The sequence below is a fragment of the Pristiophorus japonicus genome, chromosome 5 (genome assembly GCF_044704955.1).
Source record: "Pristiophorus japonicus isolate sPriJap1 chromosome 5, sPriJap1.hap1, whole genome shotgun sequence".
NCBI classification, from domain to species: Eukaryota; Metazoa; Chordata; class Chondrichthyes; family Pristiophoridae; genus Pristiophorus; species Pristiophorus japonicus.
This window is the reverse complement of record NC_091981.1, coordinates 201,265,968-201,410,146: the sequence shown is the minus strand read 5'-3', so window position 1 is coordinate 201,410,146 and position 144,179 is coordinate 201,265,968. Positions and strand designations below refer to the sequence as shown.

General features: G+C 44.5%; 1 protein-coding gene across 2 annotated transcripts; it reads left to right on the top strand.

The window, feature by feature from the left end:
* Positions 1–54,478: 54,478 nt before the first annotated feature.
* On the top strand, positions 54,479–130,609 carry lancl2 (LanC lantibiotic synthetase component C-like 2 (bacterial)). Of its 2 annotated transcripts, XM_070881224.1 has the most exons (9): positions 54,484–54,784; positions 65,922–66,039; positions 91,112–91,319; positions 93,880–94,027; positions 103,647–103,793; positions 106,387–106,569; positions 107,253–107,429; positions 120,508–120,580; positions 127,891–130,609. In XM_070881224.1, exons 1-9 carry the CDS (start codon positions 54,581–54,583, stop codon positions 127,965–127,967), a joined length of 1,335 nt encoding a protein of 444 aa, XP_070737325.1. In that variant the 5' UTR covers positions 54,484–54,580; the 3' UTR covers positions 127,968–130,609. The 2 variants fall into 2 exon arrangements, with proteins under 2 accessions (XP_070737326.1, XP_070737325.1); XM_070881225.1 differs by lacking the exons at positions 103,647–103,793; positions 106,387–106,569; positions 107,253–107,429; positions 120,508–120,580; positions 127,891–130,609 and adding exons at positions 97,160–97,319; positions 97,527–98,277 and having other exon boundaries at positions 54,479–54,784.
* Positions 130,610–144,179: the final 13,570 nt, after the last annotated feature.

The window sequence follows — 144,179 nt, the reverse complement described above, 5'->3', positions numbered from 1 at the left end:
TCATAAGCAGAGAGAAGCAGCACGAGCGTGCATGTGGATTCATTAGAATAACGGGTTTTCCCATGGGGCAGGGCGCCATTGACTGCACCCATGTCGCTTTGAGGGCACCGCATCACAATCCAGAAATCTTCCGTAACCACAAAGGCCACTCACTGAACGTGCAGTTCCGTCAATGCCCACTATCCAGGAAGCATCTCTCTTCCAACCACCACTTTAAGCCCGTGGCTGGCTGCACAGAGACAAAGGCTATCTGCTTTCCACCTGGCTCATGACTCCCCTCCCTAACCCCACTGTTGCTGCCCAGCTCTCATACAATGAGAGGCATGCCGCTACCAGAAACATAATTATGCAGACCATCGGAGTGCTCAAGCAATGGTTCCACTGCCTTGACCGCTCAGGAGGAGTCCTCCAGTACGCTCCAGAGCAGGTGTCCCTATTCATCATTGTCTGCTGCATAACCTGGCCATCATGATGAGACAGCCAATACCACTAGACATAGCTGCACCACCTCAGGAGGAGGAGAAGGGCCAAGAGGAGCAGGAGGTGGAGCAATAGCAGGAGGACCAGGAGAAGCAGGAGCAGCAACACCCATGATGGAGGAGGCAGCGACTCCATCGCGATCCTGCAAGGGAGGTCCGCGAACGTCTCATCAGAGCCCATTTCCACTGATTTTTATCCCACTTCCCGGTTCCTCTGGATGTCCCCATCACCAGATCAATTTTCCCTTCTATGACCCAAAACTGAAATGTGGGACAACAGCAAACATTAAACATTTCAATCAACATTTATAAAACAGCAACAAAATGTATAAATGTGTATGTATTCATCACCCTTATGCATTTCTTTATATCCACTCTTTCGTTGACCAATTCTGCAGTGTGTCCCATGTGGCTGCAGCACAGCTAGTGAAAGGATGTTGTGTGTCAGGGCGAGAGACTACAGACGGCCTTGCAGGATGCCCTTGACCAACTCTGGGCCTGAAGTCTCGGCTGTAGACTGCACCACCTTAAGTTGGGCGGCGGCAGTCTGGGCTGACTGGGTTACAGGTGGAGTGTCAGTGGTGGGATTAGGATTGCTGTCATCCTGAGCAAGGACAACAAGTTCCTCCTGCTCCACTGACCCACTGCCACTCCCTGGGGCAGGACAGATTTCTGGGCTGCTGAGACACCATGAGATCCCCGGTCAACTGTGGTGGATCCAGCGGCTATGGCAGCAGTCAGAGCTTGCGTGGCATGCAGCTCAGACTGCATGAGAGCAGTCTGAGCTTCCGTTGACTCCATTACAGCGCTAAGATGTTGTGTTGCTTCCACATGTGCCGCAATGGAAGCTGCCGCATTGCCCATGACACGCGACATGAGGTCTGGATCCACACGGTCTCTCTGGGAGTCCACCATTGTCTGCACACGGGCAATGATGGGCTCCATGGTGTGCATAGAGCTCTGTGCAATGCAGGAGGCAGACTCCTCCACGCTCCTTACCAATGCTGACAGGCCCTCGGACACCTTTGCCATTGCACCTATCATGTCGGAGTGCATGGCCAGCTTTATGTGAATGCCTCCCCATCAAGGTCCTCATCGGAGTCCTGTGCAGCAGAACTCACATGCAAACTCGCCCTTCGATGGCTCTCGAGATTCCCTTTCCCCTTGACCATGAACAGCCTGCTAGGCCCCGGTGCATCACCCAGTGCAGACCCCTTTACTAACCTAACCTCTCAGGACCACATAGTGTCAGTATCTGAGCTGGTGCCTGTGGGTGAGAGAAGCCATGATGCAGTGCTTAGCTCCCCCTCTTCTTCTCCTTCATGACTCAGTTGGGGGAGGGGGGTCTGGAGCAGGCTGGTCATCTGCTGCATGGTTATCTGAAAGCATAAATGGGACAAGAGTCACATTAAGGTGAGGGCAGGGGGACAGGAATGGAACAAGGAAGGCAGACAGTATGAGGAGCTGGAAAGTGATAAGGCCTTCTGGTTTCACAGGGAAGTGGAATGAGAAGAGAGGATAAAGATATAATTGTTCCCGCCATGGTGCCCACCACCTGCAGGCCAATGTGCCGCAACACTCGCTCCTCCAAGTCAGTCAGCTGGTGCAGTTCAGTTTCCCCCCTCCAGTCCACTGCTGCTCCCTTCTGTTATGTGCCATCTTGGCCTGGAAAAGAAAGGAACCTGTGTGAGTAAGAGTACAGCTATGTATGTGGAAGATATGCCTGCCGTGATTGAATAGCTGTGAATGTAGGCAAGGCTTGAAATGAGGATGTGACATTGAGTAGGTACAGATGTCTGGTAGTTGCCTGTTGGTTAAGTACTGGTTAGTAGAGTATGCACAGACAGAGGTTCAGAGGCTGGTATGTAAGAGTTGTGCAAACATATACTCACCTTGACCTCCCGACTGAGGTCGTTGATTTTCTTCTGGCACTGTGTTGGGCATCTGTCGACCATGGTGCTGGCCGGCAACTCCGCGGCCACCTCAGCCCACATGGCCCTAAAAACCTGCGTTGGTAGCCTTCTCCCAGATGGGGGGAATGGCGCATCCCTCCTTCTCTCCACCACCCCCACCAATGTCTTCAATGCCAGGTCAGTGAACCGAGTGGCCCTTCTAAGAGGATTTGGAGCAGCCATCTCAGAACTTCCTTCCAGCTCTCAGTGAACTCCAGCAATGATGAAAATGACCAGGTGTTGTCTGAAACAACATCCACTTTAAGAACTGGAATGAGCAGGTGGCTGATTATTGCTGAATGAAAGTCACCTGAAATTGGGTGCAGCTCCGGTAATAATGCTGCAGCAGCGCCCCACTGAGACCATAAGCGCCTCAGATACCACCTCCCTTAATTTCTGAGGCGAAAATGCCCAATTTCCCAAAATTTTGCAGCCCATCTTGCCAGGCGCTAACCATTCAAAAAGTTAACCAAAAGGGGCTACCGAATTTCAACACCCTGGACTCCAAAGGTTGAATTACGAGGAGAGATTACACATTTGGGGATGTATTCCCTCGAATTTAGATGGTTAAAGGGTGATCTGATTGAAGTTTTCACGATATTAAGGGGGAACAGATATAGAGAGAAACTATTTCAAATGGTTGATGAGCGTAGGACTAGGGGGCATAGTCTAAAAATTAGAGCCAGACCTTTCAGGAGTGAAATTAGGAAACACATACAATGGGTGGTATAAGTTTGGAACTTTCTTCTGCAAATGGCAATTGATGCTAGATCATTGTTAATTTTAAACCTGAGATTGATAGATTTTTGTGAACCATAGGTAGTAAGGGATATGGGACAAAGGTGGGTATATGGAATTACGTCGCAGATAGGCCATCATCTTATTGAATGCGAAACAGGCTCAAGGGGCTCAATGGCCTACTCCTGTTTCTTATGTTCCTATGCACAGTGATGGATAATAGAACTGGAGACAGTACTAGGCCAGTATAGAAAGAGTTAATCAGGGCAGCAGCAGAAATCCTCCAGCTAACTTAATTGATGAGGAAATCTGTTAGTTTAGCATTGCTATACTTTGTTTTATATTAGTGTAAATTATAGCTTTTATTTGTCAAACAGGATAATACGATCCTTAAGCCACAATGACTTAGAGTAACTAGTAAGTGCCTAATTACTGTTTTGCAGTTGTGCGTAAGGAAATTGTTTAAAGAGGTAGTTTTTGAGTGAGTGAGCAGTAATGCCAACCCCACCATCTCATAAATCATAAAATAAACTCTTAAATATCATGAGATTTGGTAAGAAATCATGAGTTGCTATTTTTTTCAAACATAAATCAATATAGATTGATAGTTTGTTTATAAACCTCATGACTGGCATTAATCTCTATCGGGTCACAGCTATTTACAAAAACTATATTGCTGCATCTGAAAATGCTTTACAAGAAACGTTTTTAAAATCCTACCTGTTACCACCATGTTGCTCTGTTTGCGTACTCCTCTTGAGCTTTGGGCAGGTGATTTTTTAAGTACCGTCCAACACTTTGCTGATGATTGAGTAGACTGATGGGTGGTAATTGGCCGGACTGGATTTGACCTGCTTTTTGTGGACAGGATAATGTTTTCCACATTAGAATTATAGAAATTTACAGCATAGAAGGAGGCCATTTGGCCCATTGTGTCCACGCCGGCCGACAAAGAGCTATCTAGCCTAATCCTACTTTCCAGCTCTTGATCCGTAGCCTTGTAGGTTACGGCAATTCAATTGCACATCCAAGTACTTTTCAAATGTGGTGAAGGTTTGTCCTACCACCCTTTCAGGTAGTGAGTTCGAGACCCCTACCACCCTCTGGGTGAAACAAATTCCACTCAAAACAATCTCTAAACCTCCCACCAATTACTTTAAATCTATACCCCGTGGTTGTTGACCTCTCTGCTAAGGGAAATAGGTCCTTCCTATCCACTATATCTAGACCCCTCATAATTTTATATACCTCAATAAGGTCTCCCCTCAACTTTCACTGTTCCAAAGAAAACAAACCCAACTTATCCAATCTTTCCTCATAGTTAAAATTCTTCAGTCCAGGCAACGTCCTCGTGAATCTCCTCTGTACCCTCTCTAATGTAACCACATCTTTCCTGTAATGTGGTGACCAGAACTGCATGCAGTACTCTAGCTGTGGCCTAACTAGTGTTTAATACAGTTGAAGCATAACCTACCTGTTCTTGTATTCCATGCCTCGGCTAATAAAGACAAGTATTCTATATGCCTTCTTAACCATCTTATCTACCTGGCCTGCGACCTTCAGGAATCTGTGGACATGCACTCCAAGGTCCCTTTGTTCCTCTACACTTCTCAGTGTCCTACCATTTAATGTGTATTCCCTTGCCTTGTTAGTCCTCCCCAAATGCATTACCTCACACTTCTCTGGATTGAATTCCTTTTGTCACTTTTCTGTCCACCTGACCAGTTCTTTTATACATGTGGACTTGTATTTACTCTGTACAGACATCAGAGGGTATCATTCCCTGGAGTCCCAAGAGATTATGGGATCCCTTGGGAGCACAGGTATTTAAGAAGGCTTCACAGGTTGGAGAGGCACTCTGGAGACCTGCAATAAAAGACTACGGTCACACTTAACTTTGAGCTCACAGTGTTCAGTCTGACTCTTTCTCCATACACAACAACTGGCGACGAGATACAGATAGCGAACCCAAAGATGAAGAGAACAGTGGGCAGCCTGGAGAAATTTTCGGAGGGAGATGATTGTGAAACTTTTGTGGAGCGACTTGACCAATACTTCGTGGCCAACGAGCTAGATAGGGAAGAGAGCACTGCCAAACGTAGAGCAATCCTTCTCACCGTCTGTGGGGCACCAACGTATGGCCTCATAAAGAATTTGCTCACACCAGCGAAACCCACGGAGAAATCGTACCACGATTTGTGCACACTGGTCCGAGAGCATTTGAACCCAAAGGAAAGCGTTCTGATAGCGAGGCACCGGTTCTACATCTACAAAAGGTCTGAAGGCCAGGAAGTGGCGAGTTTTGTTGCCGAGCGGAGATGCCTTGCAGGACATTGTGAATTTGAAGGACATTTGGAGCACATGCTCAGAGACTTTTTCGTACTTGGCATTGCCCACGAAACCATACTTCGCAAGCTTTTGACTGTAGAGACCCCAACCTTGAGTAAGGCCATAGCGATAGCCCAGGTGTTCATTGCCACCAGTGACAATATTAAGCAAATCTCTCAGCACACAAGAGCTGCTACAAGTACTGTGAACAAAGTGATGTTGTTTTCGAATCGTAACATACAGGGCAGGTCACACATATCTGCAGCTACACATCCGCAGATGTCTCAGAGTCCACCAACAAGGGTGATGAATGCAAGGTCATCAACAGCTTGTTGGCGCTGCGGGGGTGATCATCGTTTTCCATTCATGCCGATTCAAAGGATAGAAACATAGAAACATAGATATTTGGTGCAGGAGCAGGCCATTCAGCCCTTCTAGCCTGCACCGCCATTCAATGAGTTCATGGCTGAACATGAAACTTCAGTACCCCCTTCCTGCTTTCTCGCCATAACCCTTGATCCCCCGAGTAGTAAGGACTTCATCTAACTCCCTTTTGAATATATTTAGTGAATTGGCCTCAACTACTTTTTGTGGTAGAGAATTCCACAGGTTCACCACTCTCTGGGTGAAGAAGTTTCTCCTCATCTCGGTCCTAAATGGCTTACCCCTTATCCTCAGACTGTGACCCCTGGTTCTGGACTTCCCCAACATTGGGAACATTCTTCCTGCATCTAACCTGTCTAAACCCGTCAGAATTTTAAACGTTTCCATGAGGTCCCCTCTCATTCTTCTGAACTCCAGTGAATACAAGCCCAGTTGATCCAGTCTTTCTTGATAGGTCAGTCCCGCCATCCCGGGAATCAGTCTGGTGAATCTTCGCTGCACTCCCTCAATAGCAAGAATGTCCTTCCTCAAGTTAGGAGACCAAAACTGTACACAATACTCCAGGTGTGGCCTCACCAAGGCCCTGTACAACTGTAGCAACACCTCCCTGCCCCTGTATTCAAATCCCCTCGCTATGAAGGCCAACATGCCATTTGCTTTCTTAACCGCCTGCTGTACCTGCATGCTAACCTTCAATGACTGATGTACCATGACACCCAGGTCTCGTTGCACCTTCCCTTTTCCTAATCTGTCACCATTCAGATAATAGTCTGTCTCTCTGTTTTTACCACCAAAGTGGATAACCTCACATTTATCCACATTATACTTCATCTGCCATGCATTTGCCCACTCACCTAACCTATCCAAGTCACTCTGCAGCCTAATAGCATCCTCCTCGCAGCTCACACTGCCACCCAACTTAGTGTCATCCGCAAATTTGGAGATACTGCATTTAATCCCCTCGTCTAAATCATTAATGTACAATGTAAACAGCTGGGGCCCCAGCACAGAACCTTGCGGCACTCCACTAGTCACTGCCTGCCATTCTGAAAAGTACCCGTTTACTCCTACTCTTTGCTTCCTGTCTGACAACCAGTTCTCAATCCACGTCAGCACACTACCCCCAATCCCATGTGCTTTAACTTTGCACATTAATCTCTTGTGTGGGACCTTGTCGAAAGCCTTCTGAAAGTCCAAATATACCACATCAACTGGTTCTCCTTTGTCCACTTTACTGGAAACATCCTCAAAAAATTCCAGAAGATTTGTCAAGCATGATTTCCCTTTCACAAATCCATGCTGACTTGGACCTATCATGTCACCATTTTCCAGATGCACTGCTATGACATCCTTAATAATTGATTCCATCATTTTACCCACTACTGAGGTCAGGCTGACCGGTCTATAATTCCCTGTTTTCTCTCTCCCTCCTTTTTTAAAAAGTGGGGTTACATTGGCTACCCTCCACTCCATAGGAACTGATCCAGAGTCAATGGAATGTTGGAAAATGACTGTCAATGCATCCGCTATTTCCAAGGCCACCTCCTTAAGTACTCTGGGATGCAGTCCATCAGGCCCTGGGGATTTATCGGCCTTCAATCCCATCAATTTCCCCAACACAATTTCCCGACTAATAAAGATTTCCCTCAGTTCCCCCTCCTTACTAGACACTCTGACCCCTTTTATATCCGGAAGGTTGTTTGTATCCTCCTTAGTGAATACCGAACCAAAGTACTTGTTCAATTGGTCTGCCATTTCTTTGTTCCCCGTTATGACTTCCCCTGATTCTGACTGCAGGGGACCTACGTTTGTCTTTACTAACCTTTTTCTCTTTACATACCTATAGAAACTTTTGCAATCCGCCTTAATGATCCCTGCAAGCTTCTTCTCGTACTCCATTTTCCCTGCCCTAATCAAAACCTTTGTCCTCCTTTGCTGAGTTCTAAATTTCTCCCAGTCCCCAGGTTCGCTGCTATTTCTGGCCAATTTGTATGCCACTTCCTTGGCTTTAATACTATCCCTGATTTCCCTTGATAGCCACGGTTGACCCACCTTCCCTTTTTTATTTTTACGCCAGACAGGAATGTACAATTGTTGTAATTCATCCATGCGGTCTCTAAATGTCTGCCATTGCCCATCCACAGTCAACCCCCTAAGTATCATTCGCCAATCTATCCTAGCCAATTCACGCCTCATACCTTCAAAGTTACTCTTCTTTAAGTTCTGGACCATGGTCTCTGAATTTACTGTTTCATTCTACATCCTAATGCAGAATTCCACCATATTATGGTCACTCTTTCCCAAGGGGCCTCGCACAATGAGATTGCTAATTAATCCTCTCTCATTACACAACACCCAGTCTAAAATGGCCTCCCCCCTAGTTGGTTCCTCAACATATTGGTCTAGAAAACCATCCCTTATGCACTCCAGGAAATCCTCCTCCACCGTATTGCTTCCAGTTTGGCTAGCCCAATCTATGTGCATATTAAAGTCACCCATTATAACTGCTACACCTTTATTGCAAGGGCTGTGGAACACTCCAGCGAGTGTGCAGGCGAGCTGCTAAGCCTGTTAAACCTGCAAACCACCACGTTGCAGAGGAGGACAGATCCACGGAGGATCACTACAAACTAGAGCCTCAGATAGAGGAGGCAGAGGTACATGGGGTGCACAACTTCACCACGAATTGTCCCCCAATAATGCTAAATGTTGAACTAAATTGACTCCCGGTGTCAATGGAGCTGGACGCGGGCGCGAGCCAGTCCATCATGGGCAGAAAGACTTTCGAAAGGTTGTGGTGCAACAAGGCCTCAAGGCCAGTCTTAACTCCAGTTCACACGAGACTAAGAGCTTACACGAAAGAACTGATTCCTGTAATCGGCAGTGCTACCGTAAAGATCTCCTACGATGGAGCGGTGCACAAGCTACCACTCTGGATGGTACCAGGCGATGGTCCCACGGTGCTCTGCAGGAGCTGGCTGGGAAAGATACGCTGGAACTGGGACGACATCCGAGCACTATCGCCCGTTGACCGTGTGCCCAGGTCTTAAACAAATTTCCTTCGCTGTTCGATCCAGGCATCGGGAAATTCCAAGGAGCAAAAGTGCAGATCTACCTAATTCCGGGGGCACGACCCATCCATCACAAGGCGAGAGCAATACCGTACATGATGAGAGATAGGGTAGAGATCGAGCTAGATCGGCTGCAACAAGAGGGCATCATTTCACCGATCGAGTTCAGTGAGTGGGCCAGTCCTATTGTCCCAGTCCTCAAGGGAGATGGCACTGTCAGAATCTGTGGTAATTACAAAGTAACTATCAATCGTTTCTCCCTGCAGGACCAATACCCACTACCAAAGGCCGACGACCTCTTTGCAACGCTGGTGGGAGGAAAGACGTTCACAAAGCTCGATCTGACTTCAGCCTACATGACAGAGGAATTGGTGGAATCTGTAGTGTCCTTACACCTTACTATAGAATCACACGAGGCATGTACTGCAGACAAGGTCATTACGTGACCTGAACCTTTATTTCCAGGACCAAGAAGTGCCGACCCTGCATGGGACCTCCCTTTATATACCTGGATGACCAGGTGAGGAGTGTCTTCCACAAGTTCACCCCCTGTGGTCAAGGTGTGCATTTCTCAGGCGTATACAGTGTACAGTGTTGTTACATAAAGGTTACAGTTATGTGAAGGTTACAAACATGACATCACCTCCCCCCAACGTCTTTGGGTCAAAGATTGAGTCTTTCAGGCAGTCGACGCTCTCTCTTGGAGCGCCGCAGTTGGGGCTCTGGTGGTTGAGCCTTGGCATGCATCTCTGTTGCCTGAGGTGATTCCGGCCTGTCCGGGCTTGCCACAGGTTCCTTAGTGTCCATGCTGAATCTTTTCTTTACTTGGTCCAGATGTTTGCGGCATATCTGCCCATTGTTAATTCTGACCACTATGATCCTATTCTCCTCTTTGCCAATTACAGTACCCTCAAGCCACTTGGGTCCCAAAGCATGATTGAGAACGAATACAGGGTCATCGATTTCTATGCATCTCCCCACTGAGTTGCGATCATGGCACTCAATTTGGGACTGGCGCTTGCCCTCAATAATGTCTGACAGGGCTGGATGAATGAGGGACAGCCGCGTTTTAAGCATGCATTTCATGAGCAGTTCCGCGGGCGGGACTCCGTGAGCGAATGCGGGCGAGACCTATAGGCCAGCAGGAGGCGCGATAGGCGGTACTGAAGGGGGGTCCTTGAATCCGGAGCATGCCCTGTTTTATGATTTGAACTGCACGTTCCGCCTGGCCATTGGAAGCCGGCTTGAACGGTGCTGTCCTGCCGTGTTTGATACCATTACCCGACATAAACTCCTGGAATTCATAGCTAGTGAAACACGGACCGTTGTCGCTAACCAGGATGTCCAGCAAGCTGTGGGTCGCAAAGACCGTATGCAGACTTTCCACGGTGGTGGATGTCGTGCACGAGTTCAATATGATACACTCGATCCATTTCGTGTATGCATCGACAAAAATCAGGAACATTTTTCCCATGAACAGGCCCGCATAGTCTATGTGAATACGTGACCATGGCCTGGTGGGCCAGGGGCACGGGCTGAGTGGGGCCTCCCTAAGGGCATTTCCCAGCTAAGCACACGTTGTGCACCTGCGAACCCAGTGTTCCAGGTCTGAGTCAATTCCCAGCCACCATACATGTGACCGGGCAATGGCCTTCATTAGCACGATGCCTGGGTGCTCGCTGTGGAGTTCCCTGATGAATGCTTCCCTTCCTTTCTGGGGCATGACTACCCAGCTGTCCCATAGCAGGCAGTCGGCTCGGATGGAGAGTTCCGTCTGTGAAACAGTCTGACCTCCTCGGGGCACGCTCCATGTGCGGGCACCCAATCCCCAGTCAGGACACATTTCTTTATCAGGGATAGAAGGGGATCTCTGTTGGTCCAGATTTTGATCTGGCGGGCTGTGATGGGGGAGCCTACTGTATCGAAAGCCTCAACGGCCATGACCATCTCCGCGTTTTGCTCTGACGCCCCTCAGTGGTCGCCAGTGGGAGCCTGCTGAGCACGTCAGTGCAATTTTCGGTGCCTGGCCGGTGCCGCATAGTGTAGTCATACGCAGCCAGCATGAAGGCCCAACGCTGTATGCGAACTGACGCATTGGCATTGACAGCCTTGCTGTCGGACAACAGGGATGTTAACAGCTTGTGGTCTGTTTCTAACTCGAACCTTCTGCCGAAAAGGTACTGGTGCATCTTTTTCACCCTGTGGACACATGCGAGTGCTTCCTTTTCAACCATCCCATAGCCCCGTTCTGCCTGGGAGAGCGACCTGGAGGCATAAGCCACAGGTTGGAGTTGGCCCTCATCATTACTCTGCTGCAACACGCGCCCAACCCCATAGGATGATGCATCACACATTAAAACCAGTTTCTTACAGGGGTTGTACAAGGTCAACAGCTTGTTAGAACAAAGCAGGTTCCGCGCCCGATTGAATGCGCGTTCTTGACCGTCCCCCCAAAACCATTCGCAACCCTTACGCAGAAGCACATGTAGCAGCTCCAACAATGTGCTTAAGTTCGGCAGAAAGTTCCCGAAGTAGTTCAAGAGTCCCAGGAATGACCGCAACTCCGATGTGTTGCCGGGCCTGGGCGCACGACGGATCGCCTCCGTTTTGGATTCTGTAGGCCGGATCCCGTCTGCGGCAACCCTCCTGCCCAAAAACTCGACCTCTGGGGCCAAAAACACACACTTGGACTTCTTTAGTTGCAAGCCTACATGGCCCAGTTGGCGTAGCACCTTCTCCAGGTTGTTGCTCGGTGCCTCGACCCATGATTAGGATGTCATCTTGGAATACGATTCTTCCAGGAATGGATTTAAGCAAGCTTTCCATGTTCCTCTGGAAGATAGCGGCCGCTGAACGAATGCCAACCGGACACCTGTTGTAAACAAATAGCCCCTTGTGCTTAGTGATGTTGGTCAGAAGCTTGGATTCTTCAGCCAGTTCCTGAGTCATGTAGGCTGAAGTGAGGTCCAACTTGGTGAACAGCTTGCCACCTGCCAGCGTGGCAAAAAGATCCTCCGCTCTCGGAAGCGGCTATTGGTCCTGTAGTGACACTCGGTTGATGGTGGCCTTGTAGTCGCCACAAATCCTGACCGAGCCATCCACTTTAAGGACAGGAACGATGGGGCTTGCCCAGTCACTGAATTCAACAGGCGAAATTATGCCCTCTCTTAGCAGTCTGTCCAACTCACTCTGAATTCTCTCACGCATCACATATGGCACGGCTCTGGCTTTGAGGTGCACTCGTCGGGCGTCTGGGATGATGCTTATCACTACTTTGGTGCCCTTAAAAGTCCCGACACCTGGTTGAAAAAGTGACTCGAATTTCTGTAGGACCTATGAGCATGAACTTCGCTCCACAGATGAAATGGCATGCACATTCCCCCATTTCCAGTTCATCTCGGCTAACCAGCTCCTCCCCAGGAACGCGGGACCATTCCCCGGGACAATCCAGAGCGGCAGCCGGTTCTCCAATCCACTGTGTATGACCACCAAGTTTGCACTGCTTAGCACTGGTATGATCTCTCTGGTGTACGTCCGTAACTGCGTGTCAATGCGTTCCAGTTTGGGCCTGTTAGCTTTCAGTGGCCAAAGTTTTTCAAATTGTTGGGCACTCGTAAGTGACTGGCTGGCTCCTGTGTCCAGCTCCATGCGTACCGGGATGCCATTTAATAGGACTTTCATCATCATAGGTGGCATTTTGGTATACGAGCTGTGAATGTCTGCCACATGAACCCGCTGGAATTAAGTGTCCATAGCTTTGCCCCAAGCATCAACCTGCCTTGCAGACATCCTCGTCTGGTTCATCTGCCTCGTAAACTAGCCTCGCTATGGGCTTTCTGCACATTCTGGCCAAATGACCACTGAAGTTACAGTTTCTACAGATAAATTGTTGAAAGCTACAGGTTTTCGCAGCATGTCTGCCACCGCACCTCCAGCATGAGCTGGGATTGTTGTGAACAAAGGAACTGTTACCAGGCATTCCTCTCTGATTGTCTCTTTGATTACTCCTGAGCACTCTGTTGGTGAGTGTCAATGGTCCCATCCTGGGACGCATTGTCCCTTGTGAATTGCTGATCCCCCTGCCATTGTCTCTGTTGCTGGCCCACCCTAGAGTCTGTTGCTGCCTGGGCGGTGTCGAATTGCCCTTGCCTGCCTGCGGGGTTCTGAGTCGCATTTACAATGTTAACTCCCTGGTCCATCGCCACTTTGGAACCAGGGCTGCGCGTGTAAATTATCATGGTCTCCTCTTCCCCTGCCATGAAGATCTGAGCTATCAACGCTGCCCTTTCCAAAGTCAAGTCCTTGGTCTCAATAAGTTTCCTGAAAATCCCGGCATGACCAATGCCCTCAATGAAGAATTCCCTTAACATCTCCCCCCTGCAGGCATCTGTGAACTTACAGAGGATAGGCAAACGTCGAAGGTCCGCAACGAAGTCCGATATGCTTTATCCTTCCTGACGCCGGTGTGTATAGAACCGGTGCTGGGCCATGTGTACACTGCTCGCCAGTTTGAGGTGCTCACCAATCAGTGTGCTGAGCTCTTCAAAGGACTTGTCCGCCGGCTTCTCGGGTGCGAGCAGGTCTTTCATCAGCACATACGTCTTGGATCCACAGCTGGTCAGTAGATGCGCACACCGCTTGTCAGCCGCTTCCTCTCCCAGCCAGTCCTTCGTGACAAGGCTCTACTGAAGCCTTTTAACGAAATCATCCCAGTCCTCACCAACACAGTACCGTTCCTCTGTGCTACAGGTGGCCATCCTCGTGGGTCGTTGATTCCAGTTTCTCATCGCCAAATGTAGTGTCCTTACACCTTACTATAGAATCACACGAGGCATGTACGTGACCTGAACCTTTATTTCCAGGACCAAGAAGTGCCGACCCTGCGTGGGATCTCCCTTTATATACCTGGATGACCATGTGAGGAGTGTCTCCCACAAGTTCACCCCCTGTGGTCAAGGTGTGCATTTCTCAGGTGTATACAGTGTACAGTGTTGCTATATAAAGGTTACAGTTATGTGAAGGTTACAAACATGACAGAATCATCGAAGGCCCTCACCTGCATGAACACGCACAAAGGTCTTTTTGTTTATAACAGATGCCCATTTGGAATCCGATCAGCGGCGGTGATATTCCAGAGAAACATGGAAAGTTTACTGAAGTCGGTCCCGCACACCGTGGTCTTTTAGGACGACATCTTGGTCACAGGTCGGAACACAGTCGAGCACCTGCAGAACCTGGAGGAGGTTCTTAGTCGATTCAACCGCGTGGGGCTCAGGTTAAAATGCTCGAAGTGCGTTTTCCTGGCACCTGAAATGAAGTTCCTGGAAAGGAGGATTGCGGCGGATGCATCAGGCCCACCAACGTGAAGACGGAGGCAATCGAGAACATACCAAGGCCACAGAACGTGACGGAGCTGAGGTCGTTTCTGGGACTTTTAAACGACTTTGGTAACATCTTACCAGGTCTCAGCACACTGCTAGAACCACTGCATGTCTTACGCTGAAAAGAGGGCGAATGGGTTTAGGGCAAAAGCCAAGAAAATGCCTTTGTAAAAGCGAGAAAATTGTTATGTTCAAACAAATTGCTTGTGTTGTATGATCCATGTAAGCGTTTGGTACTAGCATGTGATGTGTCGTCATATGGCTAATGATTTCGGGAAACTGCAACCGGTTGCTTATGCATCCAGGCGTTTGTCTAAGGCTGAGAGAGCCTACAACATGATTGAAAAAGAAGCGTTAGCATGTGTCTATGGGGTTAAGAAAATGCATCAATACCCGTTTGGGCTAAAATTCGAATTGGAAACTGACCATAAGCCACTTATATCACTGTTTTCCGAGAGTAAAGGGATAAAAACCAACGCATCGACCCGCATCCAGAGATGGGCGCTCACATTGTCCGCATACAACTACATCATCTGCCACAGGCCAGACACAGAAAACTGCGCCGATGCTCTCAGTCGGCTGCCATTGCCCACCACAGGGATGGAAATGGCGCAGCCCGCAGATCTAGCCATGGTTATGGAAGCATTTGAGAGTGAGCAATCACCCGTCACTGACCAGCAGATCAAACCTGGACAAGTCAGGACCCCTTATTATCTCGAGTCAAAAACTGTGTGCTTCACAAGAGCTGGTCCAGTGTCCCAATGGAAATGCAAGAAGAGATAAAGCCGTTCCAGGGGCGCAAAGATGAAATGTCTATACAGGCAGACTGCCTTCTGTGGGGCAATCGAGTAGTGGTCCCCAAGAAGGGCAGAGACACCTTCATCAATGACCTCCACAGTATCCACCCAGGCATCGGAATGATGAAAGCGATAGCCAGATCCCATGTGTGGTGGCCCGGTATCGATGCGGACTTAGAGTCCTGCATTCACAGATGTAATACATGCTCGCAGTTAAGCAATGTACCCAGGGAGGCGCAGCTAAGTTTATGGTCTTGGCCCTCCAAACCGTGGTCTAGGATACATGTCGACTATGCAGGCCCGTTCTTGGGTAAAATGTTCCTTGTGGTTGTAGACGCGTACTCCAAATGGATTGAATGTGAGATAATGCCGGCTAGCACATCCGCTGCCACCACTGAAAGCCTGCGGGCCATGTTTGCCACACACGGCTTACCCGATGTCCTGGGGAGCGACAACGGGCCATGTTTTACTAGTCTGAGTTCAAAGAATTCATGACCCGTTAAGGGATCAAACATGTCACATCTGCCCCATTTAAAACAGCGTCCAATGGTCAGGCACAGAGAGCAGTGCAAACGATCAAACAAGGCTTGAAGAGGGTAACTGAAGGCTCACTGCAGACTCGCCTATCCCAAGTCCTGCTTAGCTACTGCACGAGGCCCCACTCACTCACTGGGATCCCACCTGCTGAACTGTTCATGAAAAGAGCACTTAACATAAGAACATAAGAATTAGGAACAGGAGTAGGCCATCTAGCCCCTCGAGCCTGCTCCGCCATTCAACAAGATCATGGCTGATCTGGCCGTGGACTCAGCTCCACTTACCCGCCCATTCCCTATAACCCTTAATTCCCTTATTGGTCAACAATCTATCTATCTGTGACTTGAATACATTCAATGAGCTAGCCTCAACTGCTTCCTTGGGCAGAGAATTCCACAGATTCACAACCCTCTGGGAGAAGAAATTCCTTCTCAACTCGGTTTTAAATTGGCTCCACCGTATTTTGAGGCTGTGCTCCGTAGTTCTAGTCTCCCTGACCAGTGGCAACAACCTCTCTGCCTCGATCTTGTCTATCCCTTTCATTATTTTAAATGTTTCTAAAAGATCACCACTCATCTTCTGAACTCCAACGAGTAAAGACCCAGTCTGCTCAATCTATCATCATAAGGTAACCCTCTCATCTCCGGAATCAGCCGAGTGAATCATCTCTGTACTCCCTTCAAAGCTAGTATATCCTTCCTTAAGTAAGGTGACCAAAACTGCACGCAGTACTCCAGGTGCGGCCTCACCAATACCCTGTACAGTTGCAGCAGGACCTCCCTGCTTTTGTACTCCATCCCTCTCGCAATGAAGGCCAACATTCCATTCGCCTTTCTGATTACCTGCTGCACTTGCAAACTAACTTTTTGGGATTCATGCACAAGGACCCCCAGGTCCCTCTGCACCGCAGTATGTTGTAATTTCTCCCCATTCAAATAATATTCCCTTTTACTGTTTTTTTTTCCAAAGTGGATGACCTCACATTTTCCGACATTGTATTCCATCTGCCAAACCTTAGCCCATTCGCTTAACCTATCTAAATCTCTTTGCAGCCTCTCTGTGTCCTCTACATAACCCGATTTCCCACTAATCTTTGTGTCATCTGCAAATTTTGTTACACTACACTCTGTCCCCTCTTCCAGGTCATCTATGTATATTGTAAACAGTTGTGGTCCCAGCACCGATCCCTGTAGCACACCACTAACCACCGATTTCCAATCCGAAAAGGACCCATTTATCCCGACTCTCTGCTTTCTGTTAGCCAGCCAATTCTCTATCCATGCTCATACATTTCCTCTGACTCCGCGTACCTTTATCTTCTGCAGTAACCTTTTGTGTGGCACCTTACTGAATGCCTTTTGTAAATCTAAATACACCACATCCATCGGTACACCTCTATCCACCATGCTCGTTATATACTCAAAGAATTCCAGTAAATTAGTTAAACATGATTTCCCCTTCATGAATCCATATTGCGTCTGCTTGATTGCACTATTCCTTTCTAGATGTCCTGCTATTTCTTCCTTAATAATAGCTTCAAGTATTTTCCCCACTACAGATGTTAAACTAACCGGCCTATAGTTACCTGCCTTTTGTCTGCCCTCTTTTTTAAACAGAGGCGTTACATTAGCTGCTTTCCAATCCGCTGGTACCTCCCCAAAGTCCAGAGAATTTTGGTAGATTCTAACGAATACATCTGCTATAACTTCCGCCATCTCTTTTAACACCCCGGACCAGGGGACTTGTCTATCTTGAGTCCCATTAGCCTATCCAGCACTACCCCCCTAGTGATAGTGATTGTCTCAAGGTCCTCCCTTCCCACATTCCCATAACCACCAATTTTTGGCATGGTTTTTGTGTCTTCCACTGTGAAGACCGAAGCAAAATAATTGTTTAAGGTCTCAGCCATTTCCACATTTCCCATTATTAAATCCCCCTTCTCATCTTCTAAAGGACCAACATTTACTTTAGTCACTCTCTTCCGTTTTATATATCGGTAAAAGCTTTTACTATCTGTTTTTATGTTTTGTGCAAGTTTACTTTCGTAATCTATCTTTCCTTTCTTTATTGCTTTCTTAGTCATTCTTTGCTGTCGTTTAAAATTTTCCCAATCTTCTAGTTTCCCACTAACCTTGGCCACCTTATACGCATTGGTTTTTAATTTGATACTCTCCCTTATTTCCTTGGTTATCCACCGCTGGTTATCCCTTCTCTACTGCCCTTCTTTTTCACTGGAATATATTTTTGTTGAGCACTATGAAAGAGCTCCTTAAAAGTCCTCCACTGTTCCTCAATTGTGCCACCGTTTAGTCTGTGTTTCCAGTCTACTTTAGCCAACTCTGCCCTCATCCAACTGTATTCCCCTTTGTTTAAGCATTGTATGCTCGTTTGAGACACTACTTCCTCACCCTCAATCTGTATTACAAATTCAACCATACTGTGATCACTCATTCCGAGAGGATCTTTTACTTGGAGATCGTTTATTATTCCTGTCTCATTACACAGGACCAGATCTAAGATAGCTTGCTCCCTTGTAGGTTCTGTAATATACTGTTCTAAGAAACAATCCCGTATGCATTCTATGAATTCCTCCTCAAGGCTACCCCGTGCGATTTGATTTGACCAATTGATATGTAGGCTAAAATCCCCCATGATTACTGCCGTTCCTTTTTCACATGCCTCCATTATTCCCTTGATTATTGCCCGCCCCACCATGAAGTTATTATTTGGGAGCCTATAAACTACGCCCACCAGTGACTTTTTCCCCTTACTATCTCTAATCTCCACCCACATTGATTGAACATTTTGTTCATTAGAGCCAATATCGTCTCTCACAACTGCCCTGATATCATCCTTTATTAACAGAGCTACCCCACCTCCTTTGCCTTCTTGTCTATCTTTCCAAATTGTCAGATACCCCTGTATGTTTAATTCCCAGTCTTGGCCCCCCCTGCAACCACGTTTCTGTAATGGCCACCAAATCATACCCATTTGTAATGATTTGTGCCGTCAACTCATTTACTTTATTTCGAATGCTGCATGCGTTTAGGTAGAGTGTTTTAATACTAGTTTTTAAACCATGATTTTTAGTTTTGACCCCTCCTGCAGCCCCTTTATATTCATACATATTGTCCCTTCCTATCACCTTGCGGTTTACACTTACCCCAGTGCTACTCTGCTCTGTTGACTCCTGCCTTTTGCATTCTTTCTTGGGGTCCTGTTCATCTGAGCTCTCACCCACTCTAACTAGCTCAGAGCCCTCTCCTGGGTTCCGAATACTCCTTGCATTGAGGCACCGAGCTTTCATGCTTCCCTTTTTATTACACTTTGACCCTTTAGAATTTTGCTGTACAGTGGCCCTTTTTGTTTTTTGCCTTGGGTTTCTCTGCCCTCCACTTTTACTCATCTCCTTTCTGTCTTTTGCTTTTGTCTCCATTTCAGACAAGGTTGTCGTTAGTTCACCCTGCTCTACATGAACAGGTAAAGAGCAGTCAGCTTCAACAAAGCGCATACCATGATAGCGCAAATGTGTCATGCAAGATTGATGTCAATGATCCTGTATTTGTATTAAATTATGGACAAGGTCTCAAGTGGCTTCCCAGCACTGTCGTGGCCAAAGAGGGGAGCAGGGTGTTTCGGGTCAAACTTTCAAAAAGAGAGTCGGCGAGAGATGCGTGGAGAGGCGTCGGGAGTCCGTTGGTGAGGCCTATTAAAGGCGTACTTGTGCAGCTACAGGGAGAAGGCAAAAAAGAAGTAGAAAGAAACAGAAAGGTCACGTCACAGCCAAGGGGGTAAGTGATTGGCTGGTGATTGGTGAGTAGTTTTTCTTTTTTCTCTTCTATAACAGTGAGTAAACTTTAGCATTGTTGTTGCCTATCTAAGGGTTAAGTCATGGCAGGACAGCTCGGTCACATGTTATGCTCCTCCTGTACCATGTGGGAACTCAGGGACGACTCCAGTGTCCCTGACGACTACGTGTGCGGGAAATGTATCCGCCTCCAGCTCCTGACGGACCGCGTTGCGGAGTTGGAGCTGAGGGTGGATTCACTCTGGAGCATCCACGATGCTGAGAATGACGTGAGTAGCACATGTAGCGAGTTGGTCTTATCGCAGGTGAATGGTCCACAGCCAGGTAGGGAATGGAAGACCAGCAGGAAGAGCAGTGCAAGGAAGGTAGTGCAGGGGTGCCCTGTGGTCATCCTCCCTGCAAAACAGATACACTGCTTTGAGTACTGTTGAGGGGGATGACTCATCAGGGGAGGGCAGCAGCAGCCAAGTTCATGGCACCGTGACTGGCTCTGTTGCACAGGAGGGCGGGAAAAAGAGAGGGAGAGCGATAGTGATAGGGGATTCAATTGTAAGGGGAATTGATAGGCGTTTCTGCGGCCGCAACCGAGACACCAGGATGGTATGTTGCCTCCCTGGTGCAAGGGTCAAGGATGTCTCGGAGCGGGTGCAGGACATTCTAAAAAGGGAGGGAGAACAGCCAGTTGTCGTGGTGCACATTGGTACCAACAACATAGGTAAAAAAAGGGATGAGGTCCTACGAAATGAATTTAAGGAGCTAGGAGCTAAATTAAAAAGTAGGACCTCAAAAGTAGTAATCTCAGGATTGCTACCAGTGCCACGTGCTAGTCAGAGTAGGAATCGCAGGATAGTGCAGAAGAATACGTGGCTTGAGCAGTGGTGCAGCAGGGAGGGATTCAAATTCCTGGGGCATTGGAACCGGCTCTGGGGGAGGTGGGACCAGTACAAACCGGATGGTCTGCACCTGGGCAGGACCAGAACCAATGTCCTAGGGGGAGTGTTTGCTCGTGCTGTTGGGGAGGAGTTAAACTAATATGGCAGGGGGATGGGAACCAATGCAGGGAGACAGAGGGAAACAAAAAGGAGACAAAAGCAAAAGACAGAAAGGAGATGAGGAAAAGTGTAGGGCAGAGAAACCCATGGCAAAGAACAAAAAGGGCCACTGTACAGAAAAATTCTAAAAGGACAAAGGGTGTTAAAAAAACAAGCCTGAAGGCTTTGTGTCTTAATGCAAGGAGTATCCGTGATAAGGTGGATGAATTAACTGTGCAAATAGATGTTAACAAATATGATGTGATTGGGATTACGGAGACGTGGCTCCAGGATGATCAGGGCTGGGAACTCAACATCCAGGGGTATTCAACATTCAGGAAGGATAGAATAAAAGGAAAAGGAGGTGGGGTAGCATTGCTGGTTAAAGAGGAGATTGATACAATAGTTAGGAAGGACATTAGCTTGCATGATGTGGAATCTATATGGGTAGAGCTGCAGAACACCAAAGGGCAAAAAATGTTAGTGGGAGTTGTGTACAGACCTCCAAACAGTAGTAGTGATGTTGGGGAGGTCATCAAACAGGAAATTAGGGGTGCATGCAATAAGGGTGCAGCAGTTATAATGGGTGACTTTAATATGCACATAGATTGGGCTAACCAAACTGGAAGCAATACGGTGGAGGAGGATTTCCTGGAGTGCATAAGGGATGGTTTTCTAGACCAATATGTCGAGGAACCAACTAGGGGGGAGGCCATCTTAGACTGGGTGTTGTGTAATGAGAGAGGATTAATTAGCAATCTCGTTGTGTGAGGCCCCTTGGGGAAGAGTGACCATAATATGGTGGAATTCTGCATTAGGATGGAGAATGAAACAATTCATTCAGAGACCATGGTCCAGAACTTAAAGGGTAACTTTGAAGGTATGAAGCGTGGATTGGCGAATGATACTTAAGGGGTTGACTGTGGATGAGCAATGGCAGACATTTAGAGACCGCATGGATGAACTACAACAATTGTACATTCCTGTCTGGCGTAAAAATAAAAAAGGGAAGGTGGCTCAACCGTGGCTATCAAGGGAAATCAGGGATAGTATTAAAGCCAAGGAAGTGGCATACAAATTGGCCAGAAATAGCAGCGAACCCGGAGACTGGGAGAAATTTAGAACTCAGCAGAGGAGGACAAAGGGTTTGATTAGGGCAGGGAAAATGGAGTACGAGAAGAAGCTTGCAGGGAACATTAAGACGGATTGCAAAAGTTTCTATCGGTATGTAAAGAGAAAAAGGTTAGTAAAGACAAACGTAGTCCCCTGCAGTCAGAATCAGGGGAAGTCATAACGGGGAACAAAGAAATGGCGGACCAATTGAACAAGTACTTTGGTTCGGTATTCACTAAGGAGGACACTAACAACCTTCCGGATATAAAAGGGGTCAGAGGGTCTAGTAAGGGGGAGGAACTGAGGGAAATCCTTATTAGTCGGGAAATTGTGTTGGGGAAATTGATGGGATTGAAGGCCGATAAATCTCCAGGGCCTGATGGACTGCATCCCAGAGTACTTAAGGAGGTGGCCTTGGAAATAGCAGATGCATTGACAATCATTTTCCAACATTCCATTGACTCTGAATCAGTTCCTATCGAGTGGAGGATAGCCAATGTAACCCCACTTTTTAAAAAAGGAGGGAGAGAGAAAACAGGGAATTATAGACCGGTCAGCCTGACATCGGTAGTGGGTAAAATGATGGAATCAATTATTAAGGATGTCATTGCAGTGCATTTGGAAAGAGGTGACATGATAGGTCCAAGTCAGCATGGTTTTGTGAAATGGAAATCATGCTTGACAAATCTTCTGGAATTTTTTGAGGATGTTTCCAGTAGAGTGGACAAGGGAGAACCAGTTGATGTGGTATATTTGGACTTTCAGAAGGCTTTCGACAAGGTCCCACACAAGAGATTAATGTGCAAAGTTAAAGCACATGGGATTGGGGGTAGTGTGCTGACATGGATTGAGAACTGGTTGTCAGACAGGAAGCAAAGAGTAGGAGTAAATGGGTACTTTTCAGAATGGCAGGCGGTGACTAGTGGGGTACCGCAAGGTTCTGTGCTGGGGCCCCAGCTGTTTACATTGTACATTAATGATTTGGACGAGGGGATTAAATGTAGTATCTCCAAATTTGCAGATGACACTAAGTTGGGTGGCAGTGTGAGCTGTGAGGAGGATGCTATGAGGCTGCAGAGCGACTTGGATAGGTTAGGTGAGTGGGCAAATGCATGGCAGATGAAGTATAATGTGGATAAATGTGAGGTTATTCACTTTGGTGGTAAAAACAGAGAGACAGACTATTATCTGAATGGTGACAGATGAGTAAAAGGGGAGGTGAAACGAGATCTGGGTGTCATGATACATCAGTCATTGAAAGTAGGCATGCAGGTACAGCAGTCAGTTAAGAAAGCAAATGGCATGTTGGCCTTCATAACCAGAGGATTTGAGTATAGGAGCAGGGAGGTCTTGCTGCAGTTGTGCAGGGCCTCGGTGAGACCACACCTTGAGTATTGTGTGCAGTTTTGGTCTCCTAATCTGAGGAAGGACATTCTTGCTATTGAGGGAATGCAGCGAAGGTTCACCAGACTGATTTCCGGGATGGCAAGACTGACATATGAAGAAAGACTGGATCAACTAGGCTTATATTCACTGGAATTTAGAAGAATGAGAGGGGATCTCATAGAAGCATATAAAATTCTGACGGGATTGGACAGGTTAGATGCAGGAAGAATGTTCCCAATGTTGGGGAATTCCAGAGCCAGGGCTCACAGACTAAGGATAAAGGGTAAGCCATCTAGGACCGAGATGAGGAGAAACTTTTTCATCCAATGAATTGTGAACCTATGGAATTCTCTACCACAAAAAGTTGTTGAGTCTAGTTCGTTGGACATATTCAAAAGGCCCTTAAGGCTAAAGGGATCAGGGGGTATGGATAGAAGGCAGGAGTGGGGGTACTGAAGTTGCATGATCAGCCATGATCATATTGAATGGTGGTGCAGGCTCGAAGGGCCGAATGGCCTTCTGCTGCACCTATTTTCTATGTTGCTGTTAACAGCAAATTTGGCTATGTTACACTCGGTCCCTTCATCCAAGTCATTGATATAAATTGTAAATAGTTGAGGCCCCCGCACTGATCCCTGTGGCATCCCACTATTTACAAGTTGCTAACCTGAAAATGACCCATTTATCCCGACTCTGTGTTTTCTATTCGTTAGCCAATCCTCTAACCATGCTAATATATTACCCCCAACCCCGTGAGCTCTGATCTTGTGCAGTAACCTTTTGTGTAACACCTTATCGAATGCTTTCTGGAAATCCAAATACACATCAGCTGGTCCCCTTTATCCACTCTGCTTGTTACATCCTCAAAGAACTCGAGCAAATTTGACAAACATGATTTCCCTTTCATAAAACCATGCTGACTCTGTTTGACTGCATTATGATTTTCTAAATGTCCTGCTACTACTTCTTTAATGATGGATTCCAGCATTTTCCCAATGACAGATGTTAGGCTAACAGGTCTATAGTTTATTGCTTTCTGTCTCCCTCCTTTCTTAAATAGGGATGTTACATTTGTGGTTTTCCAGTCTGCTGGGACCTCTCCAGAATTCAGGGAATTTTGGTAGATTACAACCAATGCATTCACTATCTCTGCAGCCACTTTTTTTAAGACCCTAGGATGCAGGCCATCAGGTCCAGGAGATTTGTCCACCTTTAGTCCTATTAGTTTGCCGAGTACTTTATCTCTAATGACAGTGATTATTTTAAGTTCCCCTCTGTCATGTATGTAACCAGCATACTACTGTAACCCTTATACAATTGTAACCCTCATGTAACCACTACATACTGTACATACTTACTAGAAATGCACACCTTGACCACAGAGAGTGTACTTGTGGGAGAATATAAGAACATAAGAATTAGGTACAGGAATAGGCCATCTAGCCCCTCGAGCCTGCTCCGCCACTCAACAAGACCATGGCTGATCTGGCCGTGGATTCAGCTCCACTTACCCGCCCGCTCCCTATAACCCTTAATTCCCTTATTGGTTAAAAATCTATCTATCTGTGATTTGAATACATTCAATGAGCTAGCCTCAACTGCTTCCTTGGGCAGAGAATTCCACAGATTCATAACCCTCTGGGAGAAGAAATTCCTTCTCAACTCGGTTTAAATTGGCTCCCCCGTATTTTGAGGCTGTGGCCCCTAGTTCTAGTCTCCTCGACCAGTGGAAACAATCCCTCTGCCTCTATCTTGTCTATCCCTTTCATTATTTTAAATGTTTCTATAAGATCACCCCTCATCCTTCTGAACTCCAACAAGTAAAGACCCCGTCTACTCAATCTATCATCATAAGGTAACCCCCTCATCTCCGGAATCAGCCTCGTGAATCGTCTCTGTACCCCCTCCAAAGCTAGTATATCCTTCCTTAAGTAAGGTGACCAAAGCTGCACGCAGTACTCCAGGTGCGGCCTCACCAATACCCTGTACAGTTGCAGCAGGACCTCCCTGCTTTTGTACTCCATCCCTCTCGCAATGAAGGCCAACATTCCATTCGCCTTCCTGATTACCTGCTGCACCTGCAAACTAACTTTTTGGGATTCATGCACAAGGACCTAAAAGAGTTTCATGCACAAGGACCCCCAGGTCCCTCTGAACCGCAGCATGTTGTAATTTCTCCCCATTCAAATAATATTCCCTTTTACTGATTTTTTTCCCCAAGGTGGATGACCTCACATTTTCCGACATTGTATTCCATCTGCCAAACCTTAGCCCATTCGCTTAACCTATCTCAATCTCTTTGCAGCCTCTATGTGTCCTCTACACAACCCACTTTCCCACTAATCTTTGTGTCATCTGCAAATTTTGTTTCACTACACTCTGTCCCCTCTTCCAGGTCATCTATGTATATTATAAACAGTTGTGGTCCCAGCACTGATCCCTGTGGCACACCACTAACCACCGATTTCCAACCCGAAAAGGACCCATTTATCCCGACTCTCTGCTTTCTGTTAGCCAGCCAATTCTCTATCCATGCTAATACATTTCCTCTGACTCCGCGTACCTTTATCTTCTGCAGTAACCTTTTGTGTGGCACCTTATCGAATGCCTTTTGGAAATCTAAATACGCCACATCCACCGGTACACCTCTATCCACCATGCTCGTTATATCCTCAAAGAATTCCAGTAAATTAGTTAAACATGGTTTCCCTTTCATGAATCCATGTTGCGTCTGCTTGATTGCACTATTCCTATCTAGATGTCCCGCTATTTCTTCCTTAATGATAGCTTCAAGCATTTTCCCCACTACAGATGTTAAACTAACCGGCCTATAGTTACCTGCCTTTTGTCTGTACCCTTTTTTAAACAAAGGCGTTACATTAGCTTCTTTCCAATCCGCTGGTACCACCCCAGAGTCCAGAGAATTTTGGTAGATCACTCCTTACCTGGAGATTCAGGTATATAAGGGGAGGTCCCTCGCAGGGCCAGCACTCCATGGTCCAAGTGAATAAAGGTGAAGGTCACAGATTGACTGTGTCTGCAGTACGTGCCTCGTGTGATTATGTTTAAGAGTTAAGGACTCAACACCCTCCCCGCCCTCCACCCCACCTGACCGCAATAGCCCCAGGATTATCAATTATTGGGATGCTTTTAGTGTCTTCTCCCGTGAAGACCGATACAAAATATTTGTTCAAAGTCTCTGCCATTTCCCTGTTTCCCATTATCAATTCCCCAGACTCATCCTCTAAGGGATCAACGTTTACTTTAGCTACTCACTTCCTTTTTATATACCTGTAGAAGCTCTTACTGTCTGTTTTTATATTTCTTGCTAGTTTCCTCTCATATGCTATCTTCTCTATCATTTTTTTAATCGTCCTTTGCTGGATTTCCAGAATGCATTCGATACGATGCCACATAAAAGGTTACTGCACAAGATAAGAGCTCACGGGGTTGGGGGTAATATATTAGCATGGGTAGAGGATTGGCTAACTAACAGAAAACAGAGTCAGGATAAATGGGTAATTTTCAGGTTGGCAAACTGTAACTAGTGGGGTGCCACAGGGATCAGTACTGGGGCCTTATCTGTTTACAATTTATATTAATGACTTGGATGAAGGGACAGAGTGTTGATTTGCTGATGATACAAAAATAGGTGGGAAAGCAAGTTGTGAGGAGGCCACAAAGAATCTACAAAGGGATATAAATAGGCTAAGTAAGTGAGCAAAAATTTGGCAGATTGAGTATAATGTGGAAAAAAATGTGAGGTTATCCACTCTGGTAGGAAACATAAACAAGCAAATTATTATTTAAATGGGGAGAGATTAGAAAATGCTGAGGTACAGAGGGATCTGGGGGTCTTTGTATATGAAACACAAAAAGTTTGCATGCAGGTACAGTAAGTAATTAGGAAGCAAATGGAATGTTGGTCTTGATTGCAAGGGGGATGGAATCTAAAAGTAGGGAAGTCCTGCTTCAACTGTAGAGGGAGTTGGTAAGACCACACCTGGAATACTGCATACAGTTTTGGTCTCCTTATTTAAGGAAGGATATACTTGTATTGGAGGCAGCCCAGAGAAGGCTCACTAGGTTGATTCCAGAGATGAAGGGGTTGTTATATGAAGAAAGGTTGAGCAACTTGGAGTTTAGAAGACTGAGAGGTGATCTTATTGAAATGCATAAGATCCTGAGGGGGCTTGACAGGTTAGATGCAGAGAGGATATTTCCCCTCTTGGGGGAATCTAGAACTTGGGGGCATAGTTTAAGAATAAAGGGTCACCCATTTAAAACAGAAATGAGGAGGATGTGCCCCAGAGAGCTGTGGAGGCTGGGTCATTGAATATATTTAAGGTGAAGATAGACAGATTTTTGAGTGATAAGGGAATAAAGGGTTATGGGGAGCGGGCAGGGAAGTGGAGCTGAGTCCATGATCAGATCAGCCAAGATCTTATTAAATGGCGGAGCAGGCTCGAGGGGCCAGGTGGCCTACTCCTGCTCCTATTTCTTAAGTTCTTATGTTTGCTGAGAGTTATGAAATATCTCCTTAAATGTTTGCCACTGCTTTTCTACAGTCTTACCCTTTAATATATTTTCTCAGTCCACTTTAACCAAATCTATCTTCGTACCTTTATAATTACCTTTATTTAAGTTCAGGACACTAGTTTGAGAACTAGCTTTCTCACCCTCAAACTGAATTTGAAATTCTACCATGCTATGATCACTCTTCCTGAGAGGATCCTTCACTACAAGATAATTAGTGAATCCATTACCATTACCAGATCTAAAATAGTCTGTTCCCTGGTTGGTTCCACAACGTATTGTTCCAAGAAACTATCCCACATACACTCTATGAACTCTTCCTCAAAGCTACCTTTGCCAATTTGATTTGTCCAATCAATATGAAGATTAAAATCACCCATGATTATTGCTGTATCTTTCTTACAAGCCTCCATTATTTCTTGATTTATACTCTGTGCTACAGAGTGGCAACTGTTTGGGGGCCTGTAGATGACTCCTACAAGTGACTTATTTCTCTTATTATTTCTTGTCTCTACCCAAACTGGTTCTATATCTTGATCTTCTGAGCCAATATCATTTCTCACTACTGCACTGATCTCATCCTTTATTAACAGAGCTACCCCACCTCCTTTTCCTTTCTGTCTATCTTTACGAAGTTATTTGATTCGCCAGGACACTGGCCCCAGCTGGTTTAAGTGAAGTCCGTCCTGATGGAACCACTCCCTCCGAACCAGTGCCCCATGAATTGAAACCCATTCCTCCCACACCAATCTTTGAGCCATGCATTCAGGTAAGGTAAGGCCAGGTAAGACTCCAGTCACTGGATGATTTTCCTTTTGATCACCATTGACCTCAGTTTTGCTACAGCACCTGGTGCTTTGCTTTGTCAAGTGCTGCCTTGGTGTCAAGGGTATCTTTACTCATCTCTCTTTCATTTAAAAAGTAAGACTTCCATTTACATGCTACAAATTACTTTAACATACTATGGCTAATGTTATATAAGCAAATGTGGGAGCCATTTTGCACACAGACAGCAATGAAATGAATGATCAATTCATCTGTTATCAATGGTATTGGCTGAGGGAAGAAAGTTTGCCAAGATACTGGAAGAATTCTTCTTTCAATAGTGCCATCGGGTGTTTAGATCTATAAATGTGAGATCTCATCTCCATATATCAATAATAGGATACCTGTTTGACAAATAGCCATGTATTAGTTCATCCTCATAATATATTTTCCACCTTCTTTGACAGCAACCATCAATTTTATATAAAATGTTATAAATAGGTTGCCAGATGGCTGTGTTCTTTGTAATTAGTGGAGTGTCTGAGGAAACATCTTGACAAGCCAGCTGGTTTTAAAACAGTCTAGCTTACCAAGCACAAATGGACTTCTGGATAAATATGAAGTTTTCTGGTTTCTTGACAAGCAAAGTGTGAAAATGATTGGAGTGCTATCTAAATAAGGGACACAGGTCAGGTTTAAACTCCCAATGCAATTAATAAACATATTGTGGTTTCATAATGGCCTTAGTTATGATATAAACTCATTATGTGCCTAATTAATACAACAAGCAGGATGTATTCCAACACACTATTTAAATACTATGGCGGTAAAATTGGCTAGCACCCGAAAATGGGCGTGGGGATTACGGTATGCAATTAACCTGTACCCATTGCCGGTACCTCATTAAATTCATGCTGCCTACTCTTTTAAATGATTTCTGCATGCAGCCAGTGCTCCCCGTGCTATTCGTTGGTAGAGGACCGATATTACAAGTGGCTGGCACTACTTAAAGGCAGCCTACACCTTTTATAGCGGCGGTGTACTGTGGCTGCAAGAAGTGGTGGGGGGATTTTTAAAAATCAATCTAGGCTGTGATACTTTGAGCAATGGCTGAACATGCGAGAGAGGGTGCACCAAGGTTTTCAGATAAGAAGTGGAAAGGAGAGACATCCTGCATCCGCAGGGGGTCGGTAGGCCATCCAGACATATAGTCAGGAGGCAGTGGAAATAAGTAGTGGCAGAGGTCAATGCCAGGAGTGTTACTCCAAGAACATGAATACAGTGCAGGAAGAAGGTTTACGATCTGACACAAGGGGGCCGAAATTCAATCCCGCTAGAAACGGCTCGCACCTACCGTTTTTGTTGTGTGCTGGCCGCCGCAATGGATGTGGCGGCCCATTCTGCGAAATTCAGCCCTTTGTCTTTTTTTTCTCGAGCTGGGCGAAAGTCGGTCATAATGGGGACGAAAGTGGGGGTGGGTTGGTTTGACAGTCACTAGCGGGGCAGAAGTGGGGGCGGGACGAAGTCTCCGTTGCTATCAGTCATCAGCACCTGGCTGATGACATCATCGTGCTGGTGCGTCACCACATCTCTCCTCCTCAGAGTAAAGGGAGAGCCGCTGCGAACTCCATGTTTAATTTTGTTAGATCCATTGGGCCGAAGAGGGGATGCCAGGCTGCCTGATGGTGGCCTGGCCATACCCGGGGGCATAATTGTCGGGCCAACCTGGCAGTCGGCAGACAGTAAAAAATAAAATGGCATTGCCGGCATGTCAGCTGCCCTTTACAGACAGCCACGCCACTGACTAACAAGGAGTTCACCGACAGAAAAAGCTGTTGGGGACACCGAGCGGAAGCCGGAAGACTTTTACAGCTGAACTACGCTTCTGGGACGGGACCTCGACGGTGCGCGCTCTGATGACGCACTTAGAGGGCTTCAGCAGCAGCAGGGCGAAAGTGGGGGGAGCAGGGCGGATCTCCACACTGCAGCAAAAAGCCCTGAGGTGAATTTAGTGAGCATCAGCCAGTCCGCCGCAAGTCATGGCCGCCACTTTCAGGCGGCCAGAGGCCTTATCGGGAGGCTGAATTTCGACTCTAAGTTGTCAAGGTGAGTGAGTTCATCTTAAATACCATATCCTACCAACTGCACCATTAGTCTCATCCACTGCTCAATTCTCTACACCCCATCACCCACCTACCAACAATCTCTGTCAATCAGTACCCAACCCTAAAAATCATATGCTTTCCCTCACGCTCACACACTTGGCTCTGTTGCAGGCCTTACAACCACAACTCATAGTTCATAAACACTGGCAGCTGTTCATCCATGACAGACATATCGAAACATATTGAAAGACATTCACTGACACACTTTCCTCTTTCTTGCAGGAGAAGGTGGCGCATAACAGGAGGCAGCAGCAAAGAACTGGAGGAGGGCAAGCGTGCCTGCGAGTTTTAACCCCCTTACTTTCTCCTCTTAGCTCACCACAACTCAACCTTTGTCCTTTTTTCATTTCAGATACCTAAGAGCTGGAACTTCTACAGTCATTGAAGAAAAAGGAAGAAGACAATGAAGATGAAGAGACACTGTCACCCAATCTTACACCCTCAGCACCAGCTTGGCGACTGACCCTGCTCATATTTTAGAGACTAGGATAGAGGAGAGATCTGCGTGTGGTGAGACACCGGACAGAAGTGCACAGGAACCAGGGCAGTGGGAAAGGATAGCACAGGTGCCAGTTCGCCGGAGGGTGAAGTTGCTCATTAGTTCTGCTGCTGAGGAGTCAGATGAGGACCAGGCTACAGAAAATGGCTGATGGGTGTACATAACCAATTGCTTGGTACATTGGAAAGCCTGCTAGAAAGACTGCACTCAATATCAAGAAGCACAGAGACATCCAGCAGCACCATGGCACAGGGCTTTGCGAAGAGCTTGGAGCCCATCCTTTCCAACATGACATGAGTGGTCACCTTCATCATATGTGGAACCCACCATGATGCAGTGTCTGATGGTTGTCTGCTTACATTGAAATATCAACAGCTTCCATCAAAGGTCTGAGTGCTACAGTGGAAGTTTAGGCTCACATGGCTATTATGTATGGCAAAGATGTCACTGCTGCTAGTGATGGTAAGGTAAAGGCAATAAATCTCTGAAAATTAGATGTCACCTTTCAAATAGACACCAAACGAGGCAACAGGGTTGGGCAACACAAAATATCCCTGAAGACATGGGCCTAGCTAGTTCATACAGTGACTTGCGCCACTTTTACGTCAATGAAAAATGAATTGTGCCTGCCAATGATCTGGTGTGTCATTTACACTGGTATTTCCTGGGTCAGCTCACTTGTAAATCCATTGCAGTAGTGATTAGCATAAAACCAGCATAAAATAAGAGTAATCTACTGGGATGCAATGGAAAATATTGTGCAGCCTTTAAAATGCCTATTCTGGCTGAAGATTGCAGCAGCAGATTGGGGAGCAGCAGGTAAGTGAGGAACAGTACTTAGCTCAGTGATTGTCAGCTAGCTCAGCTGGATGTCTCATGTTTTTGTGTCACTTTACAAGAATGTCTAGCACAATGTGGCAGAGGCAGGCAAAGAAAGGACAAGGGCATGACAAAGAGGCAGAGAAGATGATGATTCCAACCTACGAATTCTCCTCGATGAACTAGAACAAAGGAGAAATAAGAGTGCTGTGCATCCTTGGCAGCACATAGTTCATCCTTTAAAAGTAACAAGTGCACAAATAACACTTCACAATGCAGTCTGATTAAGAGGGCACCAGCTCAGAATCTCAGTGTGGCTACCTATTTCTCCTCAAAGCAATCACTAGTATGCACAACACTAAAACACCTTCCTCCATTTTTACAGGCTGATATCACAACATCTCTTACTTACCTCTCCCATGCCACTTGGCACACACTCCTCAATTGCTAGCTTTCACCTAATTTATTCAATCTTGTTTGCAGGAGAAAAAGGCACACAATTTCTCCAAGAGGAAAGTCACTGGAGCGATCTCCCCAGCCTACGAAGAGAAGTCCATGGAGCTCATACCGTAAGTTCGGTGAATATTGCCGATGCCAAGTTAGTGCCTGAACACCAGCACTATTTGCCAGGGCATCCCAGTGAAGAATCTCACAGCCACAAGTTTCCATGCCTTTCTCAGCCCCCTTAAACTCAAGGAAGTAAGGTTCACTAATTCTGAGCATGTACTCTCCATTCTTGCAGATCCACTGCAGTAATGGAGGGCAAAGGAGGAGGAAGCTGAAGAGGAAGAAGATGGTAATGATGAGCAAGAGCAGCAGAAAGTAAATTTCTTCCTCATCGACTATGACAGGATGATGAGGACCAGGTGGCACAGGAGTACCTGGACCAACGATCGAACTCCCGCAATGCCACCTCCTGGATCACTGCCTCATCGTGCCCACACACCAGCTCAGAAGCTTTCACCAAGGGGCGATTAGATAGTGTTAATGAGAATGTAGCACTGGGCAGTTCACAGAGCATGAATTTGTTGGAGGAGTGGAAATTGGATGAGGATGTACCACCTTCCCAGTGGAGGCTGGGGAGGGAGCTACTTACGACTTTGAAGTTATGAGATCCAGAACTCATGGGCACTCATCTTTAAAGAAGGATGTTTGAGGAACATTACACTGACATGCAGGCATTGAAATCAGTCTCCGAGGATGTGTAACAACTGTCAGGTGTGACTCTTGGGTCTACAGCTCTCATTTGTGGCAATATCAGGGAAGCTTTTTCTTCTTTGCAGGCATCAATGGAGTAGAGATTGCAGATCTGGTGATCATTGGGGAGAGACTAGACAACATCCTGCAAATCATATTCCATAGCATGACAGCCATGATGCATGCTGCTGCCTGTTAGTGTATTAAGGATCAGATAGATATTATTAGACCCATCATCCCACGTGATCAGTGGGGACACGAATCCAGGGGAATAACGAGGGCAGTAGTAACCTACCTGTTACTGCTGTATGTTAGGACAGCAGTAACACATATCATGCCTCCAGCCTTCCCCAGAGCCCTAACACCAGGTTGGCCCAGGAACAAGTTGCAGAGATGCAGCCTGTAATGGCTCACCAGGAGCCAGCTACCATGAGAGGAAGACCATCTCAGTCCCATTATCTTTTTATAGGAACATAGGAACAGGAGCAGGCCATTAAGCCCCTCGAGCCTGTTCCGCCTTTCAATGAGATCATGGCTGATCTGCGACCTAATTCCATATACCCGTCTTTGCCCCATATTCCTTAATACCCGTGATTAATAAAAAAACTATAAATCTCAGTGCATCAATTGCCATTTGCAGAAGAGAGTTCCAAACTTCTATTACCCTTTGTGTGTAGAAGTGTTTCCTAATTTGACTCCTGAAAGGTTTGGCTCTAATTTTTAAACTATGCCCCCTAGTCCTACGCTCATCAACCAGTGGAAATAGTTTCTCTCTATCTCCCCAATCTTTTCCCCTTAATATCCTGAAAACTTCAATCATATCACCCCTTAACCTTCTAAATTCTAGGGAATACAACCCTAATTTATGTAATCTTGCCTCGTAATTTAACTCTTGGAGTCCAGATATCATTCTGGTAAACTTATGCTGAACTCCTCCAAGGCCAATATATCCTTCCTAAGGTGTGGTGCCCAGAACTGCTCACAGTACTCCAGATGTAGAACATGAGCATCCATCACCTCTTATGATATGGCCCTCAGGTTCCTCCTAGGAGAAGCACTAGAATGGCTGAAAGAAAGGCACTTGTATTCACCCAAAAGTAGTAGTGTTAAGTATTAGGAAGGAGTAGGCTGGCTTGTGTTTAGTTTGGGGTTTGCTGTAATAAAATAGAATGTCCATTTATGTTTTATTTATTCTTGGACATTAGAGTCATACAGGAAAGGGTGCACTTAATTGGTGATAAGCAGAATTGGTGATAAGCAGAATACCTCCCTAGTATGCACAGCGGTATTGCTGAGGTTTAACCAGTTAAATTTGCACAACTTACCGGAGCAGATAACTAGCAAGTTTCTCACTGCTTGGACCACCCTATTCATTAGGATTTTCGAGTAAAGTGAGAAGAATCTTGGCCCCTAGTGACAGGCTCCAATAGTGATCTAGACAGACTGGTCAATCATTAATAGTGTCTTGAAGTACTGCTGACCTGTCTGACTCATAGATCAGATTACTACTCCGCCATGGAGCATTGACTTGGTTCTGAACTTGCATCATGAAGCGTGTCATTTAGAATCAATTTGACTCGATAGATACTCCGCCTAGTTCACCCCCAAGGTGGTTATTCATTAACTGGTTGTTAGGCAACTAACAAGCGCAGGTTTGAGACCTCACTAGGTAGATAGCAAATACTAGGAACTCTTTACAAAAAGGTATGGCAAACAGTACAACTCACAATAAAATATGTGCGTGCATTACATTAGGCCACAGCTTGAGTACTGCATGCACTAGAAAGGGTGCAGAGGAGATTTATGAGGATGTTGCTAGTACTGAAAACCTTAGCTATGAGGAAAGATTGGATAGGCTGGGGTTGTTTTCGTTGGAACAGAGGAGGCTGAGGGGAGATCTAATTGAGGTGGATAAAATTATGAAAGGCCGAGATAAGAATGAGCAGGAAGGACCTATTCCCCTTAGCAGAGGGGTCAATAACCAGAGGACATAGATTTAAAGTAGTTGGTAGAAAGATTAGAGGGGAGATGAAGAAACATTTCTTTACCCAGAGGGTAGTGGGAGTCTGGAACTCACTGCCTGAAAGGGTGGCAGAGGCAGAAACCCTTATCACATTTAAAAGGTACTTGGATGTGCACTTAAAGAGCCATAACCTACAGTGCTACGGACCTAGTGAAAGGTCTGGTTCCCCTATTTTCAAACGGTCGAGTGGCCTCCTTCTGTGCCGTAATTTTTCTATGATTCTATGATTATCACTATCCTCCTGATACAATGTTCTGGTATAGCCAATATCTTCACACCCAATCTCATTAGGAATATGAGAATAAATTTACCGATTCTGTTTGTCAAGTGGGGAGCCACATTCAAAGGGAGTTCAGGTGCGGAATCGACGTTGTAGTTTCACTCTGACTCAGGCTCCTATCGAGGACTCCAACCCGCTGGAAGGAGGATTGGTGAATTGACTCTATGGGGCCAAGTTTCGGCCTGAGTTGCTCCTGTTTTTTTGGAGCAACTGGTTTAGAATGGAGTATCTTAGAAATTTGAATTCTCGGCATTTAGTTTGCTCCAGTTCTAGTCAGTTGGAACAGTTTCACTTTGGAACAGAATTTTTTTTTCAAAAGGGGGCGTGTCCGGCCACTTACGCCTGTTTTCAAAGTTTCGTCAGTGAAAACTTACTCCAAACTAACTTAGAATGGAGTAAGTGAAGATTTTTGTACGTTCAAAATAACCTTGTCTACACTTTAGAAAATCGGGCGTAGGTTACAAATTAGGCGTAGGGAATGGGGGGGGGGGGGGGGGTTTAAAGGGAAGTTTACAAACATTAAACACTTCAGTTTTACAAATAAAGAGCCATCATCAATAATAAATGATAAATATATCAATAAATTAACCAATAAATTAATCAAAAAAAATTAATAAAATATTTAAAAAAAATCAAATCAATAAATAAAACATTTTCTACTTACCGACTGCAACACCGGGAGTCCTCCAACAGCGTGCTGGGATGGCCCCCCCAGTGTGTCTCTGTCAGTGTCTCTATCTCTCTGTCTGTCTGTCTGTCTGTCTGTGTGTCTCTCACTCTCTATCTGTCAGTGTCTGTGTTTCTGACAGCAAGGGGAGGGGGAGTGGGAGAAGGGGGGTGTGTGGGGGTAGAGGGGGGTGGGGTGAGGGAGGAGGAGGGGTGGGGGGTGGGAGGAGAAGGAGGGGCGAGGAGAAGGGGGGAGAGAAGGGAGAGAGGAGGGAGGGAAGGAGAGGGGAGGAGGGAAGGAGAGAGGGGGAGAGGGAAGGAGGGGGGGGGGGGAGTTGTGGAGATCCGGGGGAGGGGAAGAGTCGCGGGGGGGGGGGGGGGGAAGAGAGTCGCGGAGGTCCGGGGGCAGGGGGGGGGGAAGAGAGTCGCGGAGGTCCGGGGGGTGGGGGGAGAGAGAGTCGCAGAGGTCCGGGGGGGGGGAGAACGGGGGTTGGGTCGGGTCCGGTCGGGTGGGAGGAGCCTTATTCACGCAGCCCCAGTGAGGCCATTCGGCCAAGGCTAGGGGCTGCATGCTTCGGGCCCCTCCCAAAGTTTTGGGCGCCTGGAGCTACTGCACATGTGTGCCCACTGTAGCTCGCATGTGCAGAGGTCCCGGCACTGTTTTCAGCGCAGGGACCTGGCTCCGGCCCCTACAGCTCGTGCTGTGCCGCGCCCAGCTCCAGAGGACCTGCAGGGAGCTGGAGAATAGGTATGTTTTTTTTCGGCGCACTTTCTGGCGTGAAAAACGGGCGTCCAGGTCCGGGCTGTGCCGTTTTAGGCACGGCCCGAAACTTGGGCCCTATAATTTTTTACTTCAATTAATTTGCACTGCTCAGAAACGGTTTAATTAATAGATTTTTCAGCTTTAAAACGAAGGCAGATATTGTCCAAAATTCTAATTAGGCAAAGATTAGTAAAGCACACTATAGTTAGTTAATAGTTTAAGAATATGAATAACTCATGTATCAGGATAAATTCTGTAAAATATATTATTGAGGCATATAAAATATATACTGTATGTATAAAATTTTGGCTAAATTGGTAATGTTAGGTCTGACTAATGTTTAATGCTGTTTTTGTTTGGTAACCGACCAATCACAGTATGTCATTCTTTCTGTTGTATTGTCACCGACACCTGGGAATCCCTGGCACAAGATTGCTCAAAGTGAAAGAGAATAATCTGGGAAGGCGCCAAACACCTCAAGTCTCTTCACCGGGAGCAAGCGGAGACCAAGCACAAACAGCGGAAGGAGCACATGACAACCCAAGCACTTCAACCAACCGGCACTTCAACCAATGTCCTTTCAACCATCGTCTGTCCAACCTGCGACAGAGACTGTAGTTCCCGCATCAGACTTATCAGTCATCTGAGAACTCATTTTTAATGTGGAAGCAAGTCATCCTCGACTCCGAGGGACTGCCTATGATGATGTATTGCATGAAAGAAAACACCAACAACACACAGCAACTTGCATTTATATAGATCTTTAACGTAAAAAACCTTCCAAGACACTTCACAGAGGTGTAATCAGACAAAAATGAATGCTGAACCAAAAGGTTGGTCAACGAAGTGCAGTTCATGGAAGTTTAAAAGAGGAAAGGGAGATGGAGAAATGGAGAGGTTTAGGGAGGGATTTCCAGAGAATAGCACCCAGACAGCTGAAGGCATGGCTGCCAGTACTGGGGTGATGTGAGGGGGGATGCAAAAGGGGCCAGAGTCATAGGAACGCAGAGTTTTGGGGGAGGGGGGTGGGGAAGATTATTATAGGGCTGGATGAGGTTACAGAGTTAGGAAGGGGCAAGACCATGAAAGATGTAGTATAGACAAGCACTGTTATTTACACTTTTATCTTTAATATCACCGGCATCGCTGTGCCAAGAGTGGAACTGTCCCTTTAATTGTTCTGGGTTGCCGGTCTCCTTTAAGAGGGCCTTGCAATTTTTACCCCAATTGGTGTCACGTGTTGCTCCCTCAATGCTGCCCCTCGTGGTCTGGTTGTGGCCATCTTGATTCCAGGTGCTTCGCTTCGTGGTGCAGGCGCCATCTTCTTTTCTTCTTTCTCTCCACGAGGTCGGCTGCGGTGATCTTTTTCTCCCCAGGTTCTGCCACGGACGCTGGGAATCTACATTCTGCACCGAGCTTCTTCCCTCAGTGTCCTGCCACTGGAGCCCAGAAGGTGAGGACTGGTCATTCAGGTTGGATCATCTCGCCGTTGAGTTGTGTAGTCTGTGTCGTTGCCACGCAGTCGAGTTGGATGGTAAGATTTTCAGGTGCTGCGATGGATCCAAGTTTGGGGCCGCGTAGGATGTCGATCGCCGGGGCCCGGAGGCCTTCGACGCTCCGACAGATTTGGACTTGCTTCATCCAACTTCTTCTCAGCAGCATTGGACCATCACTGGGGAAGCTTGTGCATCACGCTGTCATGGGATACCTGGACCTCCACGCTGCCAACGACTGGGATGGTGCCTTTTGTGTAGGTGAGCAGCTTTGCCTGGATTGGGGACATTTTGGGTTGTTTGGCGGGATTGTCCCAAAGTTTCTCAAAGGCCATCTGATTCATCAACGACTGGCTCGCCCCTGTGGCGATTCCATCGAGACTGGAACTCCGTTGATTTCTACATCGATTTTCCACGGGATCTCTCGGCGTACTCCTCTTCCAGGGGCTGAGCAACTCCCTCTTCATCAGCACTGGAGCCCAGGTGATCGGCCAACTTTTCAGCAACTCGGTGAGTAAAACTTTTTCTACACATTCGCTGAATGTGACCTTTAGTGTTGCAGCCTTTGCAGGTATAGTCTTTGTATCGGCACTGGTGGGCCCTGCGGTTTCCTCCACAGCGCCAGCACAGGGCTAACCGGTTGGCCCCATGTGGCAGACTCAGGGTTGCGGGACTCGGGGCAGCAGTCTTGCCTCTGAAAGTCGCCATTCGGTTCACTGTACTCGTCTGGTTAGAGTCCTGGGTGTGGGTCATCATCATTTTGGAGTCGCAGACCGAAATCATGAATGCCTGGCTCACTTTGATTGCCTTCTGCAGGGTGACCGTAGTGTCCGCAGAGAGCAGTTTGTGGAGGAGGCCCTCGTGGCCGATTCCAATAACCAAGATGCCCCTTAATGCTTCGGTGAGGTGGTCGCCAAAATCACATGGTGCAGCCAATCTTCTCAGATCTGCAGCGTTTTTTGTACTTTCTTGGCCTTCGTGCCGCCGGTGGGTGTAGAGCCAGTGTCTGGCTGTGAGGATGGTCTCTTTAGGTTTAAGTTGTTCTTTTATTAAAGTTACGAGCACCGGCATAGGTCTTGGTTGTCGTCTTCGCTGGGGCTAGCAGGTCCCTGATGAGGCCGTGGATAGTGGACCCACAACTGCTGAGCAGGATGGCTCTGCGTTTATTTGCCAGCGAGATCAGTGAGACCCCAGCCAGGTCGTTCGCGATGAAAAAGTGTTCTAGCCTTTCCACAAAGCATCCCAATCTTCCCCATCAGCAAATTTTTGGAAGTTGCTTAGGTTAGACATATTGTGCATGGAAATCCGGAAACTCGTCGCCAGTTGTAGTATATGCAAGCACTCCAATAATGACTCCACGAGGCAAGGGTATATAGTACTTGAACTGTAGTGACCGTAGTCCTTTATTGCAGCTCCTAGAGTGAGGACACCAAGAGGTGAGCTCCCTTTTATACTTGGTTACCTGCAGTGTACAGGTGACCATTAGGTCTCCAGCAGCAGCACCCTCTGGTGGTATAGGTATAGTGTATACAGGATGAAGGTACATTCAGTGGTCTAGTGTTACAGTACATACATTAACATGCATACATAACAAAAGATTTAAACACAAGATTGAGAACTTTAAATTGAAGGTATTGGAGAATAAAAGGCCGATGTAAGACATTGCAGGATCTTCAAAAGAAGAGCCTGATTGGCTGCACCCCCAAGATACCATGATCCATATCTGTAGGTCCTGGCACACCTACCTAACAATGACCAGAGAGGTGTCTTCCCAGGACGGCAAGAACCAAAGGCAGAACTATGTCAACTGTTGCAAGGACACTGGCAGCTACCATGCAGCAAATGGCATGCATTTCTACTGTCAGTAGTAGTCAGCTGCAGCATCAAACCTACCTCCATCGTCATCCAAGAATGCTGCATACTGACCTATGGGGGTACTGCCCTGGAATGGAACTACAGCTACCCTTCTCATGACCTCCTCCATTTCAGCAGTCATCTGCCACTTCATTTTGCCGGTCACGTCTTATCTCTCCCCTTTCAGCTTTGGAAAAGCAGTCAACAAGTTGAAAATTCTTTTGAGCCTTACCAAATGTATAGGATACCAATTTATTTTTTACACCAAGTACTACCACTTCCCTTTAAGTCCACATTCCTTTAAATTTCACCTAGAAACATAGAAACATAGAAATTTACAGCGCAGAAGGAGGCCATTTCGGCCCATCGTGTCCACGCCGGCCGACAAAGAGCTGCACGGCCCTCGGTCAGCAGCCCTGAAGGTTACATATAAACCTATGAACAACGAACAATGGCAGAAATGTAAAGAGTGCCCAGCCCAACCAGTCTGCCCCACACAACTGCGACACCCCTTACACTGAAACATTCTACACTCCATCCCAACCAGAGCCATGTGATCTCCTGGGAGAAGCAAAAACCTGATAAAAACCCAGGCCAATTTAGGGGGAAAAAAAATCTGAATTGCAATTGTTCAGTTCCACCATTAAGTTACTTGCACGCACATGGAGCTAGGAATAATTACGATAATAACTTGGCCGCAGAAAATTATGTGCAATGAGCACACTATACTTCAGTTGATCTTTGCGCTCATGTCTAGCCATCTGTGATTAATTGCATCTATACCAATAAATCTAGGCTCTTCTCTGAAAATGTGTTCTTTTACATTTTATTCTCTCTGGGAGAAGAGCACATTATGTTCGCAATTATTACAGACATAATGAATATATTTAATTACTTAAATCAAGTTTACTGCTCCTTTGCATAATAGACTAATAAGAATGCTTTAGAAATCTTGGGAAATGTCTATTGTGTCAAAAATGATTAATTAAATGAATTAATAGTTCAACTCTAGGTCCTTTATCATCTTCAGTTGCAGCATCACATAGTGTCAACTGTTTTTAAATTATTCAAATGTTTAATTACATTCAGTCTTGTACACTACTGGGAACATGCAACTAAAATTGTCAGAGGATTTCAAACCACATTTGTTGAAATTTGTTAGATCAATAGTACAGTTGGCAGAGTCAAAGATTGTTGAAGGAATCATGTCAGTCAAAGCATGTGCCTTCCTTTGACAAAAACAGACAAAGGCATTTGGTAACCTAAAAATTCTTTCTTGGTGACAGTCACAGCTTAGTTAAAGCAGATCAGTACCTACGAAAGTCACTTTTCTCTCTGCAGTACTCTGTACCAGACTCTGTCGCAGAATCAAAAGCTGTTAACTTAGAGTAACCAGCAATGACACAGCAGTATTCCTCCTTGTTGTAATGTATTGCTGCAGGCTCACTCTAATTTCAAATCCTTCTACTGGATTTCAAATCCAGCTTGACTACCTGGAAATATTGCCTTGAATCTATGTCCCTGGGACATCAGCAATATTGAACCCTGGAAATCGGACGTGCGAAAATGAGCGGTACCACCGCAGGGCGAGGTTAACCTGTGTTTGTAAGGAGAGCGCAGCACCGTTACTTTGGTGCTGTCTGCTGATTGCAGCGCAGAACCTACCATGATTGTTATGTATGTAATAATTCTGTAAACTAACTGAATACTGAATACTGTAAACTAACACAGGTTCAAACCTGTCTCTGCTTTATTAGGGCCCAAAGTGATTACATTACATGATGACTTGCCTTTTATACCTGGGCCGCACATACGTGCGTACAGCCCAATGGCCTCCGACAGTGGCGCCACCTGGTGGCTAGTAACCCCAAGCATACATACATACATACATGACAATATCCCCATTTAAGATATTAGTAACAGTCTTTTTACAAATTGAGACGGTCCAGGGCTTTCCGCTCCAGAGTTGACCATCTCAGTTCAACTCCAGCCTTGGGCGAGCGTTCTGAGTCTGTTATGACTGGGGGCTGGGTAGCCGATCTGATGGGAGTGGCAATGACCATGTCAGGGATTGAAAGTTCAGATTCATTGATAACAGCGGAGTTCTCTGATCACTGATTGTGTCTTCCTCAGACTGTTCCAGTTCATCCGTGTGCCGCAGCTTTATCTGATCAACATGTTTCCTGCATGTTTGCCCATTCTTAAGCTTGACGATGAACACTCTGTTACCCTCCTTGGCCTTAACAGTACCGATGATCCACTTGGGACCTTGACCATTATTTAGTACAGACACAGGATCGTTAATAGAAATGTCGCGTGGCACAGCAGCGCGATCATGATACCACTGCTGACTTTGACGTCTCTATTCAACATGATCGTTCAAGTCAGGGTGGAAAGAGAGAGCTTGGTCTTGAGACCTCTCCATCAATAGTTCAGCAGGGAGGATCCCGGTAAAGCGTATGGGGTCTTGTCCTGTAACTAAACAATATGCATGACGAGCGCATCTGCAGTGAACCTTGAGTTACATGTTTCATACTCTGCTTGATGGTTTGGACAGCACGCTCTGCTTGACCATTAGATGCGGGTTTGAATGGTGCTGACCTCACATGTTTGATACCATTGAGTTTCATGAACTCTTGAAACTCCAGACTAGTGAAGTAAGGTCCGTTGTCGCTTTCAACGATGTCGGGTAGACCATGAGTGGCAAACATGACACGAAGGCTCTCAATGGTAGCTGTGGATGTACTGGATGACATGATTATACACTCTATCCACTTGGAATATGCATCCACCACAACTAAAAACATCTTTCCCAGGAGGGGACCTGCAAAGTTGATGTGGATCCTAGGCCATGGTTTAGATGGCCACGACTACAGACTCAGTGGCGATTCCGCTGGTGCGAGCTACATGCAAGTGTTGCACTGATGCACACATGAATCCAGATCAGAGTCAATTCCAGGCCACCATACATGAGACTTGGCAATTGCTTTCATCATGACAATACCTGGATGAGTGCTATGTAGATCATGTACAAATTTCTTTCTGCCTTTCTTATGCATAACAACACGATTATCCCACAGTAAACAATCTGACTGAATGGATAGTTCGTCTTTGCAACGGTTGTAAGGTTTGGTCTCATCAGCTATCTGCTTGGGCATGGCAGACCAATCACCACTAAGGACACAACATTTAACAACTGATAATATCGGGTCCTGACTGGTCCAGGTCTTAACTTGTTGAGCCGTGACAGGGGTTCCTTCATTTTCAAAAGCATCCATAACTAACAGTAGGTCTGCTATTTGTGGCATCTCCACCTCCGGTGTGGGCAACGGCAGACGGCTCAGTGCATCAGCACAATTCTCGGTGCCAGGTCTATGGCGAATGACATAAGCATAGGCAGATGTCAGCACCCACCTCTGGAGGTGGGACGATGCATTGGTATTGATACCTTTGTTTTCCAAAAACAATTAAATGAGTGGCTTGTGATCTGCTTCCAGTTCAAACCGAAGACCAAACAAGTACTGATGCATCTTTTTAACCACATTCACACAGGCTAATGCTTCTTTTCCTATCATGCTGTAGGCTCTTACCGCTTTGACAAACTTTTAGAAGCATATGCAACAGGGGTTGTAGTTTACCCGACTCATTAGCTTGTTGGAGCACCCAACCAACTCCACATGACGAAGCATCACAGGCCAATACTAGATGCTCACACGGATTATAATGTACCAACAGCTTGTTAGAGCAAAGCAGATTAGTAGCTTTCTCAAAAGCTCTATCTTGAGACGCACCCCAAACCCAGTTGTCGCCTTTTCTTAGCAGCATGTGCAGTGGCTCTAATGAAGTGCTCAATCTAGGTAGGAAATTACCAAAGTAGTTGAGTAGATCAAGGAATGAACGCAGCTCCGTCACATTCTGAGGCTTGGGTGCATTTTTGATGGCCTTGGTTTGAATTCATAGGCCTGATACAGTCAGCAGCAATTTTCCTCCCCAGGAATTCGACTTTCGGTGCCATGAAGATGCACTTCGAACCTTTCATTCTGAGTCCCACTTTGTCCACATAATGTGTTGCAGCACGCTTGCTCAGTTGCGGAAACATGAGCTGGAGATGCCGCAGTCTCGAACAGCCTTTACAGATGTACTGTTTAAACTGACACTGATGAGACCAATGATTGCCCCCACAACGGCAACACGGTGAAATTGGATTCATTCCCGTTGGTGGACTTTGGGCAGCCACAGGTTTCGCATATGCAGTCAAGTAGGCCCTGCCATATGCAGCTCTGCCAAACATTGATGCAATCTTGTTTACAGTACTTGCCGAGTTCCGATTTTTCGATGATATCTGCTTTAAGTTTTTGTCTGTCGTCATGCATGCCTGGGCAATCGTGATGGCCTTGCTCAAATCCAGCGTCTCCGCCAGCAGTAGCTTACGCAAGATCACCTTGTGGTTGATGCCAATTACAAAGAAGTCCCGCAGCATGTCTCCCAACGCATTTTCAAACTTTCACGGTCCAGCTAGACGTCTTAGATCGGCAACGAATTCCGACACATCCTGGCCCTCAGAACGAACGTGTGCGTAGAATCGATATCGTGAGATGATGATGCCTGCTTCTGGTTTGAGATGGTCATGTACCAGAACACACAATTTCTCATAGTCCTTGGCCATTGGATTTGCAGGCGAGAGAAGATTCTTTATGAGTCCATAGATTTTCGGACCGCCCTGCACCTAACTGCGTCAGTGGGTTCCTCCATTTTGTTGGCCACGAAGTACTGGTCCATGTGAGCTACAAAATCTGCCCAGTCCTCTCCCTTCACAAATCTCTTCAGAAGTCCAATTGTGCTCATTTTTGCATGCGAAGGTTCTTCAGTTACCTCGTCGCCAAATGTTATGTATGTAATAACTCGATAGACTGAATACTGTAAACTAACACAGGTACAAACCTGGCTTTGCTTTATGAGGGCCCAAAGTGATTACATTACAAAATGTCTTGCCTTTTATACCTGGGTCGCACACACATGCATCGAGCCCAATGACCTCAGACAGTGGCGCCACCTGGTGGCTAGTAACCCCAAGCATACATACATGACAATGCAACAAACTGTTTCAGGCGGTGCATTCAGCAAGAGGACCAATGTAACATGGCCATAGCGTCCCTGGAGCAAGGCAGCAATTTCTTAAAGCTTGGTTGTCATTTTAGAAAGCAGTCTTGATCCGTTAAAGGGGAACTGCCTTCCAAACTAAAAAAATAACATTATTTAAAAATAGGCAGTGTTTAGTCCTGAGAGCTCAACTGCCTTCTGGGGAAAAAAAGCCAAAATGGCAGTCTTGAGCTCTTAAAGCTGAACTGCTTTCTGCATGTACAAAAATGGTAAAAGTGTCTCAGCACTAACACAAATGGCTCAACAAGCCAGGGAAAGGACACCCAGGGTCTCACACGCAGCACTCTTGCTTTGTGCAAGGGGGGTAAACACTGGAAGAGAGGTCCTCTACCCACAAGGGGCCAGGAAACCCTCCAGAAAGAAGGATGTGGGATCAGATCATCGAGGCCGTCACTGCCAGCAGTGTCGCCACCAGAATCTGACTCCAGTGCCCAAAGAAGTTACATGACCTCAGATCAATGGTCAAGGTCAGTGACTACATCTTCAAAAAGCTCTCTCCTACCAACTGCACCAGTAGCCTCACACACTGCTCAATACACAACCCTCCCCCCTACGTCCCCAATCACTCACCAACCAACAATCTTTACCAAACACAAGGCACACATCCCATTCCTAGCTTCACCTCGCCCCTTTGAAGGAGATGGTGCTGGCCATTCTTGGCAGGAGCATGGCTGAGTCCTTGGCCAGCAGCAGGGCTGAAAGAATGTAGGATGCTGGTATCCTCATATGTTATTCTCCTTCTCGCATCCCACTTCCTCCTTATTGCACAATCTCTTCTAGTATATAAGCTGCGCATGGTGTAAGCATGCATCTCTTGCTTTTCCATCCTCCCCTCACCACAACCCTACCTTTGTGCCTTCCTCATTTCAGTCACCCAGGAAATCCACCCCACCCAACCACTGGTTGACCAAGAAGAGGGAGAGGTGAGTGAAGATGAAGTAGAAAAAGAAACACTGTCACTCAATTTGATACTCCCAGCCACCATCTCCTCAAGGTCATCCTGCAAGTCCGTCTGCAGTGTCCCCCACTGAAAGTCAGCAGCCTTCCACCAGCTATGCTGCAGCCACTGGGGTAGCACTGCGTGACATCAGTAGGCAAAGGTACACACAAGATAGTCACTAAGGGAATGCAAAGGGTGACTAGTTGCTTTCTTGATGTCATATTAGATACATAAATGGTAAAATTGGATTGGAAGGTTTGCTTTTTGGTGGCTTTTATTTCAGCATTGTGGTGAAGAGGACACTGCGATGGTCAGTAACAGAGGGAAGGTAACGTGTGGGACAAATGTTGAAAGGGGAATTGGGTTTGTGGTCACTGATTTTTTTTTTTTAATTTTTCGTTGCCAATCTTTCCAATTCTTTGTCAAATCACAAACGCCAGAAACATAGAAACATAGAAAATAGGTGCAGGAGTAGGCCATTCAGCCCTTCTAGCCTGCACCGCCATTCAATGAGTTCATGGCTGAACATGAAACTTCAGTACCCCCTTCCTGCTTTCTCGCCATAACCCTTGATCCCCCGAGTAGTAAGGACTTCATCTAACTCCCTTTTGAATATATTTAGTGAATTGGCCTCAACTACTTTCTGTGGTAGAGAATTCCACAGGTTCACCACTCTCTGGGTGAAGAAGTTTCTCCTCATCTCGGTCCTAAATGGCTTACCCCTTATCCTCAGACTGTGACCCCTGGTTCTGGACTTCCCCAACATTGGGAACATTCTTTCTGCATCTAACCTGTCTAAACCCGTCAGAATTTTAAACGTTTCTATGAGATCCCCTCTCATTCTTCTGAACTCCAGTGAATACAAGCCCAGTTGATCCAATCTTTCTTGATAGGTCAGTCCCGCCATCCCGGGAATCAGTCTGGTGAACCTTCGCTGCACTCCCTCAATAGCAAGAATGTCCTTCCTCAAGTTAGGAGACCAAAACTGTACACAATACTCCAGGTGTGGCCTCACCAAGGCCCTGTACAACTGTAGCAACACCTCCCTGCCCCTGTATTCAAATCCCCTCGCTATGAAGGCCAACATGCCATTTGCTTTCTTAACCGCCTGCTGTACCTGCATGCCAACCTTCAATGACTGATGTACCATGACACCCAGGTCTCGTTGCACCTTCCCTTTTCCTAATCTGTCACCATTCAGATAATAGTCTGTCTCTCTGTTTTTACCACCAAAGTGGATAACCTCACATTTATCCACATTATACTTCATCTGCCATGCATTTGCCCACTCACCTAACCTATCCAAGTCACTCTGCAGCCTAATAGCATCCTCCTCGCAGCTCACACTGCCACCCAACTTAGTATCATCTGCAAATTTGGAGATACTGCATTTAATCCCCTCGTCTAAATCATTAATGTACAATGTAAACAGCTGGGGCCCCAGCACAGAACCTTGCGGCACTCCACTAATCACTGCCTGCCATTCTGAAAAGTACCCGTTTACTCCTACTCTTTGCTTCCTGTCTGACAACCAGTTCTCAATCCACATCAGCACACTACCCCCAATCCCATGTGCTTTAACTTTGCACATTAATCTCTTGTGTGGGACCTTGTCGAAAGCCTTCTGAAAGTCCAAATATACCACATCAACTGGTTCTCCTTTGTCCACTTTACTGGAACCAGAGGTCACCTTGCACACATCAAGGATCACTCTGCGCCAATGCTCTTAGCCAAAAGGCCGAGAGCCACTGCACCGTTCCTGGAAATACTGCAATACCAGGTTCGTGCCATGGAGGTGGATGGGCCAGGCCCCCCACACACCTCCATGGAGGTGGATGGGTCAAGCCACCCCACCCACGTCACTGATACCGGAGGCGGATGACTCCATCCCAGATATCCCGGCCAAAAAGTGGCTGTCTGAGTTGCATCCTTCCTTCCGCTTCCTCCACTTCTGCGTCTTCCTTGTCTATTTCTCTTTCTTCCCTCTGTGAGAAGCTTGTCCCCTTTGCTGCCTCTGCTTCATCTCCATATGCCTCCCAGGACTGTGAGCAAGTCGTCTTTTCAGAGGCAAAATACTTCGGATGCTGGAAATCTGAAATAAGAGCAGAAAATGCTGGAAATACTCAGGTGTTCAGGCAGCATCTTGACCTGAAACATTAGCTGTTTCTCTCTCCACAGATGCTGCCTGACCTGATGAGTATTTCCAACATTTTCTGTCTTCTCAGAGGCCTTCCTTTACCATCCAAAGCCTTGCAAGCTCAAGCAGCACTCCCTGCTGCCTCTGCTTCATCTCCATATGCCTCCCAGGACTGTGAGCAAGTCGTCTTTTCAGAGGCAAAATACTTTGGATGCTGGAAATCTGATCCTACATAATTTAACAATGTTTAAAATGTATTGCACTAAGCCACTACTTCAATAAAATATTTTAAAAAGTCCAAAAGCTGAAATCCAAACTTATCTGAAAGAGGTTTGTGCCCCTTTAAGAAGCGCTGACGTGTCTCTGCAGGGCTGCTATACACATGTTTTTCTTAGCTCAGGGTGTTATGGTCTGTGGCAACATCCAAAATAGCAGTCATGGCATCAAATCAGCCGTTGCACTCCGATTGACGTTACGATCTGTTTATTTAAACTTGAGAGGCCAGCTCTGGCAATGGCAGCGCCATGGCTCACACCAAAATGGCGGCCACCGTGTCCCGCGCTGACAGTGGACGGAAGCGAGACAACCACCATTTTTTCAACAAAACCATCCTTAACAACTGGCACTATAGCAGGCAATTTTTTGGCCTGTGTCTGAGAATGGTGCTTACTAGAGCAACAAAATGAAGACTTCATTCCTGATTAAAGTGAAACTTATGTTGACATCCTCCACTAATAAGTGTATTGTTATCAGGGAAGACTAATTAACGGAGCGCTTTTCAGTGTGAACAGAATCCTCCTTAACGCTTTCCTCTGTACTACGCTGTACTTGCATGGGTAACAAACTGCATCATATTTTGAGGATCCCGTAAGTTTCTCTTTAATTTGCAGTTATACTAGTTTGGTATGATTTTGAGAATGGTGGAAACAGGCAGCACCAAGTTATATTATCTTCCCTAAACCACTCTGAATCATAAAAAAGCAGAGCTCTTACATTGCGTATGAACCTCAGGAAGACCTTGTGGTTCTGTCTGAAAATTCTGTTGAAGAAAAGGCGTCTTAAATACATTTTCTGATTGAAAGACTTGGATTTATATAGCACCTTTCACGACCACCGGATGTCTCAAAGCGCTTTACAGCCATTAAAGTACTTTTGGAGTGCAGTCACTGTTGTAATGTGAGAAACGCGGCAGCTAACGTGCACACAGCAAACTCCCATAAACAACAATGTGATCATGACCAGATAATCTGTTTTTGTTAAGTTGATTGAGGGATAAATATTGGCCAAAACACCGTGGATAATTCCCCTGCTCTTCTTCGAAATAGATCTTTTACGTCCACCTGAGAGGGCGGACAGGGCATCAGTTTAACGTCCCATCCAAAAGACGGCACCTCCAACAGTGCAGCACTCCATCAGCACTCCACTGGAGTGTCAGCCTAGATTTGTGCTCAAGTTCCTGGAGTGGGACTTGAACCCACAACCTTCCGACTCAGAGGCAAGTGTGCTACCCACGGAGTCACAGCTGACACAACATATTGAATCGTGGACACGCCCATGTTATATGGAGTATACTGTAATTTCATTCAAAAGCAATGATTCGAAAATGGAGATCACTTAATTTCTCTACCAGCCAAATCCCTTGTAATCGATCTCTGACGAAAGAACTGAAAGTCAGTTGGGAAAATATGAACTAGGTTATTAAAAAAATTGGCAGTAGTCTTTAAGTATCATGAGTAAGAATAGCATAAGACAAAGATTAAGAGCTATGGTATTAGTTTTATGGCTGTATTCTTATATGGTACATCCCCAAAATTATAGAAAATAAGAAGAAAATGAGATAATCAGAAGATTCTCGAGATGGGAAGATTGCTTTGCTTTGTAAACATTAACAAAATACTGACTTACAAGCTGTGACAAGGTTTAATTGGCAACCATGAGTGAAGAGAAGGAGGGGCAGTCTTTCAGTGTCCTGGAACATTATAGTAGAGAAAGAAAGGTGTAGTTGAAATAGAATATAAAAAGAATAGTGTGTTCCCTATGTATCTGGAGAAGCTATAGCATTAATTACTTATTCTAAGAACTAATACTTCTCACTGCAATATTTTTCTGACTGATTTAAGAGTGTATATTTTTAACTCCCTGATATGTAGTTTTACAACTTTTGTCAGATTAGTCACCGAGATCTTGATTTGTCTGTATTTATGGCAAGCCCATTTTAGATCTAAAATCACTTAGTATCATTATCTGAGTGCTTTCTTATATTTATTTCAAGATTAATTCAAATTTTGATGTGACATATACTTGGACATTTGAGAAGCAATTGTAAGAAGACATCATAGAAGATATGGAATAAGCGATTCTATTATATGGATCTTTAACTCCACTTCAATGTCAAAGAATAAGTAATTAATATAGTCAGTGACATAAATCAATACTCTTTCCTTGCTAATGCCTTTTTTCTCCTTCTTGCTTATATGTAACCAAGAATAGGAATGGTAAAATAAGGAAAGGAGCATGTCCAAAGGGACATCGGAACAGGAGCCCCTCAAGCCTGTTCCACCATTCAAATAGAACATGGATGATCTGTAAACAGCACGAATATATTTAATCGGAGGATCAGCAATGAAATCTCATCAATATGATTCAGTATACAGATAACATTCAAAGCCTTAACAATCACAATAACCTTAAGGACACGTTGGGGTGATTTTCTGCGGATACTTTAGGCGCTAAAGAGGTGGGCAAGCTGGGGGCTTAAGCTGAAACGCAGGTTTAATCTGCGTTTAGCACAAGATGCTACCTAAGGGAGTTGAAGCTTGCACTAGGAACCTGGAGGATCGTTAAGGGGCTGACTCACAATTAAATTGCCTCCTATGTTCCTATGCTCATTAAGGAGGCTGCATAGCATTTTGGTGAATTGCACAAGACATTAACACCTTCTCCTAACAGCGACCAGCTAATTGGGAGTAAACAAGTTGTTGCAGAGGATTTTGAGCGTTACTGAAAAGGTACATCACCTTTTGCTGTTCACTTGCCGCTAGAGGTTTGAAGAGGGCTTTTGAAACACATCGGGAAACTTTCTGGGACGCTTTGTCAAGACTTCACCAACACTCTATCAACATTTATTTTCTGAGGACTCCACCTATAAAGAGTAAGTGCTGTGCTACACTATCTTATTGGATACCTTATACCGGGAGAAAGGGAGTGCTTGGTCATTGGGATCTTGCTAGGGGTCCCCCTGCTATGCAGGAGGACATGAGGCAGGGCAGGGCAGGGCAGAGCAGAGCAGCACCATTGCTGCAGGAGGGACAAGATACCGAGGTGGACTTGGTTTCCCCCCTGTGGGAACAGAACATCCCTCCTCCTCTGGACTTCTGCCACCAGGACCTCCAGTGCTGTGTCTGAGAACCTGTGCGCCCATTTGCTCACTCCCTGAACCATCACACTCCACACCTTCAGTTGAAGCGGGTGAGTGGAGCCCACAAATACTGCACCACAAAAATTGTGTCTAATCAGGGTTTGAGTGCTAAACCTGCAGGTGTCCGTTTTAGCACCTCCAGGAAAGTTCAAATTATAATAATCTGCAATTAGGATCAAAAGTGCATGCTAAAACCAGACTTTCAAACAAGCCTGTCCTTTTAGCATAGCACCTATTTAGTGCCTTTTTCACCTTTCACCAAATCTATTTTGTGGTGCAAGTCTACAGGCCAAGGACAGATCAGACTGTTGCCAGTAAGGTTAATCTATTGTTAGACTTGAACCAATATGTGAATGTACAATCAGACATTCGAACTGGTGTTAGGGGACTAAATCAAAATGAATTAATACAAATTGATGTTATACTACTATGGTGGTTCTTGGTTTATGGCAATCTAGTCATATAACAATAGCACCAGTAATACCTGCAGTTAATTCAATTGCAGACAGTCCAGCAGCTAGTAAAATATTTATTAAAAAATGCAAACAATGGTTTTGCCTTAAATTATTTGGAAGACCCCAATGACTAAATGGTTAAATGGACAACTGATGTGACACTGAACATACATACCCATAAAGTCCAAGTTTAATGACTTGTCTGTTAAATTCATTGTTCATCTGGGACAGATTAGGACTTCAATTAACCTCGGTGCTGCTAAAGAGGGAAACATTTGGCCAACGTTCTCCTCAACTCTTTTAGAGTAAACAAAATAAACATTAGATCAAGTGCCCCCCCCCCCCCCGATCTGGGGGACACTCCAGACACTTTTAACTACCCTCTTTTTTTATTTATTTTTTTTGGTTTTTTTGGTGATTTTTTGGGGCATTAAAATGATATATTTTACAAGTGCCCCCTATAAAAGGGGAGGGGGACACTAACACTGGCAATTAAAACAAATTAAACTTTAAAACATATAAAATCAAATTAAAATTTGGTTTCCAGGGGTAACGATGCACTCCAGTCCCTCCGGCGCCCACCTCTCGCGGAAGGCCGCGAGCGTACCGGTGGACACCGGCAACAACTCCACAACTCTTTTGGGGGGGAGACAAAATAAACATTAAATCAAGTGCCCCCTAATTTGGGGTCTCCTCACCCCTGCTGAAAGTGTACAGGTGGGGACCGCAGTCAAGGGCAGTTGCGATGGGTCCTGCAGCCCAATAACCTTTCAATTCCGAATCATCTACGAGTAAAGTAGCAGAAAACGCAAATGATTATGCTTGGATGAAAAAAAAACGAATCAAGGCAAAATATTTAATCCGGATAGAAACATGAATGTATTGCTTTAGATGGAAATGAGAGTAATGCACTGAAAATAAGAAAAGCACCATCTGTTCATCTGAATTGTGGTCCAGCAATGACTGAATCTGCACAAGATTGGGAAGAACAGGACAGCTTGATGGTTCTGAAAATCTGCCCAAGCCTCCTCCTCCCTCTTCACTTACCCGTCTATTTTACAACAGAAAAACAAGATATAAAAGTAATTTGTCGAAATCTTTCTTAAGATCACGTGTCTCAATCAGTTCTCTAAAACGGAACAATGTCATTTTTAAGTGATCTATAGGGTGCCTGATGTGAGATTGAATAGAAATGAAACGGTTTGTTTGCTTGGTCAGTCAATGCAACGGACGCTCGGGTTTCTGGTGCTGGAAAGCGGACTGTTTTTTGTCAGCATCAGAAAGAGCAGATTACTATAATCCTATTTTGAAGAAACCAGCAATTGATTTTTTAAAATTATAATTCTTCTAGTGATTAGCAGAATAAAATCGTGGATGTAGTAGAATAAAGGACGGCCTTTTATGTTGGTGATTTTAATGATTAAAAGAGTTTTATCGGCACGGGTTGTGCTAAATTGTTTGCTGATGAGAACAAAAATGACAGTATATACTGAGAAAATTAAACTATTAACACATAGTAATTTATCAGCTGTGAAAACCCGTGGCGACTTGTGTATGCTGCGGCAACCAAATTTTAATTTGATTTTATTTGTTTTAAAGTTTAATTTGTTTTAATTGCTGGGTTCTTAGTGTCCCCCTCCCCTTTTATAGGGGGCACTTGTAAAATATATGATTTTAATGCCCCAAAAAAATCACAAAAAAAACAAAAAAACATTTATTAGAAAAAGGGGCAGTTAAGTGTCTGGAGTGTCCCCCAGATCGGGGGGCACTTGATCTAATGTCTATTTTGTTTCCCCCCCCCCAAAAAGAGTTGTTTATGCTGCATTTAATAAGGAAAAAACTGAATAGACGGGCGGTAGTTGTTCCACCGTCACATACTTGGAGGGTAGTCTGTGTTGCAGTACAGTTGCGATGAATTAATTAATTTGCAAATATCCAGCGCGTTTTAATTAAAAACAATGTGGGAATACATTGCCTCAAATGAACTGAAGTGTAATTAAAAAGGTAAGGAATCAGTGCCATGTAGAACAATGGGGGGGGGGGGTCTGGATTGTTTGCACCGTGTATGTGTGTGGAGTTTTATACTTATCGAGCGTTTATGGAACGGCATAATTAGCAACAAATAAAAGGAGGGAGAGAGACAGCTGCTGATCCTTTTGTAGTAAGTGAGGTTGAGAGCAGACTGGCGAGCTGTGCACCGCTGCAAAGACAGCCTCCTCCCACCTTCATTGTTGTCAAGTGTTTGAGAGCGCGCGGGGGCCGCGTCCCGGGCTCAGGCTCAGGCTCTGGTACTGTCAGTGGTTCGCGCTCTCAGTGCTGGCTGGTGGCGGGAGGGAGGGAGAGCGTCCGCTCGCATAGTCCGCTCTCGGTTTGTCCCGCGCGAGGCCCCGTAGCCCCGGGGTGTGATGGGAGAGGCGATGTCGAAGCGGTTCAAATCGGAGCTGGAAATGGAGGAGCGCTCGTTCTGTAACCCGTACCCAGACGATCGAGGCAACGGGGCCGCGGCCGCCGGTGCTGGGGCGCACGACCACCACCACCAGCAGCAGGAGGAGGAGGAGGAGGCGGCGGAGCAGCAGCAGGCGGCGGACTGCTTTGACGCGCAGGGAAAGGTAATGGAGGCGGCGACAACAACAACAACACACCGAAACGTGTTAATAGTGTTAATGGGACGGATGAACGTACCTGAGCTCTCCCGGTGGGCGGGGAGCGGGGCAAGCGGGCGGCCGAGCCGACACGACACTGGAGGGGGAGGGAGTGGGGAGACGCGGGTCTTTCTCTCCGCTGCCTGCACTGTGCGCAGTGACAACCCGAGAAATGGAACCAAGGTGAAAATAAAGCTCAACCACGGTCGCGAGCCGGTCAGTTTGGCTCGTCCCGCGCCGCGCGGGGCCAACGTTAATCCGTCCGCAGCTCCAGGGTGCACCCGGCTGGCCGCCTCGGGATACCAGGGGGGAGGGAGGTGGTTCTGTGTGTCTGTGTATATCTTTTAAATAGATTTTGTTCGTCAAAATCGGCCGTTGAAACTGGCTACTGAAAATCTTACCGCACGTGTGAAGTTACTGCAACACACACAAATCACAATCTGGGAGGTGCCGTTGATGTGCATCGTCAAATGTAGTCGCGTTGTTTTTTTTGCTTTTATTCAACCATCGAAGGACTGCAGTGGGATTTCTGCACCAAAATCGAAAGTATATACACACATATTCCAATTTTAAGTGTCCAGTGTTGTTAGTTAAAAGAGCCATCTTGCATACGTTTATTGTTTTGAAAAATCGTGTTTATACATGAAGGTAACATGGGGGGAGGAAGGGAAACCATCTTGGTTCTGATCAAAGATCACAAAAAACACTTGCAGATGAGGAAGGCTATTGGGCCCATCTAAATTCTTTCATCCTGAACAGCCCTACATTCTTCTCCCTCCCCCATCTAATTGTTTCTTAAACAATTCTTGGGTCTTCACCTCCACCACTCTACCTACAAGTCTCTTCCAAGTGTTGATCAGTCTTTACATGATCTGTCCTTTTGCCAGCTTGAACCTCCTATCTCTGTCATATTTCCATTATTAAATTTAAAGTAGTATTTCGGATAACCTTTACCATGCCATTTATTATTGTGTATATCTCGATAATATCTCATGTCAGATGCCTTCTGGCCAGGCTGAAAAGCCCAAGGGCTAAATTTTCGGTCTTCTGCCACCCCTGTTAGCGCCCCAGAGGGGCGGGAATGGTTTCTGGGCGGGCAGCCTGCAGCCTAAAAGAGGTGTGCAATGGCTTCACACTCACGGCCCAACTGATGGCTTTTGTGGCTGAGGACGCAAACCATTTCCTGTCCTGCCATTATTGCCCCAAAATGACCAGAACCGAAAATCCAGCCCCAAGTCTCTTTCCTCATAATTTAGACCTGTGACATTAAAGATCAGCCATGTGGCTCTTTTCTGCACTACCTCCAGTGTTTCTCAGTAACCAGAAATAGACACAGTACTCAAGGTGTGATTTTTAGCTCATCCTGTAGTTCTTTGATTCCACTATTATTTGCAAACGTAAACACTTTGCATTTTGTTTCAGAATCCAAGTCATTGATATAAATAAGAAGCAGTGGTGGTCCTAAAACTGTCCCTTGGGATGCCCCATTCAGTGTTTCCCACCCAGCCTTGCATTAGCCCTCTAACCAGTACCTGTTGTTTTCTACCCTTCAGCCAGTTTTTTGTCCATACCCAAGTTTTGACCTGAATTCCCTCAGCTTTGAGGTGAATTTCTATTTAACTTTATCAAATATCTTTTGGAAGTTTAAGTAGCTTTCTTTTATTTTAGCTGAGGTTTGTGTGTAGATGTATACACAGTGTAGATACAAAACCAGAGGTTTATTTCCCACAGCTAACCAGAAACTTTGATGCATTAGTTTGGGGGGGGGGGTCTGTAAATATGTTAAACTGTTGCAACATCAGTTGCATGATGGGCACAATCACTTCCATACATTAAAGACAAACTCAAATAAAATACCACATGGTATGCCTCAACCAATATTTGTTTTAAAGAGTTAAATGCTTGCCCCCCTCCCCCCTTCTGCCAACACATTACCTGTATCTACAATGACAGGATGGATTGCAAATTAAGATTTCAAGCTGACATGTCACTTATTTGAGTTTAAAAAAAAACAGGTCTTGGTGTTCCAAAAAGTGAAACTGAACCATCTGAGCATGGAGCAAAGCATTACTTGGGAACTATGTAATTCAACTACTGCCACTGACCCATGGACCACCAAATATCAACAATGTATTCCAGTTGTGTCGCCACAATTTACAGGGTGCACATGAATCTCCCAAAGGACCAAAATGGTGGGGATGGGGGGGCTGGATGGAATGTAGTCAGGAAACCTGGGAGAACTGGTTTCCCTCAAGCCTAATTAACATTTTCTTTCTCTGTTTGCTGCCTGCAGCCAGCCAGATTGAGAGGTTGGCTGAATGTCAGGCGGGTAGGCTTGCGCCACATCCGGGGAGCGGAGGGGGGTGGTGGGACGGCTGGAATGGGGGGAGATTGGAAAATGTGGGGGAGGGGTGTGTGGTTTCAAAGGCCAGGAATCCAGGGGGGTGGGGGGGCGTGGTGATATCTAATCTGAGTTGGTGAGTCAGGTAAACTGGATCTAGCAGGTAAGTGGCACTTATCTCCTGGATCCAGCTGACCTTGCCTTTTAGCTGCCAGGCTTCCCGAGGTCCTGGAACCCCGGCTGCCTAGAGTTACATTTAAAATTGTGCTTCAAACTGAGACACGGAGCCTCATTATAATATTTAAAGTGCCAATCCACCTTCAAAAGAGCAAGTTGCCCCCCACCCACCGTTAACTGAAAGTGGGCGGGTTGGAGGCAGCTTAGGATCGGGATTCAGATGTCTAACTTTAACCTCCCACCTGACCCAAACCGGCCTGTTTTTTGAGTTTAAAATTCCCCCCTGATGTATCTTAGCGATGGTTACTTTGTTTTAATCAAATGTTGTGACACTTCTCGCTTGACCATACAACTGATGAAACCAGATGAATCAGCTCATAGTGTTGGCACTTGGATTTCATTAAAGCTTAATTGTGTGTGTAAATATTTGCCTATATTGTAGCCATTTTTCCTAGAGTTTCAATAAATGTAATATTGACATATGAAATTATGATACTAATGTTCTCTTGAATTGTGGAAAAACATCCAACAGTTTGTTTAGAGGGAGCTATTTGATTTGTATCACAGGGTAAAATGTTACTGGTGACAGTTGCGGGAGAAATTTGAGGTGTTGAATTAAGAGTATTCTACAAGTGTGCCCAGGATAGTAACTAGTCATTCATGATTCAGTGGTAGTACTTTTGCATCTGAGTCAGAAGGTCATGGGTTCATGCCCCACTCCAGAGACTTGAGCCAGAATCTAGGCTGACACTTCTGTGCAATACTCTGGGAGCACTGTACAGTTGGAGGTGCCATCTTTCAGATGAGACTTTAAACCAAAGCCCCACTGACTCCTTGGGTGGATGTCAAAGCTCCCTTGGCATTATTGGAAGAAGAGTAGGAGAGTTCTCCTAATGTTCTTGCCAACCTTCATCTCTCAAACAACACCACTAAAACATTGTCTGATTATTAATTCAATTACTGTTTGTGGGATCTTGTGCGCAAATTGGCTGCAGCGTTTCCCTGCGTTTCAATAGTGACTATACTTCAAAAGTAATTCATTGGCTGTGAAGTGCTTTGGGATGTCCTGAGGTTGTGAAAGACATTCTATAAATGCAAAGTCTTTCTTTATTAAATCTTATTGGCTTGAGCCATTTTTTCTAAATGTAGCAACATGCTAAGTGCAAAAGCACCATACGGTTCCTGCATAAAGAGTGAACATAATTTTTGAAAAGAGAATTTCTCATAAAAATGCACGGTGATACAACACTAGTACATTTCACGATGGTCCAGTTGTTAATACATCGGTACATGCCCTCCGTTTCCAAAAAGATGAGTTTTCAAAAGACTGAATGAAAAACTGAGTGAAATGGGACAATATGGATATCATCCATGAATACTAACACTGTGTAGCTTAACACCATGTTATGCTATGCCTGGTGCCACAAAACAATATAGGCCCAATGCAGGGGACATAGATTTTAAACATGGGTAAGAATGGATTAAAAACATCCTCCCACAACAGAATAGAAAGCTAAAACAAAGGCACTAAACTTAGGAATGATATCAGGAAGTTCTCCACACAGTGATAAATACATGGGAAGGACTCCAGAGACACACATCCTGGAATCATTTAGGGAGCAACTGGATGCTGCAATGGTGGGACTTTAGCATCATTCTGGATTGATGCATTACGACAGGCCAAATGGGCTCCTCATCCATAATGAAAGTCATGAACATTTGCAAAAGAAAATAAACGTGTGCCCCATTTATGTTAGAGCATATATCCGTATTGATGCTGTAATGTAAATGAGGTGGTATTGATGAGGAATGGTGAACCATTTCAAATATTGCTGTTTGTCTGCTCTTCTCCAGGTGGTGACAAATGTGAATGGTTGCTATTTCAGGTCACAGATAGGCTGAGTACTCTGTCTGCCTGTAAACACCAGCAAAGCAGTTTTCAAAGTGCTGGCCTCTAGAGATGTTCTCCCCAGCCCTCACAGAAGATCCAGCAGCCAGAAAGTAAAATCATGACTGCCGTTTTGTTTTTGTGTTTTTGGCAGGCCTATGAAATCTACCGCACAATGCAAATGAGATAGATTCTAAAGCACGAATAACCCCAGGATATTAAAAAAACCAAGTCAAAGGGAAATCTGTAATATAAAAGGGGCACTCAAGATCTGTTAATAGTAAGCAAAAGTTGCAGAATTCATTTAGAATGACTTAATACACCTTTCTAACTAAATGTCCAAAATTTCAAGTCCCTGGTTGTATATGATACAGCCTATGGGATTGAAGTAAGATCAGCAATCTAATGAAAATGATAGCAAATTCTGGAATAGAAACCGCTCGCATCAAAACAACAGCCTGGGTGTATTATGATTATCATTCATGGTGCTTGTTCCAGAGCAATTTTATCCTTTACTGTTTTTTTTAAAAAAAAACAAAGTGTTCTTTGCCCTCATTTAAAAAAAATATGTAGTGCCTTAGCTATGTGTTTGGTGCTTTCTAATGGAATAGTAGAGATTTTTTTGCAGTCAAATGTTCTCTATTCTTAAAACAATGCTGTAACATGCTCCTTCCTCAATTCAACCAGTTGTAATCTAAATGTTACCGGATAGCTTAAAGCTTAATTGAAAAAAAATCTATTTCCAACCTTTAATTGAGTGACCGGTTACTTTAAAAAAAAACTGAAATCAGAAATGAATTTTGAACTTGGTTGTCTATTTGCTCCCTATTGCAATATTCACAAGGGACTATGAGAGTGCATCTGCTTATCAGCATAACATGAGCAGCTATATTTGTATTTAGTAAAGAAAAAACTGCAAGGAGTTTTGATCTTCACAGATGCTGGTGATTTTCCATTAAATGAGTCTCTTTCTAAAACATTATTGCATGTGTTCTGTATACAATATTTAAATTATTGAAGTGCAAAGAAGTTTGTTAATACAGCTCAATGGTGCGCTAATAGTGTGCCACACAGTAATAGGATGTGGCCTGCTATTTAGATTAGTGTTGTCCACTACTACTTAAGCCACTATTCACATGTGGCTAATTGCATTTCTGATGAGTAAATAAAAATTGAGTAAAATACATAGCCGTTGGGCATGTGATCTGAATGTTCATTGGCATGGTGTATATATGTCCTTTTTTGTGTTTGTTGGTAAACTGGTAAGACAAAAACCAAAGTGTGCTTGTGTTTTTTGATCATTGTGACAGCTTTACTTCCTTGGTTACTGATTTGTAGATGTAAATATAGACGTGAAGTATATTTTATCTGTATTGTATGAAGTATGTACGGCATTTTCTACAAAAATTAACGCATATGGCTAAAATGGTGTTTCATAGCCACCCACGTGGCTAGTTAGCAATTTCTATTGGACAACGTTACAAGATGTTCCCTGAGGGCAGCAAGAAATTTGTGGAGAAGCTGGTAACGAGTGGTAGTAAATTCAAAATTTTTGTCCTTTCTCTTCTCAGCTGCCCCCCCCCCCCCCAAAATCATTATTCTCCTGAGGGAGGGAAAAGGAAACATTTGCAACAGCCTCGCTCATCATATTCAATCTATCTCAAAAAATTAAATGTCTCCTTGACTCAAATAAACAACTTAAGCATGCTGATTTGCTGAAATATAGATCAGCAAAAATCCACTGAAAAGCAACTATTTGAAATGCATCACTGCTTTTATTCACCCCCTTCCCCCCCCCCCCCCCCGTGATTCCACCTGCCATTTTTAATTTACAACCTAGATTAATACTAAACTGAATAAGATAACGCTCATTTTATTTAAAATACACAAATCAGCTACTATATGCTGAAAATACATTCCAAAAATGTTCCCTTTACTGGATCTTTTAGAGCTTGAGTTCTGCCTTTCTCAGGTCCCTGAGTGAAGAGGTTCAATCAAATACAGCTCTAAGAATACACCCTGCATGTTTCACGAGTGCTACAATTTCCAGAATACATTCGTTCCTGTACATAACTCTAGACTATTGGTGGGCAAAATACAGCCTGTGGGCAGTATCCAGCCCACCAATTGATTCAATCTAGTTCACGCAGTGGTTTGGAATGGAATGCTTAAATCTCGAATCGCATATATTCTCCGCGAAATGTGGACAGGGGTGTGGATTCCAAGATTTAGGCAAATTGATGTTTAAAAGGTGTAAGAACCAATGAATTAAACGGAAGAAAGTGATGTTTTATGACCTGCTTCGTGGGAAATTTGAGCCGCTCATAAAACTGTTGTATTATTTGTGCTAGGGACATGCGCACACTGTGCTGTGCACTATACACAAGACAAGACTGTTTATATACTGTTTATATCTCTGGTGGTATTGTCCATGAGAAGTCATGTGTTTAATAAGGAAGAGAATCTTCTGTGCTATTGCTCTCCGTAAACAAGAGGATAGGATGTTTGGGACAAGAGGCTGGGTTTGTAAGAATTTAGTTATGCATCCTCCCCCTCTCTTCACCTCACCTCAAATTGGCATTTTTCTAAAATATTCTGTGATTTAGGCATTTCTGGATTCAGGAAGTAAGTCAAAACCCTAATTTCTACAAAATAGTCTGATTCAGGCAGTTCTCACAGGCCAGGTGAGCTCAATTATTACAAACGGACAACAAAAGACACAAAGCTTAAAAAGTGAATCGTAAGGATACTGGAAATGGCAGACTGCCTGGGGTTACATGTTGTAGTCCATGCTGTAGTTGGGTTATCATTGTATCCAGCTGAAGCTACAACAACAACTCTTATTTATATAGCACCTTTAATGTAGTAAACTGTCCCAAGGCACATGTGACTAACAATAGCTTCTCTCTAGGTGTTAATAAGTTTTTATTGAATGTGGAAATGACATAAAGGGTTCTTTATACAATAAATGTCATAACAAATTTTAATGGTAGCTGTTAAAACAATTCATTTTATGTGTGCACCCCTCAACAGCTCTGGGGGATAGTGCAGGAAAGCGGAGTTGAGGTAGAAGATCAGCCATGGCGGAGCAGGCTGGAGGGGCCGAATGGCCTACTCCTTCTCCTATTTCTTGTGCTATGATGTTCTTAACAAGTCCCCAAATGAAGTGACCCTCTAGCCCAAATAATTGCCCTCCCCTGCTGTAGACTATAAGTCCCACAGGGCTGCTTTCTGCTCCGTCTAATGGACAGGTGGGGCAAGCTCACAAACAGGAAGTTGTGGCGCACTCTAAATGGCCAGTTATTGTTGATCATTTTTTTTAAACTGTTTGTTAAAGGCAAATAATTGATTTTCCCATTGGATAAAGCAAAAAAATTTTCCACATAAAACTTTTCAATTGGAAATCATGTACAGAATATTTTTTTAAAATCTTTCTAGGAGTACATTACCAGTTCTATTAAAGGGTAGGCCTTTTCCTCTTTTGCATACCCATGATTTTAATTTTAAAATTCTGAACCCTAACCCATGACCATTTGGAGTGATGTACTATACCCCAGGATCATCGTTGGTGATATATCTCCAGCGATTTGAGGTGTCTTCTATACATTGTCCATGCCTCAGATTCATACAGGAGGGCAGGTATTACTACAGCCCTGTAGACCATGAGTTTGGTGGTAGATTTGAGGGCCTGGTCTTCAAACACTCTTTTCCTCAGACGGCTGAAGGCTGTGCCAACGCACTGGAGGCGATGCTGAATCTCCGCATCAGTGTCTGCCTTTGTTGAAAAGAGGCTCCCGAGGGAAATGGTCCACGTTGTCCAGGGCCGCGCCATGGATCTTGATGATTGGAGGGCAGTGCTGTGCGGCGGTGACAGGCTGGCGGAGGACCTTTGTCTTACGGATGTTAAGCGTAAGGTCCATGCTTTCATATGCCTCAGTGAATACATTGACTATATCCTGGAGTTCAGTCTCTGAATGTGCACAGACGCTGGCGTTGTCTGCATACTGCAGCTCAACGACAGAGGTTGGGGTGATCTTAGACCTGGCCCTCAAGTCGCTGGAGATATATCACCAACGATGTCTCCGCAAGATCTTGCAAATCCCCTGGGAGGACAGGCAACCAATATCAGTGTCCTTGACCAGGCTAACATCCCCAGTATTGAAGCACTGACCACACTTGATCAGCTTCACTAGGCAGGCCACATAGTACGCATGCCAGATACGAGACTCCCTAAGCAAATACTTTATGCGGAGCTCCTTCATGGTAAACGAGCCAAAGGAGGACAGCGGAAACGTTATAAGGACACCCTCAAAGCCTCCCTGGTAAAGTGCGACATCACCACTGACACCTGGGAGACCCTGGCCGCAGACCGCCCGAGGTGGAGAACGTCCATCTGGGAGGGCGTTGAGCTCTTCGTGTCTCAACGCAAAGAGCATGAAGAGGCCAAGCGGAAGGAGCGCACGGCAAACCAGCCCCACTGGCCCTTCCCTTGACGAATGTGTGTCCCACCTGTAACAGGGTCTGTGGCTCTTGTATTGGATTGTTCAGCCATCATAGAACTCACTTTGGGAGTGGAAGCAAGCCCTCCTCGATTCCGAGGGACTGACTCTGATGACTATACCCCAATTCTTTTAGGAATGAGAATACAGGTTTAACCTCTCTTATCAGGCACCCTCGGGACCTGCCTTTGAAATGTCTTAAAGTTTCCTGTTTAACCATCAGGACTGGCAGTTTGTTCCATGTATTGATCACCCTTTAGCTAATGATTTTTTTTCTGAATTGCCTATTGACTTTAGTTTCCGTATCTTAAATATATGCCTCTGGTTCTGAAAATCCGTAAACGCAAAAACTTTCTACCAAGATTCCCCTTGGACTTCTTTTGAGTGAAAAATCCTAGAGTTCACTGCTGCTCTTTATAGTTCAGTCCTCTAAATTCTAGTGTTAACCTTTTAAGAAAGAAAAGAAAGAACTTGTGTATATGTAGCACTTTTCAAAACCTCAGGATGTCCCAAAGTGTTTCATACCCAATTAAGTACTTTTTGAAGGGAAGTGTGGCAGCCAATTTGCCACATTGTCACACAAACAGCAATAAGATAAATGACCAGCTAATCTGCTTTGGCCAGAAAACGGTCTTCCAGCTCTTGAATAGTGCCATGGGATCTTTTTATATCCACCTGACAGTACAGATGGATATAAAAAGATTTAATGTTTCATTCAAAGGACTGCACCTCCAACAATGCAGCACTCTTCAGTTGTGGGTTGAACCTTCTGCTGCACAACTGAGAGTGTGATTACTGAGCTTAGACTGGTGCTTTTAGCCTGCTTTTAAACCTTTTCCAATGACATGATATCTCTTGAAGTGGGAGACTAAATGATGCAATGCTCCAGATGAACAATCCTATGTACAATTTTAAAATTGCCATTTTCAATTTGTTATATCCTTGTTATGCAACCCAATACTTTGCCCAATGTTTACAGGTTGTAAAGAAAACGAAGAGTGCTTGTGCCCAGTCCACCATTCCAAGATAATTTTCAGCTTTGACATATTTACATTGTGTACATGTTTCATGATCCCTTTTCTTTGGAATTGTTAATACGGATTCTTTTTCCTGCAATCTGTTTCAGCGAATACACTGACACACGAACACCTTGCTGCCTTTTCTGTAAAAGACCTTTATTGAAGATTCTCCGGCCGGGACTTGTCAAGACAAAGGAACATTCTCAATCACAGCCTGTCTACCTTCCTCTGGACAAGCCTCTTTTCAGCGCGACACAACAACAGTTATACATTTTCAAAACAGAACACATTTGATTAGCACTTGGTCTATCCAATCCCTTTCTGCCTTCCCCCCCCCCCCCCGAGTACGTCCAATGGCAGGCAAGAAAGTCTCCCAATTAGGGCTGGTGTCAGGGTCAGGTTAGTTATAGCTTCGCTACACTGTCTTCCCTTATCAGTAAAGAACCCAATTAGTTTCCCTTCCTCCTTATCAGTAAAAGCCGTAACTTTTCCCCTCCTATCTAGGATTGCTTTCTTTCTTTGTGCCGCCTTGCGTCTTTCTCATGACCCGTGTTTAACCTCAACTTCAACTCTTGGTAACCCCTTTTTTTTTCTGTCGATTCTGCAGTTATCTGCATCCTGACATTTCTTTAGCTATTTTCCCATGATTCTCTATTTCCATCCCTCTGCCACATTTACAATCCTTCTGTATCCATTCTCATTCCCCCCTTTTATCATTCCATGATAACCCTGGTGACTATTCCAGGAGTATCGCATTCAGCTGTTCGCACTCTCTTTCCTGATCCTCCTTGTTGTCTGTGAGTCCGCCTCAAGCCTCTTCGCAAGGTCTTATCAATGTCTGTTTAGGTTCTCACATCGTATCCTGTCGGAATATTATTGAATTGATAACTTCTGGAGCCTTGGTACAAGGCCGAAGAGAGGCCTTTTACCTCCTTATGGGCCAGTGCAGGAACCAGCACTTTAACCCTTGTCCCACTGGTACCCCTAATGCCAAATTTTTCTCTTACAGAATGTGGAAGAAAGATTTATAATTTATTTTAAAAATGGCCATAAATGCTTGAAAAGTTTTGTATTAGTAAATTAAGTTAACTATAAGGCTTTCTTTCTATACTGCTGCATTGTAATACTGAAAAGTACAACATAAAATAAAAGCATTAATAAAAATAATTACTTTTTGCAGATCAATCCTGCCTTCATAAAGCGGATCCAATCTAAAATCAAGGACCTCCTGATACAGATGGAAGAGGGTCTGAAGACTGCAGACCCTCATGACTGTTGTGCTTATACTGGTTGGACAGGTGAGAATGTTGCAGTGTCTTTATATTCATTCATGTTTCAGGGCTTCAAATCCAAACTTGTACAGTGTATATAAGAACTTTTAGGATTGCACTTTTGTAAGAATACTGGGATATATATCCAGACAAGAATATTCATCAAGAGTAACAGACAAATCTTTGACCCTTTATCCTAACTTCTCAAGAAATCAATCATTTGGGTTTAACCTCCAGGCTCAGCAGCGGCGCGAATAACACCCAAATTTCGTTTTGTCAAATAATCTTGCGTCAACCAATTTAAATGTTATCATTTACACTACCAATCGCCCATCAGGTTCGCATAAGCTACAGAGTGAATTAATCCTGTCTTGCCAATTATCAAAGATAATGTCAGACCACAATCATGAACTAACAATTGATTATTATCTTAAAATTATAGTTAGCAGTACTTCAACATTAAATATACAAGCAATTAGTAGGTTAGTTAACAAAATAAATCAAGAGGTTACAAAGACAGTTCAGTTATGTCACAATAAATCAACTGTTACTGTACGTTGATTATAAATTTACGGTTAAGATCCGTGTCTGAGATTGATATAAATTGGTGATTAATTTAGGATTAGACTTCTTGGGTAGCGGACAAATTAACAGCATTACATAGCTAGTCTATTGAATAGGTTAAAGTCGAGTTAGATATCTTTCCAGACCTCATACAATCTCGTCCTTATGAGCTGGCTTGAATGAATTGGTTGCCTCCCTTCCTCTAGGATAGGGTGACCATCTGTCCCCATTTTCCAGGGACAGCTACCAGATGAGGGACTGTGTCCCTGGGCAAACCAGGTCCCTAGAAGGGTCCCCGGTTCAGGAAACTCATCCGGGTTCAAATCAGGAGCCACGTGATCCCGAGCTGTCCTGTGGTTGGCCAATAAAATGGACGGGGTGGAGCTCTGTGGCAGGACAGGTTCCGATTGGTGTTAAAGATGTCAGACTCCTGTAGAAGGGACTCACTGAGGGGCTTTAATTTGTGTAGTGATTGCGCTCTGTGGCCACAGTATGCATGCTTCCCTTCTCTTTTCCACTCCCCCCCCACACCCCCAACCTCACCAGAAACCCCTAACCCCCACTGAATGTCTGGATAGTCCTGTGAAATTCAGTTGAAGAGAAATCGGTCCCGAAGCCAAAAGAGTAATGCGTGCCGCTGATAACCAGACTAATGAGCAGCAGCTGGTGCCGGACCGTGTGGATGTCCTGGGAGCCAGATCAGAGCACGCTCTGCAGCCTCGGATGGTGTGAGGAGTGTTGAGCTGTGAGGAGGGGGAGGAGCCGGCTGGCAGATGCTGTGAATAGCGGCCGCATTATTCAGACAGAAAGTTCTGGTGCTGCTTTCTGCAAATTCAGTTTGCGTCAAAATAACACACAATTTTGCCTCTCTACACTGTGCAACCTACATCTCCACCCTGGCTTCTTTGCTGTGCTCCCACCATGTGTGTCCCCGAATTCAATTTAGAAAATATGGTCACCCTACTTTAGGAGGATGGTGTCATGAAAGTGATGAACCTCTGTCTGGATAGGTACTAACCATTCCTCCTGGATCCTTTGCTCCTGGGTAAATTAATCTTGTGTTGGTGGCTGTATCTGGACTACAGTCATAGAATGGTTACAGCACCGAAGGAGGCCATTCGGCCCGTCGAGCCTTTGCCTGCTCGCTGCAAGAGCATTTCAGCTAGTCCCACTCGCCCACCCTTTCCCTTAGCTGGCTTATATCTCACCTCCCTTGACCAATGAGAAACTTGCACATCTAGAAGACACAGTTGTATCTGGCTGATGGATCTGTACAATCTTAACTTCTGTAACCATTTTGTCACTGTCAGGGATACAATCTCAACAAACTTCTGGGGGGGAAAAAATTCTACAAATTTCCCATCTAGTTCTTTTGCCAATGATTTTAAATCTATGTGTAAAGATAAACACAGTAACTATAGGCCAGTCAGTTTAACCTCTGTAGTGGGGAAGCTTTTAGAAACAATTATCAGGGACACAACAGGCACTTGGATAGGTGTGGATTAATTATGGAAAGCCAGCACGTATTTGTTACGGGCAAATTGTGTTTAATCAACTTGATCGAGTTTTTTGATGAGGTAACAGAAAGGGTCGATGAGGGCAATGCGGTTGATGTGGTGTGAATGCATTTCCAAAAGACGTTCAACAAAGTGCTACACAATCGGGTTGCCAGCAAAGTTGAAGCCCATGGAATAAAAGGGACAGTGGCAGAATGGATACGAAATTGGCTAAGTGACAGGAAACAGAGTAATGGTGAACGCTTGTTTTTCTGGAGAAAAGTATACAGTGGTGTTCCCCAGGGGTCGGTTCAAGGACCACCGCTCTTCTGGATATATATTAATGACTTTGATGTGGATGTAAAGGGTATAATTTCAAAATCTGCAGATGACCTAAAACTTGGAGGTATAGTGAGAGACTTCCAGAGGACCAAGAGAGGCTGGTGGAATGGGCGGGCACATTACAGATGAAATTTAACACACAAAAGTGTGAAGTGGTACATTTTGGTAGAAATAATGAGGAAAGGAAATACAAACTAAAGGGAGTAAATGAACAGAGAGGCCTGGGGGTCTATGTGCACAAATCGTTGAAGGTGGCAGGGCAGGTTGAGAAAGCAGTTTAACAAAAGCTTACGGGATCCTGGGCTTCCTGTATAGAGTACAAAAGCGTAGAAATTATGATGAACCCATATATAAAGCACTGGTTCGTCTCAACTGGAGTATTGTGTACAATTCTGGACACTGCATTTTAGGAAGGATGTGAAGGCCTCTGAGGATGCAGAAAAGATTTACGAGAATGCCAGAGGAAACAGTTTAGAACATAAGAAATAGGAGCAGGAGTAGGCCATTTGGCCCCCCGAGCTTGCTTCGCCATTCAATAAGATCATGGCTGATCTGATCATGGACTCTGCTCCACTTCCCTGCCCGCTCCCCATAACTCTTTACTCCCTTATCGCTCAAAAATCTGTCTATCTCCACCTTAAATATATTCAATGACCCAGTCTCCACAGCGCTCTGGGGCAGAGAATTACATAGATTTACAATCCTCTGAGAGAAGAAATTTCTCCTCATCTCCGTTTTAAATGGGAGGCCCCTTATTCTAAGACTCTGTCCCCTAGTTTTAGTTTCCCCTAAGTGGAAATATCCTCTCTGCATCCACCCTGTCGAGCCCCCTCATTATCTTATAAGTGCCATAACCTGCAGGGTTACGGACCTAGAGCTGGTAATTGGGATTAGACTGGATAACCTTTTGTTGGCCGGCGCAGATATAATGGTAAATACTGCAGCAGGGAATCAAATACGCCCAGGGTGATCTCCTGGACTAGTTTTAATCGCCTGGATGGTTCAGAGAGAAATTTTACCAGATTTTTTTCTCCCTAAATTGGCCTGGGTTTTTATCTGGTTTTTGCCTTTCCCAGGAGATCACATGGCTCCGGCTGGGGTGGGGTGGAGTGTAGAATATTTCCGGATAAGGGGTGTCGCAGTTGTGTGAGGTGGACTGGTTTGGCTGGGTGCTCTTTGCCTTTCCGCCATTGTTCAGTGTTCATAGGTTTATATGTAACCTTTAGGGCTGCTGACCAAGGGCCGTGCGGCTCTTTGTCGGCCGGCATGGACACGATGGGTCGAAATGGCCTCCTGCACTGTAAATTTCTATGTTTCTTAAGTTTCAATAAGATCACCTTTCATTCTTCTGAATTCCAGTGAGTATAGACCCAACCTACTCAACGTATCTTCATAAGTTAACCCCCTCCTCTTTGGAATCAACCTAGTGAACCTTCTCTAAACAGCCTCCAATGCAAGTATCTCCTTCCTTTAAATAGGGAGACCAAAACTGTACACAGTACTCCAGGTGTGGCCTCACCAATACACTGTACAATTGTAGCAGAACTTCTCTGCTTTTATACTCTATCCCCCTTGCAATAAAGGCCAACATTCCATTTGCCTTCCTGATTACTTGCTGTACCTGCATACTAACTTTTTGTGTTTCATGCACAAGGACCCCCAGGTCTCTCTGTACTGCAGCACTTTGCAATTTTTCTCCATTTAAATTATAATTTATTTTTCTTTTTTTCCCCACATTATACTCCATCTGCCAAATTTTTGCCCACTCACTTAGCCTTTCTATATTCCTTTGCAGATTTTTTGTGTCCTCATAATTTGCTTTCCCACTCTTCTTTGTATCATCAGCAAACTTGGCTACATTACACTTGGTTCCTTCATCCAAGTCATTATTATAGATTGTAAATAGTTGAGGACCCAGCACCGATCCCTGTGGCACCCCACTAGTCACTGTTTGCCAACGGGAAAATGACCCATTTATTCCAATTCTCTCTGTTTTCTGTTAGTTAGCCAATCCTCTAACCATGCTAATATATTATCCCCAACCCTGTGAACTTTTATCTTGTGCAGTAACCTTTTATGTGGCACCTTATCGAATGCGTTCTGGAAATCCAAATACACCACATCCACTGGTCCCCCCCTTATCCACCCTGCTTGTTACATCCTCAAAGAACTCCAGCAAATTTGTCAAACGTGATTTCCCTTTCATAAAACCATGCTGACTTTGCTTGATTGAATCATGCTTTTTCAAATGTCCCAAGACTGCTTCCTTAATAATGGACTCCAGCATTTTCCCAACGACAGATATTAGGCTAACTGATCAATAGTTTCCTGCTTTTTGTCTGCCTCCTTTTTTAAATAGGAGTTAAATATGCGGTTTTCCAATCTGCTGGGACCCACTCCAGAATCCAAGGAATTTTGGTAGATTACAACCAATGCATCCACTATCTCTGCAGCCACTTCTCTTAAGATCCTAGGATGTAAGGCATCAGGTCCAGGGGACTTGTCCGCCTTTAGTCCCACTATTTTACCTAGTTCTACTTCATTAGTGATTGTGTTAAGTTTCTCCCTCCCTATAACCCCTTGATGATGCACTATTGGGATGTTTTTAGTGTCTTCTACCGTGAAGACCGATACAAAATATTTGTTCAATGTCTCTGCCATTTTCCTGTTCTCCATTATTAATTCCCCAATCTCACTTGAGCCACTCTTCTTTTTTTTTCTTTCCTTTTTATTGTACCTGTAGAAACTCTTACTATCTGTTTTATATTTTTATAGTTTCTCCCTACTTGCTCTATCAAAACTGCTCATAATCTTGGATACCTCCATTTAATCACCCCTTAACTTTTTGTGCTCTAAGGAGAACAATCCCAGCTTCCCCAATCTCCACATAAGTCATCCCTCCTCAGTTCATTTGCCTTGTTCACTAGACTTCTTGCATTGAAGTATATACCATTAAGCACTGCCAAACTCCTTTGTTGTCTATTTTCTAGCCTTTGCTTCCTCTGCCTTCCAATTCCAGTTTGGCTTCTCTCCCTACTAAATCTAGGCTCAGATTCCCATCCCCCTGCCAAGCTAGTTTAAACCCTCCCCAACAGCACTAGTAAAACCCCCTGCCCCTGCAAGGATATTGGTCCCGGCCCTGTTGAGGTAGAACCCGTCCAGCTTGTACAGGCCCCACCTTCCCCAGAACCAGTCCCAATGCTTCAGGAATCTAAAGTCCTTCCTTCTGCACCATCTCTCCAGACACTTACTCATCTGCTCTATCCTCATATTTCTGTACTCACTTGCGTGTGGCACCCGGAGTAATCTGGCGATTACTACCTTTTTGAGGTCCTGCTTACTAATCTCTTTGCTAGCTTCCTAAATTCTGCCTGCAGGACTGCATCCTTTTTGGTACTGATGTAGACCACCTCTGGCTGTTCTCCCTCCCACCTCTGAATGTCCTGCAGCTGCTCAGTGACATACTTGACACTGGCAGCAAGGAGGCAGCATACCATCCTGGAGTCACATCTGCAGCTATAGAAATGCCTGTCTGTTTCCCTAAAATATTGAATCCTCTATCACTATTGCAATATTGATCTGTCGAAAAAAAAATAGTGGGTCTCGCCCAGGATCCCCTTCAAACTCTTTGTTTGTGAAGACAAATGCAAAGTACTCATTTTGTACCTCAACCATGTCCTTTGCCTTCACAAGAAGATTTCATTATTTATCGCTAATCGGCTTCACCATTCCTTTAACTATCCTTTTACTTTTTATATGTATAGAAAAGATTTTTGGGTTGCCTTTATGTTACCGGCTGATCTTTCTTGTGCTCTCTTTTGGCCCCCCTTATCCTTTTTCAGTTTCCCCTGTACTCTGTATTGTCCCTGATTTTCTACTGTATCCTGTATCTGACATTTGCTATAAACCTTTCTTTTCCTGTTTTATTTTAACCTCTTTCTTTGGATGCCCTATCTTTCCTCCTGATGGGAATATGCTTGGTTTGTACCCGTAGTATCTCCACCTTGAAGGCACCAATTTTTAAAAAAGGAGGGAGAGAGAAAACAGGGAATTATAGACCGGTTAGCTTGACATCGGTAGTGGGAAAAATGCTGGAATCAATTATTAAAGATGTAATAGCAGCGCATTTGGAAAGCAGTGACAGGATCGATCCAAGTCAGCATGGATTTATGAAAGGGGAAATCATGCTTGACAAATCTTCTAGAATTTTTGGAGGATGTAACTAGTAGAATGGACAAGGGAGAACCAGTGGTGTATTTGGACTTTCAAAAGGCTGTTGACCAGGTCACACACAAGAGAGATTGTTGTGCAAAATTAAGGAACATGGTATTGGGGGTAATGTATTGACGTGGATAGAGAACTGGTTGGCAGACAGGAAGCAAAGAGTGGGAATAAACAGGTCCTTTTTAGAATGGCAGGCAGTGACTAGTGTGGTACCGCAAGATTCAGTGCTGGGACCCCAGCTATTTACAATATATATTAGTGATTTAGACAAAGGAATTGAATATAATATCTCCAAGTTTGGGTGGCAGTGTGAGCTGTGAGGAGGATGCTAAGAGGCTGCAGGGTGACTTGGACAGGTTAGGTGAGTGGGCAAATGCATGGCAGATGCAGTATAATGTGGATAAATGTGAGGTTATCCACTTTGGTGGCAAAAACAAGAAGGCAGATTATTATCTGAATGGTGACAGATTAGTAAAAGGGGAGGTGCAATAAGATCTGGGTGACATGGTACATCATTGAAAGTAGGCATGCTGGTACAGCAGGCAGTAAAGAAAGCAAATGGCATGTTGGCCTTCATAGCGAGAGGATTTGAGTATAGGAGCAGGGAGATCTTTCTGCAGTTGTACAGGGCCTTGATGAGACCACACCTTGAGTATTGTGTGCAGTTTTGGTCTCCTAACCTGAGGAAGGACATTCTTGCTATTGAGGGAGTGCAGCAAAGGTTCACCAGACTGATTCCCGGGATGGCAGAGCTGACAAATGAAGAAAGACTGGATCGACTCGGCTTATAATCACTGGAATTTAGAAGAATGATAGGGAATCTCATAGAAACATATAAAATTCTGACTGGATTGGACAGGTTAGATGCAGGAAGAATGTTCCCGATGTTGGGGAAGTCCAGAACCAGGGGTCACAGCCTAAGGATAAGGGGTAGGCCATTTAGGACCGAGATGAGGAGAAACTTCTTCATCCAGAGAGTTGTGAACCTGTGGAATTCTCTACCACAAAGTTGTTGAGGCCAGTTCGTTGGATATATTCAAAAGGAATTTGGATGTGGTCCTTAACGGCTAAAGGGATCAGTGAGTATGGAGAGAAGGCAGGAGTGGGGCGGTACTGAAGTTGCATGATCAGCCATGATCATATTGAATGGTGGTGCAAGCTCAAAGGGCTGACTGGCCTGCATCTATTTTCTATGTTTCCATTGCTCATTTACTGTTTTAATAACCAATCTTTGATTCCAGTCCACTTGTACTGGAACCCTTCTCTAATCACTAATCACTAAAAACTCGTTCTGTTGGGTATTTTCACCTTTGATTTGATTTTTCTTGGTCCCTTTCCATAACTACTTTAAACCTAATCATGTTATAATCATTACTACCCGGATGGTATTGGTTTCCTGATTTATTTTAATAAATAAGCTTATACTTGTTATTTGTCCATGTTCGATAGGAATTTGCAATGACTGTTGGGGCGCATATCACCACCTCATATTTGCTTTCCTCGTTTTATTATTTTTTGTTATTATTGCCATCTGAAAAAGAGAGAGAGAGAGAGGTTTGCATTTATATTGCACCTTATTACAGCTCAGAAACATCAAAGTCCTTTCAGCACAATGAATTGCATTTGAAACTAGTTATATGGCGGTACTACTACTTTTGTATGACGGGAAAAGCTTATAATGGAAGGTCTAGTTTGGCTATCTATTCAATGGCCCGAGATGCCGAGTGGAGAAATGAGGTGCCGCAACAGATCTTAGTCGGCAGGTTGATGCGATGTGTTCCATGGTCTGGGACTCATGGTTACAGTCACACTTGGAGTCATCCCTCATCTTCCACTTGTTGAGCAGATGATCGCATCGTCCAGGCCCTGTGTGGATTTGGTTGAGTGCGGTCCACTGTCTTTGAGGGAGGTCGAAGCCAAGGCCTTCTGCTGTTCAGTGAGTGATGAGGTGTTGGTGGTTCTTGTTGCATGCGTCCCATGATTCTGTCCATCTGGACAGTGGGTTGCTGCCAGCTGCATAAATATTGGCTGCTATTTCCCAGAATGGCAGCTGTGATTTTAAGCATTTTCATTGGAGGGTTTTTCAAATCTTTGAATGGGAAGGTTGATGTTGCTCAGGGTTCTTTCCATCTCCCAGAGCATGGTGGCGACACAGTGAATGTGGGACAACACCGGGGGCCACTCAGTTGAAGTGGACTTGATTGTCCCTTATACCGTCCTCGCAGCAGCATTTAGCTGTGTGGTGGTTGCAGGACCATGAGGCAGAGCAATATTCTGCAGCAGAATAGGCTAGGGTCATTGTTGCAGTGCAGTGTGTTCTCACTGTACTCCCCCATGACATTCCATGATGTGGCCAGGTTCTCCCTGTTTTATTTACTGTTTGGCCCGTGTTGGTAAGATGAGTCCTGTCCACGGTGATGGGAAGTATTTTGTGTGGGGTGCATGGATAAGTCGCTTCCGCAGAAGGAAATGTCGAGTTCTTTCCTGGCAGCGTTGTTCTCCAGATGGAACGCCAACCCAACTGTCTTCTCTAGATTGGGGTGAAGGAACCAGGTCCAGAAGTAGCATTCCAGTAGGTCCAGATCACTTGTGAGTGTCCTGCTTGCTTCCTCCAGCATTGATGCCTGTGTCAGTATGCTATGTCATCGGCATAGGCAAACTACTGAGATTTGCTGCAGGGCATGTCTGCCATATGGATGTTGAAAAAGGCCTGTGCGAGCACTGATCCCTGTTGTTGAGCGTCCATGTTCGACTGGTCGTGTCACCAAGATATGCGCGGGACTTATGATTGCTAGTTCAGGTGTTGATAAGCCTGAGCGTCTTGCAGGATTGGATGATTATTGAAAGCTTCAGTAGCAGGCCTTCGCGCCGGACAATGTTGTATGCCGATGATAAGTCTATGAAGGCAGCTCCAGTCTTTAGCTGCTTCTGGAACTCTCCCTCAATGTTAGTGGTGAATGCAAGAACCTGGTCAGAATAGCTTCCCTCTCTGAAGCCCACTTTGTTGTGGAAAAATATTTCTGACTGTATAATATTTAAAGAGAGGTTTATTAAAAACGGAGACAAAGCTTTGGGAGAAGTGTTAGAGACCCACGCCTGCTGAACCAACTTCTCAATTTGAAATCGCCTGCGAGGTTCCTTTATCTTACAAATTACGTCACTTTACATCACGTGCCTTAGCAACAGTCCTTATATTACTAGGTTTACAAAGCTTTTCATACAATTACCGTTCACTCTTGATATAAGCCAGCCTCGCATTGTGACAGGCCATAATAAACAAAGAAGAGGCCTAATTCCCCTGTTATCACAGAGAAAAAAAAGAGTGTCAGGCTTCCTACAACCAGTAAAGGCAAGCATACAAAAATGCATCAGTATTGTCTCTTACAAAATTCATTCGAAGGGGACAAATGTTTGGTATACTAGTCAAGTGTCCCCCTCGGCTTTGTTATGTCCAAAAATCTGCTACAAGAATTCCCCCTTTTGGTCCTGGAGGATGTTCACGAAATCCAGGTGACCACAATGATGGTAGCATGGTGTTTTATTTCCTTTGTGGTATGTTACTTCCCTGGTGTTCCGTATGTCCACCTTGCCCGTAGCTCCAGGCTACCCTTCAAAGATAGTGGTCGGTGTCAACGTCGTCTGTTTCTTCATCCTTTGTGTCTTCAGGTATTTCCATTAGGTGTACTACTTCTTCGGCGATTACACTGCTACTGGCATCAGTCGGGCCATCATAACTTTACAGCAGATATTAAAACACCCGATAATCAGACAGCAAGTAATTATTATTACAACCAGAATAATTACTCCATGCATAAGATAGGACCCCCAGGATTCCCCTAATAGCCAGTCAAACCAGCCAGGTCCTCCTACTGGCATGGATAACTTCTTTACTTCCCTTCTTATGTGATCAGTGAGGTTGGTTATATTTTCTGACTTATCGAGAATGTAAGTGCAACATTCAGCTCCAATTAAGGCGCATGTGCCCCCACTTTGTGCTAGTATATAATCTAGGGCCATTTGGTTCTGGAGTACCATTGTGCGTATGGCTACCATTTCAGCCGTTATGCCCTCCATTGCTTCAGCAGTGTCGTTAGCTATCCGTTCCAGTACTCTCTCTAGATTACGTAATTCATCCATGGTGTGTCCTATCCCGAATGGGAGCATCATGACCCCAAATAGCCTCTCTACCGGGGTAAGATCTCGTCTTAGTCGATCTGGCATCTGTACTTCTGCCAAAGTATGTACCCGTCTGACGAAGGGGACCACATATCCCAAATAACAGGATCCCCTCCAGTCCTGAGGCAACCAGGGGTAGGACTTGTGCCCACACACAAAATAAGTGCCATTGTATGCTGTTAGATTCGATCCCAATCTCTCTCTCAGCCCCCGTCGCCACCTAATTTTAGGCTCCCAGTCCTGGCTACTTGTCTGATTCTTCAAACCTTTCATTTCAAAGAACCCCTGGTTTATTGTTTTGCTGTCTGTTATGTTCCACCTGGTGAGGTTAAAGTATTGCGTACAATTGCTATATCCTGCTACAAAACCTGTTTCCTCACCGGTCAGGTTTCTAGTGAAACAAATGTCAGCGGTGGGCCTTCCAACTCCTGAGGTGTTGGTCAAAACCAGGAACGGTGGTCGTACCGACCTATTGTATTCCGGCTGGTACCATCTGTCAAATGCATCCAAAAGGTAACCCCCCCGATCTCCACGTTTCTTTATCCCCACTCTGATTCCAAGTATCATTTACTTCTCCTGTACCGTTTTGTCGCATTACCCACTCCGCTACTTCCGAAATGTTAAGGGAGATTGACCTTAAGGGGATGCCTCCTTTGCTATGTATGGGGATGTGCGAACATACCCAGCAACTAGAAAGGTTCCCAATTTGCGCATAAATATAAGACATGTACAAAAAGGTATTCACATGTAACTCTCGCTTCGGTCTAGCTAGCAGGCCGGACCTAACACGAACTATGATAATCGCACCGATCGCAACATATAATTTCATCTTATTAGTCTATATTTAACAAATAATCAAAGGCAAAATGGCCGTATGGCTTGCTTGAAGAATCTCTCGCTGTCAATCTGTAAATGGACAACAACAACAACTAATACGTGTGCTAAACGGCTGGTTCAAAAACCTTAAGCTGGGTCCAATGCTTCCATTGCCCGTTCCCTTTAATATCGATGCAGGCACAAGTATCCCCACTGATTATAAACCTCATATGGTCCTATCCATTTTGGGGCAAACCCCGGTTTCCCCGGGAGGACCCTTACTATAACGCGACTTCCCGCCAACGGGACTTCAGAGAGCTTTGTAAGTTCTGCTTCCGCGTCTTTCTTCCTGATTGTCCCTAACTAATTTACGCATCCCTTTTAATTGAGTACTTAGTTCCAAAACATACCGTTTGATTTTGCCTTTTAATGGGCCTACATCAGCCCCACCTGTTATGATGTTCTCTGGTAATTGCATCGCCCTTCCTGTCATTAGTTCATAAGGGGTTAATCCGATTGTCCGGTTTGTCGTGGCTCTTAACTTCATCAATATAATGGGTAATACTTCCGTCCACTTTTTTCCTGACGTTTGCATGGCCTTTGCCAGTTTTTGAGGGTACGGTTCATGCGCTCTACCATTCCAGAACTCAGCGGGTGGTAGGGGATGTGGAATTTTTGTTTTATGCCCATCAGCTGGCATATTGATTTTACAATCTTCCCGGTGAAGTGGGTGTCTTGGTAGGAATCTATTTGAAGAGGCACTCCCCATCGGGGAATCACCTGCTCGGTCAATATCCTTGCCACTGTTGAGGCAGAGCAATCACGTGTGGGGAAAGCTTCCACCCACCGGGTAAATTGATCTATAATCACTAGGCAATATCTTTTTCCATGTGATGGGGGCAAAGGACCTGTGAAATCAATTTGTATGTGTTCCCATGGCCCCCGTGGACGGGACTGGTGTCCCATTTTAATTTTAATGGGCCTGCCTGGATTATATTGTGCGCACGTAACGCATCGATGGCAATGTTTGGTAATATCTCTCCCCATCCCTTTCCACCACCAATCTCTCCCAAGACTCCCGGTCATGGCCTCTCGTCCTGAATGAGACAGGCCATGATGCAACCCCAATAAGGTATTCTGTATGCATTCAGGCGCCATTACCTTGTCGTTTCGTCTCCAAACGTTATCCTTCCCTTGCGTTGCGCCCTGCCTTGTCCACATACCTATTTCCTCCTCAGAAGTGTCCTGGTGTAGTTTCTCAATACTTATCTGTTCGTCTCGGGCCCCAGCGGCACTGACTGAGGCTTCCTCACACTCTTCCTGTTCTAAGGCCTTCTGGGCAGCTACGTCTGCAGCTTTATTCCCCTGGTGACCCAGCCAATCTGGACTGGTTCGGTCCGGTTCCCTTTGGTGAGCTTTAATTTTAATAACTGCTACCTGTTTTGGTTTATTACTGGCTGCTAAAAGAGCTTCTATTCTCTGCTGGTGTTTTATGGGATGTCCGCTAGTTGTAATAAAACCCCTTCTCCCTAAGCTGTTATATAATCGTGTACTACCCCGAATGCATATCTACTGTCCGTATAGATATTAACAATCTTATTTTCCAACAATTCCAGTGCCCGGGTGAGGGCTACCAATTCTGCCACTTGGGCTGATGACTCCCCATTAATTCGTCCTAATTCGACTGTCTCTAGATCCTGGTTAACTACGGCCCACCCGATACGAGGTAGTCCCTCTACGTATTTTCATGAGCCGTCCACAAACAACATTTGCTCTGCGGTTTGAAGGGGGGCGTCTTTTATTCTATCCTCTTCCATATCCTCACCTACCTCTTCGCAAAAGTGGGATTCTCCTTCACCCATCATACCTTCTGCGGGGTTGTTTCCTACATCTCTAATTATGGTTACCGCTTTGTTGGGTGGTAAGAGGACTGCGTCTCACTTTGCCTGTCTCATATTAGATACGGTTCTCAGTTTTCCTGTGTTTAACATTTCTACCAATGTGTGTTTAGTGTGGAGAATGATGTTTCCAGTCATCACCACAGGCTCGCTTACTTTTATCGCCCAAGCTGCGCAATCTAGCGCAGCTATACATTTGGATAATCCAGTTACCACCGGACCTTTGGTGGTTAGAGTAATAGGCTATAGGTCTCCTTTTTATCCCCGTGATCTTGGGTGACCACGGCCGTATAGAACCCACCTTCATTGTTACAGTAGATGTGGAAATCTTTACTCATGTCAGGCAGTCCCAATCCAGGTGCGGAAACGAGTTCTGACTTGAGTTTACTATACGCCTGTTCCTGTTCCGGGCCCCACTCTGAGGTCTAGGGCCGGTTTCCCCCCTTTCACTAATCTTTGCAATGGCTCAGCAATTTTTGCAAAATCAGGGACAAAGCTCCGGCTGTAATTAAAGAGGCCCAGTACCTTCCTCACCCCCCCTTACCGTAACTGGTCTAGGCATGTCCTTGACAGCCTTTTTCCTATCCGAGGGCATTTCTTTCAGCCCCTTTGAGAGGCAATACCCTAGGTACAGGACCTGAGATTTCCCTACCTGGGCCTTGTTGGGGTAATTTTAAGACCCGCCGTCTCCAGAGCCCGTAATACTAAGTATAGGGTTGCCTGGTGTCCTTCCTTAGTTCCTGAGGCTATTAATATGTTGTCGACATATTGTAAAATACTATTTCCTGACGGTACTTCTATTTGTTTTAGTATATCACTCATGACTCGATGGAATATGGCAGGACTATTATGGAATCCTTGTGGTAATCAGTTCCACGTATATTGTTTATCCTCCACCGTGAAGGCAAATTTCTCTTGTGATTCGGGGTTGAGGGGAAGGGCCCAGAAACCATTGGTTATGTCCAGGACTGTAAAGATCTTATGTCCAGGGGATAATCCATTAAGGATTGTGGAGGGGCTGGCCACTATCGGGTGTAATTTCGGAGTGACCTTGTTAAGGGCAGTGTAATCGATAGTGAGTCTATAACTCCCATCTGGTTTCCCTACCGGCCATGTTGGGGAGTTAGTGGTGCTAACTGCTTCTCTTAAGATGCCCTTTTCCACTAGCCCTTTTACTATTTTTACAACCGCTGTTCTAGCTTCAGGTCTTATAGGGTATTGTCGGTGCGGTTTATGAGGTGGTCCAGGGACTTTAATAGGATCCATTTTCGTCTTTCCGGTATCCAATTTGGCTGGGCACAGAGGCACAGATGCCTCCCTACCCTCCAGTCCCAGTGAGCCAGTCAGTTTTTGTGGCTGTAGCCACACCGATACTTTCCACATGGTGGGCTATCTGTCCCAAATCTCCCTTACTGCCATCCGCCTTTGGCCATGCCAGTTTTCCCTTGCCGCAATCAATCAGGGCCTTGAATTCCCTCATTACGTCATTTCCCAATATTGTTCCCTCACAATTCTTGTATACGTAAAACCTCATGGGTATATATAAATGATCAATTTCCACCAATTGGGTGGTGCTCAGGTAGGCCAGCGTGGGCCGTCCTTCTATTCCGTTTATTAGAGCCTTCTTGTCGGTGACGGGAAGGGGCATATTAGTAATGGATATTGATGCTCCCGTGTCCACTAGCATCTCACACTGTCTGCTCCCTACTAATGCAGACACATATATCCTTCCCTCCTTTTTACTTTGTACAGGGGCCGCCGGACATCACAGGGTGGCTTTGTACGCCTGCCACTGCTGATATTCCTGTTCTGACAGGGTCCTTGCCTTATTAGGAGAGCCATGTTTACCATAGCATGTCGCTTCCAGGTGTCCTTTCTTACCACAATGTGTGCACTGCTTTTCACTACCTTTTCCTCTGCACTCCCTGGCAAAATGCCCTGGTTTTCCACAATTATGGCTAGTCCCCCTTTTCTGCCCTGCTCCTGTTCCCATTGCTCCCGTGGCAGAGACCTTTTCCTGCTTTATCTTTGTCTGAGATTTTTCATTGCCCCCTCCCTGGACGCCACTAGCCCAATCGACCAGTTCATCATAATCCTGGGTCACAATTACTCCCATTTTTATAATGGTCTGGTGTGCAGCGGATAGTTTGTCCTTGAATGCCTGGATAAATGCTCGGTCACCGCGGCCTGGGTTTCCCTGTCCAGAGCATTCTTGATATACCTGGAATAATCGTTCCCCATACTCTGAGGCTCCTTCCCCTTTTTGTTGTTTGGTTGTAGTAATTTTATCCCAGTTAATAGGGGCATTACCTAAAACCCAATGGATCTCAGCTTTAAAAGGGCCAAAGGCCGCCTGTTGACCATCTACTTCGGTGGTTAAAGGTATCGCGTGTGTCCAACGTCCCCCTGAAAAGTCGACATTGGCTGCTACCGCGGCTCCTCCTGCTACTACTCTCCACCGATCTGCTGGGCAAGCCGCTCGGACTAGTTGGTGGATATCTCTGAGGTGTAGTTGGTGGCCCACCCAAACTGTATCCAGCTCTGCCCAAAATTTGGTATTCGCACACCGGGGTTGTAATTTACCCAGGGATGCCATTATCTGCTGTCTTTCGCCAGGAGTAAAGGGCTTATAGGTCGCAGTGGGATTTGCTGCAGTTCCTCCTCTTGTGACAGGCGCCGCCGGGAATCTTCTAAATCTTTCTGACCCGGGGCGGTTGCTTCGCATTGATAATTCTCTTAAGGGGGCAGCGATTTCCCCCCCATTGAGATCGATCCTGGATTTGTTGTTCCAGCGCCAGGCATTTCTTTTCCCACTCTATATATTTTTCTTTTGTGCCTGGTTTAATTGTTTACTTTTTTCATCCATTTTCTCTTTAACTTCCTTAACCTGTTCAATTAGTCCGGCTAACTGGTGCACCAATAATACTCCGGCTTTTTTAGTTTTATCTTTCTTTTGTTTAGCTATCCAACTTCGCTGCTGTTCTAACGTCTGGGATACGTCCCAACCGTCCTTTTGCATTTTCTTTATTAAGACCTGTTGATCGGTCATATAGGAATTAATTAACGATCTGGGCGGCCCACATTTTACATTCCCTTCCTTGCCTCTCATGTTCGCCAGTCTTGGACGTTTCCCTTTGTTCCTGTAATACTCACGGCCACGACTACTCTGTGGGGACCCTTTGTCTTCGCAACAAAGCTAGCGTGTTTCCTTACCACCGGAGTTTCAGCTCTAGGTTGGAGTGATCAGCTCCTATACTCAAATCCTCTCGCTATGAAGGCCAACGTGCCATTTGCCGCCTTCACCGCCTGCTGTACCTGCATACCAACTTTCAATGACTGATGTACCATGACACCCAGGTCTCGTTGCACCTCCCCTTTTCCTAACCTGCCGCCATTCAGATAATCTGTCTTCCTGTTTTTGGCACCAAAGTGGATAACCTCACATTTATCTCCATTTATCTGCCATGCATTTGCCCATTCACCTAACCTGTCCAAGTCACCCTGCAGCCTCTTAGCATCCTCCTCACAGCTCACACTGCCACCCAGCTGAGTGTCATCTGCAAACTTGGAGATATTACATTCAATTCCTTCATCCAAATCATCAATGTATATTATAAATAGCTGGGGTCCCAGCACTGAACCTTGTGGTACCCCACTAGTTACTACTGCCTGCCATTCTGAAAAGGACCCGTTTATTCCTACTCTTGGCTTCTTGTCTGCCAACCACGTCAATACATAACCCCCAATAACATGTGCTTTAATTTTGCACACTAAGCCCTTGTGTGGGACCTTGTCAAAAGTCCAAATACACCACAGCCACTGGTTCTACCTTGTCCACTCTAGTAGAATTTTTGGAGGATGTAACAAGAAGATTTGTCAAGCATGATTTCCTTTTCATAAATCCATGCTAACTTGGACCGATCCAAATGCGCTGCTATTACATCTTTAATAATTGATTCCAACATTTTCCCCACTACTGATGTCAGGCTAACCGGTCTATAATTCCCTGTTTTCACTCTCTCTCCTTTTTTTAAAAATGGGATTGCATTAGCTACCCTCCAACCCATAGGAACTGATCCAGATTCTATAGAATGTTGGAAAATGACCACCAATGAATCCACTATTTCTGATTAAGTACTCTGGGATACAGATTATCAGGCCCTGGGGCGTCGGCGGGCAGAATCGGCCCCTCGCCCGGACACTGGCTCGGGGCTCGGCTTGAAAAGAAGCCTGAGGAGGGTGGGGGGCTGCGAAGGCGAACAGAAGGCATGAGAAGCCTACACCACACATCAAATGAAGCTCGGCGGGGGTGGGTGGGGGACTGTAGAAGTCTGAGGGAAGGCATGAGAAGCCTACACTATGCATCAAATGAAGCCTGGGTGGGGGGGTGTTCCCGATCATTGTACCTGCTCAGACCTGGGTGTGGTACATACTTGGTCGCCGACCTTGGGGAGAGAGAACAAAGAACCTTGTCCTGCCTGCTGTTTTGAGCTGCTTGCAAAGGTACAATTTAATTATGGGGGCAATACTGACGATGCCGTATCTTGTGCAAGCCTTCTGCATAATGGTGCTGCGGAGGAGACAATTGATTCGACGTCATCCAATGAGGAACCTCAGAGCACGTAGGGTGATGGGCAGGAGGCCTTACCCACACCGGGTATATCGAGACAGGCATTCGTACCTGCACCTGAGTGATGCAGACTGTCAGAAGGCTGTGTTTCCGCAAAGAAGTTGTAATTGAAATCTGAGTTAGTAAAAGCCGACCTGAAACTTAGAAGTAGCAGGAGGACTGCATTGTCCGTTGAAGTGAAGGTTACAGCTGCACTTTCATTCTATGCATCTCGATTGTTCCAGGCTACAACTGGGGCTGTGTGTGCCATTTCTCAGCATGCAACACGTATCTGCATTCGGCAGATGACTGCTGCACTATATGCCCGGAGGAATGACTACATAAAGTTCCCCATGACTGCCCAGGCAATGCGTGAAAGGGCTGTGGGAATCTCCAGGATTGCTGGCTTCTCAAAAGTACAGGGCTGCATTGATTGCACCCATGTTGCCTTGCGAGCACCTTTCGGAAGATTCCGAGATGTACAGGAACAGAAAAGGCTTCCACCCCACTAATGTGCAGCTCGCGTTTGATGACATACATTGCATCATATCAGTTGATGCAAAATACCCTGGGAGCACCCATGATGACTTCATCCTACGCATGTGCGTTATATCTGGCATGTTTCAGCAGCAGCCAGAAGGGCAAAGCTGGCTGCTGGGAGTCAAAAGGTACGGCCTCGCTATCTGGCTCATGACACCCCTATGCATAACCTGGATGGAAGCTGACCGGGAATACAACATGTCGCACATCGCGATGCGCAGCATAATAGAGAGGACCATTGGCATCTTGAAACAGTGTTTCCGATGCCTGGACTATTCCGGAGGCTACTTGCAATACTCCCCTGAAATTGTCGGTAAGTTCACTGTTGTGTGCTGAATGCTGCATAACTTAGCCACCATGAGGGAGCAGCAGATGGTAGTAGAAGACCCACTTGAGGTGAGAGTGACTGATGATGAGGAGGAACATGCAGATGACGAGGAGGAGGAGGAAGCCATGCAACTACCTGAATCCGGAGCATAACGGCGGATGAGGGCGGCGGAGGAGCCCCTTTAATGATTGCTCGAGCCTTCCACCAGCAGTTCATCCGTGAATGCTTTGCTGCCTAAAGGCTCAGCAGCAACTATTCCACATGCACCATCTATACTGTTTGGACCTGTTCTGTAATGTTGTGCTGTGGAAATGATTCTTGTTTACTTCAAAAAGTTGTTAATGGAACAAATGTAAATGATTCAGTTATAATGTAAAATATATTTTACTCAAAAGTTTAACAAACATTTGTTAACTTTAATAAAAATATTCTTGTATCAAACTCCAAAGTTTTCACTTAAGATCACTTACAAACTCTAATCACTTACAAACTTGTAAATTTACATAACTTACAAAAACTTTTAATTTGAGAACAGTACCCACAATAATAATAACAGCAGCAAAGAAAGGCTGTACCCATCTCTCCTCCACCTTATTTTAAGACCCCCTGCTGTGTTTGGTGTTGGTAACTCCACCCCTCCCCGCAGGCGGTGGCGCAGCGTTTCTCGACTTAGTACCAAGCATTCTTTTGAACATCTCGGGTAATGCACATCTTGATGGGATGGGAAGGGGGGGGGGAGGGGCAGGGGCAGGCGGTAATGTGGAAGGCCCGCATTGGGCCTCTTCAGAGGCTGTTCTGGGAATTGGAATGGCAATTGATTCTGTCAGTGGGTACGGAGTCTGGGCGTGTTCTCTTATTGCAGCAGCTAACGCCAACATTCCCTCCCTCAGGTGCCCTGACAGCGTGCCAACTACCTGCAACATTCCCCCCCTCATGTTCACTGACAGCTACCTGCGACATTTCCTCCCTCATGTGCACAGACATTGTTTCGGCTGACTGAGACATTCTCTCCCTCGTGTTCCCGGACAATGTTCCCATTTCTCGTGAGTGTGTTTGTTACTTCTCCCGACAGTCCCGATACCTCATCACCCACCCCATTGATGGTGTCCAGGTGTGATCGGGTAAGGTCAATGTTCTTCGCACTCATTGCCATCATCTGATCCACATCTGTTCGATCCTGCACCTCAGGAGAGCACTGTCGAGCTCTCCTTCCCCTCCTCACCCTGGGTGTGGCTCGCTGCACCCCACTGGAATCCCCAGCCTCGGACGGTGGGAAACCATGGAATGTCCCACCAAGACTCCAACCACTCAGGAAAAGGACTGGCACCTCGATGGGCAGCACCTGCACCTCCTCCAGAGTGAGTACAACAGTGGGGCCTTCATCCATCCCCTCCCCTCCTCCTCACCCCCATGCTCTTGGTCTGGAAGGTGGGATTGGAAAATGTTCTCCTTCAGGCTCATCCACGAGTGAATCTTCATCTGCATCGTCAGGGTTGGTCTCAAGTTCTATTAAAATATAACAGAACACAGACAAATGGTTAGCAGCAGAGGAGGAGGCAGGGTGAATGTCAATGAGTAGGCTCACACAGCGCAGGCAGCATGCTGATTTGAAGGACCACTATGAATGATGGCACATTGCATGAACCGAAGCGTGGCTAGCCCACGCATTACTTGCACTCAGCAAAGCCAGACTGTGGAATTTGAAGGACTTGCCCTCTCCCTTGAGTGTGGGCCCAGCTTGTGCAGTGATGGTTGCTTTACTCCAGGCAGGACCCATCAAAGCAGCGATCCTCTCTTCCAAGGGTGTCAGTGGGTGCAGATTTGCCGGACCTCCTCCTGTTTGAGTTCTTTCCAGTTTGTTGTGTGCCACCATCCTCTGCATAGATGAAAATACAACTTTTGAGCGGTGTCTTTCTGCTGGGTAGGATATATCCAGCTGGTCACATTTACAATTGCAATTCCATTGAATAAATGAAAATATTACTTGCACTAACTACTTGACCAAGGTCCTGCCACCACTTCTTGCACTGGGCTCCAGACCTCTGGGTGGTCACCATTGCACAGTAATCTTGGTTCCAGCGTTTCTTCATTTCTTTTGGTGGAACTTTTATGTGGCCTACTGGAGTCCAGCTCCTGCCATCTGCCCTCTACCTCAGTAACTAATGCTTCCACTTCATCCTGTAAGAAATTCTTGGTCTTTGCGCCACGTTGCATCATGTATTGCTGCTGATCCGATTTTTCAACTGAGAATTATAGTTCTCGCACACAACAGGCTCATTAAAAATGGCCAAATGCAGACTGGGAGCTGTACTGGGCATGCACGTCCATAGGAATCACGTCAAAAATACCTTTTTTGTGCATATGCAGAAGAGGTGGCATTGTTTTTTCGGCGCAGACATTAGGCTCCGCCCCCCACTCCAGAGGCTACAGGACAGGCTGCGCGGTGCCAATTAAAAAAATAATAGAACGGGGGGAACTTGCTACCGTTTTTTGGAGTAGTTGGGGCCAAGAAAAATGGGCGTAACTGGCAATATGCCAAAAAAACAACCCTATAGATTATGGCACTACCAGACCCCCACCACCCTCTGAGTGAAGAAATTTCCCTTCGTATCTCCTCTAAACCTACTCCCAATTACTTTAAATCTATGCCCCCTGGTTGTTGACCCCTCTGTCAAGGGAAACAAGTCCTTCCTATCCACTCTATCCAGGCCCCTCATAATTTTATACACCTCAATCAAGTCTCCCCTTAGCCTCCTGTTCCAAAGAAAACAGATCCAGCATCTCCAAGCTTTCCTCATAACCTAAATTCTCCAGTCCAGGCAACATTCTTGTAAATCTCCTCTGCACCCTTTCCAGTGCAATCACATCTTTCCTGTAATGTGGTGACCAGAACTACACACAATACTCCAGCTGCAACCTAACCAGTGTTTTATACAGTTCATGCATAACTTCCTTGCTCTTGTATTCCATGCCTCGACTAATAAAGGCAAGTATTCCATATGCCTTCTTAACCACCTTATCTGCCTGGCCTGCTACCTTAAGGGATTTGTGGACCTGCACTCCACAGATCTGTGGTCCCTTTGTTTCTCTACACTTTTCAGTGTCATACCATTTAATGTGTATTCCCTTGCCTTGTTAGATCTCCCCAAATGCATTATCTCACACTTATCTGGATTGAATTCCTTTTGCTACTGTTCTGCCCACCTGACCAGTACATTGATATCATCCTGCAGTCCGCAGCTTTCTTCTTCATTATCTACCTCACAGCCTATTTTAGTGTCATCTGCAAACTTTTTAATCATACCCCTAACATTCAAGTCCGGTCATTGATATATACCACAAAAAGCAGTGAACCCAGCACTGAGCGCTGCGGAATCCCACTGGATACAGCCTTCCAGTAATAAAAACACCCATCAACCATTATCCTTTGCTTCCTGCCTCTGAGCTAATTTTGGATCCAACTTACCACTTTGCCCTGAATCTCATGGGCTATTACTTTCGTGATCGGTCTGCCACGTGGGACCTTATCAAAAGCTTTGCTAAAATCCATATACACTACATTATACGCACTACCCTCATCGTCCCTCCTTGTTACCTCCTCTCAAAATTCAATCTAGTTCGTAAGACACGACCTTCCCTTAACAAATCCATGCTGACTGTCCTTGATTAATCCATGTCTTTCTAAATGAAGATTTACCCTGTCCTTGGGATTTTTTACAATAACTTTCCCACCACCGAGGTTAGGCTGACTGGCCTGTAATTATTTGGTCTATCCCTTTCTCCCTTTTTTAAACAAAGGTACAACATTAGCAGTATTCCAGTCCTCTGGCACCAGACAGGATTGGAAAATGATGGTCAGAACCTTTGCTATTTCCCCTCTCGCTTTTCAACAGCCTGGGATACATTTCATCTGGGCCTGGGGATTTATCCACTTTCAAAGCTGCTAAGCCCCTTAATACTTCCTCTCACACTATGTTTATCTCGTCTAATATTTCACACTCCTCATTGCAAAGTCTGCATCGCACCTCTCTCTTTTGTGAAAAGAGATGCAAAGTATTCATTAAGAGTCATACCCAGGTCTTCTGCCTCCCCACACCGATTTTCCATTATGGTCTCTAATAGGCTCCACTCTTTCTCTAGTTATCCTCTTGCTCTTAATATATTTATAAAACATCTTTGGGTTCCCCTGATTTTTATTTGCCAACATTCTTTCATGCTCTCTCTTTGCTTTCCTGATATATTTTTTTAATTGCACCCCTGCATTTTTATACTCTAGAGTTTCTGCAGTATTGAGTTCTCGGTATCTGTCATAGCCTTCCCTTTTTTTCCTTATCTTACCCTGTATGTCCTTTGACATCCGGGGGGCTCTAGATTTGTTAGCCTCACCTTTTTTCTTTAAGGGAACGTACATGCTCTGTGCCCTCAGGATCTCCTCCTTGAATGCCTCCCGCTGCTCTGACATTGATCAGATAATGGTTATGATGAGAATAAAGAAATATAGAAACATAGAAAATAGGTGCAGGAGTAGCCCTTCAAGCCTGCACCGCCATTCAACAAGATCATGGCTGATCACCCACCCCAGCACCTACCCTCCACATCCCCCGAGCCCCCAGCCGCAAGGACCACATCCAACTCCCTCCCGAACACATCCAATGAACTGGCATCAACAACTCTCCGCGGCAGGGAACGCCACAGGCCAACAACTCCCCGAGCGAAGAAGTCCCTCCCAATCCCAGCCCCAAACAGCCCACCCCCCATCCCAAGAGCGTGCCACCCCCCGGCTCCGGACCCACCCAACACTGGGAACACTCCCCCCGCCCCATCCCGTCAGAATCCTTTCCAAATGCCGAACACCCCCGGATGTCGAGCCCCCAGCCACCCCGGAGCCATGCCCCCCGCGACGCCAACCACACCACATCCGCCAACCACACCACATCCACCAACCGCCATCTGCGCAGTCAACCCGTCCACCCCACTCTGAACACTCCCCGCACCGAGGCAGAGCCCCCAGGCCCGCCCCTCCAACACACTTCGCCTCCCCAGACCTTCGCTGCAATGTGGCCCCTCCTGTCCCCCGCCCTGGGTTTCTCCGCCCCCCCACCTCCACCACTCTTTCCCCCTCTCCCCCACCCTCCCCCGGGTCTCCCCATATCTTCCCTCTGCCTCCCCGCACAGGCTCCCATCTTGGGGGCGGTAACCTTCTTGGGCAGGGAATTTTAGCCCCCAGCGCGCAAGTCCTGCTCCCGCCACAGAATTGACCTTACCACCCCTCAATGGAAGCGTGAGTGAATAATAATAATAACAACTTGCATTGATATAGCGCCTTTAATGTAGAAAGACATTCCTTGGTGCTACACTGAAGTACAATCTGACAAAGGAGATATTGGGAAGAGTGACTAAAAGCTTGGTCAAAACGGTAGGTTTTAAGGAGGGTCCTAAAGGACGAGAAAACCCACTGATGCTCTGCCCTTCAAACAGCTCGTGGACTCACATTTGTCTCCAAACCTGGACATTAGTTCGTCAGTGCTCTAAGCTGACTCCACCCTATCTACAAGTTAAATTTATCCCACTGCGGGACCTCTGACTTTATCATTGGACCCTCTCTTATTGTCTGTTTCTAATGTTGAAAAGACAAATTATTGAAAATTTAGAAAACACATCCTTGACGGAATTTTGTTTTTAAGTTGAGAACCGGTAAAGTTATTTCTTTAAAGTGCAAAGCAGCTTATATTGAAAATATCTCAAAGTCAATTACAGCAAGGTAAGTGAGCCTATTTGGCTAGATATTCTGGATTTTAAATGCCATCATTTTGATGACAATCGAAAGAAATAAAATCAGAAAATGCTAGAAGGTCTGTTCGATCTATTGGCATCCGTAAAGAAAGGAAACCGGCGCTTGTTTGGTTGTAAAGGTCCTGTCAAAGTTCTTCCATATTAGTTCCAGTCCTGCAGATTAGAAGCCTGTTAATTTTGGAAGACATTGCCTACTGGATTGACTTATTACTGATGCGAGATGATTTCAAAGGTTTAGTATTTGATATGTTGGAAAATCAATATACCATTTTTAAATTGGAGATTGTTAACATATGTTTTTTTTTGGTACTAGGGATTGCCCTTCTTTATCTGCAGTGTTTCCGTGTAACACAGGAGAAAGTACATCTCCAACGATCTCTGGATCATGTGAAGAGGACTCTGCGTAATCTAAATGGTCGAAGAGTCACATTTCTGTGTGGTGATGCAGGACCATTAGCTGTTGGTGCTGTAGTACACCACAAGCTGAAGAATGAAACGGAATCACAGGAATGTGTCACAAAGTAAGAACATAGATTCTGATATGTTTTAAAAGTTCAATAACTTATTTCAAAAATACTCCAGTCTGCTTATCTGAAATTAAAAATTTACCATTTAATTAAATTAAGGTAACCAATTCTCCTAAATATTTCTCGGTTGCAATTTAAAAATGCACTTTTGGATGAGGAGAAATGGTTACCGAATTTATTATATATGTAAACCTGTAAATACCTTGTTTAACCAGCAGAGGGATCCCAGAATCCCTTGAGGGCACCTGTACATAAGGAGGCCTCACAGGCTGGAGAGGCACTCTGGAGACCTGTAATAAAGGACTACGTTCACATATTACTTTGAGCTTACAGTATCTGGTCAGATTCTTTATTCAAGACATAACAACTGACGACGAGATACAGATGACGAATCCCACCGCAACAATGCAGAGAACCGTAGGCATCCTGGAGAAATTTTCAGAGGGAGATGATTTGGAAACCTTCGTGGAGCGACTTGACCAATACTTCGTGGCCAACGAGCTAGAAGGAGAAGCGAACGCTGCCAAACGAAGGGCGATCCTCCTCACCGTTTGCGGGGCACCAACATATGGCCTCATGAAAAATCTGCTCAATCCAGCGAAACCCACAGAGAAGTCGTACGATGATTTGTGCACACTGGTCCGGGAGCATATAAACCCAAAGGAAAGCATTCTGATGGCGAGGTACCGGTTCGCCACGTACAAGAGGTCTGAAGGCCAGGAAGTGGCGAGCTACGTCGCCGAGCTAAGGTGCCTTGCAGGACATTGCGAATTTGGAGCACATGCTCAGGGACTTTTTCGTACTTGGCATTGGCCATGAAGTAATACTGCTCTAAACTTTTGACTGTAGAGACCCCAACCTTGAGTAAGGCCATAGCGATAGCCTAGGCGTTCATCGTCACCAGTGACCATACCAAACAAATCTCTCAGCGCACGAATGCTGCTGCAAGTACTGTGAACAAAGTAATGTTATTTTCAAATCGTAACGTACAGAGCAGGACTCCCATGCCTGCAGCTGCATGTCCGCAGATGTCTGAGTCCACCATCAAAGGTGGTGAATGCAAGGCCATTAACACCTTGTTGGCGCTGCAGAGGTGATCATAATTTCCATTCATGCCGCTTCAAAGGATACATTTGCAAGGGCTGTGGAACAATAGGACACCTCCAACATATGTGCAGGCGAGCTACAAACCCTGCTAATCCTGCAAACCACCATGTTGCAGAGGACAGATCCACGGTGGATCACGACAAACCAGAGCCTCAGACTAAGGAGGCAGAGGTATTTGGGGTGCACACATTTACCACAGTGTCCCCCGATAGTGCTGAAGGTTGAATTAAATGGACTCCTGGTGTCAATGGAGCTGGACATGAGCATGAGCCAATCCATAATGAGCAAAAAGACTTTCGATAAATTGTGGTGCAGCAAGGTCTCAAGGCCAGTCCTGACTCCCATTCCTACTAAACTGAGAACGTACACAAAGGAACTGATTCCCGTAATGGGCAGTGGTACCGTAAAGGTCTCCTACGATGGAGCGGTGCACAATTTACCACTCCGGGTAGTACCGCGCGATGGCCCACGCTGTTCGGTAGGAGCTGGCTGGGAAAGATACGTTGGAACTGGGACGACGTCCGAGCGCTCCTGTCCGTCGATGACAATTCATGTGCCCAGGTCCTAAGCAAGTTCCCCTCGTTGTTGGAACCGGGCATCAGGAAGTTCCAAGGAGCAAAAGTGCAGATCCACTTGATTCCGGGGGCGCGATCCATCCATCACAAGGCGAGAGTGGTACTGTACATGATATGAGAGAGAGGGTGGAGATTGAGCTGGACCAGCTGCAACGAGAGGGCATCATTTCGCTGATCGAATTCAACGAGCGGGCCAGTCCAATTGTTCCAGTCCTCAAGGAAGACTGCACCGTCCGAATCTGTGGTGATTACAAAGTAATTATCAATCGTTTCTCCCTGCAGGATCAATACCCGCTATCAAAGGCAGACGACCTATTTGCGACGCTGACTGGAGGAAAAACGTTCACGAAGCTGGACTTGACCTCGGCCTACATAACGCAGGAGCTGGAGGAATCATCGAAGAGCCTCACCTGCATCAACATGCACAAAAGGTCTCTTCATTTACAACAGATGCCCGTTTGTTATTCGATCAGCCGCGGCGATATTTCAGAGGAACATGGAAAGCTTGCTGAAGTCGGTCCCGCGTACCGTGGTCTTCCAGGACGATATCTTGGTTACAGGTCGGGACACCGTCAGAACCTGGAGCACCTTCAGAACCTGGAGGAGGTTCTTAGTCAGCTTACTCGTGTGGGGCTCAGGTTAAAACGCTCTAAGTGCGTTTTCCTGGTGCCTGAAGTGGAGTTCCTGGGGTGAAGAATCGCAACAGACAGCATCAGGCCCACCGGTACCGGGCCACCACATATTTCAAGTTGCCATTAGAATATCTTTCTGTCAAGAATGATTTAATATTTTATTATAGTAACCCTCAAGGGACTTATTCCGATGAATAACTGTTTACTTTTTTTGATCATTATTTTTCTTGCTCCTGTTAGATTGTTACAACTGCACAGAGCTGTTGTAAGCTTGGATTCTGACATCTCCGATGAGCTACTATATGGCCGAGCTGGATATTTGTATGCTTTACTATATGTGAATGCAGAGATTGGGCAAGAGACTGTTCCTTATTCTGTTATTCAGGAGGTAAGAAAATTACCTTTTGCTTACAGGTTTAATTTGTAAATTCATTAACTACACGATTGTTTTTGCATGTGTTTACATTTCTTACAAGAATCAGCTTTGCTCAATTCCTAATATTCAGGGTTCAAGCTTCACTCAAGGACTTGAGCATATACCTAGGCAGACATTTGAGTGATCTGATGGAGTGCTGCATTGTTGGTAAAGCTTCCTTCGAATGAGATGAAATCCTGTCTGCTATTGTGGCACTATTTGAAGAGGAGCAGGGAGTTCTCCCGGGGTCCTGGCGATTCATGTCGAATGCTCTTTGTGAGATCTTGCTATGCGCTATAGGTGGTAGTGTTTTCTTTCGTAACCGTGACTACAGAAATAATCCACTCCGAGAATGTGATAAAGGTGTTACTTTTTTTTTTCTTGTCAAAATACATTTAAGGAAAGAAAAACATGTGCTGAGCTCTGCTTTCCTGTGGACACCAGAATGAAGGCATGTGGCACCCATTTGCTGTTGGACACAGTAGTGCCACCTTGTTTATATTACAGTGCTATTGGTGGTCTTGGGCTGATTCTAGGATAATGCTGTAACATAAGTGCAGCATTGTAACTTGGTGTTAGAGTTGTGAAAGCTGTTGGAAATCAGTTTTTATAGAAAAGATCCTGAATATGTACCTTTTTGTAATGATGCCTCCCTGCTCTACGTAAATAATTGACAGATGCCATTAATTCGATCTCAACCTTGCACGCTTTTCAGTCCTTGACTTCATCGTAACATACATGTGCATGAGGAAGGCGATTTGGTGGCCCATCTTAATTCATCCTTTAAAAAGGCCCTTGCAGGAGCCCCATTGCTTTATCTAATTGTTTTCCAAATTTACTTTTTCCACTTCCTTAACTATTGTATACCTCTAAGATTACCTATCAGACATTTCCTTTCCAGGTTGTTCAGTCTTCCTTCATAAATCAGACCTTTGACATGTGATAAGCCTTGTGGCTCTTCTCTGCACTATTTCCAGCACTGAACTATATACCCTTGTTTCTCAGCAACTGGTATTGCATACAGTAATCAAAGTGTGGCCTGACCAGAGCACTGTAGCTTGATTGCTAAATACTCTTTCTTGTATTCTACTGTTTTGGGTATATAGTTCAAGGTTCTATTGAATTTGCATCTGTCGTTACCAAGGAAGAAGATGCTGCCAAAGTCAAAGTGAAAGAGGAGGTAGTTGAGATACTCAGGATAAAAATTGATGAGGTACCAGACAGGATGGCTGTACTTAAAGTAGATAAGTCACCAGGACCAGATGGGATACATCCTAGGATGCTGAGGGAAGTAAAGGTGTAAAGTGCGGAGGTACTGGCCATAATCTTTCAATCTTCCTTGGATACTGGAGTAGTGCCAGAAGACAGGAAAATTGCAAATGTTACACCCTTGTTCAAAAAAGGGTGTAAAGATAAACCTAGCAACTACAGGCCAATCAGTTTAACCTCGGTAGTGGGGAAGCTTTTAGAAACTATAATCTGGAACAAAATTAAGTCACTTAGACAAGTATGGAATAATTAAGGAAAGCCAGCACGATTTGTTAAAGGCAAATCATGTTTAACTAACTTGATTGAGTTTTTTGATGAAGTAACAGAGAAGGTTGATGATGCATTTGATATGGTGCACATGGACTTCTAAAAGGCATCTGATACTAGGCTTGCCATCAAAGTTGAAGCCCATGGAATAAAAGGCACAGTGGCAGAATGGATACGAAATTGTCAGGAAACGGGAGAGTAGTGGTGAATGGTTGTTTATCGGACTGGAAGAAGGTATACAGTGGTGTTCCCCAGAGGTCAATACTAGGACCACTGCTTTTCTTGATGTATATTAATGACTTGGGCCTGGGTGTACAGGGCACAATTTCAAAACTTGCAGATGATGACACAAAACTTGAAGTATAGTGAACAGTGCGGAGGATAGTGATAGACTTCAAGAGGACATTGACAGGCTGGTGGATTGGGCGGATGAAATTTAAAGCAGAAAAGTGTGTAGTGATACATTTTGGTAGAAAGAATGAGGAGAAGACATATAAACTAAATGATACAATCCTGAAGGGAGTGCATGAACAGAGACCTGGGGGTATATGTGCACAAATCATTGAAAGTGTCAGGACAGGTTGAGAAAGCAGTTAAAAAGGCTTAAAGGATCCTTGGCTTCAAAAATAGAGATACAGGGCTAGAAATTCAGGTTTTAGCGATTTCTCCCGTTTTTGGGCGATAATCACGGCGGAATTTTCTTTTTACCGCCTGTGTACCGCTATCGCTGGACATCGCAAAATTTGGCAAACGGTGACCAGCGATAGCGATAAATCCGGCCTTGCATGAGTGAATTTGTGCACCGGAGCCAAAATTTACGATCGAAAAAAAAACAGACCTTCTGCGCATGTGCAAATTCTTTTGTTGCGATTTTAAAAAAAAGTAATAAATCTATTTTATTTTTCTCCACAATTTTTTTTTTCCTTCTTCCCGCAATTCTGATCAGTTGTCAGGGTGCACCCACACATGCGCAATACATCCAGAGCTGAATCAGCTATTTTCACAGCATGCAGCCACGATGCAAGGGGACTTCAGCAAGCAGAGAGTCAAAAAGTTCAGTTATGCGGCCCTCATTGTAGCTGTGCAAAGTAGATGGGGGGATTTTAATAGGAGGGGTGCCAGTAAACCCCTTCGAGCTGTGCTAAGGCATCTGTGGACCAACGTGGCCGAGGAGGTTTCCTTAGTGGATGATATCAAGAGGGACCATATGCAGTATCAGAAAAGGTTCAATGACCATTGCAGGGTTGTCAGAGTAAGTAATATTTTTATTCGTGCACTCCTTCATTACTTAAATTGTAAATCTGACACCTGTTAGTATAGGTAAGCTTGGTGTTGCATCTTATTTACCACGAATGATTGTTATACGTTAGTAAGACTGCTTTTTAACATCTTAAAAGATGTTTCTGCACTTTGATGTCTTCCTCATGAACCACATGCCACTACCAGGGCCATTAAATAGAGGACTGTATTAAATGCACACAGTGTGGTACAAGTGCTTTGATGGCTATCTGTGTACGCCACAAGAGCAGAAGGGCCCTCTGGTAACTATTCCAATTGTCATCTTTGCAGGGAAAGTTGTCACACAACCGCTGGGAGCAGTGGTGCACAGGCGGTGGTCCATCCCCGACACTGCCATTAACTGACCTCGAGGAGAGAGCGGCAGCTCTGATCAGTGCCTCAAGGAGGTCAACTACCCGTGCGGGTGCTGAGCCCCTGTTTCAAACTGAGGGTAAGTCCTGCAAAATCCCCAGGCTGCGTTGGGACAATGTAATGTAGTGTCTGGACTCGGGTTGGGGCAATTTGATGCAGTGTCTGTGGGCCACACATAATGGAGTAGCACCGGTCCTTCAAATGAGCCTGTGTTATGTGACTTTTCTCATGTCACCCTGTCCCCTCCCTTGCTGCTAACCACTCGTCTGTTGTTTTCTATTTCCAGATGAGGAGGCGCCACATCCTGCAATGGAAGCCTCCACCTCAGCTCATCATGTGGGGATGGAGGAGAGTGATGAGAGCGATGCCGAGGATGGGGAACCTCCACGGGAGAAGGAAACTGATGTAGCAATTCCGGTGGGGGTGGGGGGGCCATTGCAGTCACCACCTCCTTTTGCTGCAACCACTAGTCTTCTGAGGAAGAAACATTTTTGGGCTTTCGCCCATCCAAGGTCCCGGGTACAGGTGGCATGCAGCAACACACTTCCAGGGTTGAATTGCATATGCCATCTCTCCGGAGTGTGAGTTGGCAAAGCCGGTCTGCTGACAGACAGGCAGGCGCACACCTGAACATGGTGGGACTGTCCAGGGAAAGCATCCAGCTCAGCCAACAGCTCCTGGAGGTCTTTGGTGCTTTTCCTGCAAGCATTGTGGCACCATCTGCGGACATGAGGGGAGGCATGTCGCAGATTGTCGCTGTGACCCGTGAGAACACAAAGGCTGTCAATACCCACGTGCAATTGATGGTCTCGACCTTTGGCATGGCAGTCCCCAGTGTCACACCACCCAGACCTACACCATCTGTGTGGTGAGGCCGAGCAAGAGCCTTGCCACTCAGAAGCCAGGCCTTCCATATCCCAAGCTTCTCCAGGGGATCCACACATGGCATCTCCATTGTCTCTTCCCCCAATACAGCAGGACTCTGGCCGCCTTGCTGCACGACGTCTTGATACCACCTTGGGTAGGTCATGAGACGAGGGAGGGGGGGGGTTAGGGTGAGGGAGGAGGTGCCGGAGATAAGACGTTCAGTGCATGGGTTGTTGTTTCATTGTTATTTTATAAAAGTTTTTAAAGTTTCCAAATTCACAATAGTGTTTAAGACATTTTATTCCAGTTTTGAAATGTTTATTAAATCTTACTCGAGTTACAATGTTTAATAAATCTTACTCAAGTTCTGTATGTTTAATAAATTCTTTTGTTCACCGTAATCATTCCTGTGTAGTGTCTCATTTGCAGAGTAAGAGGGGGATAGAGTGGGCAAGCAACGGTGAAACGTGCCGTTCATTGTTCAAACAAAGCGATGCACTATGAGTTGCAGTAGCGAAAGCTCCATGAGGCCTCCCCTGTGGGTAGTGGGGGTGGTGGCATGGGTTAATCGCCAGACTCCTTGCCCCTCCTCCTCCTCCCCTCTCTCCTGAGGTGGTCCCGCAGTCCCCAGTGGCAAATCTTGTCCCTTCATGATGGCTAAGTTGTGTAGCATGCAGCATACCACAATGAATTCTGAGACCTGCTGAGGGGAGTATTGCAGCTAGCCTCCAGAGTGGTCCAGGCATCGGAAGCTTTGCTTGAGCATTCCAATTGTCTTTTCGATGATGGCTATATGGCTGTCATTATAGCAATGCTCGGCTTGTATCTAAGGGTTCCGGAGAGGGGGCGTTCATGAGCCAGGTGGCGAGGCCGTAACCTTTGTCCCCCAGCACCCAGCTCTGGCCTTGAGGCTGACACACGAACAGGTGTGAGACACTGCTCTCATGCAAGATGAAAGCATCATGGATGCTCCCTGGAAATTGGGCATTTACTGCCATGATGCGCTGAGTATGCTCGCAGACAATCTGTATGTTCAGGGAGAGGAATCCCTTTCGGTTTCGGTAAACCTCTTGATCCTCTAACGGTGCTCGCAGGGCGATGTGTGTACAGTCAATGGCAGCCTGAACCTTGGGGGAAGCCAGCAATTCGTGCAAAACCTATAGCCCTCATTCTGTGCTTCCTTGATCATTGGGAACTTTATAAAGTCCATCCTGCATGCGTACAGTGCAGTAGTCACCTGGCGAATGCAGCAATGTGTAGCGCACTGAGAGATGGAGCATATGTCCCCTGCTGATACCTGAAAGTAGCCAGAGGCATAGAAGGCAAGTGCCACAGTCGCCTTCACCTCAACTGGCAGTGCAGTCCTGCTGCCGCTGGTAGGCTGTCGGTCTGCCTTTATGAGCTGGCATATCTCTGTGACCACCTCTTTTCGGAAGCGCAGCCTTCGAACGCACTGTGCCTCAGGTATGAGTGCCGTTCCCTGTAAACTTGGGGGGGGGGGGGGTATGGCCTCCCCATACATCTGCGAGCTCTTCGATTACGCTCAAAATGCTCTTGAATAATCTGCCTTCCAGCTTGATGCTGCATAAAAAAATCAGCCAGGAATAATGGCAGAAATATTATAGATCTAATTCTTTTAAATGTCTTTAAATATCCTTAAAAACAAACTATAAAGCTCACTGTGTAAAACGCAGCCTTCCCTCCAAATCCTTTTATGCACTGAACTTCTGCTCCGTTTTTTTAAGATAGCAGCAAGTGCTCCCTGGATCCGACCTGGTAAGGCGATATTTTCAGGTGTGTTTTTGGGCAGGCGGTAAAAATGGCAATATCGGTGAATTTTCCATCCCCGGCGATAGCGCAGTGTTGTACGCCGATTGTCATAACAGTTTTTTTTAAAAGTGGACGGGCAGTAATTTTTAGCGCTGTCGCAAAACTGCTGCCGAATTTTCCGCCTGGGCGCTAAATTTTGTGCGACTTTCTGCGCGCCAAAAAAAAATTACTTTTTCCGCTTCGCCATGGCGAAAAATGGGCGCAAACCTGCCAAATTTCTAGCCGACAGAGTATAAAAGTGTGGAAATTATGATGAACCTGTATAAACACTGGTTCAGCCCCAACTGGAATACTGTGTCCAATTCTGGCACCATACTTTAGGAAGGATGTTAAGGCCTTTGAGAAGGTGCAGAAAAGATTTACGAGAATGATTCCATGAACGAGGGACTTCAGTTGATAAACTGGGGTTGTTCTTGGAGAAGAGAAGTTTGAGAGGAGATTTGATAGAGGTGTTCAAAGTCGTGAGGTGTCTGGACAGAGTAGATAGAGGGAAACTTCCCATTGGCAGAAGGGTTGAGAACCAGAGAACACAGATTTAAGGTGATTTGCAAAAGAAGCAAAGGCAACGTAAGAGAAAACTTTTTTACCTACCAAGTGGTTAAGATCTGGAATGTACTGCCTGAAAGGTTGGTGGAAGCAGACTCAATCTTATCTTTCAATAAGTATATGAAGGAAAAAAATTAGCAGGACTAAGGGGAAAGGGTGGGGCGTGGGTCTCGCTGAAGTGCTCTTGCAGAGAGCCGGCATGGGCTTGACTGGCCCAGTGGCCGCCTCCTGTGCTGTAACCGTTCTATGATTCTATTTGTTGATTGCTATTCTGCATTGCTTGTATATATTTAACATCAAATTTATTAAGATTTCTAGATCTCTTTCAACTTCATGGAGTAATGTAGCAATGTCACAATTTTTTCTTTTTTATGTGAAATACACTACACTTGTCTGCATTAAATTTCATCTCCTGTTCTGCCCTCCTATATATTTTGTTTAACTCATTCTGTAATTTCTGATCTACTTCATTTCTTGCGGTTCCTCCTAGTTTGGCGATCTCTGCACATTTGAACAGTTTGCAATGAGTGTCTGATTCCAAGTCATTAATGTAAATTAGAAATAGGTGCGTTCCCAACGACAAGGTTTTCCCCCAACCCAATTACCCTTGTTTTCTTCCCATCAGCCAATTTCTTATCCATTCTCACGTTTTGCCTTGAATCTCCACAGCTTTGAGTGTAACAGCCCTTCATTTTGAACTTTATCAAATGCCTTTTGGAAGGCTTAAGTACACAATGACCCTGAAATTCTGGTCAGAGGCTTCCTTCGGACGAATGCCTCTGACCCAAATTTTTTTTGCGAAAGTACCTGGTGGTCCCGGAGGCTCCTTCGATCCCGGTCGGATGCCGCCTTTTCCCGCGCATTGCAGCGCACCCCCGTCTTCAAGGTACGGATGGAGAAGCTGGAGACACGTGGGCCTGGACAACCAATCACGGTACATTATTCTCATTGATAGTAATGGGAACTCCGATTTTACGAGTTCCTATAACTATCAATGAGAATAAACCCCTAAAACACCCAAACACAACATAATAAATGTTTAAAAACTCACATATTTAAAATTAATTGAAATTAAAGTTAATTAAATGTTTTAGGAAAAAAATATTTTTTGGATTTTTTTTAATGTATTTTTTAATAGAGTTTAAAATAAACTTGCCTTGATGGATAAGGTTTTTACTCAAATTGTGTGCTTAAATTTAATTTTTATGTGTTTTAAAACTCTTACGTTGGTAAAAGTAGGCTATGCGCTTGCTTCTACCAGACATAAAAATTTCAAGGACGTTTGCTGGGCAAGAGATGGGCAAATAGCCCAATATCACTCGCCCGAATGTCCTTACTGCAGGGATGCATTCGATCTGTCAAATGAAACCTTGACAGATCAGAAAAGCCGGTTTTCAGCGCATGCGCATTGCTGGGTCCGTAGACAGTCTGTACAGACCCAGCAAGGCCGAGATTTCACTTTCAATGTCATAGGGTTTATCACAGTCCATTTGACTTGTCAGTTACTGAAAAGAAGTTCAGGAGGTTGATCAGGCAGGTGTTTCACCTTCTAAAGCAATGTTAACTGCTACTTACTAGGTGGTGGTCGTATAAGTAATTCTCAAGTTTATTCCGGGTAATCGATTTCATTATTTTACATAAAATTGAAGTAACTAATGGGTCTGTAGTTGCCTGTGTCTGTTTTGTCACCCTTTTTGAATATAGACACCATATTGGCCTATTCTATTGGCAGCTTTCCAGTGTCAATGATCCCCTAGTAATGATTGCCAATGCCTCAAATGCTCACCGTATTAATTTGCCATGGCCAAATACAGCTTCAACATCACCTCCTTAGATCTCTGTCATACCCGTAGCTATTCCTTTCATTATTTTGTTTGCTTTCTTCACTGCCTGTGAATGCTGAACCAGTGGTTTAATGATCGATCCACCAAAATCTCTCTCCTGCTCTGTTACCGTAAACATTTTATTGTGCTGGAATTCCGATGTCCTGGGTCCGTACAAAGTTTCTACAGCCCCGGGAAGGCATCAGAAAAGCCGGTTTTCAGCATGCAATGCGCATGCGCTGAAAACAGGCTTTTCCGATCTGTCAAGTTTCTAGCTTGACAGATCATCTGCAGATCAGGAGGGAGGACATTTGCAGGGCAAAATTTACGGTATTTACGGATATCTTGCCCAGCAAATGTCCTCAAAAATCTTGCGCAAGTGTTTAAAAATACACACACATTTTAAAATAAAGTTAGAAAAACACATTTTTATTCTTAAAAACCCTCCCCACTACGGTAAGTTTAATTTTAACCATGAATTTAAAAAACTTTTAAAAATCAGGAAAATATTTTATTTTTATAAGACATAATAACTTAAATTTAAATTAATTTTAAATGGTCTGTTTTTTATTATTTTGTGTGATTGCTTTTGTTCTCATTAATAGCACTGAGAACTCGTAGATACATGAGTCTCAGTGCTATTAATGGGAACCTATGAAATACTCACCCGATTGTATCTTCTGTGTCGGGACCTTCTGCATGAGAGAGCGCTTCGCTGCGCGGGAGGAAAAGGCCTCACCATCGGAAATCTCCTAGACCACCAGGTAGATTCGTAAAAAATATCCAGCGAGGAGGCAATTGCCTGCGGGAAGAGCCCCCGAGGAATTTCTGGGCCAATATGTAATCAATATTCTCACTTCTAACTGATATTATCGACCATCTCTCTACACATTGGCCTTGCCTGTCCAGACCCCTTTTTATTATCACACATTGGTTCGTATCATTGGCCACTGAACCCAGTTTGGTGTCATCTGCAAACTTAGACACAAGATTGTGCAAATTTCAAAGTGCTGTCTTGAATGTTGATTACATTGTGTTCAATGTAGTTACTGTTTCCTGGGCCTTTGTCAACCATTCCTTTAAAGGAACTGATGAATGAAGCATATGATGCATGAATTTGCTTTTTTTGTTCAAATGTATGTTTGAATTGATTTTCAAAGCATAATACTATTAAACTTGGGAGTAAGACTGCACTTTATCAAATCATTTATAATAGAGTTTGACACACATTTTTATACTGATTTTAGATTTTTTAACCACAGGCTTTTTTCCATTTACCCCTCTTTTTTTTTTTCTCTCTTTCTTCCCCCGCCCCTCCCCACTCCAATTTTGGCAAACAGGTGGTTAATGCCATTATCGAATCTGGCAAAAATCTTTCCAAGGAAGAACGCAAAGCTGAACGCTGTCCACTTCTGTACCAATGGCACAGAAAACAGTATGTTGGAGCAGCCCATGGTCTAGCAGGGATCTACTACATGCTAATGCAGGTTGGCTTCTAAATGTAAACTTTATTAGATTGATTTCAATTTACTGTCTTAAAACCTAACCCAAAGGGGATGAACTCTACTTAGACCTGTAACATTTATGTCCTATTTATCTTGACCGAATTCAATAGACAGGTGCACAATAATAATTGATTGAGGAAAGTACGACCATAAGAGGTATAGTGTTGTTTAGAAAAAGTGAACTTCTTTGATACCAACATTGTGACTGACTGGAGAGTCAAAACAACTCTATACTAGTGATGCATCAAATATATTGGCTTGGATTTTGCGGTACAAATAACAGTGAGGCTATCAGCACTCACTGTTATAAAATCAGACAGCATCTTCAGCCATTTGCATATGCGCAGTTAAACTCAGAAATCGGGAAGTTGCTGTCCGAGTTGTCCTGCTCCTCCTCAAGCTTCAGGCTAACATCTCTCCGAGAGACTCGGCATTGAAACACATGAAGGGTGTGAGGTTGATGTACTTAATCGACTAGATACACATGAAACATGCCAGAAAAAGTTGGGGCATATCCATTCAAGTGTAAGTGAAATTTTAATGGCATGATGGGTCTTAATTACTGCACAACAACCTCTCTGGTGCTGAAAATTTACTTTTAAAGATGTTGTCTCATTTCTTCAGATTCTAATTATTGTTGGAAATTTTAAAAAATTTAAACTTTTTTTGCTTTACTTCCAGTGTCTTATATCTCTCCCATTTTTATTTCCTCCTTTATTCTGCTTTCTGTGCATAATTTGGCATTGAATTAAATATTCTAACTTTCACTTCCTGGTTTAGCTTCTGCTGTCTCAGTAAGGATTCTTCAAACTGGTTGAGAAAACACACCGTTGCTTTCCCTGCTCACACGGGTCCCAGAATTCCCGTAAATGGCGCCGTGCTGTTTCGGCCTTCCATTACCGCAAATCTCATTGCAAGTGTAGTGAACGGTGAGCACGTTTGTTTGCTGCTGACTGCAAATGTGCCCTCTGGTTACTGAGGCACATACCCTTCAACTACCACCAAATGTAACCTATTTAGTCATAGAGATGTGCCATTTCTTTTAATTCTTTGAGCATACCACTTGAATATAGAGGGAAGAAGGAGGGATTCTCCCTAGAATTAAATATTACAAATCTACGAAGATCCAGCAGTTAAGATGTATTCTTGTGTACATTGTAGAAATTTTAAAATTGCAAATGCTGGAAATATACAGCAGGTCCATCAGTAACTGTAAAGTGAAAATGTAGTTTAACTTTTTATTGTAGAGCCTACAACATAATTCAATTGCTGAATTTTAAAAAAAGAATACTTTTTTCAGGCTTTTCTCTTTTCAGATTTTAAAAATAGGAAGTTTTGCCAAGATTACTGTAATTAAAACAGAAAAGGGCAATTAAGGATGGATAATAAATGCTAGCGATGCCGAAATCCCATGAACGTATACATTTTTTAAAAATCTACTCTTTCCACATATATTGACGGACCTGTTGAGTGTTTCTGCAATTTTATATTCTTGTTTCAGATGTATAGCGTTTGCAATTTTCTTGCTTTTTATCTGTTATTCATTTCCTTTTCCATCTGCAAAATATTGCTTATGATCTACACGATGTAAGTTACTATCTTTGGCTCTCGCCATTAAATACCTCATCTCCTTCAAAATGACAATGTTAATAGGGAAACGTACTGCAGAATGCTGAGCTACACAGTCTGCCTGCTGTCTAAACAAAGTTAACTGATATCACTATGGAAAGCATTGGACACTACACGTCTTCACATCCCTAAACAAAAAGGGACAATCATCCAGGGTTCCTATTCCTGATGTGTCCAAGGACACATTGCTGTAAAAAACCATGTGTATGGGCATCTGGTGAAGAGAGGATTGGGTTTGGTTCGATGCTCCTCACTTTTGCATATCATGCTTAAATTTGCATGTAAAATATGGCTTCTAAAGTGAGTTACTGAAGAGCTGACAATGTCCATCAAAATGTATCCAGTATGAGTCGCTGCCTTTAAGCGAATGGATAAGCTGTTAGTAATGTTATGGTTTCCCAACATTTCGAAACATGATATTTTCCTTTTGCTTCATGTTGAATTATGTGAAACTGTAATAAGTGCATAGACTAGTTTACAACAGAGTCGGAGGCTATTTGTCCCTTCAGGATTGATTTTAACTCAACTCGTCTGTAGAGAAACTGATGGCAGTGGGTCAGCCACCTATTTTACACCCCGCCTAATTTAATTAGACAAGTTGCAAAATGAGTAGTTGACCTGCTGCCATCAATTTTCTGCTGGGCAGGTTAAGTTAAAACTGACTCCATGCCTGTGCTGATTCTTTGCGAGCGCAATCCAAAGCTAATCCCACTGCCTTGCATTCTCCCTAAAGCCTTCTATCTTGCTCTGCTTCAAATATTTTCCATTTTTCTCACCACCCTCTACCAAAAACAAACTCCCAGCATGAATACAGCACTCTTGCTCCTTAGTGTTCTGATGTTTATAGATAGCTTCACCTATCCTCTATTATACTAAAATTGTACTCTATTCTAGTGATTTTTGAATGCCATTTGCTAGATTTTTTTGAAACTTATTTCTGTTCCAGCCAGGTTCAAAGTTGGAACAGGAGACTCTGATGGAACTAGTAAAACCCAGTGTGGACTATGTGCGACATAAAAAGTTCAGGTCTGGAAATTACCCTTCATCCTTGAGCAATGAAACTGACAGACTGGTCCATTGGTGCCATGGTGCTCCTGGTGTTATACACATGTTGATACAGTCTTACAAGGTTAGTATTTGAAGGCCACTTGGAAAGTTTACATTTTGTGTTTATTATTTGTTATCTAAAGATGCTTTTCCACCGTAACTACATATTTTTTCCTCACTCACATTCACACAAAACAGTTAGAAGGGCAAGTGAAGAGGAAGCTGGTGACGATTTCTCGAGCAAGCTAACAGTTGAATGCTATTTGAGAATCTAGCATAAAGTAATTCGCAGTACATTTTCCTCCATCCTTCCTCCGCTGGAGATGGCTGAAATATCCTGAGCCCGCACAATTGTGGTGTTATTGTAGATGTTGCATATTGCAGTATTCACTCACTTTCACTCCCAATATTACACATTTCTTCAGCCAGTTGCTGTACAGTGGACAAGGTAGATAAGGGGATTAGCGATGAGCATTTGTTTTGTATCTGATGTGTGGTGAATCCACCCGGAGTTTAAAGTGAATGGTTTTCTGAAGTGAAGGAACAGTAATGTTGGATTCTTCTAATGAATGTGACATCTAGTATCGTTGTAAATGCAGTGCAAGATGTGGAGATACAGTTTAAGGTAAATGAACGCAAGTCTTCAAAAGCAAAATTTTATTGAAAGCTATAGCATCAACTATTTGTCCTTCACTATATGAGCTACATAATAAAATTTAAAACAAATTAATATAACTAACAGTTTTCCTATTTTTTTGTAAACAGACTTTTAAAGAAGAAAAATACCTGAGGGATGCAGTAGAGTGTAGTGATGTTATCTGGCAGCGAGGGCTGCTGCGGAAGGGTTATGGAATCTGCCATGGAACTGCAGGAAATGGGTATTCTTTCCTTTCACTATATAAGTTAACCCACGACAAAAAGTATCTCCACAGAGCTTGCAAGGTAAGATGAAAAGTAATCATCTATCATGCATAATCTAGATGTTTATTTTCATTGTATCATCATAAAATTAATTTCATTACAGCAATAACTGAAATATCTTAAGCCTGCACACACAACCATGATTTCATTTTAAGTGTTGCATATTGGACTATTCTCTCTCACTCCCATTTTACAGATTTCTTCCACCAGTTCCTGGTTAGGTAGATGAGGGTAGGAGCAGTGGTGAGCATTTTTATTTGAACTGATGTCTAGTGAAGCCACCCCTAGTTTAAACTGAAAATGGTCCTTCTGAAAACCAAATATTAGATTCTTCAATAGGTACTTCTAATGAATGTGACATTAACTTAGAAAACCTCCAAAGGCACTTTACAGATATATAATCAGACAAAATTGGATGCTGCGACAAAGGAGAAATGCTTGGTCAAAGAGTGGTTTTTAAGGAGGGTCTTAAAGGGGGTGAGGGAGGTAGAGAGGCAAAGGTGTATAAGGAAGGAATCCAAGTGTGGACCCAGGCAGTGGAGGGCTGGAAGAGATTTCAGAAATAGGGAGGGGCAAGGTAATGAAAAGATTTAAACATGAGAATGAAAATATTAAATTGGGAGCGTCAATGTAGGTCAGTAAGAACAGGCGTGATGGGTGAGCAGGACAAGAAACGGGGAGCAGAGTTTTAATGAGCTGAAGGTTACAGAGCATACTGCAGGAATAATGAAGTCTGGAGGTAACAATGGTATTTCAGCAGCGGAAGTGGCGATGTTTGGAGATGGAAATACACAGTCTTCGAGAGACTGGGGTCAGAAGCTCAGCTTGGGGTCAAATAGGGTATCAAAGTTGCAAATAATCTGGTTTACCCTGAGACTGTAGCCAGGGAGGAGGATGGATTCAGTGGAAAGGAGTTTGTGGCAGGAGCCAAAGATGACCTCTTTGTTCTTCGTCATGTTTAACTGGAGGAAATTGGAGCTCATTCAAGATTGGATGTCGGACAAGCAGTCTGACAGCAAAGGGGTTGAGAGTTCTTCAAGAAACTGCCATCAAAATTCATTATTTAGTACTTTGTAATGGAATCACGATAGCATCCAATTGCTAGAACTTGAAAATCTATTTGGACACACAGTAGAAATCTAATAGGTGTAGAAAAAGAGTTACTGACCCAGGTTTACTGGTTGCAAAAGTCTACATTAAAACCTAACTTGTACACTGTTTTACAGTATTGTCACTTCCTTACTGATGTCATTTTTATATATAATTAATCAATGCAACACAGAAACAAGTCATTCGGTCCAACCAGGTCTGGGTACATTTACCCTCCTCGTGAGCAAATAACTTCAGTCAGATTTACCTACTCTTTTCCCATATCCCTTCCATTCCACTTCCTTCATCCACTTAACCAATCTAATATTGAATGTTAGCATAGTTTCTCTCGCCACCACTAATTTAAGGAATGAATTTCACAGCCTCAGAATTCTCTGTGAAGAAATTTTCCTGCCTCTGTTCTAAATGTCTTGCATTTCATCTTGTATCTATGGCATCTTGTTGTTGACCCATCAACTACTGGAAACTGTACTTCAATGTACCTTTTTCTATTCTTTTGTAATTTTAAATATTATGGACTCAAGTTTCGGCTCGAGTTGCTCCTATTTTTTTTGGAGCAACTAGTTTAGAATGGAATATCTTAGAAATTGCAATTCTCGGCATTTAGTTTGCTCCAATTCTAGTGAGTTAGAATAGTTTCATTTTAGAACAGTTTTTCTTTTCAAAAGGGGGCGTGTCCAGCCACTTATGCCTGTTTTGCAAGTTTAGGCAGTGAAAACTTACTCCAAACTAACTTAGAATGGAGTAAGTGTAGATTTTTGTACGCTCAGAAAAACCTTGCCTACACTTTATAAATTAGGCTCAGGAAGCGAGAGACAGAGGGGGGGAAGGGAAGTTAGGCGATTTTACGAGCATTAAACTTCACTTTTACAAATAAAGAGTCATTATGAATAATAAATGGTAAATAAATCAAAAAAAAACTAAATTACATTTTCCTACCTCTCTGAAGCAACAGGCACCGAGCTGTGAGAAGTTCGGCCAGGGGATAGGGGTGGCGTGAGGCGAGGGAGAGCGACGTCAGCAGAGCCCGGCAGCAGCAGGCACTGAGCTGCGAGATTTCTACTGTTCGGCCAGGGGATAGGGGAGGCATGCAAAGCACCAGGAGGGAGGGAGGGCCAGCCAGCAAGTTTGAAAGTTTAAAAGTTTCACTTATACTTCAAGTATGGGTGCTGCATTATCAACACCACGGATTATGCAATGGTTTCCATCAATTCGCTGCATAGGTGAGAATTGATTAGAGCTCACCACACCAGGAACGTCATAGCCCATAGGCTGATGGGCAGGAGGCCTTACCCACATCGACAATATCGAGCCAGGCATTCGTACCTGGACATGAGCGAGGCTGATTGTGTCAAAAGGCTGCGTTTCCGCAGAGAAGTTGTCGTTGAGATCTGTGATATGCTGAGAGAAGATTTACAGCCGAGGAGCAGATTTACAACCAAGAAGCAGAACGCCGACTGCCTTGTCTGTTGAAGTGAAGGTTACAATTGCACTTTCCTTCTATGCCTCGGGATCATTTCAAGCTACAACTGGAGATATGTGCGCCATCTCTCAACGTGCAATACATGCCTGCGTTTGCCAGGTCACGGCTGCACTGTATGCGCGGAGGAATGACTTCATCAAATTCCCAATGACCGGCCAAGCAATGCATGACAGGGCTGTGGGCTTCTCCAGGATTGCTGGCTTCCCAAAGGTACAGGGTTGCATTGATTGTACCCACATCACCTTGCGAGCACTTGTGGAGGATTCTGAGCAGTACAGGAATAGAAAAGGTTTCCACTCCATTAATGTGCAGCTCGTGTGTGACGACAATAAGCGCATCATGTCAGTCGATGCGAGATACCCTGGCAGCACCCATGATGCATTCATCCTATGCGACAGTGTTTATATCAGACATGTTTCAGCAGCAGCCAGAAGGGCAGAGCTGGCTACTGGAAGACAAAGGGTACGGCCTCGCCACCTGACTCATGACGCCCTATCGTAACACGAATGGAAGCTGACCATCAGTACAACATATCGCACATTGCGACGCGCAGCATCATAGAGAGGATCATTGCCATCTTGAAACGGCGTTTCCGATGCCTGGACCATCCCGGAGGCCACTTGCAATACTCTCCTAAGATTGTCGGTCAATTCACTGTTGTGTGCTGCATGCTGCATAACTTGGCCATCATGAGGCAGCAGGAGCTGGTAGTGGAACCAGAAAACCCACATGAGGGGAGAGTGCCTGATAATTTGGAAGAGCAGGATGAGGATGATGACGACGATCAGGAAAGCATGGAAGTGCCTGATGCCGGAGCACAAGGTCGGAGGAAGGCGGTCCATCGTGCTCCTTTAACGATTGCTCGAGCCCTGCGCCAGCAGATCATCCGTGAACGCTTCAATTACTGATGCCCGAGGGCTCTGCGACAATTGTTGGGAATGGACATGTTTATTTTTTGTAGTTCCTATGTTGTGTTGTGTTCATGGAACATGATTCAGTTTTGATGAAAAAATATTTTATTGAAAAGTTCATGTTAGTGTAATCCAACAAATTTTTATCAAACTTTACTTTTTAATATGACTCTAAGATCATTTAAAAACTTGTAAAGTTACAAAACAACTTCAATGTGAAAAATCTTACACTCAAGATCACAAACTTCAAAATCACTTTTTAGATGCAAAATTAAATAAGTTACAAAATGTAAGAGCATTTACACTAAGATCACTTGAAAACCCTAAGATCACTTATAAGTTACAAAACAATTTCAATTTGAAAAAAGGTTACTACAGTTACATGGCTGTGTGCCCTTATTGCAGCAGCTACCTCACCCAGGCCCTCCCTGACGGCCTGTGCCATCACTTGCACTCCCTCTGACATTCCCTCCCTCATTTCCCATGTCATTACTGCTATTTCTCCCTTCAGTACTGTTATCTCTTCACTCACTGCACTGACGCTGCCCACGAGTGATCGGGTAAGGTCATTACTCTCCACACCCAATGCCACAACCTGAGCCACATCTGTTGCGCGCTGCATCTCGAGAGTGTGTTTCGAATCTCCTCCTCTGCCTGGGTCTGCCTCGCGGCACCACTCCAGCGGAGGAACAGGCTGGGATGGTGGGACCCTGGGTATTCCAAGCGGCACCACTCCAGTGGGAGCCGTGGACTGGGATGGTGGGGCCCTGGGTCTTGCATGCGGCACCACTCCAGTGGGAGGCGCAGGCTGGGACTGTGGGGCAGTGGGTGTAAACTGCTGCATTACACCAGCAGCACCACTGGGACCCACAACGTTGTAATTTGTGAAACCATAAAATGCGGAACCAGAACCTATGCAAGGGTTTGAAACACTGATATCTGTTGATGTGGGCTCATAAATATTAAGTTCTAAGGTCTCCCCTGAAGACATTTCAGTCAATGCCTGCAGCCACCCTTGGTCTGGATCGTCCGCATCTAGTTCTTCCTCTGGATCTTCAGGATTGGCATCATCATCTGCAAAATATATCAGAACAGTCAAATGTTTAGCAGCGCAGGAGGGGGCAGGATGGGTGGCATGAGTACTCTCTCACATAACAGGCCAGGCAGCAGGTTGATTTGAAGGACCACGATGCATTTTCAGGACTTACTCTCTCCCTCGTGTGTGGGCCCAGCTTGTGCTGTACTGATTGCTTTTCTCCATGTATGACTCATCAAAGCAGCGACCCTCTATTCCAAGGGTATCAGTAGATGCAGATTTGGCACGCCTCCTCCTGTTCAAATTCTTTCCCTTTTGTTGTGGGCCAATTTCTTCTGCAAAGATTAAAATATAACTTTTTATAGAGTGCATCTTTCTTCAGGGTGGGACATATACAGATGGCCACATTTACAATTTAGATTCCATTGAAAAATGAAAATATCACTTACACTAACTACTTGACCAAGGTCGTGCCATTTCTTTTTAAACTGGCTTCCAAATCTCCTGGTATGCACCATTGCACAGTAATCTTCTGCAACCTGGTTCCAGCATTTCTTCATTTCTTTGGGTGGCACTTTTGTGCGACCTCTGTTGCTAGTATCCAGCTCCTGCCATCTCTGCTCAATGACATTAACTAATGTCTCCACTCCCTCATGCAAGAAATTCTTTGTTCTTGGTGGACTTTGTTCCATTGCTGTATTGAATTGACACTCTGATTTTTCAAAACACACAGTCCTTATTTTGCATGCACCTATGCAGCACTTGTTCTGAAAGTTTAGCAGCAACAAACAGCACTCACTGATTCCAGCAGGTGATTCCTTCCACAGTACTGCTAAAAGCACTCCTTCAGGCACAAAAAATCACTCCGAAGCCTTTGCACAGCTCCACAAAAGCAAAAATCACTCTTGTATCTTTAAAAATGGCCGATTGCCAATGTTTGTGTGCCACTGCGCACTCCAGCACGCATGCGCAAGTCTGCCGGCACTAAAAATGATGCTGGGACCTCGCTCCGCCCCGCTGCCGGCAGTTCTTCGGCGCAACACCTTAGCCCCGCCCCCAGCAGCTCCTGCTGCGCCGCGCCGACCTGGAAAGGGCCCGAAAAATATCAGAGAATATGGAGGTTGGTAATGGGCGCACTTTATGTTCTAGAAAATAGGCGTGCCTCTCGGAGGTGCGCCGTTCTGCGGGAAAGCCGAAACTTGGGTCCTATCGTACTGTCCTGTAATCTCCGTTCTAACTAAACTGACCCAGTTTTTCAAATCTGTCTTTTTATTTGTATTTCCTCATACCAGGCAATCTGTGTTCCCTCTCTGAAATCTCAATATTGTCCCTGTAGTGTCTAGTCCAATACTGCACATAGTACTCTAACTGAGGTCCGAACATTTTATATAGGCCCATCATTACTGTTTGGTTGTCTCCTACTTATAATTCTCAGTAATAGTCTATTTAGTAAACCTGTGTATTTATCTCTCCTGCCTTTTGAGCAGAGGGTGTTATGTCAATGTATTTTTTAATGTTTTTTTTAATTCAAAACAAGTTTTCTTCTAAAATTGGTACAAATTATCCGTATTTCCAAAAGTTACAATTGGCCTCCAAACCTTGGTGAGGGTGGGGAAAATTCAACCATGATAGCTATCAAGTGACCTCAGTTAGAAAGTGTGCCTCTATGGGTGTTTAATGAGGATTTGATTAGACTCTGACTGCAAAGTACATCAAAGCAATGAGCTTGCTGTGCCCAAAGGCTAGTACACAATGTACTGCAGAGTTGCCACCACTCGTAACTTAATCCTGGAGTGGGTGAAGATGTATTTACAGCAACCAAATGTAAAGATTTTTAATTTTATACGAAGTTGCTTGAAAACAGTAATTATAAGACTGTATATTTGACTGGTACCAGATGATAGATTCAATCTCCTGATTCTACAGAAATGCTAAATAAAAAAAAAAACGAATGTACGCCCAGATTTTTCCCTTCTACAGAGCTAACTGATTTCCCTGAAACTTTGGAACCAGTATGCAGTGGCATGTCTTTAATGAAGTCCCTCGTTACCCAGGTGCTTACTTCATCCTGAAACTGACCATTGCTGCAGAGTCAACCTTGGTTCAACACTTCAGTGGTCGCCAATGTTCCCCCTATTTTGTTTAGTGCACAATCCCTTTAACTGAGTGTGCGGCCCATTCAAATATCGCGCATGTGCCGTTTCTTCCCTGTAGAAGCCGGTGAACGGCCTGTGTGTGACCTCCAGACTGCGGCAGCACAACTTAGCAGGAACGTTGGTGGTCAATACATTAAAATTGAATTGTACTTACCTGCTTAACAAGTAAAGAAAAAACTTGCATTTATATAGCACCTTTCACAACCTCAGGAAGTCTGAAAGTGCTTTACAGCCAATTAAGAAATTTTGAAGTGTAATCACTGTTGTAAAAGATATTAGTATAATAAACTTTATAGACTTTATGCACATCTTGCTGACCTGCATTGGCTCCCGGCCCAGCAACGCCTCAAAATTTAAAATTCTCATCCTTGTGTTCAAATTCCTCCATGGCTTTGCCCCTCCCTTTCTCCATAACATCCTCCAGCTCTATAAACCTCCAAGAACTCTGTTCCTTCAATTCTGGCCTCTTGTGCAACCCTGATTTCTTCGTCTCACCATTGGCTGCTGTGCCTTCAGCTGTCTAGGCCCTGAGCTCTGAAATTCCCTCCCTAAACTTCTCTACCTCTCTCGCCTTTAAGACACTCCATAAGCCTATCTTTTGACCAAGCTTTTGATCACCAGTCCAAATATCTGCTTATGTGGCTCGTCAAATTTTGTCTGATAACACTCCTGTGAAGTGCCTTGAGAAATTTCACTACGTTAAGGGCACTATATAAATGCAAGTTGTTCCTGAAAAATGAATACAGCAACTGCGTGTGTCCATAATTCAAATTTTTCTGCAAGTGATTAAGTTCGGTTTCGTGAAAAGATTTGAAATTCAGAATTCTATAACTTGGATCATGCCAGTATTGATCTAAATTAATGCAGATTGTATAAATATTGGCTGCACCGGTTCTAAGGTCCTTAATTCAGCATTAAGCTCGCTGCGGCATACTCCAAATTTCCTGGAAAAGTAATTTAAATAAGTTCACAACTGGAAGATTGGGGCATGAAACAGCATAATTTACAGTACAAGTCACAGATCGTACCTATCCAGGAAATTCTGGGCCTGCTTTTCGCCCCTCTGTTGCTCTTACCTACATGATCTGCTGGCTCTATAAAGCTGATCCAGTTCATGGCTTCAGCTGTCCGTGACTTCACCTGCTGGCCCTGTCGCAGCACTCAGATGGGACATTCAAAACTACAGAAGTGAGATCAAAAGGCATATGTGCTTAACTCCAGCAATGTAGCACCATTGGGCCCAAGTTTCCTCAGGAGTTGCTGTTTGTTTTTTTTTCGAGCAACTAGATTTTTTTGGAGTAACTTAAAAATCGCAGTTCTTCCCCTTTAATTTGCTCCAGTGTAAGTGAGTTGGTTAGGTTTTTTTTTAGTTTTAGTTTTTTTTTCAAAAGGAGTCGTTACCAGCCACTTGCACCTGTTTTAGCCATTTAAGCAAGTTTAGCTAGCTAAAAGTTACTCCAAACTAACTTAGCCCAGCGTATGAGGCCACTTGTGTCCACTCAGAAAAACCTTGCGGTGAATTAAGAAATCAGCGCAGGTAGCCAGAGATGGTGGGGGGGAGGGGGAAGTGAGGATTTTGTAAAGCACTAAACACCTTCACAAAGGGTTTGATTAGGAGGGGGAAAATGGAGTATGAGAGTAAGCTTGCAGGGAACATAAAAACTGACTGCAAAAGCTTCTATAGATATGTAAAGAGAAAAAGATTAGTGAAGACAAATGTAGGTCCCTTGTAGTCAGAATCAGGCGAATTTATAATGGGGAACAAAGAAATGGCAGACCAATTGAACAAATACTTTGGTTCTGTCTTCACTAAGGAAGACCCAAATAATCTTCCGAAAATATTAAGGGACTGAGGGTCTAGCGAGAAGGGGGAACTGAAGGAAATCCTTATTAGTCAGGAAATTGTGTTTGGGAAATTGATGGGATTGAAGGCCGATAAATCTCCAGGGCCTGATAGTCTGTGGCCCTAGAAATAGTGGATGCATTGGTGGTCATTTTCCAACATTTTATAGACACTGGATCAGTTCCTATGGATTGCAGGGTAGCTAATGTAACCTCACTTTTTAAAAAAGGAGGGAGAGAGAAAATGGGGAATTATAGATGGGTTAGCCTGACAGCAGTAGTGGGGAAAATGTTGGAATCAATTATTAAAGATGTAATAGCAGCGCATTTGGAAAGCAGTGACAGGATCGATCCAAGTCAGCATGGATTTATGAAAGGGAAATCATGCTTGACAAATCTTCTAGAATTTTTTGAGGATGTAACTAGTAGAGTGACAAGGGAGAACCAGTGGATGTGGTGTATTTGGACTTTCAAAAGGCTTTTGACAAGGTCCCACACGAGATTAGTGTGCACAATTAAAGCACATGGTATTGGGGGTAATGTATTGATGTGGATAGAGAACTGGAAGCAAGGAGTGGGAATAAACAGGTGCTTTTCAGAATGGCAGGCAGTGACTAGTGGGGTACCGCAAGGTTCAATGCTGGGACCCCAGCTATTTACAATATACATCAATGATTTGGATGAAGGAATTGAATGTAATATCTCCAAGTTTGAAGATGGCACTAAGCTGGGTGGCAGTGTGAGCTGTGAGGAGGATGCTAAGAGTGCAGGGTGACTTGGACAGATTAGGTGAGTGGGCACATGCATGGCAGATGCAGTATAATGTAGATAAATGTGAGGTTATCCACTTTGGCAAAAACAGGAAGGCAGAATATTATCTGAATGGTGACAGATTAGGAAAAGGGGAGGTGCAACAAGACCTGGATGTAATGGTACATCAGTCATTGAAAGTTGGCATGCAGGTACAGCAGGCGGTGAAGAAGACAAATGGCATGTTGGCCTTCAAAACGAGAGGATTTGAATATAGGAGCAGGGAGGTCTTACTGCAGTTGTACAGGGCCTTGGTGAGGCCACACCTTGAATATTGTGTACAGTTTTGGTCTCTGAATCTGAAGGACATTCTTGCTATTGAGGGAGTGCAGCGAAGGTTCACCAGACTGATTCCCAGGATGGCAGGACTGACATATGAAGGAAGGCTGGATCGACTCGGCTTATATTTATTGGAAGTTAGAAGAATGAGAGGGGATCTCATAGAAACAAATACAATTCTGATGGGATTGGACAGGTTAGATGCAAGAAGAATGTTCCCGATGTTGGGGCAGTCCAGAACCAGGGGTCACAGTCTAAGGATAAGGGGTAAGCCATTTAAGACCGAGATGAGGAGAAACTTCTTCACTCAGAGAATTGTGAATCTGTGGAATTCTCTACCACAGAAAGTTGTTGAGACCAGTTCGTTAGACATATTCAAAAGGGAATTAGATGTGGCCCGTACAGCTAAAGGAATCAAGGGGTATGGAGAGAAAGCAGGAATGGGGTACTGAAGTTGCATGATCAGCCATGATCATATTGAATGGTGGTGCAGGCTCGAAGGGCCGAGTGGCCTACTCCTGCACCTATTTTCTATGTTTCTCTGTTTCTACAACAAGATTAAAGAAGTATAAAAACCATCATCAATAATAAATGAAAAATAAATCAATTACTAAAAAATAAAAAGTCCTACCTCGCCGACTGCAGCACGCACCGGCAAGCCCTTCAGCCAGGGCTAAGGACGGGAGGCTCGCAACAATCAGCAGGAGAAATCTCCGAGGCAGTGCAGGTTTAGAAACATAGCAACTTAAGTACCCCATTCCTGCTTTCTCGCCATAACCCTTGATCCCCCTAGTAGTCAGGACTACATCTAACTCCTTTTTGAATATATTTAGTGAATTGGCCTCAACAACTTCCTGTGGTAGAGAATTCCACAGGTTCACCACTCTCTGGGTGAAGAAGTTTCTCCTCATCTCGGTCCTAAATGGCTTATCCCTTATCCTTAGACTGTGACCCCTGGTTCTGGACTTCCCCAACATTGGGAACATTCTTCCTGTATCTAACCTGTCTAAACCCGTCAGAATTTTAAACGTTTCTGAGATCCCCTCTCATTCTTCTAAACTCCAGTGAATACAAGCCCAGTTGATCCAGTCTTTCTTGATATGTCAGTCCCGCCATCCCGGGAATCAGTCTGGTGAACCTTCGCTGCACTCCCTCAATAGCAAGAATGTCCTTCCTCAAGTTAGGAAACCAAAACTGTACACAATACTCCAGGTGTGGCCTCACCAAGGCCCTGTACAACTGTAGTAACACCTCCCTGCCCCTGTACTCAAATCCCCTCGCTATGAAGGCCAACATGCCATTTGTTTTCTTAACCGCCTGCTGTACCTTGTACCTGCATACCAACCTTCAATGACTGATGTACCATGACACCCAGGTCTCGTTGCACCGCCCCTTTTCCTAATCTGTCACCATTCAGATCATAGTCTGTCTCTCTCTTTTTACCACCAAAGTGGATAACCTCACATTTATCCGCATTATACTTCATCTGCCATGCATTTGCCACTACGTAACCTATCCAAGTCACTCTGCAGCCTCATAGCATCTTACTCGCAGCTCACACTGCCACTCAACTTAGTGTCAACCGCAAATTTGGAAATACTACATTTAATCCCCTCGTCTAAATCATTAATGTACAGTGTAAACAGCTGGGGCCCCAGCACAGAACCTTGCGGTACCCCACCAGTCACTGCCTGCCATTCTGAAAAGTACCCATTTGCTCCTACTCTTTGCTTCCTGTCTGCCAACCAGTTCTCAATCCACATCAGCACACTACCCCCAATCCCATGTGCTTTCACTTTGCACATTAATCTCTTGTGTGGGACCTTGTCGAAAGCCTTCTGAAAGTCCAAATACACCACATCAACTGTTTTGTCCACTCTACTGGAAACATCCTCAAAAAATTCCAGAAGATTTGTCGAGCATGATTTCCCTTTCACAAATCCATGCTGACTTGGACCTATCATGTCACCTCTTTCCAAATGCGCTGCTATGACATCCTTAATAATTGATTCCATCATCTTACCCACCACCGATGTCAGGCTGACCGGTCTATAATTCCCTGTTTTCTGTCTCCCTCCTTTTTTAAAAAGTGGGGTTACATTGGCTACCCTCCACTCCATAGGAACTGATCCAGAGTCTATGGAATGTTGGAAAATGACTGTCAATGCATTCGGGGGGGTTCCGGCCGCATGCAGATCAGGGACTCTGTTACAGCTGCAACACATCGAGGCCCTCCGACTCTCTGTCAAACAACTCGAGAACGATAACAACCAACCAAAGGCTGCCTGGATGCGGGCCAAGTTGGCGGCTCTTTCTTCCCCCCCCCCCCCCCAATCTACGTCCTGAAGCTGTCGGTGACCAAGGAGGGGAAGGCGGAGGACGCGGCGATCGGGGCTCTGAGCAGCCAGCCAGTTACTGGAGAACCTCCAGCAGATCAATACTCGGGTCAGAGTGGTGGACATCTTGCACCGAGCCCCAGGTTCTGCGCCCACAGAGGGAAGAGGCAGTCCGGCGGCTCAACTCCTGGAACAGACGGCCAGACTCTGGCAACTCAGCGACAGCGTTGAGTGTATCAAGGATGAAGTGGACCGAGTGTCTGTACAGTGAGCTGGTTCCCTCCCATTTTGCCAAATTCCCGTCTCCAGCCTTTACGAAGGCCAAGGAGGAACAGGGGGCCGAAGAGGTGTGTGTGGGCAAAGTGATGGTGCTCTGCGCTGCCGGTGAGGGGCAGGTTCACCATATTGTGCTGCTCCAAGATCAGCTCCACGATCCGCACGGGGCGGGAAGGCAGCGGCCGGCCTGTGCGGGAGGCCACTTGGCCCGGGATAGGGGCGGTGAGCATCGGGACGCGCAGGTAGGGCGAGGAGCTACTGCGCATGTACGCAGACTCCACTGCATACGTGCACAGCTGCCGGCACTGTTTTCAGCGCAGAGCTGTAGCTCCACCCCCCACTGTGATTGCCAAGCCGCACCAGACCCTAGGACGGTCCATGGAGCGGGGAGAATCAGAGCTACTTTTTCAGCGCCGTTTTTGGAGTAGAAAGTCACGCACCACAGGTAAGTGCGCTGGAAAAAGGGGTTGGGGCCATTGATAGCAGTCACCACATTGTTGATAATAGGATAGCTGAAGGTGAGCTCAATGTGAGACCTATCACCATGCAACTTGCAGTACCAATCTGCACCAAGCTGTCTCAGACCAGTAGATGTAGTCCACCAGTACTCTTGAGCATTTCTAGCACTGGGCAATCCTTTATCCTTGTGCATGATATTGCTGAAAAGTGTTTCTACACAAAGATCTATATGTTCTCTTTGACTAGCTGTTTGAAAACATAAGAGCAACAGGTAAACTGACACATCTCAACTGTGTAGGCATCTCCACTTGCTTTTTTTTAATGATTATGTGGCAATTCAAATGAATACTTTTTTAATATTAAATGGCATGAAAATTCTTTAATATTACTTGCTTTTACAGTTTGCTGAATGGTGCTTGGATTATGGAACACATGGATGTCGGATCCCTGACAGACCATATTCCTTGTTTGAAGGTAATACACTGAGCAATGTGTTAGGCTTTTAAAAATGTTTTAAGACTATTTAAATCATAGTTTGGTTTGCCCTTCCAATGAAAATATATTAGTTTAGGGAAAACAAATGTTATTGTTGCTGTGTAGTTTTTGGACATGGATAAATCCTTTAAATTTAAAAAAAAATTATCAGTTTGTCAGGAAATATTATGCTTGGATTAGGATACTATAAACTCGAGCAAAAACATTTTAGGAAAAAGTGGTTTCGCTTCTAAATTGCAGCTTTCCTCCAAATGAAATTTAGCAGTGTATTTAACTAGACTGTTAGCATTAAATATTTGGTAACACATTGTGTGGAGTTATAATGTAGTAATGCATCAAGGGGTTCAGCTGACAAAATACAAGAAGGAACCTTGAGCAGTTTATTAATCCTCTGAACTCTGAAATGTTAGTCCTACATTTCGCACCCATCCGTAGTATTTGGGGAGAATATACATCGCACTTAAAAGTGTCACACTTCAAAAGTGTATGTCACACTTGCATGATTAAGGGAATTAGAGCCAAATTAGGAAAAGCTGTCAATCACAAACCAGCAATCTATAACCAGTTCAATTTTTTTTTTCAAAGCCAGGATATAATACAAAACAATTAAATCATTCAAATGTTGCACAAGGCTGCCATTTTTCTTCCTTTCTGAAATTGGAGCATACAGCTAAAAATAACATTCTTAATTGACAAACTAGTAGATCATGTTGAGGATAGTTATAGGCTTAAGGATGACAGACAGGATGGTGAAATGGACAGAAGCAAGGCAGATGGAGCTCAATGCAGAGAAATGTGAAGTGAGGACTAATATGGAAAGACAGTACAGGTTGAACCTTTCTTATCCGGCACCACCCCATATCTGGCAACATTTCCGGTGGGGGTGGCGCATGTGCAGATCATTTTTTTTTGTTGTACTCCAATATTCTCTGCTCTCCTGAAGATGGAGACTCCTTTCTCGGTCTGGTTCTGAAGGCACTGATTGTCTAAATGGCTTTGACAGTGGGTATTCGGGCAGGGGGGTGGGGAGTAGAGGTTATAATTTGAATGAAATTATAAATAAAAACTTGATAAAAGTTTTTAAATAAATTTGTTTATTTTCCCCCAGCCCCCCCCCCCCCCCCCCAGCAAGTTTTTCGCTTTCCTGCAGCCACGGAGCTGCCATAGCTCCGCTTATGTTGGGCGGCTTGCTCTTGACGCAATCCCGGCTCAGCACACAGATTGCACCGAGTCCCATCGACCTTCCTCTCGCTCCCTGGCCAGGGTCGGTCCAACGTGCAACGACCTGGGGCCGGCCGGCCGCTCCTCCCCTCCCCGCTGCCCTTGGCGCCCCTTCCGGGGTTGGGCCGGCGGGCTGCATCCTCGGGCCGGCCGCTGCTGCCCTCGGCACTCCCTCCGGGGTCGGGCCGGTGGACCGTGTCCTTGGGCCGGCCGCTCCTTCCCTCCCCGCTGCCCTCGGCGCTCTGCCAAACAAAAAGAAAAAGCCTCTTCATTACTTTGCATGTTCTAGGAGTGAGTCTTGGAGATGCACACGCTGATGTATCCTGTGGGGCAGAAGGAGGCCAAGCGTCGTGGAGGCACCGAAGCTGGGTCCAAAATGCTGATCCTCCTTTCATCCAGTAAAATCCCTTATCCAGCACAGGCCAGGTTCCGCCAGTGCCGGATAAGAGAGGTTCAACCTTTATACTATAAATGGCACAATTTTAACAAGTGTAGATGAGCACAGAGATCTTGGTGTTGATGCACACAAATCCTTAAAGGGGGCACGGCAAGTTGATAAGGTAGTTAAAGTATATGAGTTGCTAATAGAGGAATAGAATATAAAAGCAAAACATGCTAGAACTTTATAAATAATTGGTTAGGGCTCAGCTGGAGTATTGTGGACAATTCTAGGCACCACACTTCAGGAAAATTGAAAATGCCTCAGAAAGGGTCTTTTCGTGTCTTCTCACTGTTCCCTTGGAAGGATTCGCAGGCAGGTTAACCGACTGGCTGCTTTACTGCTCCTTCCATAAGAACATAAGAATTAGGAACAGGAGTAGGCCATCTAGCCTCTCGAGCCTGCTCCGCCATTCAACAAGATCATGGCTGATCTGGCCGTGGACTCAGCTCCACTTACCCGCCCGCTCCCCATAACCCTTAATTCCCTTATTGGTTAAAAATCTATCTATCTGTGACTTGAATACATCAATGAGCTAGTCTCAACTGCTTCCTTGGGCAGAGAATTCAACAGATTCACAACCCTCTGGGAGAAGAAATTCCTTCTCAACTCGGTTTTAAATTGGCTCCCCCATATTTTGAGGCTGTGCCCCCTAGTTCCAGTCTCCCCTACCAGTGGAAACAACCTCTCTGCCTCTATCTTGTCTATCCCTTTCATTATTTTAAATGTTTCTAAAAGATCACCCCTCATCCTTCTGAACTCCAACGAGTAAAGACCCAGTCTACTCAATCTATCATCATAAGGTAACCCCCTCATCTCCGGAATCAGCCTAGTGAATCGTCTCTGTACCCCCTCCAAAGCCAGTATATCCTTCCTTAAGTAAGGTGACCAAAACTGCACGCAGTACTCCAGGTGCGGCCTCACCAATACCCTGTACAGTTGCAGCAGGACCTCCCTGCTTTTGTACTCCATCCCTCGTAATGAAGGCCAACATTCCATTCGCCTTCCTGATTACCTGCTGCACCTGCAAACTAACTTTTTGGGATTCATGCACAAGGACCCCCAGGTCCCTCTGCACCTCAGCATGTTGTAATTTCTCCCCATTCAAATAATATTCCCTTTTACAGTTTTTTTTTCCACAAGGTGGATGACCTCACACTTTCCGACATTGTATTCCATGGTCGATAGGGTGGTTAGTCCTATACGGCGAGAGGTTTTTATGGGCTCCCACAATGATGGGTGGAGGGGGTGCCACCCATACCCACTGGATGCGAGTATCCCGTTGGATGTCAACCCAAAATTCAAAGCCAGAGCTCCGACTCCACTAGCTGGGCCTGTCTGGAATGTGGTTCAAACCCTACACCTTCTGGCCCAGAGGCGGGAATGCTACCACTGTACCAAAGGCTCATTCCTTAGAAAGGGTATGGAGGAGGTTTACCAGGATGTTTCCAGGGATGAGAAACTTCAGTTATGCGGAGAGGTTGGATAAGTTGGGACTGTTCTCTTAGGAACAGTGGAGGTTAAGAAGTGACCTGATCGAGGTTTTCAAGATGATGAGAGGTTTTGAGAGTAGAGGGAGAAAACCTGTTCCCTCTGGCTAGTAGGTCAGTAACCAGAGGTCATAGAATTAAAAACATTAGTGAATTCTGTGGGAATTGTAGTTCCACAGGAACAGAGTAAAGACTACAATATCTTTTTTACTTTGTCACGTGAGGTTAGAAAAGCATTTCTTTACACAGAATGTGGAATAATGTGCGATTAAACCTTTGAAGCAGGGTACATAAATACATTTATTTTTATCAGGCATTAGGTAGTTGCTTGAAAAGGGGAATATTAAAGCACATGGGAAGCAAACGGAGTGGGATTACACTCTGGTTCAAGGAGAAAGTCACCAGTGTAAACATGGTGGACCAGATGGCCTGTTTCTGTGCTGTCATGATTCTTTATTGTGAAATTTAAAGCGTTAAATCTGACCGCAATAAATTTGGACCAAAGACTACAGCATGAAATGTATGAAAATATGCACTTGGAAAACCTGTACGGCCTAGGGAAAAGCTTTAGCACCATTCCATCATCTTGGCTAACATCTCTGACTTCAGATTGAACCTTAGACCTCCCTGATCTACATTGCTGAATAATTTGCTTAACAAGCCATCTGAGCAATTCAGTTTAAAGATTCAAACATCGATATTAAATGTGGCCCAGAAATCCCACTTTTTCCTTCCCGCGGGCGTTCGATTAGATTTGAGAGAAAAAATGCGCACCTACCTGAAGCTGCTGTGCCCACTCGAGATCCCGGTCCATAGGCCTCCTCTCCCTGCGCGTCGCAGCGTGTGCTCATAAGGACGTCCGTAAGCTGAAGCTGCAGTCACATGGCTCTTGGCAGCCAATCAAGGTACAGTATTTTCTCATTCATAATAATGGGAACTCTTAAGTTGGAGTTCCCATTATTATGAATGAGAAACCCCCCCCCCCCAAACACCCAAAACACTAATAAAAAAATAGTAAATATACACTACATATTTAAGGTTCATTTAAATTAAAGTTATTAATGTCTTATAAAAAATATATATATATTCCCGATTTTTAAAGTTTTTTTAATTATGCCTTAAAATAATCTTACTGTAGTGGGGAGGGTTGTTAATAATAAAATATGTTTTCATAACTTTATTTTAATATGTTTTTGTGTGTTTTAAAACACCTGCACCTGTAAAAGTAGGCTATGCGCCTGCTTTTATCAGGCGCAAGATTTTTGAGGACATTTGCTCAAAAGCTTGACAGATCGGAAAAGCCAGTTTTCAGCACATGCGCGTTGCGCACTGAAAACTGGCTTTTCCGATGCCTTCCCGGGTCCGTAGAAACTTCGTACAGGCCCGGGACATTGGAATTTCTACCCCATTAACTATTGCATCAAAAAGTTCTTCATTGATTTTTATATATGTGCTAGCCAAGGGGTAACTATACAAATAAATATTTTTCAAATGACTACCCTCATGATGATCTGGTACAAGAAAGGAATTCCAAGATCCTGGAGCTACATTTTAGCCTTGATTTCATTTTTACCAGCAGTACAAAAACACAAATGTGAACAATCACATAACACAGACCAGTAAACATTCCTTCAATCTCATATGAATCGATTACGAGGTCATCCAATCAACTTGAGTATTGATTTTTAGTGTCCTCGAGACCGAAATATTTGTTGACTTTCTTTAAGTGATTGACATATTAGTTCCAGAAGAATACTGCTTTCAAATACGGTATTGTGCTCCATGATATTTAGGTGGCTCATGTGGAGAAAAACACTAGTGCACTTGATAGAAAAATAGTCTGTTTCTGTGCTGTAACATTTTATGATCCAAGATTTCTCTCTCTCCCCCCAACAGAGTGGTAGACATATGACATAGATTCACAGTTACTACTGTGATGATCATAACTGTCCTTGAGTTGACTCTAAAATGACATTCCTGGTGATGGAAAATTTGAGCCACGTCATTCTTCTGTGGCAAACTCCAATCTGATACCTTAGTCTGGCTGATATGCAGTACTCCAGGACAGTGTTGTTGATTGAAGTAATTAAAAAGGCTAATGGAGAGTTGGTATTTATCTCCAGGGAGCAGGAATACAAAGCAAGAAAGACTTGCATTTGTATAGTGCCTTTCACGGCCATCAGACGTCCCAAAGCACTTTACAGCCAATGAAGTACTTTTGGAGTGTAGTCACTGTTGTAATGTAGGAAATGTGGCAGACAATTTGTGCTCAGCAAGCTCCCACAAACAGCAATACGATAATGACCAGATAATCTGTTTTTGTTATGTTGATTGAGGGATAAATATTGGCCAGGAATAACTTCTCGGTGGAAGTTATGTTAGATAAAGAAAGCTCTGGTTAGACCCCATTTAGAGTACTGTGTTCAGTTCTGGCACCACACCTCAGGAGGCCTTAGAAGGGGTGCAGCGTAGGTTCACCAGAATGTGAAAAGGGTTCAATTATGAGGACAGGTTGCATAAATATTAGGCTTGTATTCCCCCAAGTATGGAAGATTAAGGGGTAATGTAATGGAGGTGTTTAAAATTATTAAAGGAGGGTAGGGTGAATAGAGAGAAACTTTCCTCTGCTATGGGAGTCCAGAACAAGCGACATAACCTTAAAATTAGAGCTTGGCCATTCAGGTGTGATGTCAGGAAGCATTTCTTCACACAAAGGTCAGTGGAAATCTGGAACACTCCCCCCAAAAAGCTGTTGCAGCAAGATCATTGAGGGTTATGGAACTAGGGCGGGTAGATGCAGTTGAAATACAGATCAACCATGATCTAATTGAATGGTGGAACATGCTCAAGGGGGTAAATGAACTTCTCCTGTTCCTATGATTGATTAACCAGCCTCGCTAGTTAATGGGACATGGAGGGGTTGACCCACCGATGAAGACGGGGACGCTTCCACTTCAGATAACCCTACAAGTTAATGTCCTGATGGGTAGGAAGATTCTAGCTGGTTTATTGTGTTTTAGCTTGGTAAATTCCAGCAATCCTTTTATGTGCAGTTGGTCTCTAAGTCTTGGCTCTATCACCAACTATGATCTAAGCTCACCTAACTTGTGTGTATCCATACAGAGAATGTGCATTCCATTATCAGAAAAACAGAAACTTTTATCTGTGTGTATTTCTCGGTAGCTTGGTTTGGAGATTCTTAACAGAAGCTTACAAAAGAAAATTAAGAACCTAGAGTACAGCTGAGCAGATCTCAACAGATTGTGGTTACATGAGTATATCAAAGACACCTTCATGCAACAAATATAAACATACTCGTACACATAGTGGCAGCATTTGGAAAGGTTGAGGTGTTCTTATCCTCCCACCCCATTTTTTTTGCCATGGAATTATTTCCTCTTTCTTCCCCTCATTCCAAATATTAGAACCTCTCCATAAAGTAAAAAATCCTAAAATATTCAGAGGAATCACCTGTGTGTTGATGCTAACTGCAAATCAAGGCTATTTATTGTAGTCCCATTTCCTGCTTTCATATTTTCTAATACCTTTAATGAATGAAACTACTTGTGGATTTTGGTTTAGAGCCTCTTGCATATTGTTGCAGTTTCTGAGTATGTCACTTGGCAGACCAAAAGCAAAAATTAACCTCCTATTAAAATGAACTGGATGACTATCTGGTTATGAAAGGGATAATTGCAGAATATAGATGATTAAAGACTATTTGGATAATTGGTACCAGTCCAGATGGGAATGCTGTGATTGAAGAATATGGATTGTGCTAGATGGATGTTCTAGTTTTTTGCTCAGTTATCTTCAGGGAAAAAATGGTGTTATTCACCTTCTTTGGAAAATTAATTTAAGGTAAATTCATGCTTGTACTGTATTTACACCTATTTGGTGTAGGCTAGATATTTAATGGCCTTTTCTTACTTTGTGTGGAGATGCTACAAAAACCATGATTAACTAAAACAGGCAGCATTAAAAATGACATCTTTATTTCTATACATTCAGAAAAATGATTTTTAATATTTTGCCATTTAACTTTAAGTCCGTGTTTTGTTAGTTTCTATTTTAGTCCCAGAGTATAGATAAAGCATTAATTGTGCATTGTATTGTTCTTCCTGCCTTGTCCTATATAGGGATGGCTGGAGCTATTCACTTCTTGTCCGACATGCTGAATCCAGAGGCATCTCGATTTCCAGCCTTAGAACTCTAACGTATAACAAGGTTATGCTAATTGAAGATTGAAAGATTTTGGATCTGATTTAGGAGGACATCTTTTCTGTGGAGAGCAGGACTTTGTGGTGCCTCCTTTAAGACTACACAGAATAAAACCACCACTATCTCAAGAACCAAGACATTGGAGGCAACATATAGAGCAAAAGCTCTGAGTAACTTTTGTCTTAAAATTAGTGTGGCATTTCTGTTATAGATATATATCTATATATGTACTAAATAAATATATATATATATATATATATATATATAGTACGTCCTTACTTTGGGGTTTGATTGTATGTACGCTTAAAATGCTGGTGTCAGTGGTTGTCTTTGTTCTTGTTCATATGGACTCCATACCATTTGCAACGTCTCCATTATAGTGGTTGTCCTTTTGTGCATGTGAAGAAGCTCATAACTGGTGATCATTGATCCCCTGGTACCAATTTACTTCTGATTGTGCTTGGAGGTACCAATAAAGCTAGGCACACAAAATTATTCATTTAGTAAGGGTTGTTGGGCATATTGCAAATTAGCAAAAAAAAATATTTGCATCAAGGCAGGGTTAAAAATAATTTGTCTTTGCAAAATCTATTAATTGGTTTGTGTTGAGAAAAAATTCCTACATGCTGCATTGTTTAATAAGTAACGGTGAATTCTCCCTCCAAAAATAACTTATCTCTCTTATTTTCTCTCTCTCTCTTTCTGTTTCTGTCTCTTTAGCTCATGCTCTATTCTGTTCTATTAATGTAGCTGGTATATGATTATAAAAATCAGTTATTTCAAAGCTCGTTTTAAGTATTGGTGGCAAAGAACAATTGTTGCAGAAAAATGATAATACCAGAATCACGAGCATTTTTTTTTGGAAGAAGTAACCTAAACGCAAACTAAGCTTGTTAATTTGTAGCAGTTGTTCTGCTAGAGGAGGGAAATAGCATGCTGAAATGTATTAATGTGAATGACATTGAGTTTCTGTTTTTCCAAAGGTAAAATATAAGACAGCCAACCTATGATACACAAGTGCCAATTCTGTCCTTATTGACCAGTTTTATTATAACTGTTTCCTTCACCATAAAATGCTAAATGCTAATTGTATGCATACGAGGTTTACATTTTCAATCTTTGATATTTTCTGTCCATTTAAAAAAAAATGGTGACATTGCTTGATCGGCTCAGTCTTGTTATTGGTGTATTGTATGGTGAGTCAGAGTTGTCTTTACTGAAAAGCAAAGCTGAGTCTTCCATGACAGTTCTTGTATTGCTGTATCTGTTGTTTGTTGTCATTTGATTATTTTTATAGCACTGTATTGCATGCAAGTCTTTGAGTAATATCAGCAGCTTGCCACCAAGAGCATTGTATTTCATTTGTATTTTGTGTTTCTTCTAATGTTCTTGTACTTTTTCATTGGAGTTGATGTATCGTGAGACACTCAAGATGAAAGATGGTATTGGTTGACAGGAATGTAGAGTGGTCTGCCTGCTATCTCAACTGAATTGTCTCAACATTCATATTTTCCTTAATTCATGCCTTTTTAATAGGTGAAATTAGAAGAGGTGCAAGTTTAACACTTAAATGATCTTTTGAGGCTGGATAAATATTTTACAGCTGTATTGTCCCATAGGCGTTTCTAGCTTTTAAAATCATTATCTTGCACATCTTATAAAACATTTTCAACAAAGACCAGGTTAATATTTCTGATGAGATATTTTTGGGTGCTGACTTGCTGTTTATTTCCAGCATTTTCTGTTTCATATTTTTCATCTGTATTGACTATTCCATGTAAACATTTGGTTCTTATAAAAATTTTTTAAAGACAGCAATAAAAAAGTGTAGAAAAAGTAATGACCAGAGGGATGAGTACTTTGCCAAATAAATGTTATGAGGTTGTGCAGCTTTAAAGGGGTGGAAAGTTTAAGAGAGTAATTTTATTCAAAGTGTTCCATTTATATTGAAAAACATATCCTTTTGTATTTAAAAAATATTTTGAAACATCAATTGTCACTTCCACAAGGCATCATCCAGGTCAAGGATGCTTGCTGCTGGTTACTCGTATCTCCAGTGGGGTTGAGGCCCATGAATCTGAAGTATTATTTCTCCCCTGCCCCTCTACCCATTGATTGTCCTTATTTAAGTGAATTTAATAGTGATCTTTAGATTAGATCCTTGATTTAAATGAAGTTTATTTGGAGATGATCATTACAACTGAAAGATAAGGGAGTACAATGCTGTTTATTAAATCCCAAATTACAGCCGGTTGATGTACCCAAAGGCTATGTTCCATTTTTAGCATATTCCATAGGAATTGAATATACAGTAAGAAGAAATTGTTCTGACTTTCAATGTACAAGTACTGGCATTTTAAGTATATATACTACTAAAAAAGTGAATTGCTTCTTAATCAGCTGAAACAATAGGGCTTACTTTCCCCACTCTCTTTCATTATCCAGAATTGACCACTGTGATCTAGAACTACATAAGTAAGTAAAAGTTATTTTTTAAGGAACGTGAAATGAGCTCAACAAATTAAAAGCTGCCTTCTGTCATTGGAAATTGTCAGCAATCTTTTAATAAGGGACACACAATAATTTCTTCTAAGGAATATGATGGGGGTTTATAATTTCTTCATCATTCGGGTGTCAGTAATGCACAGTAGTTGTAGTTTTATTTAAAATAACAAAACCTAGCTTTTTGGTGCATTTAATTTGAATAGAAATGGATTATCTGGAACTAAAAGGAAATCTTTGAACCACTAGATTTGTATTTTGTGCTTTATCATGTCTGAGCAACATCTCCAAGTACTTCATATCAATTAATCTTGAAGTGCAAACCATGTTATGTAGGCAAACACTGCAGCCCGTTTGCACACAGCAACAAGATAAATGACCAGGTAATTTTTTTTCTAATGTTGATTTGAGATATGACTGCTATTTAGGACAGTGGGAGATCGCTGATCTTTTTGATTTGTGCTGTAGGATCTTTAACATTCTTCTGAGCAGGTAGTTAGGGCCTTGTCTTTAATATCCTGCCTAAAAGACAGCACGTCTGACGCTGCAGTAATCATTCAAGATTCAAGTATGTAATCTAAACTAACTGAAGTATTATCTTAGATTATGTACTTGAATCTTTGCGTTGGATATAAACCCATGACCTTTTAACTCCAGGTGACCACTTTAAAGTGTTTTACTATACAACAAACTAACAGTACCAATATTATTTGCAATTATTCCATGGATAAAGTGAGTACTTCAGACTATTCACATTTGCAGTAAATTCTCATCTAACTAACTGTATATTCATTGGAAAACAATTTTCAAAGCAAGTTAACTAATTTTCTTAATAAAATAAATGTAGTGGTTAGGCTATTGGGCTCGCAACTCTATTCAATTGTTCAAATCCCATGATGGCAACTTTTCAAATTAAATTCATTAAATCTGGCCAATTCTGTTGAGTTGGCACCAGAGAATGTTTTCTCAGAAACTGCTAGATTGTTGTAAAAACACAACTGGTTCATTAATATCCTTCAGGGAATGGAGCTTATTACTACTGTCTTAAAAGTATAACCAATCCACAACTATGTTGTCGACTCTTAAATGGCTTAGCAAACCACACCAATGCAATTGCTACGCAGCCCTAGCTAGTACCATCATCGTGGGTTCAAGGACAAATCCCACCACCATCTCGGGTCACCTACTCATGAGCACTTAATGTGGTCTTGCCAGTATCACCTACATCCTGGAAACACTTTTTTTTAAAGCTCAATTAAAAAATATGCAAATTTAGAAATTTGACGACACCTGAAAATGTACATGTAGGGAACAAAGCGCACCTGAAATTGATAGTCAGCTCATTTATGATAATTCAGGTATGCAGCCAGTGCTAGCTGTCTTATTCATTCATGGGAGTTGGGTGTTGCTGACCAAGATGGTCTAGATAGATCAGACGGGTGAAGTACTGGGGAAGGGGAGGATAAGGTGGTTTGATATGATGGAAAAGGAGTGTGAAATATTAGATGAGATAAACAGTGAGCGAGGAAGTAGTAAGGGGCTGAGCAGCTTTGAAAATGAATAAATCCCTCGGCCCATATGAAATGTATCCCAAGAGAAGCAAAAGAGGAAATAGCAGAGGCTCTGATTATCATTTTCCAATCCCCTCTGGTTACAGGTGTGCTGGAGCACTGCTAATGTTGTACCTTTGTTTAAAAAGGGATAGACTGAGTAATTACAGGCCAAACAGGGAAAATTATTGGAAAAAATCCTGAGGGACAGGATAAATCTTCATTTGGAAAGACGTGGATTAATCAAGGACAGTTAGCATGGATTTGTTAAGGGAAGATTGTGTCTGATAAGCTAAATTAAATTTTCAAAGAGCTAACCAGGAGGGTCGATGAGGGTAAGTGCATATGATGTATTGTATATGGATTTTAGCAAAGCTTTTGATAAGGTCCTGTTGATTTCTGGATTCTTTTACCTCAATCTGGTTCAGCAAAATTACTGAAACGAATACCGTTTGTGCTTTAAACAAAGCAAGCTTTTATTTAAAAAGCAAATCCCGATTGGGGACTTATCAGACAGAAGGAATGCAAGTCTGTTCGAACGCACTCACTTCCTACGGACAAAGTGACGTTACATTGTAAAGGGACGATGGTTATACATTTTCGGCAAAAGATAAGATAGGGCCAGAGTGACATCCCAGCTCAGCCCATCTCTTTTGATCCCTCCTTCCCTTTGTCCACTCATAAGCCGACCCAAGCATGATCCGATTTTAAACAAAGACCTTCTGTCAATGTTTCAATAAGACCTTGAGGTTTTTCTGCAAGCTGTGGGTTTTGTTTCAATATGTGTTAGTGTTGTAACATTTCGCAGTCTCGAGTCTGAGATGTCATGGCTATTCCTCCATGAATTCTTTGTTAGCTTATACTGTCCCTATACAATTCCCACATTCTCAATTTCAATGTCTCTATACATTTTTAAACATTCACATTCCCCCCTTTTATCATTCCATGATAACACTTAGGATCATTCTAGGAGTATCGCATTCATCCGTTCACACTCTATTTCCTGAATTATATTGTTGTTAGTGTCGAGTAGTTCTTTAGTTCGTTGGATCATAACGCGGGAGCCCTTGACCACAAGAGGGTTTGCTAACCTTGCCATCATTACTTTACAACAAAGGTTAAGGCAACCAACAATTAGATAGGATCTCCAAGATCCATCTGATAGCCAATCAAACCAGCTAGATCCTTCTGCTGGTGTGGATAACTTCTTCACCTCCCTTCTTATGTGATCAGCGAGATTGGTTATGTTTTCTGAACTATCAGGAATGTAAGTGCAACATTCAGATCCTATCAGGGCACACGTTCCCCCTTTCTCAGCTAACAGGTAATTGAGGGCCATTCGGTTTTGTAATGCTACGGTCCTTATTGCTATCATTCACCTGTGATGCCGTCCAGAGCTTCAGCAGTATTGTATTGGCCCCCCTCCTCTCGTGATAGTTTGGCTCTAAATCCATCTGATAGTCTCAGTTAGGGTTAGTGGAACAGGGCGCAAAGGAATTCCCCCTTTGGAATGTGAACACACCCAACATCTAGAAAAGTTCCCATTTTGCGCATAAACATAAGACATGTACAAAAAGGTGTTTACATGGAGCTCTCGTCTCTGTCTCCCCTCCCATGCGCCGAAACTCATATATCAACACTATTATACAGACTGTGGCATACAGACAGTTTCATCTTATGGCTCAGGATTCAGATAAATAGTCCAATTATTTTGCTGATTAAAAGAGTTCAGTTTTCCCGTCTCTCTTCTCAGGTCACCGTCAGTGTAGCTGGCTGTCTATCACTACGGGTAAAAGTTCAAACTGGTCCACGTTCCAATTAGGATGCCAACGGCCTTGTTCAGCTATGGAGAAGAGGAAGTCTGGAACAGAAACAGGAGTTAGAATAACCAGTAAAATAGGTTCGGTAGAGGGTGGTGAGCTTGCAGTGGTGCAGGTGAACCCAGGCACTTTTCCCCTCAACCTTGGCTGCAGTGGGGGTAGTGAGTAACACCTGAAAAGGCCCCTCCCATTGTGGCTCTAATCCCTTCCGAATCCATACTTCCCTGATGCCACGAGGGACAATTCGGGTAAAACTGGGAGGTCGAGGTGAGCATCTTGAACCTGGTTGTGAGCTAGTCGCAGAACCTGAGTCAGAGAAAGAACATAGGTGGTCATCAGTCGAGCTGAGATACCATATCTAGGAACAATTTCCCTCATTAACACCTTAACAGTTTGAGCCTTATTGTCCAGGGTAGGGTAGGCTTCAATCCATCTGCTAAACACATCTACTATTACTAACACATATTTGTAACACTGAACTTTTTGCAACTCAATGTAGTCCAACTGAAATGTCTCAAAGGGACCTTCGGGTAGGGGCGTTTTACCCCAATCACAGGGGACTCCCTTCCCTGGATTATGTTGCTGGCAAACCAGGCAACGACTACTGATGTTCTGGGTGAGCGCCTGGAGTCTAGGGTGCCACCACGTAGCCAAAAGTGTGTCACTCGTGGTCCTTGCTCCACAATGAGTAGCAAAATGCATACATTCAATAACCCATAGAGCCAACTCGTCAGACATGCAAGTCTGTTCCGCGGGAGTGGTCCAGAGTTTAGAAACATTGTCATAAGTACATCCATAATATTTCCACAACAGTTTATCTTTTTCAGGAGCGTCCTCCTGTGCTTTAATAACATCTTGGATGGTTGGCATTGGTTTTTCCGAGGCTAACTTATCCTTCGCAGGATTTTTAGTCTGACTCATCATTTTGGGCACTACCATCTGTTGGTCACGAGAGGCCTGTTTAGCCTCTTTGTCAGCACAGTGGTTCCCTATATCAACCGGGGATTTTCCGGTGGTGTGGGCGGTACATTTAACAACGGCAATGTGCTTGGGGAGCATGAGGGCTTGCAACAAATCAGATACTAGTTGCTTATTTTTCCATAATTGTACGAAATCATGGGCCACCCCAAAGGCATACCTAGAGTAGGTATAGATATTGACTTTGAGGTCTTTGGCCAAGATACAGGCTCGGGTGAGGGCGAATAGTTCAACTTGTTACGCAGAATAGGCGGTTTCAAAAGTGGCAGATTCCAAGACCTGATTCTCCTGGTTTACTATGGCGTATCCTGAGATTCGTGTACCTTCTGGATTAATAGAAGAACTTCCGTCAACATACATAATACAGTCTGGATCTTCAATTGGTACATTAACAAAATCTTCCCTGACTGATGTGGCCTCTTAAATTAAAGATAAACAATCATGACTGGGTTTTTCCTCATCTTGGGGTGGCTCACTAAGAAAACAGGCCGGATTAATTGCAGTATAGTGCCGAAAGGTCAGTTTAGGATTGCCTGTGATTTCAGTGGGTTCTGTCGGATAGAGGGCCAGTCCACATTGCCCTGCACTGGGATCTCAATTGGATCAATGGGAGTATAACCCACTTGGGAGTGGTCCTCTGCCCACACATGAGGATCCACATAGTCAGGTATTTGCACATCCCGGCTGGTAGGGTCAGCCTCGTCTATAGCCTGGCGCACCATAACTTCCAAATCTTTAGTGTGGTGAGGCTCTTTTTTCAACCACGCTGCCCATCGCTGCAGCAGGAACGCCATCTTGCCTCTGTCCTCGAGGTCAACTGCCTTGATCATTCTCTCCCGCGATTCTGCCACAACCGCGGGAAGGGTACCTATGAAATTGATCTTCTTCCCCAGGAGTCCTGCCACTGGAGCTGGGAAGATATTTTTAGATCGTTCCAGTCGGATCATTGCCACGCAGTCGTGATGGATGGTCTGTGCCTCAGGTGCTGCACTGGTCTGTTCTCTGGCCCAAGCAAAGGTGAGGTTTTGCTCTGCCTCTGAGCATGGGGGACATCGATTGTTGGAGTGAAGAGGTCGTCCCATTTCTACTGGGATCGTATGCTAGGGTCACGTGATAGGGTGCCTGCGGCAGGTCCAGAGACCACCACTGAGGGGTTCTAGTGGTATACTGCCGCTTAAGGGTTCCCTGTTTTACAATAATCCCATCATCTCCACACTCCAAATGCAACTGGAATTTGCAGAGGAGGTCTCTAGCCATCAAGTTACAGTCCAGATTGGTTGTGATAACAAATCGATGTTCCACCGATTCTTTCTGGTAACCCATTTTAACCGGTTCTGACACCGGGAATGTAGAGACTTGTCCCAGGAATCCTGAAAGTTCCTGTGTTTCAGTAGAGGCAGGGAGTTTAAGCTTTGATTGTACAGAAGACATGAAGGCTCCCGTATCTATCAAGAAGGGTTGCCACTCATTCAGAATTGGTTCGTCGTCCGGGGAGGATCCCTGCACAATCAAGCTGCGTAGTCAATCGGGGGACAATTGACCAAAGGGGTTGTTCTGAGAGAAGTTAGTGTAAGATCCTCCTCTTCCCCCCTTGCCTTCCTCCTCTTCCTTTTCCATGCTGACGGTAGGGGCAATTTTTATTCCAATGTCCTTCCTGCCCACAATTAAAACAGTCAATTCCTCTTACCCAGTCCCGGCCTCTTCCCATACCATGCCGGGGATAATAGGGAGGTTTATTAGCAGGGCTCGAGCCGTTTGGTTGTTTAGTATAACCGTATCCTTGCTTATCCATCCAATCCTGTATGCAACACTGCAGTTCTATTGGTCCTTCCTCCCGAGATGGCTCTTCCTTTCTAGTCACGTATTCAGTCTTGACCCAGGTTGGGGGCGTACCTCCCCCCTCCCCCCTCCCCCCTCCCCTTTCTTTTCCTGCCAATAATATCTAACCGCCCTTTCCATCTGGGCTTTACTGTTATCTGCCCAATTCATTTAATACTGTGGCCATACTGATGGGCTTCTGAAGGGTCGTGGTGAGAGAATTGAAGATAGCGTTTAGGCGATCCTGGATATCGTTAGGGTGAGCAACCAACAATGCATCATGAGTAGCACATCCTAGGTGAGTTAGAAATCGGGTGTGTTCAGTTGGGCTCAAGGTTTGCTTTATCACGGCCCACAGGTCCCTTGATTCTGCATTTGATTGGTGTCGGGACTTTGGGATCTTGGAAATCATTTCTAGGTCGGAGGCTGTTTCGGAGCTGTCTGACTGCTTGACAGTTCTGCGTCTCGATTGGCGGGGGTGTTTGCTATGTCTTTCACAACTTGGACTGGTAGATTGACTAGAAGATTTACGGGACTGTCTGTGATATCGAGATATAGTTCTGCCCTTTCGAGTGTGAGATCTGGTCCTTTCGGCTATAATGCTTGTGAACTGGGGATCCGAATCGCTATCAGAGGATGAGGAGTCAGTTTGGGTTTGTTGCTTTGGTGGTATGGGGTTATTTTTAACTCCTCTCGCCGGAGTGTAAGGTGGAGGGTGTTGGGAAGAGGATTGGAGCAAGGGGATGCGGGAGGCGCCGTTGGGCGCTGAGTCAGTGACCACTCATCAATTTCATCATCAGCCTCGGTTAACACAAAGCCAGCCATTTGACTACGTAGTCGGTCAATACCTTTCTCAGAGGTCCCAGAGGATCTCTTAGTAAGTTTCTCGTGCGCACATTCTTTTTTTAAGACGTCTACAGTTTTAACATGTGTTCCCTCTGTCAATGAGAGTCCCAATTTAATAGCATTTATTTGCCAACTTGACAGAAGTGATGTATCTTTTAATTTTTGACAATCCCTGTGCTTTTTTTGCTATGCTTCTAGTGCCACCGGTCATCTCCTAATAATTTGTTCAGGGCTCCTGATAATTTTCTAAAGTCTTCAGCTCTTTCAGGGAATTCCTCACATAACTTTTGTAGCGGACTATCCGCATCCGTTGTTTTATCCAACTGATTACCCATTTTCACGCTGCCCCTCGTATTACCGTGTCGTTACGCGTTCGTGTCGTCGTGCAATTTGAACAAACTTAAAATAAACAGACTTTACTGAAACTAACACTGACTTTGAACAAACTCAAAATAAACAGACTTTACTAAAGCTAACAGTGACTTCCGCGTCGCCCCGCGGTTCGCGTCGCCGCGAGATTTAAAACACTTAAAATAAACAAAGACTTTACTAAATCTAACTGATCTGCGTCGCCCCACGGTTCGCGTCGCCCCACGGTTCACGTCGCCGCGCGATTTAAAACACTTAAAGTAAACAAAGACTTTCTGACACCAGCACTGATTTTGATATCACCCCGCGGTTCGCGTTGCTTCGCGTCGTCCCACGTTCACTCGGCCGTGCGCTCGCGCCGCCGCACGTCCCGCGCCGCTACGTGTTCCATGCTGCTGCGCATCTGCGTCAGCCCTCCTTCACTCGGCCGCACGCTCGCGCCGCCGCACTTCTCGCGTCGCTACGCGTTCCACGCTGCTGCGCATCTGCGTCAGCCCTACCTTTCGAGTTGCTGCGTGATTTAAATTCAATCAGTGCCTAGACGGGCCAAGTGATATACGAGGTCGACGTCACACCTGACTTGAACACCTATCCTCTATTTAATTCCCCATAAGCCTTACTTAATTCCCTGTGAGCCTAATTTTCTAAATTTGATTTCTTTTGAGCCTTATTTAATTTCTTTTAGTCTCCAAATTTCCCTATCCTTTCGCGTCACTGCGCAGTTTAAATCCAATCAGTCAATGAAAGCCCTAATTTAATGGAGTTTTTTCTGCCAACTGGACAGGAGTGATTTTTTTTTTTTTAAGACTGCAGTGGAATTTTTCTCATAATTTAAAATCTCAGAACATTTTTTTTTTCAGCACCTATTGAGTACGTTACTTTTTTTTTGTCTTTTCCATAACTAGAGAGAAGTCTGGCACGTAGGCTGTGGACTGCTTTTCGTTATCTCAATTGTTCCAGCCTCAAGGTTGTGTTATTTAATATAATTTTTTTTTTTGAATCCTTTTGAATCCATCTCAGTTGTTTTGCTGTGCCTTCTCTGAATGTTTTCTTTCGACAAGTAAGTGAGCATATTAAATCTTTTTCTCTAACCACCGGGACCATGTATTTCTTTCTTTTTTTTTTTACTCAACAAACCTATCCCTTGTGTACTTCCCGGCTCCGCAACTTATCATCCGAATATACGTAATTCAATAAGGTTCACACTCTTAAACTTCCCACATACAGGACAACACTACGAAGGGTTTAAAAAAAACTTTCATTCTGTTTGAAAAAGTAGGTGGAGATAAAACAAACCACAACTCCCCGGCTTTTTTTTTTACACAGTAAAAATCACACAAGCATTTCTCATTTAAACAGATGTTCACAAGAGTCTCTTTTCTTTCCTATTAATTTTTGGATCCATGATTGATCATCTAATCTAGCTCTAACTATAACCTATCTTTCCAAGTCACCGCTTGGTTTGCGTCACCGCGCAATTTCCCTATCTCTATCCCTATTCTAAGTTTGAAAGGTATTCACCAGATTGTCCTGGATCTCGTTCAGACATTACCTGAGAACCAGCGAGTGGCTAAACTTTCCTCAGACTTTTGAAACCGGGGGAAACTGGAGCAGTATTGAAATCATACTCACTCCAGTGGCCACTTTCCCCTCGTCTCGTCCAAGGCTAGTCTGGCTCTTAATTCGCAAGTTTTCGGCAGTCCTCCGTTGAGATCCCACTTCTGACACCAAATGTTGATTCCTGGATTCTTTTACCTCAATCTGGTTCAGCAAAATTACTGAAACGAATACCGTTTGTGCTTTAAACAAAGCAAGCATTTATTTAAAAAGCAAATCCCGATCGGGGACTTATCAGACAGAAGGAATGCAAGTCTGTTCGAACGCACTCACTTCCTACGGACAAAGTGACTTTACATTGTAAAGGGACGATGGTTATACATTTTCGGCAAAAGATAACAAGATAGGGCCAGAGTGACATCCCAGCTCAGCCCATCTCTTTTGATCCCTCCTGCCCTTTGTCCACTCATAAGCCGACCCAAGCATGGTCCGATTTTAAACAAAGACCTTCTGTCAATGTTTCAGGTTAATAACATGATTTAATAAGACCTTGAGGTTTTTCTGCAAGCTGTGGGTTTTGTTTCAATATGTGTTAGTGTTGTAACATTTCGCAGTCTCGAGTCTGAGATGTCATGGCTATTCCTCCATGAATTCTTTGTTAGCTTATACTGTCCCTATACAATTCCCACATTCTCAACTTCAATGTCTCTATACATTTTTAAACATTCACAGTCCCACATGGTAGACTGGTCACAAAAGTAAAAGCCCATGGGATCCAGGGCAACGTGGCAAGTCGGATCCAAAATTGGTTCGGAGGCAGGAAGCAACAGGTAATGGTTGATGGACGTTTTCGTGACTGGAGGGCTGTATCCAGTGGGGTTCCGCAGGGCTCAGTGCTGGGTCCCTTGCTTTTTGTGGTATATATCAATGTCTTGGTCTTAAATGTTGGGGGTATGATTAAGAAGTTTGCAGATGACACTAAAATAGGCTGTGTGGTTGACAATGAAGAAGAAAGCTGTGGACTGCAGGAAGATATCAATGTACTGGTCAGGTAGGCAGAACAGTGGCAAATGAAATTCAATCTGGAGAACTGTGAGGTTATGCATTCGGGGAGGTCTAACAAGGCAAAGGAATGCAATGGTACAACACTCAAAAGTGTAGAGGAACAAAGGGACCTTGGAGTGCAGGTCCACAGATCCCTGAAATTGGTAGGCCAGGTAGATAAGGTGGTTAAGAAGGCATATGGAATACTTGTCTTTATTAGTCGAGGCAGAGAATACAAGAGTATGGAGATTATGCTTGCACTGTATAAAACACTGGTTAGGCCGCAGCTGGCATACTGTGTACAATTCTGGTCACCACATTACAGGAAGAATGTAATTCCACTGGAAAGGGCGCAGAGTAGATTTACCAAAATGTTGCCTGGACTGGAGAACTTTGGCAAGGAGGAAAGATTGGACATGCTGGGTCTGTTTTCTTTGGAACAGAGGGAACTGAGGGGAGACCTGATTGAGGTGTATTAAAATTATGAGGGGCCTGGATAGGAAGGACCTGTTTCCTTTGATCGAGGGGTCAACAACCAGGGGGCATAGATTTAATGTAATTGGTGGGAGATTTAGAGGAGATATGAGGGAAAATGTCTTCACCCAGAGGGTGATGAGGGTCTGGAACTCACTGCCTTGAAAGGGTGGTTGAGGCAGAAACCCTTGCCACATTTTAAAAAAAATACTTGGATGTGCACTTAAAGTGCTGTAACCTACAGGGCTATGGACCAAGAACTGGAAAATGGGATTAGGCTGGATAGCTCTTGGTCTGCCGGCATGGACACGTTGGCCCCTTTCCTGCTGTAAATTTCTATGATTCTATGACAGTATTTGGAAGGGGAGCCAAGGGTCTGTGAGCAATGGGACGCTAGTTTGGGGATGTGCGAATATTGGGAAGGGGAGGGTCTTGTGGTCCGAGAAGAAAGTTCAACGGATGGTGTGGTGGGAGAGTGAGGGTCTTGGAGTATGGGTGTATTGGGAGGACAGTGGAAATCTGATACACTCTTTCCCCAAAAGACCACACCTGGAGTATTGTACACAGTTTTGGTCTCCTTACCTAAGGAACGATATACTTGTAATAGAGGGAATACAACAACGGTTCACGAGGCTGATTCCAGGAATGGGGAATTGTCCCAATGAGAGATTGAGTACACTAGGCCTATATTCTCTAGAGTTTAGAAGAATGAGGGGTGATCTATTGAAACATACAAAATTCTTAGAGCTTGACCAGGTAGATTCAGGGAGGATGTTTTCGCTGGCTGGGGAAATCTAGAACCAGAGGTCACAGTTTCAGAATAAGGGGTCGACCATTTAGGACTGAGTTGAGAAATTTCTTCACTCCGAGGGTGGTGAATTTTTGGAATTCTCTACCCCAGAGGGCTGTGGGGGCTCAGTCGTTGAGTATATTCAAGACAGAACAATAGATTTTTGGATATTAAGGGAATCGAGGGAAATGGGGATAGTGCAGGAAATTATTGAATGACAGAGCAGGCTTGAGGTGCCGAATGACCTCCTCCTGGCTCTTTTCGCTAGAAAATAAAAGGCTGAGGGGTGAACTGATAGCGATCTTTAAGATAATGATAGAAATTTACAGCACAGATGGAGGCCATTTCTGCCCATTGCGAGAGGGATGGAGTACAAAAGCAGGGAGGTCCTGCTGCAACTATACAGGGTATTGGTGAGGCCGCACCTGGAGTACTGCGTGCAGTTTTGGTCACCTTACTTAAGGAAGGATATACTAGCCGTGGAGGGGGTACAGAGATGATTCACTAGGCTGATTCCGGAGATGAGGGGATTACCTTATGATGATAGATTCAGTAGACTGGGTCTTTACTTGTTGGAGTTCAGAAGGATGAGGGGTGATCTTATGAAAGAGATAGACAAGATAGAGGTAGAGAGATTGTTTCCACTGGTCGGGGAGGCTAGAACTAGGGGGCACAGCCTCAAAATACGGGGGAGACAATTTAAAACCTGAGTTGAGAAGGAATTTATTCTCCCAGAGAGTTGTGAATCTGTGGAATTCTCTGCCCAAGGAAGCAGTTGAGGCTAGCTCATTGAATGTATTCAAATCACAGATAGATAGATTTTTAACCAATAAGCGAATTAAGAGTTATGGGGAGCGGGTGGGTAAGTGGAGCTGAGTCCACGGCCAGATCAGCCATGATCTTTTTGAATGGCGGAGCAGACTCGAGGGTCTAGATGGCCTACTCCTGTTCCTAATTCTTATGTTCTTATGTGTCCATGCTGGCCGACAACGAGCAATCCAGCGTAATCCCACTTCCAAGCTCTTCATCTGCAGCCTTGTAGGTTATGGCACTTCAAGTGCATAGCCAAGTACTTTTTAAAAATGGTGAGGGTTTCTGCCTCTGCCACCCTTTCAGACAGTGAGTTCCATACCACCCTCTGGATGAAAACATTTCCTCTCAAATTGCCTCTAAACCTCCTATCAATTACTTTAAATCTATGCTCCCTGGTTGTTGACCCCTCTGCAAAAGGAAATAGGTCTTTCCTATCCACTCTATCTAGGGCCCTCATAATTTTATACACCTCAATCATCAGGTCTCTCTTCAGCCTCCTCTGTTCCAAAGAAAACAACCCCAGCCTATCCAATCTTTCCTCATAGCTAAAAGTCTCCAGTTCAGGCAACATCCTCGTAAATCTCCTCTGTACCCTCTCCAGTGTAACCACATCTTTCCTGCAATATGGTGACCAGAACTGCACGCACTCTAGCTGTCGCCTAACTCGTGTTTGAAAGGAATTGATCAGGTAGATGTGGAGAACATGTCTCCACTTGTATTTATGGCCTCTAGGTTTGTTCTCTCACAAGACAGTCATTAATAATTCCAATAGGGAATTTGGGAAAAACTTCTTTACCCAAAGTGTGGTAGAATGTGAAACGCACTAACACAAGGAATATTTAAGAAAATAGCTTAGATGCATTTAAGGGGAAACTAAAGCACTCAGAATAAAGGAATAGGTGATGCGGATAGGGTTAGCTGAAGAGGGGTGGGAGGAGCATAAATGCTGAAGGACCAGTTGAGCTGGATAGCCTGTTTCTATGCTTAAGATTCAATGTAACTCATGGAAGGCCTACAAAAATAAGGTAAGAACCTATTTTTCAGAGCCAGCAGAAAGAATATTGGGCTGGAGGCCTTCTCGCTACTGTTTTTCGCTTTCCTCCCCTGCTTACAGGTGCAAACAACATTCAAGTGTGTTGCCATGCTGGTGTTACATCAAGCCTGGGAGAATGACCTGAACTGGAAACACAAGCTGATTCAGGTCATTTGAGTGTGATCCACCTGACTTGCACCCTGGAAAATAAGGATTTGTGTGCTCCCTCATAATTCATGCATTGCCCCTTTCAGTCTCAACTGCAACGATCCTTGCTTCTCACTCGTACTTTTGCCAGTCTCCTTTCAACTCTCACCCAGTCACACACTTTCAAGTCTCCAGTCCCACATGGTTGATTCTTATTGCCACTTAGTTATATATATATATATATATAAAAAAATTAGCCTGCCCACCATCAACTAGGGAGAGGCAATAAATGCAACCTTGTTAAATGTCACCCATATCTTGAGAACAACTAATGGTAAGAGTCTACGGTATTATTCACCTGTCTCTGCTGTGTTCCTGCTTCTCTGTGTCTCTTCCATTCTCTTTTGCTGCTCTTTTTCTTTTTTTTTAGGTGGCAGAGATCCACAGTGAGTGTGGAATGTTAGTT

Coding starts and splice junctions, on each gene's coding strand:
- lancl2 (XM_070881224.1), top strand. CDS start 54,581: ATGGGAGAGGCGATGTCGAAGCGGTTCAAATCGGAGCTGGAAATGGAG. Junction 66,040..91,111: donor TGCTTATACTGGTTGGACAG/GTGAGAATGTTG, acceptor TTTTGGTACTAG/GGATTGCCCTTCTTTATCTG. Junction 103,794..106,386: donor TCTACTACATGCTAATGCAG/GTTGGCTTCTAA, acceptor TTTCTGTTCCAG/CCAGGTTCAAAGTTGGAACA.